The following is a 113,795-nucleotide window of genomic DNA, read 5'->3' on the forward strand; positions in this document are numbered from 1 at the left end:
CTGCTAAGCCTTCCTAGTGCTATTAATTAGTTTAGCAAATGTTCAATGACCTGCTACTATGTTCCGGGCGGAACACAGCACGGAACAGACAAAATCTCAGCCGCTGTGGCGCTCTCGGTCTAATGGGGGAGGCAGGCGAGAGGCAAGAGAAATAAGTAAAACACGTCATCGTCATGTTGAGATGGCGACAAGGCGAGTTATGTAGATTTTATACAGAGCAATCAGGGAAGGCCTCGCTGCGAAGAAGACATTGGAGTCAAAACCTGAAAGCAGTGAGAGAGAGTGTGAAGGCACGGACCCCCAGGGCCCTCCTCAGTCCCTCAACTGAGCGAGCGTTCCCCAAGGTCAGGTTCCACAGGCTGTGACTGCCCCTACCCTTGCCTCTCTCAGGCCTGCCCTTCCTCATTTTTCAGGTGTCAGCTCACTCACCACCTCAGGCATCTCTCCTTTTTTGTCACTGCTTCCTTTTCATATTTCTTGGGTACCCGCTTTCCATTTTCTGTCTCCCTGTCCTCAACTTAAATGGAACTTAAGTGGCAAAGATGTTTATTTTACTCACTAGTGAATACCCAGCATCTAGTATGGTGCCCTCCTCTGCCACATACTAAAGACTGCTTTTTTTTTTAATTGAAAGAATAATAGAGACTAACTGCCTATTGAGTGTGCATTAACTCATGAAGTCTTTCCAAGCCCAAGGTGAGTCACTTGCAACATAGAGCAGAAAGACCTGGATTTAAAACATGACTCCATTGTTGTTAGTAGCTGGGGGTGCCAGGAAAGTTTATGGGACTCATTTACATTTCACCTGTAAAATGGAAATCATGCCCACCTCCATAGGCTGGTTATGAGGAATCCATGAGAAGCAGGCCACCTGGGAGTTCTCTAAACCTTAGCTCATAATGTTGAGTAATGCACAGAAAATGGACAAGTGGGGTCTGAACATTGGTCTCTCTCATTCATTTAAGTAATATTTCTTAAGGGTCCTCAACATGTTGAGCACACTGAGCAGATCACAGGCCTGCAGTAATGCAGTGAGAAGGCAAGGTTCCTGCCCATGGAGCAGTCTGTGAGTTCAGTTGCCTGTCTCCCATGTTGATCACACTAATAACATCAGAGAAAATACTTTTTTTTTTTAAGAGAAAGTTTACTTAGAAAGTTACAGAGGTGCCCTGGCTGGTGTGGCTCAGTTGGTTGAGCGTCGTCCCAAGCACAAAGGTTGCAGGTTTGATTCCTGGTCAGGGTACATACCCAGGTTGTGGGTTTAATCCTCTGTCAGGTGTGTATGGGAGGATGTTTCTCTTTTCCTCTCTCTCTAAAAATCAATAAAAACATTTTTAAAAAGTTACAGAGTAGTGGAAGTGAGCCAGCTGAGCTTCATAGGCTTGAAACAAGTTACAGGAGCAGAAGAGGGGCCCTTGGAACTTAGGAGAGAGAAAGGGAAAGAACACGCCTCTGACAGAAGAAGACAGGGAAGGGAAAGGCACAGGAGTGCTCCCCCCCCTTGAGCCTTGATAGGAAAATCTTAAGTGCAATGGAAGAAAGGCCTAAGGTGTGACGAGGTCATAACATGGGACCTTCCTGGGACTAAGGAGTCAGCTAGACCTCTCTGAGGAAGAGGTATTTATGCCAAGACCCAAAAGATGAACAAGAGCAAAGAGGAGGACATTAGGTAGGGGAAACAGAATTTGCTCTGAAGAGGAAAAGAGTGGGAATAGATGAAGGTCATGTGGCTGTATGGGAGATGTCCTTGTGGGCTGTGGTGAGGATCTTCAGCTTTCTCTGGAGCACAGTGGGAAGCAGTTGAAGGGCTTTTTTTTTTTTTTTTTTTTTAATTGATTTTAGAGAGGAAGGGAGAGAGAGATAGAAACATCAATGATGAGAGAGAATCATTGATCAACTGCCTCCTGCATGCCCCCCCCCCCCCCCCCCCCCTGGGGACCGAGCCCACAACCCAGGCATGTGCCCTTGGCCGGAATCAAACCTGGGACCCTTCGGTCCGAAGGCCAACGCTCTATCCACTGAGCCAAACCAACCAGGGCTTAGTTGAAGGGCTTTAATCAGGAGATTCCCATGGCTGCTGGGTGGAGACTAGCCTGGCCAGGAAGGAGAGGAAGTGGGGAGTCACTTCAGGCCCTAGCCGTTGTCCAGGGTGGAGAAAATGGTGGCTTGCACTAGATTGAAGGTGGTAGAAGTAAGAGTTGGAGGAAGAATGGATAGAAATTGGAAGAATGAACCTGAGGTAAAGAAAGAGGGTCAAGAATGAGCTCAATCTTTCTCTGCAACTAGGACAATGGAATATGGAAACTGGCGAGGAAGGATCAGGAATCCTGTTTTAAGGGTCAGGTATCTGTTAGGATTCATTTCAAGTTAATTTTTATACATGGTATGAGGTAAGGTTGACGTTCATGGTTTTCCATAGAGATATTCCATTGTTCTAGACTACCTGCTTCCCCATTGAATTTCCTTGGCATTTTTGTCAAAATCAGTTGACTGTTTTAAGTGTGAGTCTGTTTCTGGCCTCTCTGTCTTTGGGCTAAGACAACACTATCTTGATTACTGTAGCTTTATAATGTCTTGAAATCAGGTAATCTTCCAACTTTGTTATTTTAAATATTGTTTTGGTTACTCTAAATCCTTTGCATTATTATGTAAGTTTTAGCATCTTCTTGTCAGTTTCTAACCAAAAAATATGATGGGATTTTGATTGGGATTGCATACCAAATCAAGGGAATTGCCATCTTTTAATACTATTAAGTCGTCCATGAATGTGATATATCTATTTAGGTATTTTCTAATTTCCATTAAACTTGCTCTTTTTGCCCTGGCCAGTATTGATTAGTGGCTAGAGCATCAGCCCATGCACTGAAGGGTCACAGTTTGGATTCCCAGTCAAGGGCATGTTCTTGGGTTGCAGGTTCAATCTCAGATCTCAGGACCTGGTCGGGCCACGTGCAGGAGGCAACCAATCTGTGTGTCTCTCTCACACTGATGTCTCTCTCTCTCTCTCTCTCTCTCTCTCTCTCTCTGACACAATGAGAAGGTGGCCCTCACTAAAAAGTGAATTTTCTCGCACTCTTAACTCTTATCCTGGACTTCCAAGCCTCCATAACTGTGAAAAATACATTTCTGTTTTAAAATCACCCACTTTATGGTGTTGTAGTTAACCTGAGCAGATGAATACAAGATTGATTTAAAGGAATTGGTTCAAGTGATTACGGAGGCTGGCAAGTCTATAATTCGAAGACCCATTAGGAGCTGATGCTATAGTTCAAGTCCCAAGGCCATCTGTCTGTTGGCAGAATTCCTTCTTGCTCAGGGAAGATTAGTCTTTTGAGCTATTCAGGCCTTCAACTGATTGGATGAGGCCCACACACATTATCTAGAGCAATCTGCTTTACTCACAGTCTACTAATTTCAGTTCGAATCTCATCCAAAAACACCCTCACAGAAACATCCAGAATAATGCTTGATCAAATATCTGGGCACTGTAGTCCAGCCAAGTTGACATAAAATTAACCACATCACCAAAATAGACTAGAAACACATGGGCACAGGGCACTGTGTTCGATGGACACTCTCTGGACAACTTTGGCATGGACGTACCAACGAATTCTATTATCATCCCCAGGGCTGGACCAGGGAACAAGGAGTGTAAAAGGAAAACATCTAAAATGTAGCACTTCTCTCCCTTCTCTGTGGGGAAAATCACGAGGAGGAGGTGTACTGTATGTCAGGGTTTGGACCACATTGAGTCCATTTTTTCAAGGGTTTGTTAGAAGACAATCTAAGGCAGGGGTTCTCAACCACAGTGCCATTGACATTTTCAGCCCAATAATCCTCTGCTATGAAAACCATCTTGTGACTGTAGATTGTCAAGCAACAATCCTGGCCTCTATCCATCACTGGTCAGCACTGAGGCCAGAGCCAGGGCTTGCCCCCAGGTGCCACCTTGGGGCTTGGGCCTTTGTCTGGCCTTCTCTCTAGGAGCTCCCTTATGGGGGTCCCGTGTCCTGGCCTCCTGTTCTTTGGTCCTTCATTATGACTGACCATCCCACTGTCTCGCAGCTGCTCAGATGATAGATGGTTTGGTGTGGGCCAGTAAAGAGAATTGAGTTTACATTCCTCTCCTTCATGTCCACTCCCTAGAACTACCCAGGTTCCCCACCACCAGGAAACCATTGATTGATTAAAAGACCAAAGATGTGTACACCTGATATCAATACAAAATTATAATGAATATTTTTAAAAATCCACAACGATGGGAAGAAAAGGCAGCAGCCTCAGCCACAACAGGGCCCTCCGGCCTCCAGCTGGGAGTCCAGGAATAGGGACTATCCTTTGAAGATCTGCTCTCTTTCCCTGCCCTGCCCTCTGAAGCTCCCACAATATACAGACGTCTGTACACTGACTTGGGGACAGAGGCTGGGCCAACTGGGGCTGGGACTGTCTCTACATAGTTGATGTCCAGACTTTATCTGTCTGCAAAACAAATTAAGTTGCACAAATTCAGTGACTAGTATTTAATGCTAGTGATTATGGAGGCTGACAAGGTCAAAATCCAAAGACCCAGGATAATTATATATCTATATCTATATATATGTATATATGTATATATATATATATATATATATATATATATATATATCAATAAATATTAAGTATTCTATATATGACTTCAGAGACTCATGTGATAAAGGACACTTCACTCCAATGTCCAACATCCAGCTCCAGCCCCAAAGAGGGGACAGAGTTACGTATTTATTTGTCTATTCTGTAGGTTTACATGTCCAGAATCCTGTTTAAGGTTTTAGGATACCTTCAATGCTTTTCGAAATAAAAATATTTCCTATAAAAAAAAAAACCCACCCTCCCAACCCAGGGTTATAACCACCAAAAAATGTCTCCATACATGGCCAAATGTCCCTTAGAGTTTCTACTCATCCTTTCACCTTCATCTGTCATGCGAGGATCATAGCAGGAATGACTCGGCCCCTCGGCCCTGCAGCAGGGCAGGGGTTGACAGAGCCAAGGGGCTGTCCCATTGGCCCCTTTCCATCAGCCTCCTCTTTACTCTCTGGTACTTTCTCCTACCTTTCTTCCACTGACCTCATTTGCAGTGCAAACTAAGCCTGGGAGTGGCATTTGTGATTGTGGCAGAACAGGTTGTCCAACCCTGAACTGGAGAAACAAGAACCTGTCTCTGCTGGAGCTAGGGTTGCACTTGAACCTTGCCTGCACTTGCGCTCCCATCTGCAGGGTGACCTTGGGAAAGGCACAGTAGGTGGGGCCTCAGTGGCTCTGCTTCTCCTGGGGGAAGGGTTCCACTGTTCTAGGTTTCTCTGGCTGTTACTTCCCCCTGGTTCTTCTAATAACTTCATAAACCCGAGATACACTTCTAGGAAGGCAGGAGCAGACTCAACACTGGGAAGTGATTCCTACCTCACACCCATGAGGATGGCTACTATCAACAATAACAAGTGTTGGCAAGAATGTGGAGAAATCCAAACTCTTGTGCACTGTTAGTGGAAATGTAAAATGGTGCAGCTGCTGAGGAAAAAATATGGCGGTTCCTCAAAAAGTTAGAAATAGAATTAACCATACGATCTAGCAATTCTGCTTTTGAGTATATGATCAAAAGAATTGAAAAGAGGGTCTTAAATAGATATTTGTACACTGTGTTCATAGCAGTGTTGACCTTAAAAATAGAACACTTATTTTGTCAGCAAAATTTGGTTTATTCAGGAATAGCAAAGGATTGCACTTTGGGACATGCAAGCTGTGGCAAAACCATAGGCCAGTCAGTGAACAAAGGGGAAGAACTGTTCTTTTACGGAGAAAAAGGGTTCTTTGGGAGGAGCTGTTAAAAACAAAGCCCATGGAAGGAAATTGAGAGTTTGAAATGTAGTGGCTTTCATTGGCTAAGCTGTTGCCAGGGTAAGAGAAGATCTTCCTTCCTCTTGCTGGGGTAGTAGAATAGAAAACATTTTCCTGTTGGAGATGCAAGGTCCCTCCCATAGGCTCCCCCTAATTCAATCTTAGGTTTCCTTTATTAATTTCCACAACAGCATTATTCACAATAGCAAGAGGTGGAAACAACCCCAGTGTCCATCAATAGATGAATGGATAAAAAAATGACTAGATCCATACAATGGAATATTATTCAGCCTTAGAAAGGAAGAACATTCTGACATATACTACAACACAGAGAAACTTTGAGGACATTATGCTGAGTGATAAGCCAAACACAAAACAACAAATACCATATGATTCTACTTATAGGAGATCCTGAAAGGAGTCAAATTCAGAGACAGACAGTAGAAGGGTGGATCCTCAGGGCTGGGGGAGGGGGAGTTAGTGTTTAATGGGGACAGACTTTTAGTTTTGCAAAATGAAAATAATTCTGTAGATGGATGGTGGTGATGGCTGCAGAACAATGTGAATGTGCTTAATGCCATTGGATTGGATACTTAAAATGGTTATGATGGTAAATTTTTTTAAATACATTTTTATTGATTTTAGAGAGGGAGAGAGGGATAGAAATATCAATGATAAGCCCTAGTCAGTTTGGCTCAGTGGATAGAGCATCAGCCTGTGGACCAAAGGGTCCCGGGTTAGATTCTGGTCAAGGGCATGTATCTTCATTGCAGGCTCCTCCCCAGCCCAGGCCCTGGTCAGGGCTCCTGCAGGAGGCAACCAATGGATGTGCTTCTCTCACATGGATATTTTTCTCTGTCTTTCCCTCTCTCTAAAAATCAATTGAAAAATATCCTTGGGCTGAAACCGGTTTGGCTCAGTGGATAGAGCGTCGGCCTGCGGACTGAAAGGTCCCGGGTTCGATTCCGGTCAAGGGCATGTACCTTGGTTGCGGGCACATCCCCAGTGGGGGGTGTGCAGGAGGCAGCTGATCGATGTTTCTCTCTCATCGATGTTTCTAACTCTCTATCCCTCTCTCTTCCTCTCTGTAAAAAGTCAATAAAATATTTTTTTTTAAAAAAGAAAAATATCCTTGGGTGAGGATTTATTTTAAAAAGACGAAATATCAATGATGAGAGAGAATCATTGATTGGCTGCCTCCTGCATGCTCCCAAACTGGGGATCGAGCCTGCAATCTGTGCATATGCACTGACTGGGAATCGAACCCGTGACCTCTTGTCTTCTGAGTTGATGCTCAACCACTGAGCCACACCCAGCCAGGCTATGATGATAAATTTTATGTTATACATACTTTACCTGAATTTTTAAAAAATTCATACACAGTAATAAATCCCAGTCACCCAGCTAACTTCTACTAAGTGTAGCCAGGACCTCACAACCAACCCCCGGGCAGGCTGAGAGATGTGAAGAATCTCCTAATGTGAAGCATAAACTCGATGACTAATAATTTACTCTGGCCCTGGCCAGCGTGGCTCAGTGGTAGAGAAACATTGATTGGCCGCCTCTTGCATGCCCCTTACAGGAGATGAAACTCGCAACCTAGGTATGTGCCCTGACCAACCCGGAATCAAAGCAGCAACCTTTCAGTGCACGGGACAACCTCCAGCAAACTGAGCCACACTGGCTAGGGCTTCAAAGAGATAATTTTCATTTAATTATTTTCTGTGAAGGATTAGAAACAACCACAAAGTTTGAGGACACTAGTCCACCCAAGGCTGCTCTCATTTCTGATACCAGCTGCAAGATCAGAGGTCTTCAAGACCTTGGGTTTGGTCATTCACTGGAAAGACTCACAGAACTGACTGGAAGCTGTTATACTCATGGTTATGAATTACAGGGAAAGGATACAGCTTGAAATTAAACAACGAAAATGGAGCCTAGGGCAGCATCCAGGAGAAGTACCACATGTGCAGCTGCTGCTGTTTTCTACCAGCTGTTTTCACAGCTGCTGTGAGGTAGACATACTCTCCTGGCATCAATGAGTAATGATACACACAGAGTATGACCCATCAGGAAAGCTCACCCAAGCACAGGGTTCTGAGTTTTTATTGGGATTCCATTAGGTAGGCACAATTTGTTGGTTGGTTGTTTGTCCACAGGTTGTCTCAGTCCCCAGGCCCACTAATACCACGAGACCCAAAACCCCACCTTAAATCACATTGTGGGTCTTTCTGCCCATTGGACCATCTAGACAGGGCATCTTAGAGTTGACCTTTCAGAAGGTGGGTACAAAGTCCAAACCTCTTCTAGGGCCAGGTTAAGCGCTTACTACATACTTTTCTAATTCATTTCTTCCAGGAAATGGTAAAGTCCATGAGGGCAGAAAACTGGAGCCATCTTTGCTGTCTCCCAGTACCAGGGAGTTTGTTGGATGCAAAGAGTGGGAACTTTTTTTTTTTTTTTTTTGGTCTTCTTCCAGTATTGAAGCATTTGAGTCATTGTCAAGGGACAGTGTGTCAATGTGCCATTGATGAAGGCTTGGGTGTTCAGCAGGAATCAGAGGCTGCTAACTTCAGAGCTTCCCCTTAGCTGTTGTCCAGAGTGAAAGTTCTTCCTCTGAAGATGATGACCACTGCAATGGATTGAATGCTGTGTCCTCTAAAATTTATGCATTGAAATTCTAATGCCCAATGGGATGGTAACAGGAGGCAGGGTGTTTGGGAAATGATTAGGTCATGAGGGTAGAGCTCTTATGAATGGGATTAGTGCCCTTATAAAAGGACCTCACAGCCCTAGCTGGTTTGGCTCAGTGAATAGAGCATTGGCCTGCAGACCAAAAGGTTCTGGGTTCGATTCCAGTTAAGGGCACATACCTTAGTTGCAGGCTCCTCTGCGGCCTGGGCCCTGGTCAGGGTTTGCACAGGAGGCAACCAATGGATGTGTTTCTCTCTGTCTTTTCCTCTCTCTTCCACTCTCTCTAAAAATAAATGGGAAAATATCCTCAGGTGAGGATTTAAAAAAAATGAAAGAGACTTCACAGAACTCTCTGGCCTTATTTCTACTATGTGAAAATATCAGTGGACCACTATGTGAAAATACAATGAGAATTCTATTGTCTACAACCCAGAAGATGCCACACATTGTGAATAATGCTACTATGAACACAGGTGTACAAGTATCTGTTCAAGACCCTGCTTTCAATTCTTTGGGGCATATACCCAGAAGTGGAATTGCTGAATGGTATGGAAATTTTTTTTTTAATCCTCACATGAGGACATGTTTTTATTTATTTTTTAAAAATATATTTTTATTGATTTCAGAGAGGAAGGGAGAGGGAGAGAGAGACAGAAACATCAATGATGCAAGAGAATCATTGATCAGCTGCCTCCTGCACACCCCTCACTGGAGATCAAGCCCACAACTCTGTCATGTGTCCTTGACTGGAACCGAAATCAGGACCCTTCAGTCCACAAGCTGACACTGTATCCATTGAGCCAAACAAGCCAGGGAAGGACATACTTTATTGATTTGAGAGGGAGAGAGGAGGAGGAGGAGGAGGAGGAGGAGGAGGAGGAGGAGGAGGAGGAGGAGGAGGAGAGAGAGAAACATTTGTTGCCTCTTATACCTGCCCCCGCTAGGGATCAAACCCTCAACCTAGGTATGTGCCCTGACCCAGAATCAAACCCATAACCTTTTGGTGTACAGAATGACGCTCCAATGAACTGAACCACCTTGCCAGGTGTGGAAATCCTATTCTTAGCCACCATACTGTTTCTATAGTAGCTGTCATCACATCTGTTTTCACTGTTATATTCTAATTAGAACAAGTGATGTTGGCTGCCATGAATAACAATAGAAATTTTCCTTTTAAAAAATTCAGTAGATGAATTGGTAAGCCCACTGAAATAAAACTAAAATTCTGCTAAAAAATCTAGGCATAGAGCATACAGAGGCATACCCCCAGCTGCTCTGACTCCTGCAGTTTGATTTGTAGGCCAACTATGAACTTTCAAGGTGGCTTATTTTGTTCTTTGCCTTACTTGTTTTCTTTTGCATGTATACTTAAAACAAATAGTGCAAACAGTTCTGCTTTATACAGCTATTAATGTAGGTCAAATCTCCAACAAGGGGGTAGACTAGAAGATCTTTCTGACTTCCTTTCTGGCAGTTTTTATATTTCATCTTCACAATGGTCTCAGGTGACATTCACTGATTTGTCAGTAGAAACACAAATTACCACAGACTTTTTGGCAGTCATATATCCTAGGAGCTGCTGGCATATTAATTTCTTCACAATCTTTTTGCCATGATTGCAGCTAATAGAATCAGGCCCGGCTGTTTCCATGGTAACACTGTACTATATCAATATCATTTGCATCTCTTCAAGAACATGGTTCATAGAACAAGTCTCAATCATCTCTGTAGTAACATTGTACCTTATCAATGTCACCTTCAACTCTCCAAGAACATGGTTGCACGGGACCAGACACACTTGTCTCCATGGTGACATTATGCTCTCTCAATGTCACCTTCATTCCTCCAAGAACATGGTCTCACAGAGACCAAGTTAGAGCCAGGAAGGGAAAAGATACTGGTGCATTTTTTAATTGATTTTTTATTTTTAGGGAGAGGAAGGGAAAGAGAGAGAAACATCACATCTATCGGTTGCCTCCCCCATGTGCCACGACAGAGGATCAAACCCGCAACCTAGGTATGTGCCCTGACCGGGAATCGCACCCACCACATTTTGGTATATGGGATGACACTCCAACCAACTGGGCCACACTGGCCAGAACCTGGTACATTTTTTAAATCAACAACACAAATTCCATCTCTGTAAATCATGTTTACAATGCTTTAAGAGCAGAAAAGCTCATAATGGGCCTCAACTGTTTTTGCAAAGTAGCATTCCAGAGGAGAGTTTCATGGAGCAATGGCCTGAAATTGAACTTTCCTTGACCACATGCTTAAATGGAACAGCCTCCAAGCTATGGTTTCAAAAGCAGAGACAATTATGAAGCTTACTCTTTCCAAAAAAAAAAGGTAGCAATAAGATGGCAGGAAGCCTAAATATAATCTGTGGCCACCAGGATCTAATGCCTGGGATCCAGTAAGTGTCATTCATTGCTCAAGATTGGACAGGATTTTCCATTAGCAGAAAATCAGGCTGTCATTTGAGGTCACCTCAATGCCCTTTCTGCAAACCATAACATGCAGGATGTCAATTCATGCATTTAACTCCAAATAATGACTACCTTAGTCTGCTTTGATCAGCTGCTTTCTGCACGCCCCTCACTGGATACCATAAACTGGGTGGCTTATCAACAACAGAAAGTTATTTCTCTCATCTCTGGAGGCTGGGAAGGACAAGATCAAGGTGTCGGCAGATTTAGTGTCTGGTGAGGGCTCAATTCTTGGTTTATAGAGGGACATCTCACTGCGTCCTCATGTGATGGAAAGAGAGGGCAAGAGAGCTCTCTGGGATTTCTTTTTTTTATATATATTTTATCACCAAAACCGGTTTGGCTCAGTGGATAGAGCGTCTGTCTGTGGACTGGAAGGTCCCAGGTTCGATTCTGGTCAAGGGCATGTGCCTTGGTTACGGGCACATCCCCAGTTGGGGGTGTGCAGGAGGCAGCTGGTCGATGTCTCTCTCTCATCGATGTTTCTAGCTCTCTATCCTTCTCCCTTCCTCTCTTTGAAAAATCAATAAAATATATTTTAAATATATATATATATATATATATATATATATATATATATATTATTGATTTTTTACAGAGAGGAAGGGAGAGGGATAGAGAGAAACATCGATGAAAGGGAAACATTGATTCAGCTGCCTCCTCCACACCCCCAACTGGGGATGTGCCCGCCCGCAACCAAGGCACATGCCCTTGACCAGAATCGAACCCGGGACCCCCCCAGTCAGCAGGCCGATGCTCTATTCACTGAGCCAAACTGGTTTGGGCTGGGATTTCTTTATAATAAAATAAATCTAATCCCATTCAAGAGAGTTCCACTCTCATGACATAATCATATCCAAAAATCCCCACTTCCTAATATCACCTTGCGGGTTAGGATTTCAACATATACATTTGGGGAGGATACAAACATTCAGTCCATAACATTGAATGTGTACTACATGCTGGGCACTGGAGAGGTGGTAGTGAAGAAGACAGGCAGATCCTTGCTCCTTCAGACCTTCATCCAGTGTGGGAGATGGACAGAGAAAACATTAATGAGTATCAGCAAAAAAGGCAAAGCAGGACAAGAGGCTAGAGAGTGATCTCAGACAGGGTGGTCAAGGAACACCTTTTCAATAAGGTGATTCTGAGGAGAGCTCAGAATGAAGGGAAGAAACCACACAGATATATGGGAAGACCAGCTTTTGGGTAGAAGAAACAGCAAATGCAAAGGCACTGAGGTGTGACCACGTTTTGTGTACTTATGTTTGAAAAGAGCAAGGAACTGCATGGACAAGGGAAGAGAAATTCAGGATGAACCAGGAGGGGGTGGAAGGCTACTGTGAAGACTTTGGTGGTTACTAGGTCATCTGTGCTACCCTCACAGGCACCTAGAAAGCATTTAGCAAGTGCTAAGGGCTGAAGAAGAGGAGACCATCTTGTTTTTATCCCTCAATGTGGTATGTGCTGAAATTTACTTCCCTTAAATTGCTTTCTGAACAAAGTAGAGAGAGGTTTTTGTTTTGTTTTGGATAGGTTAAGATGCCTGGTCTCACTTTATGGGGGATCTCTTGCCCCCTGGGCCTTATATCTCCTCAGGTAACTAACCAGGAAGTTGCAGGATGAGATGCACCACAGAGTTGAACTAATGTAAAATCAAGGAGGAGCAAAGCTTAAGACCTAACTACCTGAGTCTGAATTTAGATCCTGCCACTTGCCTGTAAGATGGGGACAGCAGGACAGCAAGACTACCTGTGTGAATAAGTTGGAAATATCAATAAAGAAATAGAAATTCTAAAAAGAGCAGGTAGAAGAAAAAATCAGCAAAAAATAAAGATAGGATAATAGTAATTATTGTGTCTGAGGAACAGAAGAAAAAAAAAAGAATGACTAAAAATGAACAGAGCCTGAGGAACTTGTGGGAAACCATCAAGTGAACTAACATACTCATTGTAGGATTTTCCAGAAAGAGAAGAGTGAGAGAAAGGGGCAGAAAATATTTGAAGAAATAATGGATGAAAACTTCCAAACTTGATTAAAGACATGAATATAAACATCCAAGAAGCTCAATGAATTCCAAGTAGAATGAACTTAAAGAAACTTACGCCAAAACCGGTTTGGCTCAGTGGAGAGAGCGTTGGCCTGCGGACTGAAGCGTCCCAGGTTCGATTCCGGTCAAGGGCATGTACCTTGGTTGTGGGCACATCCCCGGCAGGGGGTGTGCAGGAGGCAGCTGGTCTATGTTTCTCTCTCATCGATGTTTCTAGCTCTCTATCCCTCTCCCTTCCTCTCTGTTAAAAATCAATAAAATATATTTAAAAAAAAAAGAAACTTACACTAAGACATATTATAATCAAGTTGTCAAAAGCTAGAGACAAAGAAAATCTTGAAGGCAGCAAATGAGAAGTAACACATCACATACAAAGGACTCTCAAGATCATCAGATTTCTCATCAGAAACTGTGGAGACCAGAAGCAGTGGTCTGATATTTTCAGAGTACAAAATGAAGAAAACTGTCAACCAGGAATCCTATATCTTGCAAAACTGTCCTTCAAAAGTAAGAGGGAAATTAAGACATTCCCAGATAAACAAAAGCTGAGAATGTTTGTTACCCCTAGGTCTGCAAGATGTGCTCAAGGGCATCCTGCAGGGTGAAATGAAGGGACGGACATAGGACAGTAACTTAAAGCCACATGGAGAAATAAAGGGCTCAATAAAGGTAAATACTTGGGCCTTTGTAAAAGCTAGCATTATTGTAACAACAGTTTGCAACTCCACTGTATGTTTTCTACATGATTTAAGAGATTAATACGTTTTTTAAAATTGATTTCTTAGTCTAAAAGCCAGTGTTATTGTAATGTTGGTTTTAACTTCATGATTTTATACATAATTTAAGAGACTAATACATTTTAAAAATTGTTTCTTGCTCTTCAGTGAGGCACCATGCAGGGTCCCCAGATGCAGAGATGCAGATCTTTGTGAAAACTGATGAGCAAGACCATCCCCTTGAGGTCGAGCCCAGTGGCACCACTGAGAGTGTCAAAGCTAAAATCCAAGCCAGGGAGGGCATCCCGCCTGACCAGCAGCATCTGATTTTTGCAGACAAATAGCTGGAGGGTGTCCACGGTCTCTCAGACTACAGTATTCAGAAAGAGTCCACCCTACACCTGGTACTTCCTCTGTGGAGAGGCATCATTGAGCCCTCCTTCCACCACCTCACCCGGAAGTAAAACTGCAACAAGATGATGTGATGCAGATGTTATGCCCATCTGCACCCCTATGCGGTCAAATGCCCCAAGAAGTGCGACCACACCAACAACCTGTGCCTCAAGAAGAGGGTCAAATAGGGCCTCTCCACACCTCCTCCGCCTGCAGGGCAGCTTCCTGCCTAAACCCCAGCCCTTGGACCTTAAAATTCCCCTGTCATTCACCGGACCAAGGAAGAAAAAAGGTAATTGTTTCTTGTTTTGAACATATAATGTATAAAGATGTAAATGTTTTAAACCCAAAACTGAAAGGAGTGGAGGTAGAGATGTACAGAAACACAGTTTTTATATGTTATTGACATGAAGCTGGCATAAATTCAAATTACAATGTTGTAGCTTTAGGATGTTAAATGTAATCCCCATGGTAACCATAAAGGAAATAGCTATAGAATATGCACAAAAGGAAATGAGAAAGGAATTTAAATGTTTCACTACAATAAAGTAACCCCAGAAGAAAACAGTAATGCAGGGAATGAGGAATTAAAAAAGCCGTAAGGTATATAGAAAACAAATAGCAATGTAAAAGAGTAAGTCCCAACTTATCATTCAGCTTTAAGAAGGAAGGAAATTCTGACAAGTGTAATAACGTGCATGAACCTTGAGGATATTATGCTTAGTGAAATAAGCCAGTCACAGAAGGACACATACTGTGTGATTCCACTTAAATGAGGTCTCTAGGAGAGTCAGATTCACCAGGGGTCGGGGGAATGGGGACTTAGTGTTTAATGGGAACAGAGTTTCATTTGAAAAGATGACAAAGTTCTGTAGGTGGTAATGGTTGCACAACTATGTGAATGTGCTTAATGCCACTGAACTAACCACTCCAGAATGGTTAAGATGGCAAATTTTATGATGTGTATTCTATCACAATTTTTTAGATTGGAAAATAAAAAGGAAGAGATATCTTTAATGGGGACAGAGTTTCAGTTGGGGAAAATGAAAAGAGTTCTGGAGATGGATGATGTTGATGGTCGCTCACAATGTGAATGCACTTAATACCATTGATTGACCTGGACACTTAAAAATGATTCTGATTGTAAATTTTATGTTATGTGTATCTCACCATAATTAACAAAAATGCATGTGAGAAATAGAAAGAAAAAATAAGATTGCCAAACCATGAGAAGACATAGAGGAACCTTAAATGCATATTGCTTATTGAAAGAAGCAGCCTGGCCCTGGCCCCGGTGGCCCAGTGGTTAGAGTGTCAGCCTGTGCACACAAGGGTTTCAGGTTAGATTCCCAGTCAAGAGCATGTACCTGGGTGGCAGGTTTGATCCCTGGCCCCAGTTGGGGTGCCTGAGGGAGGCAACCAATCTCTCAATCTCTCTCTCTCTCTCTCCTTCCCCCCACCTCTTGTCTCTCCCTTCCACTCTAAAACTCAATGGAAAAAAGTATCCTTGGGTGAGGATTAACAAACAAAAGAAGCAGCCTGAAAACACTGCATACTATATGATTCCAACCTTAGGACATCCTGGAAAAAGGCAAAACTATGAAGACTATAAAAGATCAGTATTGCCCAACTGGTGTGGCTCAGTGGTTGAGTGTTGACCTATGAACCAGGAGGTCATGGTTTGATTCCTAGTCAGGGCAAATGCCGGGTTGTGGGCTCCATCCCCAGTGGGGGAAGTGCAGGAGGCAGCTAATTTATGATTCTCTCTCATCATTGATGTTCCTATCTCTCCTTCTCCCTTCCTCTCTGAAATCAATTAAAAATATATTTTTTTAAATCAGTATTTTCTAGGAGTTTTGGGTATGAGGGAGGAATGGGTGGACACAGAAGACTTAGGGCAGTGGAACTGTTCTGTGTGATGCTGTGATGGTGGATGCTTGTCACTATACATTTGTCAAAACTCATAGAACTGTATAGCACTAAGAGTGAACCCTAATGTAAATTATGGGCTTTAGTTAATAGTAATGTATCAATTCTGTTTCATTCTTTATCACAAATTCACCACACCAATGCATGTTAATAGTGGGGAAATTATGATGGGGAGAAGTATGGAAACTCTATGCTTACTGCTCAGTTTTTCTATAAACCTAAAACTGTTCCAAAAAAATAAAGGCTATTAATTTTTACAAAATACATGTCCCATCCCAACTGCCTACGACCAAGTCCATCTCTGTACCATAGCCAAGGTCGCATGACCTGGTGGTCTTAGCACACACTGTTGCCTCTGCCTGGATGCCCCTCCTTATGCTGGAGACCTCCTGGACTCCCAGGCTGGGTTCCCCAGCAGCCTCCCCCCGTGATCCCGGGTCCCTGTGGCTTCTGGAGACGGGTGGTGATCTAGGCGAGATGTTATGTGAGGATCTGAGAAACCCAAGTACCATGGGTGTGGCCAGGAGCTGGATTTTTATAAAGTCCCCTTTAGGGTCAATTTACCTTTGTCCAGGTTGCTCTCACCAAAATGAATTGTAATTTCCCTTTTATTTATTTTTAATATATTTTTTATTATTTCAGAGAGGAAGGGAGAGGGAGAGAGAAATAGAAACATCAATGATGAGAGAGAATCATTGATCGGCTGCCTCCTGCACACACACACACCCTGCCCCCCACTGGGGATTGAGCCTGCAACCCAGGCACATGTCCCTGAGTGGAATCGAACCTGGGACCCTTCAGTCCACACGCCGACGCTCTATCCACTGAGCCAAACCAGCCAGGGCTCATTTCTCTTTTAAAGGATGAGGGAGAGAGATCAGGAAATGAGGAATGACAAGAGTTAAAAGAGTTCCAGTTTCACTCAAGTTTCCATGAGAATTCTTAAGTGGTTTAATGCTCTATTTCCCCTGAATTGGATTCAGTGTGTAATAATTCATCATGAATTAATAATTAAAAACCTATCTGTGGGCAGAAATCCATACCCCTTATCATCCTAAGTGTCTTAATAAACATTCTTAAAAATTGATCAGTAATTGGGGAACAGGCAATGCCTTCTCTACAGACCTGACAACACGGGGTGAACACGGTATGTCCCTCCTGCTGGGCCGTCACACCAACCGGATGCAAATATCCAACACAACAGGCTGGTGGCATCACACTCATGGGAAATCAGAACGTGGGTCTGCTTTCCTCCCTGCTCATCTCTACAGATGGAAGACCCAGCTGGCGCTTTAGTTAATTCTTTGGGGGCAAGATTCTGGACAAGCTCCATAAATGCTGAAGCAAGAACTTTCCCCTCCCTCCCCCCGCCCCCCCCCACACACACCCATCAAGTCCAAGGAAAACATCTAGTCATGAATCCCTGGATTTTATTCCAAAGGAAGCAAGTCCATCTTAACTTTTCCCACAGTTGTGTCCATATCAATCCTAGTTCCAAAGACCAGATCAACACTAGTGCAGGGAACAGTGTGTTAGAACAGATGGGGAAGCGGCTGGCGCCTCCCGGATTTGAGAGGAAAGGGGAGATCTGGCACCCTCTGGTGGTCACCACGTGCTACACACTCAGGCTGTGAGGCTCCATGGCCACCCATAACCCACCAACTCAACTGATAGCACCAAGATGTCCTTCCATAGGTGAGTAGAGAAACAAACTGTGGTAATCCAAGTAATGGAATATACCTAGTGATTTTATTTTTTAAATTGATTTTTAATCCTCACCCGAGGACATGTTTTTATTGATTTTTAGAGAGAGACAAACATTGATCAGTTGCCTCCCATATGCACCCCGACTGGGGATCAAACCCACAACCTAGGTATGTGCCCTGACTGGGAATTGAATCCGAAACCTTTTGATGTACAGGACGACACTCCAACCATCTGAGCCACACAACCAGGGCTTTTAGTGATTTTAAAAACAGCTCTCAAGCCATGAAAAGGTATGCAGGAACCTTAAATGCATGTTGCTAGGTAAAAGAAGCCAGTCTGAATAGGCTACATACTGTTTGGTTCTAACTATAAGACATTTTGGAAAAGGAAAAGACTATGGAGACACTAAGATCAGTGGTTGCCAGGGGTTGGGGATGGGGAAGGATGAATAGGTGAAGCACAGGATTTTTAGACCAGTAAAACGATTCTGTACAGGACTATAATGGTGCATACATGTCATTATACAATTCCAAATTCACTCTCTTTACACAAAAAAGTAAACCCTATGTAAACTGGAATTTAGGTAATAATCATGTCTCAATATTGGTTCATCAATTGTAACAAATGTTCCCCACTGAACTAAGATGTTAATAATAGGGGAAACTAGGGGATGGGGAGAGGGGGGACTATGGGGACATTCTGTACTATGTGCTCATTTTTTTTCTGTTAACCTAATATTGACATCTATTTAAAAAACAGCTTTGGTGCTCTCCCTGCAGGAAGCACACCTGTCCCATTCCCTTCTCCCTCTCTTTCCCCCATAGGCACGTGATCTTGCTCCCCAGCATATGTTGTCAGCTTGGCTCAAATACAGTAAACTCTTATAAAGCTTCAAAAAATTTTTCCATATATTATGTGTATTCCCCAAACCCTAACACACACACACACACACACACACACACACACACACACACACACAGTGTGCAATTGTCTTTTTGGTTAGTATTGCCATTTCCCCATAGGAGTCAGCCTATTCGTCCCTCCCACCAGCAGTACAGTATATGTGACTGCCAGTTGTCCCAGAGCCCTTACCACTGACACTGTTACCAAGCTTTTGGGTTTCGCCAACGTGATAGTTGAAAAATGGTGGCTCACTCTAGTGTTGTTGTTTTTTAGAGAGAGGAAGGGAGGGGGGAGAGAGGAAGAGAGAAATTCAAATTTTTAAAAATTGATTACAGACAGAAAGGAAGAGGAAGAGAGATAGAAACATCAATGATGAAAGAGACACATTGATTGGTTGCCTCCTGCCTGCACCCCATCCAAGGCCTGGGATCAAGCTTGCAACCGAGGTACGTGCCCTTGACCAGAATCGAACCTGGGACACTTCAGTCCACAGGCTGACACTCTATCCACTGAGCCAAACCGGCTAGGGCAGGCACGTATCTCCTAAACTCCAAGGGACCCCAGGAGACTTGCAACTAGGGGAGCAATGGATAGTGTCAGCTCCTCCCTGGCTCACCCCCTGACCCTGTCTCCAAGGCCCCCTTTCCTCTGACTTCCCAGTGAGCCACAGCAGCCCAGCCCGGGCTCTCCTGTTGCTTCTTCTATGCCCTTCCTTGTCTCACTGTCCTCAAGTGTGTTTTTGCTTCGGTCAATAAATCCTTGCTTTGCTGGGGGAAAAAGAAAGAAAGCTTTCTAGAGGATAACTGCCATAAAAACTGACACAAAAGGACCAGCATTCTAGGAGACCACTCACATGCGGTTCCTGGAGGAGTCCAATTCACTGAGATGAAAGGCTGAGTGGGGGGTGCCAGGAGCAGGTGGAAGCTCATGTTTCATGGGGACAGAGTTTCAGTTTTGCAAGATGAAGGGGTTCTGGAGATGCTGGTGGAGACGGTTCCACAACAATGTGACCTGCTTAAAGCCACTGACCTGGACACTTAAAAGTGGTTCAGATGGCAGATTTTACATGTATTTTAACACAATTTTTAAAAAAGCTTAGAGGGGGGATGGGAAATCATACAATTATTTGAAGAAACTTTGGGAAAATCTCTTCCTAAACTTTTCTAACTATGGCTCTAAAACTAGAAGATAAATTATTGATAAATGCAACTACACAGAAATAAACTTTTTATGGCCAAAATCAATAACTAACTGGGGAAAATATTTACAACTCAGGCCACAGGGAAAACCCTAACATGCTAACATGAAGAATTCTCAGCAGTAAATAACTATTAACAACCAAAGAGGAAAAGAGCAAAGGATATGATCACTTTACAGAAAGCAAAATGAAACCAGACCCCAAAATACAAATGGCTTTTAAACCTCTGAGAAGATGCTCAACCTCACTCATAAGAGAAACGCAAATTGAAACTACAGTGAGCGCCCCTGGCCTGTAGTTCAGTTGGTTAGAGCATCATCTGGGTACGCCAAGGTTGCGGGTTCGATCCCCGGTCAGGGCACATGTGGGAAACAACCACTGAATGCATAAATAAGTGTAACAACAAATCTCTCTCTCTCTCTCTCTCTCTCTCTCTCTCTCTCTCTCTCTCTCTCTCTCTCCCCCCTCTCCCTTCCTCTCTCTAAAAAACAACAACACTAGAGTGAGCCACCATTTTTCAACTATCACGTTGGCGAAACCCAAAAGCTTGATAACAGTGTCAGTGGTAAGGGCTCTGGGACAACTGGCAGTCACATATACTGTACTGCTGGTGGGAGGGACGAATAGGCTGACTCCTATGGGGAAATGGCAACACTAACCAAAATGACAATTGCACACTGTGTGTGTGTGTGTGTGTGTGTGTGTGTGTGTGTGTGTGTGTTAGGGTTTGGGGAATACACATAATATATGGAAAAATTTTTTGAAGCTTTATAAGAGTTTACTGTATTTGAGCCAAGCTGACAACATATGCTGGGGAGCAAGATCTCAAATGCTCCTCATATAACATGAAATTTACTACTTTAACCATTTTTAACTGTCCAGTTCTGTGGCATTAGGTATATGCACATTGTTGTGCAGCTATCACCAACACCCATCTCCAGAACTTTTTCATCTTGTAAATCTGAAACCCTGTCCCCTTATTAAACACTAACTCCCAGTTCCCCCTCCCTCTGCCCTTGGCACCTACCATCTACTTCCCGTCTTTGTGAGTTTGACTCCTCTAAGTCCCTCCTGTAAGTGGAGTCAGACAGTGTCTGTCCTTCTGTGTCTGCTTTATTTCACTCAGCATAATGTCCTCAAGGCTCACCCATGTTGTAGCAGGTGTCAGAACTTCCTTCCTTGTTAAGGCTGAATAATATTCTATTGTATGAATATACTCATATTTTGTTTGTCTGTTCATTGATCGAGGGGTACTAGGGTTGTTTCCACCTCTTGGCTATTGTAAATAATGCTACTATGAACATGGGCATGCAAATATCTGTTCATATCCCTGATTTCAGTTCTTTGGTTATATCCCTAGGAGTGGAATTGCTGTGTCTTACGGTAATTGCATGCTTAACATTTTGAGGAACCACCAAACCATTTTCCGCAGCAGCTGCACCATTGTGCATTCCCACCAACAGTGTACAAGGGTTTCAGATTCTCCCCATCCTTGCCGAGATGATAGCCCCCCTAATGGGTATATGTGCTCCCATCTTTTGTTAGAATATGTATTTTTATTTATTTCAGAAAGGAAGGGAGAGGGAGAGAGAGATAGAAACATCAATGATGAGGGAGAATCATTGATTGGCAGCCTCCTGCATGGCCCCCACTGGGGATCCAGCCAGCAACCCGGGCATGTGCCCTGACCAGCAATCAAACTGAGACCTCCTGGTTCATAGGTTGACACTCAACCATGACTGTGCTCCCATCTTTTAACCCAGCAATCCCACTTTGGGGAACTTACTTTCAGCCTCTGCTGAAACTTGCTTTTGCTCGTTCATTCCATATCCTGGCTGCCTTCCATGTTGGCGCAGGTGATCTCATCCTCTTAATTTCTGTAGTATTCCATAGGAGGGTGGGCCTGGGATCAACTGTTGTTTCTGATAGGGGGGATTTATAATCTGATAGATAGAGCACCTGAATTCATCTGAAAAATAATCATACTATTTTATTTATTTTTAATATATTTTTACTGATTTCAGAGAAGAAGGGAGAGGGAGAGGGAGAGGGAGAGGGAGAGGGAGAGGGAGAGAGAGAGAGAGAGAGAGAGAGAGAGAGAGAGAAAACCATCACTGATGAGAGAGAACCACTGATTGGCTGCCTCCTGCACACCCCCCACTAGGGATCGAGCCCAAAACCTTGACATGTGCCCCTGACTGGAATCAAACCCAGGATCCTTCAGTCTGCAGGCTCTATCCACTGAACCAAACCAGCCAGGGCATATTAATTTTAAATCCTAGAATACTTATACTATGGAAACAGAGAGTTAAGTTTTCCTGAGTTTCATTTCTTAGGCCGGTGCACCTGCATACTCCCTTTGATCCCGGGCAAAGGGATTGAGGAGGTGACTCAGCTGTGGACAATGCACAATGTACCCAGCAAGCAAGCAGAACCACTAAGCATGGTCAGGCCGACCCCACCAGGAGTCCAGACATCCTCTTATCGCTTGATGACCAAGAACAATAGCTGACTTCTGCGGACCTCCAGGGCTGCATGTAGCTGCATTCCATTCCCAGCCTCACCCTAGACCCGTGGTCGGCAAACTGCGGCTTGCGAGCCACATGCGGCTCTTTGGCCCCTTGAGTGTGGCTCTTCCACAAAATACCACGGCCTGGGTGAGTCTATTTTGAAGAAGTGGCGTTAGAAGAAGTTTAAGTTTAAAAAATTTGGCTCTCAAAAGAAATTTCAATCGTTGTACTGTTGATATTTGGCTCTGTTGACTAATGAGTTTGCCGACCACTGACCTAGCCCATCCTCCTTTATAATCCTGTCCCCTGCACCTTGCCACAGAACAGGTTTTGGGTGCTTGTAAGCTCCCTGTCTTCTTGGTTGGCTGGCCTTCTCAGTAATGTCTTACATGATTCAACCCTGCCTTGGTTATTGGACATTGCGACAGGCAGCCCGAGCCACCCGGGGCTTCCTGGTAACATTTCCTCATGGACATTTATATGGATTTCAATTTTTAGAGAAATATGCCTTTTATAGGGATACTCCAAGATATACAGTATCAAAACCTCCTTCCAAAAATTCAGCTTTCACTCTTAATTTGCTAAGCGCCGCTCAAAGACTGGAGTTTGTGGCCTCTCAAACCACAGTTACAGAGAGCTGTTACAGTCATTTGGTCTCTGAAAACTCTTCTCCAAAGTAATAGAGCTTTGGTGCCTGGACCCAGAGACCTCCATTAACTACACTGGGACTCGATCTCAGACTTCCAGCCTCTGGAACGGGGGGAAAGAAATTTCTGTTGTTTATAAACACATCTGGTCTGTGGTATTTTGTTACGGCAGCCCGAACGGGCTAAGGCGTCTGCATACACCACACGTTAGCTCTGTATACACTGACAGAGACAAGCATTGCTTAGGACAGTCTCAGGTCTCCAGGCACACTCAGACTTCTCCAGGAGGATCAAACCTGTGCTCACAGCCGCTGACGACACGCACGCCCGACACGCACGCCCTTCAGCACTCTCGTCCAACCGTTCTCCCAGGCATCTGCACCATTTCCATCGCCACCAGTTGTAAGAAGTCCTATTTCTCCACAACATCCCCCACACTTGGTATTGTCAGGCTTTCCCATTTTTGCCAATCTGATGCCTCTGGGCCGCGTGGGTGCTCAGGGGGACTGACTGCAGAGCAAGGACAATGTGGCATTTGTTTTTTTTAAATATATTTTATTGATTTTTTACAGAGAGGAAGAGAGAGGGACAGAGAGTCAGAAACATCGATGATAGAGAAACATCGATCAGCTGCCTCCTGCATACCCCCTACGGGGGATGTGTCCGCAACCAAGGCACATGCCCCTGACCGGAATCGAACCTGGGACCCCTCAGTCCGCAGGCCGATGCTCTATCCACTGAGCCAAACCGGTTTCGGCCAATGTGGCATTTGTGTTGGGGTCTCCTGTTGGTGTGGCTCAGAGGTTGAGCGACGACACATGAACCAGGAGGTCACAGTTTTATTCCCATCAGGGCACATGTCCAGGTTGTGGGCTCGATCCTTAGGCGGGGGGGCGGGGGGGGCGGGGAGGAAAAAGCTTATTGATATTTTTATCTCACATCAATTTTTCTCTCTCCCTTCCTTTCTCTCTCTAAAATCAATAAAAACGTTTTTTAAGTGTAAGCCCTCACCTAGTTAAAGCAAGAATAGAACTGTTTCCTCCTGCCTCAGCCTACTTGCTTTTAGGAATTTAGCAGCCTGACTAGACTGACTCATTTTATTTCTTCACTCTTTCCTCAAAGGTTGTGTTTCTGTTAAAACAACTGCCCACAACTTTTTAATTCATAAACCTTTTTCTCAGTGGTTTACTGAGCATTTCATTTGTGCCGAGTACAGAAAGCTGAGATATATAAGCCTCAGCTAATTTATACATGTGTAACTACGTAGCGCATGGTGCTTTGTTGTAGGTACATGGAAAAATGCTAAGGAACTTGCAGGGCAATTATTTGAGGGGCATATGGGAATGTTTTGACTTGTACTTACAATTCACAAGGTATTTTTACACATTTTTGTTTCATATGTGCCTCATTTAACCATCAGAACCCAAGTGGGATATATTAGCCTCATTTTATAGAGGGAAATAGAAAGAGAGGAAGTTGGCTTGGCCCATGGAGCAGGCCTGGAACCCAGGAATGTCTGACTCCAAGCCCAGGGCCCTCTGCCCAGCAGAGCAGCCATAACAGTGAGCTTTTGTCTTCCTCCACCTTAGTCATATACCCCTAAGAGGAGTTGGTACGATCAAAAGTATATCCTGGCCCAGCCAGTGTAGCTTGGTGGTTGAGTGTCTACCTACAAACCAGGAGGTCATGGTTCGATTCCTGGGTGGGGCACATGCCCAGGTTGCAGGCTCGATCCCCAGGAGGGGGAGTGCAGAAGGCAGCCAGGCAATGATTCTCTCTTATCATTGATGTTTCCATCTCGTTCTCCCTCTCCCTTCCTCTTTGAAATCAATTAAAAAAAAATTTTTTTTTACTTTATGAGACTTGGCCAGTGTGGCTCAGTTGGTTGAGCATCATCCCAACTTTACTGCTAAGTCCTCTTACAGAGGACTGTGCATGTATGTTCTTTGGCTAATCCTTTTACCTTCTTCATGCATCCCCCCTACAGCCCTTTCCTCTGACATGTGTCAGTCTATTCCATGTATCCAAGTGTATGGTAACTGGGAACATGGGCCCCTTCCCGTGAGCCAATACCCCCCCCCCCACACACACACCCTGTGGGAATAATAGTGAAAGCCATCTGTAAGGGGACTGTGAGGCCTTGGGAACCTGGCCAGCAAGAAAGGCCAAAGAGAAACTGCTTCTAGATGTGAGGCTGGATTGTGAACAGCTTGTGTTTTGATCTCATGACATCCCCCTCCCCCTGCATGCCCTGTTTTCCATACTCTATACAAACTTGTGCTGGGAAAGTCTGGGGGACAGAAACAATCACACCGGCTGGCCACAGCTGGTGCAGCCCGACTGCAGATTGGATGGGACTTAGCAGTAAAGTCCACCGGTCCGCTGCCACGGGCGCACACGTAAATCCCAATAAACCTATGTCTTTCACAGCCAGGACTTCAGGTATTTCTTTGGAATCCAAGAACAGTATGGTGGGAGGGGGGGGGAGCGAGAGGAAGAGAGGGAGAGAAGGAGCACAAAAGAGATGGTGGGAGAGACACATCGATTGATTGCCTCTGGAATATGCCTGACCTGGGCCTGTGATTGAACCTGCAACCCAGGTATGTGCTTTTGACCAGGAATCAAACCCAGGACCCATTGGTGTGCAGGCTGACGCTCTAACCACTGAGAACACCAGTCAGGACATGTGCATTGTGTAACTTTATTTTTTTATTTTACATTTTATACAGTCTTTAATTAAGCATATACAACTGTACTATCCTATAATATAAAAGGCTGATATGCAAATTGATTGAAGAGTGGAACAACCGGTCGCTATGATGCGCACTGACCACCAGGGGACAGACGTTCAATGCAGGAGCTGCCCCCTAGTGGTCAGTGCGCTCCCACAGGGGGAGCATCGGTCAGCCAGAAGCCAGGCTCACGGCTGACGAGCCCAGCGGTGGTGGCGGGAGCCTCTCCCGCCTCCATAGCAGCTCTAAGGACCCCTCAGGGAATGTCCGCCTCCGGTTTAGGCCCACTCCCCATGGGAGTTCGGGCCTAAGCCGGCAGGCGGCCATTCCCCGAGGGGTCCCAGACTGTGAGAGGGTGCAGGCTGGGATGAGGGAACCCTCCACCCCCGTGCACGATTGTCGTGCACCAGGCCTCTAGTTTAATATATTTCTCCATGAACTTTTTGTGAAGTTCAGATGGCAGTGTATCATTGGCAAATCTTTTGTCTTTCTTCTGGTCATCCACGCCTTTTGCACAGGCCTTGAAAACAATGTCATCGTCCCACCTTCTCTTAACTCTGAAGTTGCCTGAGGCTGGGATGGGCCAGTGAGATTAAGGAGAGAGTTTCCACTCGGAATGTTTTCCATACGAATCCTTTCTTCTTCAGCTTTTTGTTCTTGTTCCTTCCTGGCTTGCCCTTCAGCTCTTTCTTTTTTCTTTTTTTTTCTTCTTTTTTTTTTTAGCTCTTTCTTTTTTAATTTTTTTCTAGTTCTGCAAGAATCACCTCAGTATCATCATCATCATCACTCTCCTCTTCAAAATCTTCGTCTTCATCTTCCTCATCTGGTAGAGGATCATCTGCCTCGAGGTTGGCAGCAGGAATCTGGTCTCGCCGAGGCCGCTTTGACACTGAAGAGGAGGCTGCAGGTTCTCGAGTTGGACGACCTCTGTTCTTTCCTCTTGCAGCAACTCTCTCTCTCTCTCTTCTGCTTCTCTTCTGAAGTCCCGGTTCCAAACCTCTTCAGGGGCATCCTGAGTGTCTGTCTATATTTTATCTTTGTGTGAGAGGGTAGGTCTCTACTTGAATACTGCTTTGAGGGTGGCTCAAATCACCTTCTCCTTTTCCTCTCCCGCCTCTCGCAGGTTCGAAAGTGGGCCCAGCTGCTGTTGTCATCTTTTATGCTTGGCCGAGGTCCCTGCAATTCTCGCTTGTGTAACTTTAAATGGTTAATTTGATGTTATGTTTCACCTCCATAAAAGTTAAAATAAAAAACTTACAGCCTTACCAATGCTAACTACCCTAGTCCCTTTTTTTTAATTTAAAGTGAATAGCCCTGGCTGGTTTGGCTCAGTGGATAGAGCGTCGGCCTGCAGACTGGGGGGTCCCAGGTTCGAGTCTAGCCGGGGGCATATGCCCGGGTTGTGGGCTTGATCCCCCTCAGTAGGGGGCATGCAGGAGGCAGCCAACCAGTGGTTCTCATTGATGTTTCTATCTAGCTCTCTCCCTTCCTCTCTGAAATCAATTAAATAAATAAATAAATAAATAAATAAATAAATAAATAAATAAATAAATTTAAAGTGAATAACATAAAAAGAATAACGGGAACAGGAGGATCCCTGGAACATCCCTGAGGACCGCAGTGGATCCTGGGGAAGTTTGGGGGCCTCCTTGGCTGCATACGATGTGGCTCAGTGGATACAGTCTCCTAGAGAGCTTCTGGCTCCGCTGGCTCCAGGAGCGTTCATGGCTGCATGCCCTGTGCTGGCCTCACCTGGCCTGAGCGGCCCTCCTCACAGGCCTCCCTGTAATAATAAATGACTATTTGTAACAGCCTAAGGTCTGCCTCAAGATGGAGGAAGGGACACGGCACCCTGGCAGCCGCCCCGGGGCTTCTCAAAAGGCGAGCCTGGGACTTGTCACAGGATGGCAACCATTTCTCCATCTGCAGGTCACGGTGAATCTGCGGCAGCGTCTGTGGGATGCCTGCATTCCTGGGCTCCGGGTGAGATTGCAAGAACACAGCCCCTGTGACAGGACTGACTCACCACTGACAGAAAATGATGCCATTGTTAGGAGGAAGGCTGACAGGAAGCCTGATGAGAGGGACCAGTCTTAGACGGGTCAGCCAGGCATGGGATGCCTCTCCCCGCGACGAACCACGACGACGCAGCACCCCCTAGGGCCTAGACCCGTGGTCTGCAAACCACGGCTCTCGAGCCACATGCAGCTCTTTGGCCCCTTGAGTGTGGCTCTTCCACAAAATACCACGGCCTGGGCGAGTCTATTTTGAAGATGTGGCATTAGAAGAAGTTTAAGTTTAAAAAATTTGGCTCTCAAAAGAAATTTCAATCGTCGTATTGTGGATATTTGGCTCTGTTGACTAATGAGTTTGCCGACCACTGGCCTAGACCAAACACGCTGGAACACGGAACAGGATTCCAATCAAACCTCTTCGCAGTGGTTCTCAGACACAGTTGTTTATTAGCATCACCTGGAGAGATTTAAAAACTGGTGACCTGGGACCCACCCCTAGATTAGGGCCTAGATACAGGCAGCCTTGGAGATGTTGCAGGTTCAGTTCTAGATCACCAGTAAAGCAAGTATCACAATAAAGCAAGTCATAATCTGTGCTGCTTAAGGGTCTTGCCTTCAGTTTGTAAAAGACGCAACACCTGTGACGTGCAATTAAAAAAACAGTGACGTGCAATAAAACCGGTGTACCCAGCATGCATTCTGAGCTAAGAGCTGATTTACAGGAATTGTGGAGGATGAGGGACAAGTCCAATGACGCCAGCTGACAAAGACAGGGTGTGGAACACTTCTCAAGATGACCGAACCATTTCTGCAACAGGTCAGAAATGTGTGTGTGTGTGTGTGTGTGTGTGTGTGTGTGTGTGTGTACTTCTCTAGATTAAAAGGGACTTAAGCCCTGGCTGGTTTGGCTCAGTGGATAGAGTGTTGACCTGGGGACTGAAGGGTCCTGGGTTCGATTCCTGGTCAAGGGCACATGCCCTGGTTGTGGGCTCCATCCCCAGTAGGGGGCATGCAGGAGGCAGCCGATCCATGATTCTCTCTCATCATGGATGTTTCTCTCTCTCTCTCTCTCTCTCTCTCTCTCTCTCTCTCTCCCTCTCTCCCTCTCTCCCTCTCTCCCTTCCTCTCTCTGAAATCAATAAAAATTTATTTAAAAAAATAAAAGGGATTTAAAAGACACAACAACCCTCCCCCGCCCCCCGCCCCCCAAAAAAAGACACAACAACCAAATATAATGTGTGGACTTTGGATTTAGAGTCAAACAAACCAAAATGTAAATAGACATTTTAAACTATCAGGGAAATGTGACCATGGGCTGGTATCAGATGAAACCAAAGAATTATGGTGAATTTTGTTAGGTGTGATAATCTCATGATCATTATGTAAAATACATACTGAAATTATAGGGGTGAACTGATGTGATTTCTGGGATTGACTTTAAAATACTTCAGCAAAGAAAAATCAGCTGATGCAAATGTGGCAAAATCTTAACTGTCAAATTGGGTGATGAGTGTATGGGGGTTCAGACATTCTTGTATGTTTGGAATTCTTTTATACAAAAGAGTTTTAGAGTGTTGTTAGAATTCCCAAACCTTAAAAGTCCTGCTGGCTCTGCCTCTCCTCTCTCAACTGTCTCCCAAATAAGTACAGGTTTACCTCATTTTATTGTGCTTCACAGATGTTGCAGTTTTTACAAATTGAAAGCAAGACCCTACACCCGTGGAAAGATTGCAACTAGTGTAATTGAGATACGCACTTAATTGCAGTGGTCCGGAACCCAATCCACAATATCTCTGAGCTATGCCTGTACCTGTCATGTGAATAAACCTGAAGGAGGGTGGTTGGCTGAGAAGTTAAAAAAAAAGTCAGATGCTTGATCACGCCTTCCCATCTGTGGCTCGAACATCAGTTTAGAAGGGCTTGTTGCCCTGGCCAGCGTGCTCAGTCGGTTGGGCGTCGTCCCGTGCACCAAAAGGTTGCTGGTCCGATTCCCAGAAGGGGGAGTGCAGGAGGTAGTTGGTCAGTGTTCCACTGTCACATGGATGTTTCCCCTCTCCCTCACTCCCTCTCCCCGTCCCCCTTCCTCTCTCTAAAATCAATTAAAGACAAACAAAAAAATGTCCTCGGTGAGGATTTTTAACAAAAGGCCCTAGCCGGTTTGACTCAGTGGATAGTGTCAGCCTGCAAACTGAAAGGTCCTGGGTTTGATTTTGGTCAAGGGCACATGCCCCGGTTGTGGGCTCCATCCCCAGTGGGGGACGTGCAGGAGGCAGCCAATCAATGATTCTCATCATTGGTGTTTCTATCTCTCCCTCTCCCTTCCTCTCTGAAATCAATAAAAAAATATTTAAAAAAAAAAAAAAAAAAGGGCTCGTGGTGTCAGGGTCGAGCAAATCCGGAAAAGCCTGCTGGGCACCGTGGATGATTACGGCTGAAGATGCTCCAAGGCCAGGACTAAGGACAGTGCTTGAGGTGCCGCAGGCACAGCATTTAAGGAGGCACTCCACCTCTGAGACTGACCCTGCGCTTGCTGGACCCCAAGAGGGAGTGTCTCCTTAAAACCTGTGCCTGAGGGACCTCACTTGCCTTACCCTGGTCCAGGGCCTCGTGCATTGAGTGCAATTCAACTTCCAGAAAACCAGGGAACTGGACAGGCGATCCTGCCCCTCCCGCACTGAGGGAAGGAGCCGGGAAGTCTCAGCGGGTAGGCCTCGGCTTCCTACCTAACGAGGCAGGTGCAAGTTCTAGGGATGGAACTCCCGAGAGCCCTGCAGCCCTGACCTCAGCCTACCTGCCATCTCTAACGAGCAGTAAACGCTAAGTGTGCAGACTGCACCACCCACCGCTGCTGCTCAGAACAAAGCAAACTGGCCAGCAGTTTGGGTAAGGCCGGTCTCTGAACCGAACCTCGGGTGCCCTCTGCTGGCCTCTCTGATCACAACAGCTGGCACTGAGGCCATGCTGGCCTGGCCTGAAAAGCGGCAATGATCAGACTAAATTTTAAGAGGAAGGGAGAACTGGAAAATGTTCATATTAGATTCAAGTGTCTTTCGGCTCTGAGAGATGCGCACACCAGGCACCAGGCTCTGTGGGTCCTGGGCCAGCTCCACCCCGTCCGGCCTCAGAGTCTTGATGGTCCCCACACAGCCACACCGGGGACTAGGAATGCTTTCACGAGGTTTGATTTCTTTCCTAACCGTCCTGAGCAGCATCGTTCCCATTTGCAGATGAGGAAGTTGAGGCATGGAGATGTCCCAGGTCAGTCACAAAGCTAGTGTGAAAGCTGGGGTTCAACCCTACGTTTTAAAAAGCATTCAATTCAGCATTATTAACTACACCCACCCAGCGGTCCATTACATCCCCAGGACTTATTACAACTTGAAGTTTGTACCTTTTGACTCCCTTGACCCATTTCACCAACCCCACCTCAGACCCCCACCCTCTGACAGCAACCAATTTGTCCTATGAGCTCCTTTTCTTTTCTTTCTATTTTATTTTATTTTTAAAAAATATATTTTATTGATTTTTTACAGAGAGGAAGGGAGAGGGAGAGGAATAGAGAGTTAGAAACATCGATGAGAGAGAAACATCGATTCAGCTGCCTCCTGCACACTCCCCACTGGGAATGTGCCCGCAACCAAGGTACATGCCCTGGACCGGAATCGAACCTGGGACCTTTCAGTCCGCAGGTCGGCGCTCTATCCACTGGGCCAAACCGGTTAGGGCTCTTTTCTTTCTATTTTAGATTCCACATATGAGAGTTCATACGGTACTTGTCTTTGTCAGACTTATGTCACTTAGCTTAATACCGTCACGGGCCATCCATGTTGTTGCAAATGGCAAGCTTTTCTCCTCCCCGCCCCCCAAAGCAGTTTTCCCTCGGAGTGGATTTGGGCAGACCAAGACACAGGGAGGCCCGGCACCTAAAAGATGTTGGGCTTCTTGGGGGTGAGCCCTGGCTTGTGCTGGGGAAGGACCAGGTGAGGCAGTGGGAACTTACCTTGGAGTCATGGAATTGGTTGACTGCCGGTGGGGGACACTTGCTGGCTGCGACCTCCTCCACCTTCGTGACCTGGGTTGAGTAGGCCTGGGGGACGTGCGGGGAAGGGGGTGTCTCTGTGGCACTGGGTAATGGCACCCCAGTGGTCAGGTCCCAGTACTCCCAGTACATGTTGTGGGTGCCACTGCGCATGCTGGCATAGCCAGATGACAAAGTTTTTTGCCCGAAGGGGGCGTTTTTCGAACACCTGCCCACAGCAGACGATTTCCCCTGAAGATTTCTTCAGTTGAGACACAAAGTACCAGAAGCAAGACTCGGCGATGACATGGTTAGGCACGAAGACACAGGTGTGGTGGAGGGGCGGTGCGCGGCACTTGGTGGTGGGCAGGCAGCACCCCCACCTGTGCCCCAGCAGAGTGCCCAAGGCCCTCGCAGCATCCTCTTTCCTTTCACCGCACCCACAAAAGAAAGATTTCCTTCTTTTCATGGCCGAATATTCCATTGCATGTATATACATTTTCTTTATCCATTCATTTATCGATGGACAGATATCTAGGTTGTTTCCGTGTCTTGGCTATTGTAAATAAGGCTGCAATGAACATGAGGGTGCAAATATCTTTACAGGTCGGTGTTTACTTCAGATAAATACCCAGAAGTGGAATTGCTGGATCATAGGGTAGTTCTATTTTTAATTATTTTAAGGAAACTCCACACTGTTTTCTATAGTTGCTGCACCAATTTACATTCCCACCAACATGTGTTATTTCTTGTCTTTTTGACAATAGCCATCCCGACAGGTGTGAGTTGCTATCTCATTGTGATTTTGATTTGCATTTCCCTGATGATTAGCGATGTTGAGCACATTTTTATGCACCTGTTGGCCATCTGTATATCTTATTTGGAAAAAGTCTCTCCAGATCCTCTACCCATTTCTTAATTGGATTGTTTGTGTGTGTTTTTTGCCATTGATTGTATGAGTTCTCTATATATTTTTAACACTAACCCCTTATGAGATATATAATTGCAAATATTTTCTCCCATTCATCAGGTTGCCTTTTCATTTTTGTCAATGGCTTCGTTTGCTGTGCAGAAGCTTTATTTTCATGTAACCTCACTTGTTTGTATTTCTTTTGTTGCCCTTGCTTTCCATGTCAAATCCAAAAAATCATCAGCAAGACTGATGTTAAGTGCTTACTGCCTATTCAAGACTGATGTTAAGTGCTTACTGCCTATTTCTGAATTCAGGTCTTACATTTAAGTCTTTAATCCATTTTGAGTTGATTTTTGTGTATGGTGCAAGATAGTGATCCAGTTTCATCCTTAAAAAAAAAAAAAAGACTTTTTAATTGATTTTAGAGAAAGGGAGAGGAAGAGAGAAACATCGATGTGAAAGTGATACATCAATTAGCTGCCTCCAGCACACCCTTTACCCGGGATCAAACCCGGGCATGTGCCCCGACTGGAAATTGAACCTGCAACCTCTCAGTGCATGGGACGATGCCCAGCTGAGCCACATCAGCCAGCGCCAGTTGAATCCTTTTGCGTGTGGCTGTTCAGTTTCCCCAACACCATTTACTGACTGTCTTTTACCTGTTGTATTATTTTTGGCTCCTTTGTCGTAAATTAATTGATTATATATGTGTGGAGCTATTTCTGGTCTCTCTTCTGTTCCATTGATCTACGTGTCTGTTTTTGTGCCAATATCATACTATTTTGATTACTATAGCCTTGTACTATAGCTTGAAATCAGGGCACGTGGTGCCTCCAACTTTGTTCTTTCAAGATTACTTTGGCGCCCTAGCCGGCTTGGCTCAGTGGATAGAGCATCAGCCTGCGGACTGAAGGGTCCCAGGTTCGGTTCCGGCCAAGGGCATGTGCCTGGGTTGCAGGCTCGATCCCCAGTGGGGGGCATGCAGGAGGCAGCCAGTCAATGATTCTCTCTCATCATTGATGTTTCTATCTCTCTCTCCTTCTCCCTTCCTCTCTGAAATCAATAAAGAAATACATTTTTTAAAAAAAAAGATTACTTTGGCTATTCTAGGTCTTTTGTGGTTCCATGCAAATGTTATGATTGTTTTATTTAAGTGAAAAATGTCATTGGGATTTTAACAGGGGTTGCATTGGATCTGTAGATTGTTTTGAGTAGTATGGACATTTTAACAATATTAATTCTTCCTATCCAGGAGCACAGACATCTTTCCATTTATTTGTGTCCTCTTTAACTTCTTTCATCAGTATCTTGTAGTTTTTAATGTACAGGACTTTCACCTCCTTGGTTAAATTTATTCCTACATATTTTTCTCTTTTTTAAAAGTATTTTTTTTATTGATTTCAGAGAGGGAGGGAGAGATAGAAACACCAATGATGAGAATCATACATCAGCTGCCTCCTGCATGCCTCCATTGGGGGATCGAGCCTGGCACCCTGGCATGTGCCCTGACCAGGAATCAAACAGGGACCTCCTGGTTCATAGGTCAACATTCAACCACTGAGCCACGCCAGCTGGGCCCTACGTATTTTTCTTGATGCTATTGCAAATGGATTTGTTTCTTAATTTCTCCTTCTGATAAGTTTGTTAATAACTATCAGAAAGTTTATGGAAACACAACAGATTTTTGTATGCTGATTTTGTATCCTGCAAATATACCGAGTTCATTTATTAGTTTTAAGTTTTTTGTTTTGGTGGAGTCTTCAGGGTTTTCTATATACACTAGGGGCCCAGTGCACAAATTCGTGCACCTTGAAAGGAACTGTGGGCCGTGAGGCTGCAGTGGGCACAGGGGTGGGTCTCAGCCCATCCTCCACGCCCCTGCCTGGCCCCTCCCGCTGAGGCCACCAGTCCCGTCTGCTGGCGGCCCCGCTCCCAACACCGCTGCCCCCAGGCACTGATGGTGCGTGTATCTGCAGAAGGCGCGGAGCGATTGGGGCCAGCGCCAGCAGCGGGTGCGAGCGGGACCGGCGCCATCAGCGGGTACAAGTGCAGGGCGGGACCATGGCATGCGTGAGCAAAGAATTTTCAGTAACCACCAGAGGCTCGCCCTGATGACAGTGACTGGTGCCTCACCTTGGTCTGGCACCCCCACTCACCTACTCCACCATCTCACTGTGGCCGATGCCCGCCATGTTCCGCACACGCCCCCAGGTGGTCAGCGCACATCATAGTGACCGGTTGTTCGGTTATTCTGCCGTTTGGTCTATTTGCATATTAGCCTTTTTAGGATAGGATAGTATTATGTCATCTGCAAATACAGTCATGTACTACATAACAATGTTTCAGTCAACAGTGGTCCCTTTATAATAGAGCTGAAAAATTCTTACTGCCTGATGTCAGCCATTGTAAGGTAGCGCAACACAGTACTCTGTGTTTGTGGGATGGTGTAAACAAACCTGTGCTGCAGTCATAGAGAAATAAAGCACATGCGTTTAAGTATGGTAACATATAGTACAGTATACAAGTATAGAACATACAGTTACACACAGTACATAATACTTAATAAATTACCATGTTACTGATTTTTGTTTCTAACTATAAAAGAAAAAGGTTTTTTTAAATCCTACTGATTTTGGGAGAAACATCTATGTGAGAAACATCAATCAGTTTCCTCTAGCACGTGCCCTGACTGGGATTGAACTTGAAACCTTTTTGGTGCACGGGACAGTACTCTAACAGAGCCACTCGGCCGGGAGGAAAACTTTGCTGTAAAACAGTATGCTGTGTTATGCCGGCAGCAGCCCCATTTGATTGCATAATATTTTTGTCTTATTTAATCTTGCAGTTTTATAGATTTAGTGTAGCCTAAGTGCACAGCGTTTATAGTCTATAGTAGTGTGATGTTCTAGGCCCTTTACATTCACTCACCACTCACTGACTGACTCAGCCAGAGCAACTTCCATTCCTGAAAGGTCCATTCATGGCAAGTGCCCTATACAGATGTTACCAATTTTTATCTTTTATGCCATATCCTCCTATATAATAAAAGCATAATATGCTAAGTGTCCGACCAATCAGTCAACCCCTCAACCAGTGGCTATGATGCGCACTGACCACCAGGGGGGCAGACGCTCTGACTGGTAGCTTAGCTTGCTGCTGGGGTCTGGCTGATCAGGACTGGGCGAGAGGGCCGGACACTCCCTGGAGCCCTCCCGCAGTCTCTCCCCGCCCAACCCAGACTGGGTGAGACAGCCCCGGATCGCCAGCCAGGCCGAGGGACCCTACCCATGCACAAATTCATGTACTGGGCCTCTAGTTTTTACATATTTCTATGTTTAGATCTGTTTAGATACACAAATACTATTGTTACAATTGCCTACAGTATTCAGCACAACATGCTGTACATGTTTGTAGCCTAAGAACAATAATAGCCTAGGTGTGCAGGAGGCTATACCACCTACCGTATTTTCCGGCGTATAAGACGACTGGGCGTATAAGATTTTCCTGGGTTAAAAAGTCATCTTATACACTGGAAAATACGGTAGTCCAATATATCTAATCCATTATATCTAATCCCATCAATATAGTCCAATATACCGTATTTTCCGGCGTATAAAACGACTTTTTTTTTTAAATATATTTTTTTATTGATTTTTTACAGAGAGGAAGAGAGAGGGATAGAGAGTTAGAAACATCGATGAGAGAGAAACATCGATCAGCTGCCTCTTGCACAACCCCCACTGGGGATGTGCCTGCAACCAAGGTACATGCCCTTGACCGGAATCGAACCTGGGACCTTTCAGTCTGCAGGCCGATGCTCTATCCACTGAGCCAAACCGGTTTTGGCTAAAACAACTTTTTAACCCAGGAAAATCTTATACGCCCAGTCGTCTTATACGCCAGAAAGTACGGTAGTTTTGTGTAAGAACACTCCATGATGTTTGCACAATGACAAAAATCCCTCAACGATGCATTTCTCAGAAAGTATCCCTGTCATTAAGTGGCACATGACTACAGTGAGTTTTACTTTTTATGATTTGGATGCCTTTTCCTTTTCTTGCCTCATGGCTATGGCCCAGGTCAGTGACAAAGCTAATTAATGTGAAAGCTGAGACTTAAAGCCTGACTTAAAGCCCGACTTAAAGCCCACTTCTTTCCCAGGTCCTACTGCCCTATGGGATTGGAGACAGTGTGCACTTCGCCATTTCTGGCACTGGGCAGGGCAAGACCAGAGGCCTCTTCCCTGGGCTGCTACGTATGGGGAGTCCATCTTGGTCCTTTTCCACCCCCCAGCCAGGCCATACTACTTCTCACCCACACTGGGCACGTGCAGTACCTCAATTAAGTCTTTTTAAATTTTTTTTAAAAAGTTTTGTTGAACATATTACATATTTCCCCCATTGACCCCTCTATCCCCTACCCCCCAGTAATTTTGATTGTTTATTGAATTTATTGGGGTGACATTTGTTAATAAAAGTCAAATGCTGGTTCTCAAACAATTCGCCTCTCAACCTGACAACCCTCTCATGCTGATAGGTGTATGATCAGTCATGTGTCTCTCAAGCAACAAAGGAGAATACGTGTGAGTGTTTACTGCTGTTAACATGTCAGGAAATTGTGCTGTGATTATGTTCTTGTTTTTTTGCTTTTGTTGCTCATTATTAAATTTTTATTTTTTAATGTACATTTCCTTTTTGTTAAATTTTCATTTATATTTCATGTCCTTTTTGTTTTTAAAGTGTTTATAGATTAAACTGTACATTAGACATGCACTGTATATAAGGTTAAAATGGCATAATTTGGGGTTGGAACAGATTAATTCAATTTACATTATTTCTAATGGGGGAAAATGCTTTGGTTTTCAAACAACCTTCAGAAACAAATTAAGTTCATGAATCGAGGTTCTACTGTACATAAGTTTCAGGTGTCACTTAAATCTTTCAACATCTACTGGGGCTCACGCTCACCTCAGCACTGTGGGGAGTTGGGAGCTCAGCAATGAGCAAGGAGGCTTGGACTTGTCCTGTGGGAGCCTGTACAAGATGCCGATGATGAGGAATATCTGGTCCTGTCCAATCTAACAGCTCCAGTCTACACACCTTACATCAAACTCAGGTCAGAGCTACGAGAGGGGAGCAAAAATAAGGTGGTCCTCCTCTGGGGAAGGCCAACCCTCCTACCAAAGACAAAGCCACACACATTTCAGGCCTATTACCAAGCCCCTCAATTTTTATGAACACACTGAGTTGTTTAGTTTGTTTACAGCCACTGCTGAGCTTCCCAGCTACAGAGGATCTGCATGGAGCACACCCTGGCAGCAAATCAGAAGTGGCACTTAATAACGCACTCAAGCAATGATGTGCAGTCCTCTTCCAATACTTCTGATCACAGTGAGGAACAAGTCTCACGTGGATGCCAATATGTCTTAAATCCTTCCTTGAAGTTGGCTAGTCTCTCTCTTGAACAAAGACATCAGGATTTAGGTTCAGAGCCTTTGGCAGGTAACAGGATACAATAAGAATTTAGTATTATTTGTCTTAGGCTTTTTCTTTCATTGCATTTTTAAATATTCATTTATTTCTGTACTCAACTTTTATTTCTGGTGATAGCAGTATTTAATAATTTCTGAGCCGAAACCGGTTTGGCTTGGTGGATAGAGCGTTGGCCTGCAGACTGAGGGGTCCCGGGTTCGATTCCGGTCAAGGGCATGTACCTTGGTTGCGGGCACATCCCCAATGGGGGGTGTGCAGGAGGCAGCTGATCATTGTTTCTCTCTCATCAATGTTTCTAACTCTCTATCTCTCTCCCTTCTTCTCTGTAAAAAATCAATAAAATGTATTTTAAAAAAATAATAATTTCTGACATTATGTGGTTTAGATCAAAGATAGTGCCATGAGTTTGAGAATTAAGTGACAGGGTTGGAAGTCAGTTTGAATCATAGCTCTGCTACAGTCTTGGAGAAATGAACTTTTTGAACCTCACTTTTTTCCTTTGGAAAATGGAAATGCTGAGAAGATGCTCTCCTGGCCCCAAAATAAGGTATTTAAAAATTACCATGTGTCCAACATACGATACCCATAGTACAAACGAAAGGTCTAAATACCAAAACTTAATAGCAAAGCACAAAAACACAAAATCACCAAAAGCTGGTTGTTTCATCTCCTGGTTTTATTAACTACCCACAGGCCACCTAGGTGAGAAAGTATCATGCCTGTAAATTTAGTTGTTTTTTTGTTTTGTTGTTGTTTTTTATGGATTGTGGAACATTAAGGTTTTGGGGGGAGGGGTTTAACAATGTTAATGGTAATACTATCAAATGAAAAGGAAATTTGGTATCTTAATCTTTTGACCAACAAGACAAGTTCAGGATTCAGTTCAGAGAATATTTTTCACTGAGACTCCACTTCCCTGGGACTCTTGGTCCCCACAGCCGCCTCCAGGCCTGGCAAGCATGCTGTAAGTTTAGTTTTTAAAGTATGATTGCCATAACCTAGCTAAGTACCAGCTAACATGTTCCTTGCCATACAATTCTGTTTTAAAGGTTATTGAAGTATAACATAACCATCTATGATCCCACACAGATTTCCTGATCCGAGAATGTTTTAACCTTCCAACCCACTTTAACATCAGTATTAATACACAAATGATAAAAGCAGGCTATTTTACAAAAGTTTCCCTGTAAAATCCAAATACTCATACCAATGTCAATCTCTAGTTTGGTAATGTTTAAAAAATGTTACCACTTGGAGGAAGCTGGGGATAGGGTATACAAAGGATGTCCTGTATTATTTTTCGTTTACTCAGAAACTATGATACTTCAGTCAAGGGGACGGTGGGGCCCAATGAAAAAGGCCAATTTATGTACAAAGCTCATTACTAACTGGTAGCAATAAACATTATATAATTTTGTCACATCTGCTCTCCCCAACTCCTAGACCAAGAAGGCTCTGAATTAGCTATAGCATTAAGAACAGTGGGAGGAGAAAGGCCTCCTAATTTTATGAAAACCCAGCGAGATTACTTTACATATCATTTATTTCAGTCACTGCACTTGAGGCTCACTCACACCAATTGCACAATCCCGGGCAAACAGCCTGCCAAGGTTCGGGACTGGGTCGGGACCCAGGCCTCACTGGGTTTCATCTCGGACCCTCCCCACCAGCGAGTCGGCCTGGCTCAGGGCCAACCTGTCCTTCTTCTCCTTCTGCAAGACCTGCTCCTCCCAGAGCGCCTGGTCCACCTGATCGTCGGTGAGCACGACCGGCTGGTACTTCTCCTCAAAGAGCCGCTCGTTGGTCTCCGAGTGCAGCTGGTGGGGCCCGACGACGCGCAAATGCGCCGGCAGGTGGAGGAACTCGTCGTCGTTGATGTCGCAGTCGCGCATCCGAGCACCCAGCACCCACCAGCGGCCCACGAAGCCCACGTCCAGAACCCGGTCTGGGAACTCGACCCAACGGGGCTGCAGGTAGCGGCAGCGGGCCTGGTAAAGGCTGGCCTGCGCGTCGTAGGGCGCCTCATACACCAGCGAGCAGAGGCCCAGGTTCACGTGGCGCAGGCGCCCGCGGCCCCGCAGCCAGAGCAGCTGCTGGACGTACGCTTCCGAGGCGCGGTTTCGCGTGGCCGGCGCCAGCAGGAGGAGGGTCCCCGACGCGTCGAGCAGGGCCTCCTCGAAGGCCGCCTCGCTCGGCGTCAGAGCGCAGCAGGCCGCCGCGCCGCCCAGCAACCCCAAGTAAACGGCCGCCCGGCCTGGCCGAGCCCTCGCCGCCGCCGCCGCGTCCCTGCAGGCGTCGGCGTAGTCCCGGAGCAGCGCGCGGGCCCAGGTGCCTACGGGAAAGAAGGCGCGGTGAGCGGGTTCCGGGGCCGCGGCCCCTCACCCCGCCGCCTCTCGCCGCTGCAGCCGCCCACCCGCCGTACTCACCCAACCTCGCCCACACGCCTGGCTTGGCGGTTGCCGCGACCCCTGCCTCTCCGCGGCGTCGCAACCAAAGTCGCTTCAGAGCCGCCGCGGCCATTCCCTTCCGGCTGGACGTCCGTTTTCCGAAGAGAAACGACAGCGACACGAACTAAAAGGCCCGGGAGTCTCATCTGCGCAGGCGTCAATATCGCCGGTAGTGGCTTCCCATCGGAAGAGGATAGAAAACGGACCGGCGCCGGATGTTGCTCTCCGGAACGTGTGGGATTGACTGGCAGGTAGGCCGGCCGCGCAGGCGCAGGAGCCCCTGGCCACGCCGACTGAGACGGCCGCAGGTGAGGAGGGCGGGTTGCACCTGTGGGCAGGGTCGGCGAGTTCATGCCCAAGTGGGTACCGCTTACCGCCAGGTCCGGCTGGGTGCGGAGGGTTAAACTCCGGGAGGGCGCCGAGTGGGATTGCGTGCAGACATGATTGATTGGCCTCTGTCTTCAGAGCGGGATGCGGCGACGCCCCTGAGCAACCATGGCAGCGGCCGACGAGCTGGCCTTCCATGGTGAGTGCGACTGTGATGTGGCCCGACCTCCTCCCCGCTCTGGCCAGAACCTCGCATCCAAGTCCTAACTCATATCTGACCCGAGCCGCAGTGAGCTGTCAATCCTGACCTCAGGCATGAAACCAGCTCTAACTTGAACTCTGCTCCAGTCCTGAACTGCGACCTCAAACCGGAGTCGCTACCCCAGACCTGACCCCATCCCAGAACCAGCCCTCAGTTACCATCCCTTGTCAGAAGTGAGGGAACACACTCCTTCCCACCCCCGAAAATTGAGGAAGCCTGGCCCCGCGTTGGGGAGAGCACTGAGGTGGCTACAGTTAAAGTCTTGGTCCCCAGACAATTTGGGCCAAACCAAATTGTCGTGACTCCCCCCCCCCCCCCAAACATGCCTGTGTCCCATATTAGAGTTCGAGGAAGCCACTAATCTTCTGGCGGAGACCCCAGATGTGACCACTATCAGCAGAAGTGATCAGCGGACGCCAGAGGGGCATGTAGCTGTGGCTGTGGGCTCAGGTGGTAGCTATGGAGCTGAGGACGAGGTGGAGAGCGACAAGACCGCGGTGAGTCCCTTAAGTCCCTGTGCCCTTGTCCTCCAGCCCCTGCTTGGCCCCAGGCAGGGAGGGCAGGGCAGGCACTGAAAGCCCACCCTGTGCAGCTTCTACAGGAGGAGCAGCAGCAGCCGGGATTCTGGACCTTTAGCTACTATCAGAGCTTCTTTGATGTGGACACCTCGCAGGTCAGATCTGGGAAGCTGGTGGGAGGGGGCTGTCATGCTTGGGGTTCAGCTACTTTGCACGGAGCCCTTTCTGTGCAGTGGGCTCTGGGCAGTTGGAGATACACACGTGGGAAAACGAGCTTCCACCCAGGCTAGCGGAAGTAACTGGTGGCTATGTTCTGATGTGCTGTGCTGGGCTTTGGGGAACACAGGAAGCACACTTGATAAGGTGGGTTAGAGGAAGGCCTCCTGGAGGTGGTAAGGGATTTGCTGAGACTTAAAGAAGGAAAACCTAGCCAGGCAGGGTGGAAGGATGCCTAAGTGTGTTCCAGGCACAGGGAACATCATATTCAGACGAGAAATGAGAGAAGGCAGGAACTATCACAGACGCTACCTGTCACTTAATCCTGGTTGGAGCATGAGAGGTGGGGGATAGACAGACAGGCAGAAGCCAGATCACAAAGGGACTTGTGAGGGATGTTAAGGACGTTGGGTTTTATCCTAAGGGTGCTGGGGAGTCGTGGAGGGTATAGAGCAGCAGAGGATCGAGTGGAATGAGCAGATATGCAACATGGAAGGTGGCTCGGAGGCCCCATGCCAGGGTGAGAGATGATAATAAACCAGGGCTACTGAGTCAGAGGACCTATTGGAGAGAGATGCGGAGGGAGAATGCCCAGGACCTGTTGTCTATCCTTACTGGGGTTGGGGGAGGCAGCAAGGGCGGCAGTCCAGGGCAGCCTTGCAGAGAGGAAGGTGGAGGCCCTTAAGTCTTTCAGAATGGTGGGACACTGGTATATTGAGTGGGGCCGGTCAGGGGAACAGCTCATCAAAATCCCAGAGGAAAGTGCATATTCCTTTCAAGCAGTGTGGAGAGGAGGTGGGAGGGCAGCAGGGGAGCCTCTAAGGTCAGGGGAGGGGCTTGGCCCCTTTCCTCTGTGGGTGGGGAGCCCCAGCAGGCTTCCATCCTGTGCCCGGCCTTGCCCCCAGGTTCTGGACCGGATTAAAGGATCGCTGCTACCCCGGCCTGGCCACAGCTTTGTGCGGCACCATCTGCGGAATCGCCCAGACCTGTATGGTGAGTGAGGTTAAGCTTTTAGCTCATTTGATTCAAATGTGAACTGTGTACCTGACCCGATAGTACAGCTTAGAAGAAAGCAGAGTCCCTCACGGCAAGTATGAGCCTTACACTGTTCAAGGACACGGAGACATCAGAGGTTGCAGAGCAGTCAGTTCAGAGGATGACAGTTGCTATTTTGTATGGTTTGGTCAGGGAAGGACCCGCTGAGGAGGGTGAAGGAATGAGCCTTGTTGGTGTCAGGGTTGAGCTACGGAGAACTAGGGGAAAAACATTCCAGAAGGGGCATAAACCCTGTAGTGGAAAAACACCTGAACTGCAGGGCAGCATTGTCATTGGAGCAGAAGAAACTGCCAGGCCACCACCTGGTGACAGACCGCACAACCTCCTAAGTTTCAGTAAGGGAGCTAAGTGTCCCTAGGTGCCCTCTGATCACTGTGGGGTGAGAGGGTGGAAGCCGGGAGGCCAGGGAAAAGACAACTACTATGGTCCAGATCTTGGGGGAGAGAGGGGGAGGAGCTTGGGGTGGGGGGACTGGCCCCAGGGAGAGAGGAGTGGTTGGATTCTGGCCTATGTCTTGAAGGATAGGGCTGACAGAATTTGTTGACCCACTAGATATAGGGTGGGAAGAGAGGTGCCAAGGTTTTTGCCTGGACTAAGCCAAGCATGAAGTTGCTATTTATCAATGGGAAATGCTGGGCAGGTTTGAGGGAAAAGTGAGTGTGGTGGGGTGGAAAGGGAGGTGCACACGTGAAAACATTGAATAGAAGCCTGAGGTTAAGGGCAGAGGCCCGGACTTGAGGCATTTGGGAGTTGTTGGCCTAGAGGTGGCACAAAACCCTGAGGTTGGACAAGATCATGCAAGGAGTGAACACAGATGGGGGGGTGGGGGCGGGCAAGGACTGGGCCCAGCCAGCTCCCCATCATTAGAGGTCTGGGAGTGAAATAAGTTACGGAATTGCCAGTGACATGAGACTTTGAAGCCAGTGTGTGGACTCTTTCCAGAGGGAGGGGGATCAGCTACATCAAAGGCTGTTGAAAGGCCAAGAAAGATGAGGACTGAGCCAGCACTGGATTCAACCACCAGGTTGTCATATGGGTGGGAGTAAGTCAGGTCAGTGGAGTGGCCGGTATGGAGGCAACCCAGAGCTTGGAAAGACTGGGACAAAACAGGACAAGTCACCTGTCCTGGAAGCTCTGTGACTGGGACCCTGACTCCACTCCACCTGCAGGCCCCTTCTGGATCTGCGCCACACTGGCCTTTGTCCTGGCCATTACTGGAAACCTGACAGTGGTGCTGGCCCAGAGGACGGACCCCTCCGTCCACTACAGCCCCCAGTTCCACAAGGGTAAGCAAAGTAGGCAAGGCCCAGCACCTGGTGGGGCTAGGGGTGCCATGGAGCCCCAGAGGTGACTGCCTGCCTTGCCCCCAGTGACGGTGGCTGGCATCACCATCTACTGCTACGCCTGGCTGGTGCCACTGGCACTGTGGGCCTTCTTGCAGTGGCGCAAGGGCGTCCGGGAGCGCATGGGGCCTTACACGTTCTTGGAGACTGTGTGCTTCTACGGCTACTCCCTCTTCATCTTCATTCCCACTGTGGTGAGTGTGGCCCCTGGGGGTGGGGATGGCGTGTGCCCTGGAGAAACCTGGTAGCTATCTGCCCATGTTGTCCCCAGGTCCTGTGGCTGATCCCTGTCCCATGGCTACAGTGGCTCTTTGGGGCCTTGGCTCTGGCCCTGTCAGCTGCTGGTCTGGTGTTCACCCTCTGGCCCATTGTCCGCGAGGACACCAGATTGGTGGCCTCCATGCTGCTCTCTGCTGTCGTACTACTCCATGCCCTCCTGGCCATGGGTTGTAAGGTATGGGTCTGGGGTGGTCAAAGTTGGACCTCAGGGTTGGGAGGCAGCTTGCTTGTCCTGATGCTAACCTCAGGGGTCTGGGTTCAGTTTTACTTTTTCCAGCCACTGCCTCTGGAGCACATGGCACCTACACACCAGGACACATCTCCGCACCCAAACGTAGTCCTGACACCCACCCCGCCAAGGCCTATGACAACCTGAGGCCTGAGGCTACAGGTAAGGAATTGTTTCCAGCTGTGGCTAAAGGGCTTCCAGCCTCTTCCCTGCAAGAGCCACTGGTCAGTTTCTCTTTCAGGTCTAACAGGAGGGGACACTGCCTGCCCTGCCCCCAAGATGATGAATGAATGAAGGTTCCCTTGACATTTCAAGATCACTCTGCTACTTTCCAGACTTTTCTTACAAAGCAAACACGTTTATTTTCTATGCAAAGGTGATTTAGAGAATTTATATAAAGGTGGGAGAAGGGTGGCTGAGCTAGGAGCTTCCAGTGCAGCTGTTGCCCCATGGGCCACCTGCTAGGCCTTTCTTCTTTCCCCAAGGGTCCAGCAGGAAAGCAAAGGGTCACTCCAGCCTCGGCTGTGCCCACCCTTCCCAGAGTGCCCAGTTAGCGGGGCCTTGGGCCTAGCCTTGGCTCCACCACATCCAAGTTTGGGGGCGTTAGAAATGGGGGGAGCAGAAGTAGAAGAAAATTGCCTGTGCTGAAACACATTTCCTTGTTTATTTTGTTTTTTCTTTTCTTTTTTTTTTTTGAGGGAAAGATCCCTGCAAGGCCCCTTCCCAGACTGAAAGGGACCAAAATGCCATCATCATAGTAGGGACTGGAGCATCTACAAATACTGAGGGAAATACACAGGCCTAATGTCAGCTACAAGGAGAAAGGACACCTTCCATTACATATCCTTGAGGTTTCTGTGTCTGCCCCCAGTGGCTGACAGGGACCCTCCTCCCCTCCAGGCCCACAGGCCTCCTATTCTAGCTCTTGGCAGGGGTGGGGCAGGGGGACCCAGACAGGCTCAGGGACAGGACAGCAGCAAGAGGCAGGGGCTGGACGGAGGGTCTTCCCAACAGCTGGGGTGGGTTGTACATTCAAGTGTGAGGTGAACCCTTTTGTGGGAGGGGGCTGTGGGGCTACACAGGCCTGGCCCCACCTTGTCCTGAAGACCTGGCAGGGCCACCCCTCACCACCGAGCCTCTGAGTTGGGGACAGGGGCTGCTGGCTCGGCCCGGCCGGCCTGGTTTTTTCAGAGGGTCTATGGATTGACACTGGTTCTTTTTGTAAAAAAATAAAATTAAAAAAAGCAGCATGTCACGCCCATTGTGACCAACGCCTGGTAGTTGAAGGGGAGGCCCCATCTAGCTAGGACTGCCTTCCCACTGGAGATAGGCTAGGGAGGGCAGGTGCCGGGGAACTGGGCGGGGCTAGTTGCTCCCTGCCACCTGCCCCGCAGAGCCTGCAGCTGTCAGGCCTGGACACGCCTATTTCATTAGATGTTAAGTCCAGGTCAGGATGGAGAGGGCAGGAGGGGGGAACAGGGCTCCCACAACATGATCTTGTGTAAAATATGGCAGCGACACGCGCTCAGAGCCAAGATGCGGTGGATGGTGGGGTGGGAGCGGCGGCAGCAATGTTGTGTAAAAAAGTGTCCAAGTTCCCATAGCAAAGAGGACTGTGACTGGTGTTTGGGCTTCTCCAGTACAGGGTGAAAGCCGCCCGGGCAGAGGGATGGGTGGGCAGGGTCTTCATTTGGTTTCCTGGTGCTGTCAGTCCATTCCCCACTGGAGGGGCCTAGCTCCCGTAGTGCATGGTGTTGGTTGGGATGGACATGGGTGAGGCCATTGAGATGGCAGGGCCGCCCATGGTGAACTGGCTGTTGACTGCATAGTGGGCGCCGGAGCCTCCGCCGCTGCTGCCTTGGGTGCCGGAGGACCCTGTGGAACAGGACAAGGGCACTGAGGGCCAGCTCTGCCCCCTCACCTGCCCAGCCCCACAGCAGAGTCACAGGGAGAGAGAGAGCAGGCGAGAGGGCCAGTGGGTGGCCCAGCAGTCAGCATGCTCACACCCAGGTGACCCTCCCCCTCCATTACCTTGGACAATCCCTGTGCTCATTATGGAGCCCATCCGGGAGTGGGTGTGATTGACAATCCCTGTGTTGGCTGCGCAGCAGAGGGAGGAAGGAAGGGAGACGGCGTCACCGCCCCCAGCCAGCTCAGGCCCCTGTTCTGCCTGCGGTAGGCACTCCTACTCACACTGTCACACCAGGGTGCAGGGAGGGTGAGTGCAGCAGTGGCAGAGCGAGGCAGAAAGGAATGAGGACCTCAGCCAGGAGCCCCAGGAAGAGGAAAAGGTGATACAGAAGGCCCAAGCACATGGGCCATCCTGGGCAGCAAACCCTTCCCCCCCCACCACCACCCCCCCCAGACCCGGGGACACGCACCTAAAGGAATCAGGTTGTTGTGGCCCACACTGGAGCCGCCGGAGATAACACTGCTCAGGTCATAGGCAGTTGGCATCCCTGTGTCCAGAGAGGGAGATGTCAGGGGTGGGGTCAGTGTCCTGTTCGGGGTTCAAGGGGCCAGAACTACCAGCTTTACCCAGGGAGTGCTGGTAGGTGTGACCAGGAAGTGGCCCCCCACACCTTCCCCCAAACAGGGACCTGCTCACCAGTCACAGTCATCCCACTGCTGAGGTTGTAGGTGCTGCCTGTGTTCCACATGTTCTCTGAGGGGGATGTGTAGTGGGAGCCAGGTGGGGGTGAGGGTGTCGTGCCTGTGTATCTGCAGCAGAGAGGGATGCATTGGCAGGGCCAAGGGGCTGCAGGCCAGAAGGAGCCCCCTCCCCCGATGCAGGCCAAGGGCCCATCGTACCTGAAGAAGGGGTTTTTCAGATCCAGGAGGTTACTGGATTTGGAGCCCGTCTGGTCTACCTGGGCCACAATACTGATGTCATAGCTCTGTCTGTAAGGGAGGGCAGGGGTCGGGGGCCATGAGCTGGCTGGGTGGATGAACCCCTTCCTCCCCAGCCCAGGGTGGCAGCTTGCACCTTTTGTTGGCAATAAGCAGACATGTCCCTGAGAGCGTGTCCCCAGCCTTGGCAAACAGTGGTGACTGGAACAGGCACCGGACCTGGTACCAGTGGGTCAGGGGCTCCGTCGGGGCCGTGGACAACCACACAGTCATTCTGCCAAGAAGGATTAGGCATGAATTTGACTAGGCTGGAGCCACCACCCTGTGCACCAGGAGCTCGCCCCAGATGTCTACCCTCTCTGATAGGTCTTCTGGGGCCCTGGAGCTAAGACAGGCTGGCCACCCAGGTAGTCCCAGTCACATGCCCACACACACACACACAACAAGGAGACCACAGTCACGGGGTGCTCGTTCACCCTGACAGTGAAGGACAGTCACTCAGAACAGGTGGACACTCTCCCTTTACACAACAGTCTCTGGCTCAGGGCAAGCTCTCACTGTCTTTTGGGAGGGACGGGGGAACCTGGAGGGGTTGTCCTGCCCTCCCAGCCCCCAGTCAGCATCCAAACCAGCCAGGCTGGGGTTCACAACTGCAGAGAAGTCCCAGGGGCTGGGGACAGCATGCTTTGCTCCGTTGAACTCACATGGAGCCAATGAATGCGACGTCAAACCAGAAAGCCAGACCATGAACCAGCCCGGAATGCAGCATGTGAAATTTGAATGGGATTTCTATCCTGGAAAGCAAAGGGCAGTGATTACTAGGGAAGCTGAATGGGGGCTGGTAGGAGAGAAGAGGGGTGGCCAGGTGCAGAGTCCCAGACCTTGGCCCACTTGCCTGCCCTGGGGCAGTAGAATGCCTGCAAGAGCCAGCAGTGGCCCAGGACGAGGGACGTGAGGGCTGGTACCTGTGCAAATCCCCTTCTTTGGCTTCTAAGAAGTTCACCGTGTACTTGACAGACTTGGCCATCAGGATCCGGATGTCAAATGTGTCCTGGGAGAGACCACATGGGTGACCTGGCTTTGAGCTCAGGGGCCAGCAAGCCAGGGGAGAGCCCTGCCCTTCTCCCGGAGTCTGGCCATGGCCTCCAGGCCATTCAGGTCAAACCAGTTATCCCTTGTCAGACATGCTGGGGGAGGATGAACTGGTACCACACCATGGAGGACAATTAGATGACAGCTCTCAAAATAACAAGTGCTCATATGCATTAAAGACTTCCACTCCCAGGAGTTCAACCTACAGATAGATGTGCACATGTACAAATTCACACATCTAATTACAGATTGTCTATAGAAGTGACACACTGGGAAACATCTAATTAAAATGGTGGCCCATCCATAAAAGGCTGTTATGTGAAAAAGAACGAAGAGGCTCTTTATGAACATACGGGGAAAGATCTCTGAGATAAGCAAGTTAGAGAACTGTGTGCTGATGTCCAATCACAGCTACAATGCAGATTTTCTTGCCAAGAATTATACGAGCCAAATAAAATACAAAGGAAAAAAACCAGTTGTTTGAAGCACTGGAGAGCAATAGCAGCAGCCAAGGCTTTGGGGGCCAAGATCCTAGAAAGAAGGGAGGTGCTTTTCCCTGTGCCTTTCCCCCTTGGTATGGGACCTTTCAGCGGCTCCCCTGGGTCAGAAAAGCAAAATGGGGGCGCAGGGTTACCAAGGCAGTCGGGACACAAGGAGCCAAGATGCTAAAGGAAATGTGGAAATACAAGGTGGATGTGCTGCATGTGATTTCACTTTGTGGCATTTGCCAATTCCTGAGCTGTGTGTAGGGTGGGGGTTAGAGGACAAGAGACCAAGCAGAAGGCCACTTCTAAGACACTAAAAAGCTAATGAAAGGCTCAGCACCATATTAGTGCTGGGAGGCTGGAACCAGGGCCCACTTAAACCACTGAAGGCTACACCCTAAAGCAGCAGTTCTCAAAGTGTGGTTCCTTCCAAAGTACCCAAGGTCAAAACTAATTTCACAATAAGACTCAGATGTTTTCTGCCCAAATTCATTTAACTCACCTGTGATATCACAACAGAGGAATGCAGAAGCAGAATCCAAATTTAAAATGCCAGTATCCTCAATGAAAAGCTTTAGACAACAGTTTCTGTTCTTAAAAATGCTATTTATGCTAATAGACAATGGTTTCACTACTGTTGTTTTTTTAAATGAGTTAATAAATATTTTTAAATTTCTTGGGCTTAGGTTTTGTTTTTCTGTGTTTTTAAAAAAAAATTTTTTTTATTGATTTCAGAGAGGAAAGGAGAGGGAGAGATAGAAACATTGATGAGAGAATCATTGATTGGCCACCTCCTGCACGCCTCCCACCAGAGATCAAGACCACAACCTGGGCATGTGCCCTGATCAGGAATTAAACAAGACCTCCTAGTTCAGCAGTCACCAACCTTTTGTACCTCATGGACCACCAGTGGTCTGTGGACCACTGGTTGGCGACCGCTGTCCTAGTTCATAGGTAGACACTCAACCACTGAGCCACACTGGCCGGGCTTAGTTTTTAATATCAACAGACACAGACAGTATATCAATAGATATAACACACATTAACAAAAGTTCTTTGGAGTTCTCCATTTTTAAGAATGTAAAGGGAATCTAATATTAAAATGTTTGAGAATTAATGCCCAGGAAATATACCAACTGAGTCTGAAAAGTAGCCATGAAGTATCTCACTCAAATGCATGCCAGGATCAAGTGATCTTGTCTGAAAAAACAAATCCTTGAAAGAAAAACATCATCCAGAGCCTCTACAATTTTGCATTTTGGCATTTGATGACCAGGCACCAAGACACAGGACCAACGGATGAGAACCAAACAGCAAGAGGATAAACAAAAATACACCATTTATCCAAATACTGAAAGTGACCAAAGATTTATAGTTAATATGTTCAAGAAGGAAGGTGAAAACATGGAGAATTTCACAGAGAACTGAAATTCTTCTCTCTCTCTTCCTCTCTGAAATCAATAAAAAAAGATAAAAAATAAAAAGAATTTAAAAATCAGATTAGACATAAAGAATTGGAACTGGAAAATAAATCATAATAAAATATGAAAATGAAGCAATTGAGGAAAAAAATATGGAAATATAGAAAAGAATATAAGAACCATCTGAGACATGGTGAAAGGTTTAATGTACATGCAATCAGAAGACCAGGAGAAAGAAAATGGTGCGGAGGTAGTATTTAAAGAGATACTGCTCAGGAGTCTCTCAAAACTAGTGAAAGACATCAAGAAGGAAAAACAATTATGTATTAAAAGAAAGCGAGAAAAGAGTTAAAAAAATAAAGGAAAAATAGAAAAATAGTAAAATGAAAGATTTATATCCATAAAAAGCAGCAATTACATTTGATGTAAATGGGCTATTCACTTAAGACAGAAAACATTAACTTCGTTAAAAAACAAAAACCCAAATACATGCTACTTACATGAGACAAACCTTAAGTGATAAGGACACAAAAAGGTTGAAAGTAGGATGGAGAAATATATATTGTACAAAGATTAACCAATATAAAACCAAAGTAGCTAAACTGCCATCAGAAAAAAAAAAAGGCTTAAGGCAAGAAATACCACTTGAGGTAGAGACACTTTTTTATAATGATAAAAGGACCAATCCAACGGGAAAATATAATAATCCTAAACCTGTACACACAAAATAATGCAGTATCCAAAAATATAAAGCAAAAAGTATCAGAACTAAATGGAAAATTTTATCTACAATCAGTAATAATAGAGATAGTGATTTGACCAACATGATTAACAAATGGGACCCGAGAGTAACTTAACTCTGTATTCAACAAGTACACATAGAACATAAGCCAAAAGAAATTTCATAATGGGCATAAAGCAACTCTCAATTTCAAAGGACTAAAATCATACAGTGTGTGTTCTCTGACCACAGAGAAAGACAGAATGGTATGTTGAATATGCTATATATAATTTGAGAAAAAAGGTATATATATACACACATTTGTATATGTACATTTAGGTGTAAAACTTCTCAAAAGATACACATGACATATTGTTTTCCTATTGGAAGGAGAACTGTGTGTCCGGGGACAGGAGCAGGGAGGATTTTCACTTTTATACTTTCTTGATTTGTGTACCCTGGGTCTATATAATCAGTTCAAAAATCTCAATAATTAAAATCAATCAAATAAAATCAGTTCACCAAGGATCAATTCATCTAATAAGAGTTCACATGTACTGCATGCTTACTGTGTGCTAGGTGCTCTATATGCATTGCCACTTTATTCCCAACACATCTGTAAGAGAACTCTGTTCGGGGCAGAAGGGAGAGCTCAGAGAGGAAGTGGTCCCTAGGGCTGCAGCTTGCACAAGGCCTGACGGGACCCGCCCCCTCCGACCCCCCGAGGAGTGCCATGCCCAGTGCTAACTGTGATAGCACCTTGGGTGCTCCACTCACCACTACAGGCTGCCGGAAATACTCATCCACAGCGGCACCTCGGAGGGCTGACAGGTCCACTCCATGGAAGGATGGCTGGTACCTACAGAAAGCCCCCAACCCCCACAGTAAGGTCACCAGCAGCAGAGAGGCAGGTGGGTAGCCTGTCTTCTCTCCCAGCTGGCCCTCGTCCAGCCCAAGTCTTTCAGGTCCTACTGAGAATAAGGAAAAAAGAGGCAGGGCCATCCCTGAGAAGGCAGGACACGCAGGGCACTCACCAGAAGTTGGCCTTAGTGAACTGCTCCATGTAGAGCTGTTCATCCGTGAAGGGCGCGAGGTGGACATCACCAATGGTAGGGAACATGTTTCCTGGGAGGCACGGAGGGTGCTGGCGTCATGGTGGGACATTCTGCAGGGCCTGGCAGAGCCTCCAAAGGGCCCCAGGACCTCCAACCCTGGGCCTTCCCAGCCTTTCATTCATTCATCCATTCATTCATGCATCGGTATAATACAGAGGTACTGGGCACCTACTGTGCCAGAGGCCAATGAGCACCTGACATGCACTGTCTCTCCAAACCAAGAAAGCCAGCCAGGGAGAAAGGAGGGCCTGTCCTTATGTCACATTACTAGGGCTGGGAGACAGGAAGGAATCCGCCAGAGCCTCAGGGTAAGCAAGTGATGCCTGGGGCCTGCTCCATAAGCCATGCAGTGTTGCTTAGGCGCTGTCACCCATGGACAGGCAGCCAGGGAAAGCAAAGAAAAGTTCTCTGGACAAAGCAAGGATAAACCCCAGGCTATGGCGTAGGAACCTCCGCTGAGGCCAGAGGCTGGGTGGAGGGTCAGCTGAATCCCCACAGCTGAGTCTGCCCAGGCTCTGGCAGACATGGTGGGCCTTTTAGCCACCCTGGTCTGGCACATGACTTGAAATGGGAGGGGCTACAGGGTCCTCCATCTGTGTGACTCAAGGAACAGATGAGTCAGGGCCAGTGGCTCCTCAGTGAAACTAGGGCCGAGTCACCTGGCCTCCAGGTGTGGGACTCCCTCTTTTCCTACTGGGGGTTGGGGGGAGTCAAGGCACTAGCAGGATTCAGGCTGGGGGGGGGGGGGGGGGAGATGGTCTACTTTGGCTAAGAGACCACTTGCTGGGCTGCCTGCCCAGGAGTCTGCTAGTCACTTGGAGCATCATGGGAAAGTGCCCCAGTCCTAAAGGCACCTAAATGTGTACAGCTGGGAAGAGGCTTCCTTTCAATCCCCCCAAAGAGCTTCCTGAGATGGAACGAAGACACACTCATGTAGGCAGGGCAGTGGGGGGCATCACTGGCTCCAGGCCTCACTCTGAGAAGGCTGTGTGAGCAGTGGGGGAGGATGTTCAGCTGCCCACCAGAGCCTGACTCCTGTCCGTCCTTATGTCCCATAAGGAGGAGTCCACTCTGTGGACCCGCCACCCCCAGCAGGCTTGGCTACCTAAAGGCAGAATGGGAGGAGAGTGGGTCCAGACACCCGCCTAGGGAAGCCTAGCTTCCCACTCACAGCTGGGACACAGGACACCGTTGTGAGAAATGGTAGTCACCTCCCACCTCCAGAAGCGAAGCCCAAGGCAGATCCCTGCAACCTGGATCCAGGAAGGCCAGAGAACCAAATAGGTGCTTCCCCACAGACCAATCCACCTGCCCACCATGGGGCCCCCAGTCCGCTGGCTTCCCACACCTGTCCTGGCCAGGTCCTCCCGTGCCACATGTACATACGCATACACACAATCCCTGCTTGTACAGAAATACTCAAAGTCACACAACCTGAATCAAGAAATGGACACATCAGCAGATGTTTAAGGCCAAGCACAGATCCCCCCTCCAGAGCTGGGCACAAATCCACGGGGATACAGATGGGTAGGTGTAAGCAGTGACCCAATGACCTAGGAGCATGGACGAGCAGGCACAGTGCCACAAACAAGAGGCCACTGATGGGCATGCTAGACAGCTAGTTGCCCCTGCAACACACTGACCCTTGCCCCATCTCCTTGGCCGAAGGCAAAGTTACCAGGTGAGGAATGAAGACGATAGGTCAGCTCCTCTGTGCCCACCACAGAACACCTTCCACACCTGCCACATTCCCAGCAGACACTATCCCCAAGACACCAGGGCATGAGATGGCAGGCACCCCAGAGGCTCTCAGGGGACCTGAGGGGAGCCCTTCAGTACCCTGGCCAGGCGGGCTGTGTGGCCTTGTCTGGGGCAAGATGGGCATAGGGAACAGGGAAGGGGAGGAAGGTGGAAGGGAGGCACGAGACCCCAGATGCCCTTAGTACCGCAGGCCATCAAAACAGGCCAGCAGAGAGCTGAACCACAACTGTGCCCACTGAGTAGCAACCAGGGGCGCCCCAAAGAGGCCCCGGTGGGTGCGCCCCTGGTGCCAGGCCCCGTGCCAGCAGGGACACTCACCACCAGGCCTCAGGTACTTCTTGGCGTGGAGGTAGCTCTCGAGCATGCGCTCATTGAAGAGCATGTAGCCCATGGGCTCCGAGACAATGATATCCACCTGCTCAGGGAGCGAGACCTCTTCTACCTTCCCGGGGATGACCACGATGCGGTCGGTGAGGTTGTTACTCTTCACCAAGACCTGTGGGTGGGTGGGCCAGAGGGGTCACGGTGGTCCCTGCACCCACTCATCCACCACGCATCCTCAGGGGAGGGGAGGCTTCTGTCCCCATGTGGCCACCCAATTCCCTCTGCCTCCTTCATCGGCACACTAACCAGAGCCATGATTAGTCACAGCCTCAGTCCTCCCTCAGGGCCTTACCGGACCCCTCATGTCACCATCAATCCTGAGAGGGCAACTGCTAATGGGAGTTAAGATGGGAACGATAGGCTCTGCTACAGCCACCAAAGCTAAACTGGGATATACTCTCCACCCCAGCGATCCCAGTGCTAGAAATTTGTCCTATGAACATAATTGCACACAGAAGAGGTGACACATGTATGAGGAGGCATTCAGTATAGCATACGTTTGTGCTGCAACGATGGAAAAACAGCCTAAGTGATGATAATAATCTGTGGCAAAGGGATGCTCTGTGGTCATTAGAAAGAGTAAGGAAGCTCTTCATATGATGACACAGTAGCAGACAAACTGTTAAGGGAATAGAGCAGGCGCTACCATCTGTATAAGACCTCGGCAGGCGAAGAAGGGTACATGTTGCTGATGGAGCCACCCAATAGCTCTGCAGAACTTGCATATGTGTCCCTCTCCCCCTGATGAGGAGGCTGGGAGCAAGGAATGGGGAAGGGAGCAATGTCAATGTTTACCCTTTTGTGGCTTTTAGGTTGTGAACCTTGTGAATGAAGGTTTCAGTGCAAAAAAAGGAAGAAAATGACAGCTTAAACTAATGAAATGAAACCCTGTTGTTACCCACATTTCACAGATGTGGGAAGTGGGGTTCAGAGAGGCAGGCACTGGCCAGGTCCGAGATCTCACCCCGGCCTGTGTGACTGCACAGTCCCCTGAAGCACAAGGCCACCAAGCCTCTGAAGACCCAAATCACCCCTGAACCTGAACCCAGCAGTTGACTACCAGTCATGGAGGGGACACCACCTCAGCTCAGGTTTTTGGATAAAAGACCAAAGAGAAATGATGTCCCCACTATCCCCTAAATCCAGGGGGTCAGGTATCCTGGGGGCTCCCAGCAGGGCCAGCTTCCCAGGTTAGAGCGGGCATATAGCTGAAGGACGAGGACAGGCAGGGATTCCAGTGGGCCACTGACCTCGGCGTGCTGGGCCATGGTGCTGGCCTCCACCGCGTAGATCTTCCTTGCTCCAGCTTGGGCGGCAAAAAATGACAGGATTCCAGAGCCACAGCCAACATCAAGAACAATCTGAGGAAGGATGGAGCAGAGAGAACGAGACACTGTGAGTGATCATATCACCAGGCTCTGGCTCCCTGCAAACTTATGCAGCTGAGAGCCCTGCAGCCTGCCTCCCCTTGGCATGGGCCAGCTGCCCATAGGTTGGTTTCTGAGCCACCTAGAGCACATGGGAGCCCACAGTTCTGGATCTGAAGATGGTAGAACAGGATTTCTGAAGACAGCTAGGGTGTTAAAACCATCACGTGCTCTCAGACCTGATTCAAGAAGAACTGATGGGGTTGTGAACTATCTGTGTAGCATGGTGGACACCTGGCTGTCACAAGTGAGCCTGCAGTTTCTCAGAATGAGCGCTCACTAGATAAAGGACACCTCTGCGCCCTGCAGCATGACCACTGAGGCCCACACGGCACCCTCTCAAGGGCTGCTGGTTCCCATGCCTTCAGCTTTTGGAAGAGTACAGGCTAGCGTGTGGTAGATCATCCCTCATATCAGATTTGTCTGACTGCTTCCACGTCAGCAGAATTAGGATAAAAGTTCCTGATAATGACATGTACACTGAGTGGCCAGATTATTATGATCTCTGAATGCATAATAATCTGGCCACTCAGTGTGTGTGTGTGTGTGTGTGTGTGTGTGTGTGTGTGTGTGTGTATTAGAGGCCCAGTGCATGAATTTGTGCATGGGTGGGGTCTGGTCAGCCTGGCCTGGGGAGGAGACATGGGCAGTTGGCCGGCCTGCCTTCTGGTCAAACTCCTGGTCGAGGGGACAATTTGCATATTAGCCTTTTATTATATAGGATATATACTGAGTGGTCAGATTATTATGCGTTCAGAGATCATAATAATCTGGCCACTCAGTGTATGTGATTTCTAAAGCAGAGCTGCTCTGGGTACAGCGGCAGGCACAGAGTGAGCGCCCAGAGGGGCACTGTGATAGTCGGGTGGGAGGGTCTCGGGTGCCTCTCAAAGCTCTGGAAGAACCAGGAAATGGATTGGCATCCTAGGAGAGCTGGAACGGACATTGCTGAAGGAGAGTGCACTTCCTGGGCCTTAAGTACTGCTCCAGCAGCTAGGAGGAAGCTGGGGACCCCAGGATGACTCTGACAGGCATGCTACTGTGTCCAGGACACCTTCCTGGGATACAAGGGTCAGGCCCTAGGGCTGAGGGGATTCTCAGCAATGCTGGGGTGGGGTGGTGGTGGCATGACCAAGACAATGGAAAAGGCAGATCTATGTGGATCATGTTGAGAGCCCACAAAGATAAATCGAGAAAAACACAAGCTCTCGTTTGGATCAAAATGGTGGAGAAGGGAATAAACTTTCACTTCTGAACATAGATACTCTGTACTGTTCTCTTTTTTTAATCATGAGCACAAAGCACATCCTCAACATCATTTCATTCAATGTCATTCATTATAACATTGATAAGGTGGCATACAAACCTAAGTCTTGCTGATAACAATTAGCCTAGGGCCGAGGTCAGCAAACTGTGGCTTACGAACCACATGCGGCTCTTTGGCCCCTTGAGTGTGGCTCTTCCACAAAATACCACGGCCTGGGCGAGTCTATTTTGAATAAGTGGCATTAGAAGAAGTTTAAGTTTAAAAAATTTGGCTCTCAAAAGAAATTTCAATCATTGTACTGTGGATATTTGGCCTTGACTAATGAGTTTGCCGACCACTGGCATAGGGTACACTGGTTTCCTTATATGTCATTTCATTTAAAATCACAGAACCTATTGATGACAAAAAGTGAGGACTCATTGTATACTGCTACTTGGTAATATTAAAAAGATCTTAAAAGAAACTAGGGCCCTGGCTGGGGTTGCTCAATGGTGAGAGCGTCACCCTGCGGACTGAAGAGTTACGGGATCCATTCCTGGTCAATCCACTGAGGCAGGTATGTGTTGCAGGTTTGATCTCCGGCCCTGGTCAAGGTGCTTGAGGGAGGCAACCAATCGATGTGTCTCTCTCCCTCTCTCCCTCCCACTCTCTCTCTAAAAAAAAAAAAAAAAAAAAAAATCAATGGAAAAATCATCGGGGTGAGGATTAACGAAAAAATAAAAATTAGAAGATACTGCATAATTTATTTTCAATTTTTATTTTTAACATATATTTTTATTGATTTCAGAGAGGAAGAGAGGAGAGAGAAACATCGATGATGAGAGAGAATCATTGATCAGCTGCCTCCTGCACGCCCCCCACTGGGGATCACAACCCCGGCATGTGCCCTTGGCCAGAATCGAACCCGGGACCCTTCAGTCCACATGTCGATGCTCTATGCACTGAGCCAAACCAGCTAGGGCATATACTGCATAATTTAAAATTTTTTTAAAAAATTGGGAACTAGGTAAGTCACACTACATCCATATGACTTGATAATACGTTCCAAGACATACCGTTAGGTGGGGAAAAGAATTTTGCAGGAAAAGTATGTAGTAAAATACAATTCTGTGTGTGTGTGTGTGTGTAAAAGATTAAGTAACTCTGAAATATATATGCTGGTACATGATGGGGAAAATTGGGGCAATGGTTGTTTTAGAAGGAAATGACAGAAGTCTTTCATGTCGATATTATACATGCTGGGTTGAGTTTTTACAAAAAGCAGATTTTGCTTTTGTAATCCAAAAAATTTTAAGATAAAATCCGCAAGCAAAAAAAAGAGAGGCAACTGCCATAGTGAGACGGGCACTGAGCCTGAGAGAAGGGGTGTGAAGGAGAAGAAGAGAGGCAGAGCAGGTCCTGCTTACCTTGTCCTTGAAGTCCGTGTGGTTCTGCAGTATCGCACGCTGGTAGGTGCCTGTCCGCACGTAGTCCTGCATCATGTTCTGCTGCTGGGACAGGTAGCCATAAAACTGGAACAGAGACACGCCAATGGCACAGGGCACGTGACAGCACAAGTGGCCAAGTCCCTGGCAGGCCCAAGACAGAAGAAGGGCCACCTTGGGCACAAACCTCCAGCAGGAGGCTGTACCCTCTCTGCTGGCCCCAACCTCTCTTGCAGCTGCTGGCTACTTCAGGAGAGGGAGCGAGAGCCAGAGGCAGCCCCGAGGATAGACATCTCCACGTCACGGGGCCAAAGGACACAGCTTGATGCCATCAGGATCTGGAATCCACCAGCAGAACTCAAGATTTACCACAGGCAGAGTTCTGGGATTAGTGACCCATCTTAGAGAACTCAAAGAAGCAGAGTAGATCAAACAGAACCCTAGGACTCAAGAGCGCCAGGCGGGTGAGGTGCTGCGGGGTCTCTCGGTAAGACAACAGGCGATCGGGAGGCAGCGTGGCACCTGGGCAGGGGCACAGGCTTTGGCATCAGGCAGGCCTGGCTTCCCATCTTGGCTCTGTTGCATAATAGCTGTGAGACTTGGAGCAAGTCACTTAACCTCTCTGAGCCTCAGTTTTCTCATCTGTAAAATGGGGACAATAATAGTACTTACCTCTTAGAGTTGTTGGGAGGGCACAAGCACTTCCATACGTGTGAAAGCGCTTGGACCAGTGCCTGGCATGCCCTACATGGTTGATACATTCTATCTATGCTTTCATTATTCAAAACACCTGCGGACCTAAACTTCATCTGCTTTTGAGTCCTTCCAACAACAACCCTCCTAGACAAGCCCTGGCATCTCCGTTTCACAGATGAGGAAACTGAGGCCCAGCAAGTGGAGGAAACCTGCCCAAGGTTACACAGCTAGTAAGGGGCAGAGCCAGGACGTGAACCCAAGTGGGCCTGCCCTGTGCTGCGCAGCCTCCCGGGGGCCATCAGGTGACAGTGGCCTGCCCGGGGACCACATGTACCCACCTGAAAATACTGCACGGCGGAGGACTCTTCCGTCCGCTCGCTGAACACTGACCGTTCCAGGGTATGGCCCCGGCAGGACTTCAGGATGTTGTAGAAGGAACAGAAATCTGGAAGGGGGAAGCTAGGTCACGCATGACAGTGTTGGGGATGTGAAGGTTCATATGAGCCAGTGGACCTCTGTCTACCTGCACACCCTGACTTTCCTGCACTGAGCACGTGTGACTTGGTGATTTCTTTTTTTAAAAGGCAATGATGAAACTTAAGGAAAAGAAGGGTAGCAAAGCCCGCCACTTGATGGCTGACACAAGGCAACTGTCTCGTACTCTGGGTTGAGTGTGCTCCACGTGACTGGTAGCAGTGGGTCCAGCACTGGCTCACCAAAGGACAGTGTGGCTGGAGCCTTTGCAGGGCACAAGCCTGCCAAGCCGGGTGACAGATTTCTGGGATTCACCCAGCAAGTCCACCCAGTGGTACACAGCGTCTGTGAATGGCAGTGGACACAGGAACGCCACCTCAATATCCCACAATAGGGGACTGATGGACCTTAGTGGACATAGCAGCACGTCAGAGAGCCAATCACCATGGGTCTGCAGGACTGGATGTTATACAGCCTTCAAAATTAACTACATTTGGGGTGTGGGATGGGAATGGGGGGATGAGGACAAATATGTGATACCTTAATCAATAAAGAAATTTAAACAAAACAACAAAAAATTAACTACATTTATTAATATAGAATGATGACCACTAACTTGTATCAAGTAAAAAAAGGTAGAACAAAATCAGAGATAGAAAGGAAGAGGAAAAATGCCAGCTACTGGGGGTGAGGATGTGGAGTTAGTGTGTACTGCACAAGGGTGAGTAGCCCGAGGCTGGTCTGGACCATGGGAAGTCCGCTCCCTGGGGCAGAGCCAAGGGAGAGGGCTCCTGAGAGCTAGCGGTGGCCGTGGGCAGGTGGCCTCTCCAACTTGAGCTCTCCCGCACAGCCTCTGCCGCCCACCTGACTCACTGATTTCTGCTCTGCAGTGACCAGGCCCTATTGCTGGACCTTTAAGCAGTCTCTCACCCTAGGCATCCTACCACCTCCACTGCTGCCCACCCCCGACCCCAAGCCACCACAAGCCCTCCTCAGCAACCTCACCTGTCTGCTTGTGTCCTCTCAGACAGGTCTGCTTAGAACCTTCCAATGACTTCTCTCTGAGCTCAGAACAGAGCCTCTGCCTGCCTCAGGACTTTGTCTCCACCCCCTCCTTTGCTGTTGGTAGTGCCAGGCCTCAGACCCCACCCAACAGGCTACTCCTAGAGGCCTGGGGTGCAACCCAGCCAGGTGGTTAGAATAGGCCTCTTCGAGGAGAGGACGTATGAGCCAAGCCCAGAAGGACCTAAAGGAGCCAGTAAGGAAGAGTCTGGTGCAGAGCATTCTAGAAACCAAGATGTGCTGACTGGGGACAGATCTCTACATGGGAATATGATTTTGAACAACAGTGGAACCTTTGCTGGGACAGATGGACGGGCCATAATTTAACTAGGCTCCAGGCCCCCACCAGCCACGGCCCAGAGCCTAAGACCTTTTGGCTTTGGGTGTTCTGTGTGCCACTGGGACAGAAGGGTCACGTACCATTGGGTGTAGCAAACTGGATGAGGACGCTGTTGCAGCCCAGGGTGATGATGAAAGACTGCTTGCCCACGCGGCTGCACTCCGTCTCACGGGACACCGAGCACTTGAATACACATATATCTTCATCTATGAGGAGAAGCAGGTGTGAGCCGGCAGGCCCCAGAGCCAGTGAGCAAGGCTCCCTATCAATTACCTTAGAGTCTTGTCCTCACCACCCTCTGGCTTCCCTTATTTCCAATTCTTCCAGGGTGTCACAAATCCCTCCCTAAAAGTGCTGCCATGTGCCCAGCCCATGCTGAGGACAAGGTGATGGCTGATCAGGCAGTAGGGACGCAGGGACACAGCCTGTCCAGAGAGAGAGGACTGCTGTTCACAGGGCAACCAAGGGCTGAGATGGGGGGGTGCCGGGAGCTGTAGGAGCATATATTTCAAGTAGATTCCTTCATAGAGCACATTCATACAGTGGACACTTAGGTAGAAAGACAGCGACAAAAGAGCAACGTTGGCAGGGTCAGAGGGTCCCAAGGCCCTGGGGGGTGCCCATGCCCAGCCGAGGGAGTCGGCATTCATTTGTGCCACACAACGGGGGTGAGGGGTGTTGGCCTTCAGAGTTGAGTGGGGCTGGGATGGAGGTAAAGAAAGAATTCTTGGTAGCACCTCTACTTCCTTCAGGTGAACTTTCTCCTCCTTGCAATTATGCAGCATAGTGATTATGAGTGTTGCCACTGGAGCTGGACAGCCTGGGTTCATGTCCCACCTATGATGCTTAGTGTGGCACACAGGCAGGTCACTTAGCCCCTCTAAACCTTGGTTTGCTCATTTGTCAAATGGGGGTAATGGTGGGACAGGCATAGGATCCCGTGCATAACAAGAAGCACTGCATCCACATGCCCAACATTATTACCACGACTAGTCATCCATTCAACAGACACACACAAGTGTGTCCACTTCAGCTCACAAGTGAAACGGCATCACAGGAACAAGACAAATCCATATAACACTGCGGTCCTGATATAATACAGCAGGACGGGCAAGGCATCTGTCATGCATTCTTAGCAAAAATTTTACCCTAGTTCCATTTCGAGGGGACAATAAACAGTGCCAGATCACGAGGCAGTCTGCAAAAAAGCATGCCTGGTCTCAAAATGACCAATGTCAGGAAACACCAAAATTGCTGGGAACTATTCCAGAAGGAGGGAGACTAAAGACATGTGACCATCAAATGCCAAGTATGACCTTTGACTGGAACTAAGGAAAAATTTTTCAGGAGCTATAAAGGACAACTGGGGAAACATAAGTGTGAACTATAGATGTGATTATTTTAAATGATGTGGATGTGATGATAGCAATATGGTTCTGTAGAATGCCCTTATTCTTAGAAGACAAACATGGGCCCTAGCCAGTTTGACTCAGTGGATAGAGCATCGCTTGTGGACAGGAGGATCCTGGGTTTGATTCTGGTCAAGGGCACATGCCCGGATTGGAGGCTCGATCCCCAATAGGCAGCCTGCAGGAGGCAACCAATCAATAATTCGATTTCATCATTGATGTTTCTCTCTCTCTCTCCCTCTCCCTTCCTTTCTGAAATCAATAAAACTATATATTTTAAAAAAGAGAGATAAACATGGGAGAACTTAAAGTGGATTCTTGTGATGTCTACAACTTGCTTTGGAGTGGCTCATCAAATCAACAACAAAATATCTGTAACAGAGAAGCACAAGTAAAATGTGGCAAAATGTCCCCCATCACCCAGAATCACCAGAACAGCCTTGAAAAAGAACAAAGTTGGAAGACTCACACGTCCTGATTTCAAAACTTACTATAAAGGTACAGTAATCAAAACAGACTAGTCCTGGGAGAGATCAACCAAAGGACTTGTATGCATGCATATAAGCCTAACCAATGGACACCGACAACAGGGGGGTGAGGGCATGAGTAGGGGGGTTGGGGAGGTAATGGGGGGATAAGGACACATATGTAATACCTTAATCAATAAAGAAATTTTTAAAAAAAACCTGAATAGTCCTGGCAAAAGGACAGACATATAAATCAATGGAATAGAATTAGAGCCCAGAAATGAACCCTTATGTTCAGTCAATTGATTTTAACAAGATTGCCAAGAACATTCAGTGGGGAGAAAACAGTCTCGTCAATGAATGGTGCTGGGATAACTGGATCTCCACATGCAAAAGAATGAAGTTGAAGCCCTACCTCATACCATCCCCAAAATCTAACTCAAGTGGATTATTAACCTAAATATAAGAGTGAAAACTATAAAACTTCTAAAAGAAAACACTGGAGTAAATCTTCATAATTTGGCAAAGAATTTGGTAAAAGATTTTGAGAGGTGGCACCAAAAACAAGAGCATCAAAAGAAAAACTACATAAATTGGACTTTGTCAAAATGGAAAGCTTTTTTTCGTTGTTGTTAATCCTCACTCGAGGATATTTTTCCCATTGATTTTTTTGGGAGAGTGGAGGGAGGGAAGAAGCAGGAGCAGGGCCTCTCCCCCCCCGCCGGCGGGGAGATGCTCTAACCACTGAGCGCACCAGTCAGGGCTAAAAAGAACTCTTAATAACAAAAAGATAACCCGATTAAAAAATGTGCCAAGGGCCAGGCCAGAGTGGCTCAGTTGGTTGCGTTTGATCCTGTACACTGAAAACGGCCAGTTGGATTCCCGGTCAGAGCACATGCCTGGATTGCCAGTTTAGCATATATGAAAGGCAACCAATCGATGTTTCTTTCTCATATTGATGTTTCTCTCCCTCTCTCTAAGCATGGCCTCAGTTGAGGATTTTAAAAAAAGAAAAGAAAAATAAAGTGTGCAAAGGACTTGAAGAGACAGGTTTCTCCAAAGAAGACATACAAATGGCCAACAAGCCAATAAAACGACATTAGTCATCAGGAAATGCAAATCAAAACCACTATGAGCCCTGGCGGTGTGGCCCAATTGGTTGAAGCATCCTCCTGTACAACAAAAGGTTTCGGGTTCGATTCCTAGTCAGGGCACATACCCAGGTTGTGGGTGGATCCCTGGTCAGTGTGAGTATGGGAGGCAGCCAACTGATGTTTCTTACATCACAGTTTTTCTCTCTCTCTCTCTCTCCTTTTCCCTTCTTCTCTCTAAAATCAATAAAGAACAGTTCTAGCCAGTTTGGCTCAGTGAATAGAGAGTCAGCCTGTGGACCAAAGGGTCCCGGGTTTGATCCCGGTCAAGGGCACGTACCTTGGTTGCAGGCTGCTCAGGCCCTGGCCCTAGTCAGAGGCAACCAATCGATGTGTTTCTCTCACATCAATGTTTCTCTCTGTCTTTCCCTCTCTCTTCCACTCTCCCTAAAAATCAATGGAAAAATATCCTCGGGTGAGGATTAACAAAAATAAATAACAAAATCAATCAACAAAATTTTTTTAAAAAAATATATATTTATTGATTTCAGAGAGGAAAGGAGAGGGAGAGAGAGATAGAAACATCAATGATGAGAGAGAATCATTGCTCAACTGCCTCCTGCATGCCCTACTGGGGATCAAACAACCTGGGCATTTGCCCTTAACCAGAATTGAACCTGAGACCCTTCACTCTGCAGGCCTACGCTCTATCCACTGAACCAAACCACCTAGGGTAACAACAACAAAAATTTTAAGAACACCATGAGACACCATTTCACACCCACTAGGATGGCTATAATGTTAAAAAAAAAAAAAAAAGAGTGGGGGTGAAAATAAGTATTGGCAAGAATATGGAGAAATTGGAACCCTAACAACTTGCTTGGCAGCAACAGAAAATGGTGGAAAACAGTTCAGTGATTCCTCAAAAAGTTAAAAATAGAGTTACCATTTGACTCAGCAACCCCACTCCTAGTTATAGACCCAAAAGACCTGAAAGAGGGTATTCAAATACTTGTATGCAAACCCTCAAAGTAGTACTACTTAAAGTAGCCAAAGAGAAGAAACAACTCAAATGTTCATCAACTTCGGAATGGATAAACAAAATGTGGTCCATCCATACAACAAAGTATCATTCAGTCATAAAAAGGAATGAAGCCTTGACACCTCTACACGATGTATGAACCTCAGAAACATTATGCCCGATACAAAAGAAGTCAGACACAAAAGGTCACATATATATATGATTCCATTTATATGAAACATCTAGAATTGACAAATCCATAGAGACAAAAAGCAAATTGGTGGTTGCCAAGAGCTGGGAGGAGGGAGGATGGGGAATGAGTACTTAATGGATACAAGGTTTTCTTTGGGCTGATGAAAATATTTTGGTGCTAGATAGAGGTGATGGTTACACAATAGTGGGAATGCACTAAATGCCACTAGACTGTACACTTTTTTAAAAAAATATTTTTTATTGATTTTTTACAGAGAGGAAGGGAGAGGGATAGAGAGTTAGAAACATCGATGAGAGAGAAACATCAGCTGCCTCCTGCCGACCCTCTCCTGGGATGTGCCCGCAATCAAGGTACATGCCCTTAACCGGAATCGAACCTGGGACCCTTCAGTCCGCAGAATGACGCTCTATCCACTGAGCCAAATCAGTTAGGGCTAGACTGTACACTTTAAAATGGTTTAAGTTATGTGAATTTTATCTCAACAGAAAAAGAATGTTCTCAGGGGAATAGGTATAAAGGGCCTATGGGTGTTCACTGGGCCCCCTGCTATCCTCTTGTGTAGTCTGAGCACTGGCCCAGGGCCAGGCCCTGCAGGACAGCTCCCCAAGCCATAGGGCAGGTTCTGCCCAACTGCCTCACACCTCAGGAGCCAGGTCCCACCCTCCTGGAGGGGGTAGGGCATGGCCAGCCTCCTAACCAGGGGCGGGAGGAAAGAGCATATTGGCAGGGCACTGCTGCAGGCTTACAGCCATGCCCCACCCACAGGGAACTCATGACATGGTACTCCTAAGTCCAGCTATAAGCAGGTCCCAAGAAGGAACCCCAAACCTTGGCATGGTGCCCTTGCCCACACCCCTCCTGGGGCAGTAGATAAGCCAGAGCAACCCAGTGAGGGCCTCTGTTTGCAAAGCAGCCTGGCAACCTGACCAGTTGCCCTAGGAATCCCCTGCAACCCAGAGCAGAGCAGGCAACCACAAGGACCTGTGGCTGAGGAAAGCTTGGCTACACCCAGAGAGGCTGGGCTTGGGCCAGGGAAGCTGGGGCTGAGGGCAACCTGACCTCAGTGGCACCCAAAGCTTGTGAAGCCAGCCTTTTGTGAGAGTCACAGCTATGCCACCCCACAGGCCAGTCCCTGGTACATAGGAGGTGCTCAGTAAATATCTGACCAGAAGAAAAAAGCCTAAGCTGGCCCACGTTCCTACGTGCTTTCAAAAGTTTCAGCAGTCAGGTGAGACCCAGAGGTGTTCAGACACTTTTGGCTGTAGAACCCCCTTTCCAAGTGCTCTGGGGCCCAAAAGCTTTTAAAACAGAAAATGCAGCTGCCCTCCTTCATCTCCATGATATCCCCAAGCCACCTCACTGCACCCCATGGGGGGACCATAAGGCACCAAAGGGTTGATTTGGGGCCTTGTCCAAGGTCACACACACACACAAAAAAAGCTTCAGCAGTCTAAGCTCTCGGGACTGGTAGTCGAGGCCTGTACCCCTCATTCATCAGCCTCTCAATTCCCCAGCTCTGGGTCTTTGTACATGCAGTTCCCCTCTCCTATCCCTCTCCACCTTTCTCACTTTGCTCACCAGGCATTGAGCAGTAGAGAAACCATCCCCATCCCAGAGGCAGTTATGAAGATCCCCAGGTGAGGGGTGCTGAGGTCTGGGGAAGAGGGCCATGGTAGGTACCTAGAGGTGGCCCTTGACCCAGCCTGGGGAAGAGATTAAAAACAAATTCTCCAATAAGAGGAAAAAGCACATGCAAGAGAGAGAGAGAGAAGGGGGCTGTGATACTGAGATTTTTTAAAAATATGTTTTTATTGATTTTTAGAGAGGAAGGGAGAGGGAGAGAGATAGAAACATCAATGATGAGAAAGAATCATTGATCGGCTGCCTCTTGCAGGCCTAATACTGGGGATCGAGCCCTGAAACCAGCCTAGGAACTGGTGATCTGTTGGTTCCTGGGTTGATGTTCAGCCACTAAGCCACAATGGCTGGGCCTGGGATTTTATAACATACTAGAGGCCCAGTGCACAAAAATTTGTGCACTCAGGGGCGGGGGGGAGGTCTCCCCTCAGCCTGGCCTGCGCCCTCTCATAGTCTAGGACCCCTCAGAGGATGTCCACCTGCTGGCTTAGGCCCGCTCCCTGGAGGATCGGGCCTAAGCTGGCAGTCAGACACCTCTCTGGCAGCCCAGGAGCCCTCGGGGGATGTCCAACTAATGGCTTAGGCACACGGGGAGCAGGCCTAAGCTGTTAGTCAGACATCCTTAGCACTGCCTCTGAGGCAGGAAAGGCTCCCACCACCGCCGCTGCACTGGCCAGCCATGAGCCGGCTTCTGGCTGAGTGGCACTCCCCTGTGGAAGCGCACTGACCACCAGGGGGCAGCTGCTGCGTTGAGCGTCTACCCCCTGGTGGTCAGTGCACATCATAGCGACCAGTCATTCCACTATTAAGGTCAATTTGCATATTACCTTTTTATTATATAGGACTAGAGGCCCGGTGCATGAATTCGTGCACCAGTGGGGTCCCTCAGCCTGGCCTGCGGGATTTTGGCCAGCTCTCCAAAATCCCCCAAGGGGTCCCAGATTGTGAGAGGGCGCAGGCCAGGCTGAAGGACCCCACCGGTGCACAATCGGGGCCGGGGACAGACACAGGAGGTCAGCCAGCCGGGGAGGGACCACGGGAGGGCTACAAGGCGTATCCAGACCATCTTGCTCAGTCCCAATAGGCCGGACCGCAGCAGCAAGCTAACTTACTGGTCAGAGTGTCTAACTGCTGGTGGTCAGTGAATGTCATAGCAACTGGTCGACCAGTCGAATGTCTGGCCCCTGGTCCGTGCACGTCATACCGAGTGGTTGAGCGGCCTTAGCATATCATTAGCATATTACGCTTTTATTATATAGGACTTTTATTATAACAGACACTTAGCATATTAGGCTTTTATTATATAGGACTTGTGTCCCAGTGCACAGATTCGTGCACATTGAAAGGAAATTAATTAGAAGGTGGCTGGCGGGGTGGGACTGGGCAAGATGGACAGACACACCCTGGAGCCAACCTCCTGCAGTCCCTCCCCAGCCAGCTGCATCTGGGGCAGCGCTGCAGTTCTAAGGGCATCTTCGGAGTCAGCACCGTTCCTCCAGCAGGTGGGGTCCCTTGGCCTGGCCTGAGGGGATTGGGCTGAAACTAGCTCTCCAACATCCCCCGAGGGGTCCCCAATTGCGAGAGGGCAGTTCTTGGGTGATGCACTCCAGAATCGGGCTCCCTCCTCTCTGGTTCCAGGGTTGGTCACCCAAGAACCGCTGCTGCCAAGTCACCGCAGCTCGGCAGCTCCTGCATTGAGCGTCTGCCCCCCTGGTGGTAACTGCATGTCATAGCTACTGGTCGGAGCATCTGCTCCTGGTGGTCATTGCACGTCATAGCTACTGGTCAAACAGTCGGATGGTTGCTTAGCCTTTTACTAGGTGTACCAGTTAATAATGTGTATTATTTCCAATAGATGGAGTTACACATATGTTGATATATATACGATTTTGATATGTATGCTATTTTGTTGTATTGACAGCAAGCTTCAAAACTTCGTATGTCAAATTTGCTGAAGGTGTTAACATCATAGATATTTTTATGCTTAAAAATGTTGAATTTCGTGCCCAAAAAAAGGCATTTGCAGGAAGTTTTAACTCATTACTTTATTTTGAACAAAAGTGCTGCTGAAAATTATCGTATACTTCAGGAAGCTTATGGTGAACGTGCTCCATCTCAAGATACTTGTGAACGCTGGTTGAAATGCTTTAAAAGTGATGATTTCGATGTGAAAGACAAAGAACGTCCAGGTCAACCGAAAAAGTTTGGAGACCAACAATTACAAGCATTATTGGATGAAGATGCGGGTCAAACCAAAAACAACTTGCAGAAAGATTAAATGTTGCTCAGCAAACAATTCCTGATCGTTTATAAGCAATGGGAAAGATTTTAAAGGAAGGAAAATAGGTGCCACATCAACTGAAGGAAAGACAAATGGAAAACTGAAAAGTCATCAGTAAAATGCTTCAAGGGCACAAAAGAAAGTCTTTTTTTGCATGGAATTGTGACTGGTGATGAAAAGTGGATTTATTTTGAGAATCCCAAACACACAAAATCATGGGTTGATCCAGGTCAACCATCAACATTGATTGCAAGGCCAAATCACTTCGGAAAGAAGACAATGCTCTGCATTTGGTGGGATCAGGAAGGTGTGGTGTATTACGAGCTTCTAAAACCAGGTGAAACCTTTAATACTGATCGCTACCAACAACAGATAATCAATTTGAATGACGCTTTGATTGTAAAGCGACCAGAATGTTCCAGAAGACACGGCAAAGTAATTTTGCTACATAATGACGCACCATCACACACTTCAAAACCAGTTAAAGACACGTTAAAAGATCTTGCCTCGGAAGTATTAACCCATACGCCATATTCACCAGACCTTGCTCCTTCGGATTACCACTTGTTCCGATCAATGGCACATGCACTTTCTGAGCAGCACTTCAAAACGTACGAAGAAGTGGAAAATTGGGTCTCTGAATGGTTTGCCTCAAAACAGAAAAGTTCTATTGGGACGGTATCCACAAATTACCTGAAAGATGCGGGAAATGTGTAGCTAGTGATGGACATTACTTTGAATAAAGCACTTTTGATGTTTCTCTTGAAATTATAGTGTTTTCTTTGATTACAAAATCTACGATTATTATCCGGTACACCTAGTATCTATATACTAGAGGCCTGGTGCACAAATTCAAGCACAGGTGGGGTCCGGCCAGCCCTCCCCAATCAGGGCCCAGCAGGCTGGGATGGCCAGGGGGAGGAGCCATCAGCGGTTGGTTGGTTGGCTGGCCCCACCCCCGATTGGGATGGGGGAGCCAACCGGGGGAGGGGCTGCAGGTGGTTGGCGGGCCAGCCCCACCCCCTGGTCGAACTCCCGGTTGAGGGGACAATTTGCATATTAGCCTTTTATTATATAGGATCCTACCTAATAAAATGGTAATATGTAAATTACCATCACTCCGCTACTCCCACGATTGGGCCAGCGGGAGGCGCAGGGGGCAGGACTCGGGGTGGCTGGGGTAGCCGATTGGGCCAGAGTCTGCACCATGGCTGTGCTGCGAAACAGAAGGGGCCTCTGGGGCAGCGAGCTCACGTCCCGCCGAGGACCATCAAAAGCGGGGGAGCTGGGTGCCTGTCTGCTCCGGCACCAGGCACCCAGCTCCCCCACGATCGAAAGCGAAGCGTGTAGGGGACCCTACACGTGCATGATTCAATCATGCACTGGGCCTCTAATATATAATAAAAGGCTAATATGCAAATCGACCAAACGGTGGAAAAACCAGTCGCTATGATGTGCACTGACCACAGGGGGCAGACGCTCAATGCAGGAGCTGCCCCCTGGTGGTCATCCCCCCCCCCAGGGGGAGAGTGCCACTTAGCCAGAAGCCAGGCTCACAGCTGGGGAGCATAGTGGCAGTGGCGGGACCCTCTCTGCAGCAGCACTAAGGACCCCTCGGGGTATGTCCATCTGCCAGCTTAGGCCCGCTCCCTGGGGTCCTGGACAGCCCGGGCTGAGGGACCCCGCCCTACTCCCCCCCTTCAGTGCATGAATGTGGTGCACTGGGCCTCTAGTATAGGATATAAAAGGCTAATATGCAAAGTGTCCCCTCAGGAGTTCAACCAGGAGTTCGATCACTCTCTATGATGTGCGCTGACCACCAGGGGGTGGCAAGGATGGCGGTTGACCAGCAGCAGCGATGGAGGGGGCACTGAGGGAGCGAGGGAAGGAGGAGGTAGGTAGGCCGGGGCTGCAGGTGGCAAGGGAAGGGGGGGGAACCGCACGGTGGTGGCGCGCGGGTGGTGAGGGAAGGAGGAGGCAGGAAGGCAGGGAACCTGATTGGCTCTGATCGTTGGCCAGGCCTAGGGACCCTACCCGTGCTGGAATTTTGTGCACTGGGCCTCTAGTATATATAGATATTTGATCCCTGTTCCTGGCACAGAGTTCCTAAAACTCTTGGAATTTCCTAAGTGATAAGAACAATAAAGGTGTCTTTTGTGGTTCATAACAAGCCCCTTTCAATCACTGCAGAGTGAGTTAGATTTTTGGAAAGCCCCTATGGATGAAGGCTGGTTGTTAGAGGGACCAAGTAATTAAAGGGATGGAACTTCGAGTCTTTCCCACCCCAAGCTGTCAATAGCAAAAGATCAATACTGTCTACATAATAAAGCCTCCATAAAAACTCACAAAGGATTGGGTTCTGAGAGCTTTCAGGTTAGTGAACACCTGGAAATTTGGGGCAAGTGGCACACCTGGGGAGAGAGCATAGAAGCTTTGTGCCCCTTACCACACACTTTGTCCTCTGCTGTTCCTGAGTTATATGTCCTTTTATATTAACCTGAATCTAGTAAGTATAATCTGTAAGCTGCTCTAGCAGATCTGTCAAACCTGAGGACAGAGTCATGGGAAAACCCAACCTATAAGCTGGTTGCTCAGAAGCACAGGTGACAACCTAGACCAGCGGTCATCAACCAGTGGTCCGTGGACCACTGGTGGTCCGCGAGGTCTGAAAGGTTGGCGAACGCTGACCTAGACCTACTATTTGTGTGCAGAGCAAGAGAGTCAATCTTGTGGGACTCAACCCTTAGCCTATGGGATCTGACCCTATCTCCAGGGAGGTAGTGTCACAACTGAGTTGAATTATAGGACACCCATTTTGGTGTGTGGGAAGCAACCCCCACACACACATACTTGGTAATAAGAAGTATTCCAAGTATTCACTGGAGACTCAGAGGAGGAATGATTTTCCTTGGAAGGGTACAGCAGGGAGAATGAAAGTGATCAAAACAGTGTGGCTGTGACCCAGGGAGGTTGCCAAGACAGACTCCTGGGCAAGACAGGTGATTTGCAGGAGGGTTGTTGAGGGGGTGCAAGAGGCCCCAGTGTATGTGGGGCTCAGAAGTCTGGCTGCTTCCACAGCCACTGGCAGCAGCAGGACCACGAGCTGAGAGAGAGACAGGACTGAAAGAAGAGCTGCTGGCCAGGAGATGAGGGAGACTGGGAAAGGGGCAGCTCTAGGGGCCACAGACTGTCTGCTCCCTGCCCACCACAGAGCCAACCTCCTTGTTGGCTCCCTGGACAGCACCCCGGGATCCAGGCAGCAGAATCTGGGGGAGCCTGAGACACAGGGGGCTTCCTGGTTCTGGCTTCAAGGAAATGCCCTGCTCCTTACCCATTCCTTGCCCCATGCCCAGCACCCAGGAATGCCTCAAAAGAGCTGGTGGCCTCAGGAAAAGGCAGATACATGAACACCTGTCTCAGGGGCACTTACCAGTGGTCCTGCGGGACAGGAGGAGCCTCCTCCAGTCACCTCTGAGTCATGGTTTTTATTTATTTTTTAAAATATATTTTTATTTATTTCAGAGAGGAAGGGAGAGGGAGAGAGAGATAGGAACATCAATGATGAGAGAGAATCACTGATTGGCTGCCTCCTGCACGCCCCACACTGGGGATTGAGCCTGCAACCCAGGCATGTGCCCTGACCGGGAATTGAACCATGACCTCCAGGTTCATAGGTCAACGCTCAACCACTGAGCCATACAACTGATTTGCTGTGGTCTCTGACCTGCTTACACTCCTTCATGGTTTCCCAGAGCCTTCTGGAATAAGTCTAAACTCCTTATGGGGCCCATGAGCCCCTGGCAATGTCTACAGTCTTGTCACACCTCTCCATCGCCCCAGCCATGCCATGCTGACCTTGCCATCCCCCAGACCATGGGCAAAAAGGACTTCTCTCTGCCTCCATGGCTCCTGGGACCCAGAGCACCCTTCCTCTCTTCCCCAGTATCCCTGTCACCTTCTCTTAGAGGTCCTCCAGAACTTCCTGGACAAGCACCAATTACAGGGTGACTCCATATTTAACACCCTCCTTGCACAGACCCAAGGCTCTGCATGTGAAAGGCACTGCATGGAGGCCCAGGGCATGCAGTCAGGGAGGCGGGGCCACTTCCCTAAGTGCAGGATGTAACTGATATGGAAGACCAGGCACCCAGCCCGACCATGTACATGGCCTAGGGCAGTGGTCGGCAAACTGCGGCTCGCGAGCCACATGCGGCTCTTTGGGCCCTTGAGTGTGGCTCTTCCACAAAATACCACGGCCTGGGTGAGTCTATTTTGAAGAAGTGGCGTTAGAAGAAGTTTAAGTTAAAAAAATTCGGCTCTCAAAAGAAATTTCAATCATTGTACTGTTGATATTTGGCTCTGTTGACTAATGAGTTTGCCAACCACTGGCCTAGGGAAAGTCACTTAGCTGCTCAAAAACACTGGGTACTGGGTGGCCCTGCACAGTAACCTTTCTGTCCCTACTGTCCTCCCTGCCCTCCCCCTAGCTTCTGGAGAGTAATGAAGCAAACAGGGGGGCTTCAAGCCCTTCAGGCTGGACAGACCTGGATCAGAGGGACGCAGTGGAACAAGGACAAATACCTGGAGTTAAACTCTCCTCCAACAGAACCTTCCATCCTCATGCAAAATGAGGGAATTTCTGCCCTGACCGGTGTGACTCAGTTGGTTGGGCACTGTCCAGTGCACCAATAATTTTGCCAGTGTGATGACTGGTCAGGACACATGCCCAGGTTGCAGGCTCGCTGCCTGGTAGGGGGTGTGCAGAAGGCAGTCGATTGATGTTTCACTCTCACTTCAATGTTTCTCTCTCCCTCTCCCTTCCTCTCTTTGTAAAAATCAATTTTTTTAAATAATAAATAAATAAATAGAATGAGGGAAGTTCTTTCCCTCGTGGAGAACAAGGAGGTAGAAGGCAAGACAGGAAAGCAGCCACCAGCTCTGGTGAAGAACAACAAAAAGGTCAAATTTCAAGTCCTTGTCTCTCTAGTAGGAAAACTATTACAGCCACCAAACGAGGAATAATTAAAACTATTTATCTTGGCAGACTTGAGGGTTGGGGGGAATAGAAACACTAGTCCAAATGTGAGGTCTTTCATTAAATCGCCTTCTGTTGCCAAATAAAATATGGGCTGTTCACCTTCTAGAGGAAAAACATTCTAAGTAAAGGGGGAATTAGGTGGAAAGCACGAGGCATGGAAATTCAAGATGCGCTCTTCCCAGCCCCCCACCCAGCGGTTTCCCTCTGCTCAGGGCCCATGGGCAGCTCCTGCCTATAGCCATCATGTGCCAAGTGCAGGCACCAGGGACCCCAACCATGAACAGGATGCCAGACCCTGCCTTCCCACACTCAGATATTAATGGGAGGTTGATGGCACATGGTATACCAGTAAGAAGATGGAATACGAGGGGCTGGAAGGAACTCAGGGGTCTGATCACACAGACGGGGGGGGTACAATGCAGATTACAGACTGCCTCGGGGAGGTGACGACAATCACACCAAGCCAGGCCCGCATTGATGCAGGGTTCGAATCCTGGAAGAACATCCCATCTACCAGAAGCACAGGCCCCACTACCCTGAAGGCAGCGATCAAGTTTCCAATATGTGGGCACCGAAAACTTCCCTCTGTCCCTGTGTGGCGTGGCACCACATGGCCAGGAGAGAGAAGAGGTCATTCTCTGACCATCCAGTAAGGAAGGCCAAGGACAGCAGTGGTTAAGATGATGGACATCAAGGCAGACCATGGTTTAGGGCTGAACTTGCCGTTCTCCAGCTGTGTGACCAGGGGCTTCAATGTCCTCATCTGTCAAATGATGATCATGACACAGCCCACGGGATGAGATGACAATCCATGTGGAGGGCCTGGTAGCCAATCCCACCACCTGCCTTCCCATTGTTGAAATTGAGGAACTTTAAGCACAGTGGGGTCCGGGGGAGAGATTTATGCACGCATTCCTGTATGTGCCTGAAAACCATTGCAGGAAGGCCACACCAGAAGACCTAGTATGGGGACAGGCCAGGATCCGGAGGGAGGAAAAGAGGGACTTTTCCTGTTATACCCTAAGGGGTTGGGATTTTTACCACAGACACAAAAGATAACCAGACAAAGGCAATCATTGCATCTCTTGGGCCCTCCTCCAAGTGAGCATGTCTGACTAGGTGCACCTCCCCCCTAATCCTGCTGGATGAGGAAGGGGAGTGGGAACAGGCTGCAGATGGTGAGGGCTCAGGCCCTATAGCCTGTCCTACTAGAGGATGGAGCTAGAGGATGGAGCACACCAGTATCTCAGACTCCTGTCACTGGCTCCCTCAGAGCAGGCCTGCACCCACACCACCCCCTCTTAGTAGGTGTGATGGAGGAGGGGCAGTGGCTGGCCAGGTCAGGGTGCCCAGAGCCACTAGAGACTCAGGTTTCTTTAAGCCTGGGCAGCAGAGCTGCATTCCAGGCAGTTGTCACCTGGGAAAGCCCTTCTCCCCCAGCAGGGGAAGCCACATGGCAAGGTAGTTGTCAGAACCCTGATTCTGGAGTCAGTTAGCCCTGGGTTTGAATCCTGGCTCTGCCATCTGCAAGCAAGGGGACCCTCACCAAATCCTCAGCTTTAATTTCTAGAAAAATAATATTTCATTGCTCAGTGTTGTCGTAGCACTAACACACCCTTGCCCAGCCCAAGATCCAAGGGCACACAGCAGGTGTTGTTGGCCCCCATGTCCCTAAGGCCAGACAGAGGTAAACAGTAGAGAGAAGGAGACCCAGAGAGAATCTTGGACACAAAGCCATGCTAGGCCCAGACCAGACTAGGTGTGCTCCTCAGGGACAACTGGCCTCGGCTGAGAGAGGCACCAGCCTCACGCCGTGCTTGGGCACATCTTCATTTAGTTTGGGTCTTTAGGCCACGTCAAAATGGCCCCTCGTGAAGGGTAACTAACCCTCCCCCGAATTGGAGGAACATGAGGTTACCTCCCTGAGAGGAGACAAGATGGGAAGGTCCTTCCTTCTATCTGCATTTTATTTCTTTTTATTTTTATTTTTATTGATTTTTTACAGAGAGGAAGGAGGGGGCTAGAGAGTTAGAAACATCGATGAGAGAGAAACACGGATCAGCTGCCTCCTGCACACCCCCTACTGGGGATATGCCCGCAAACAAGGTACATGCCCCTGACTGGAATCGAACCCGGGACCCCTCCGTCCACAGGCCGGCGCTCTATCCACTGAGCCAAACTGGTCAGGGCTCTATCTGCATTTTATTTCTTAAGGTAAGGGTGGAAGCACACCGTGTTTACCATGTTATCCTTCATTCCTTTCAAAATATTTCACAATAACTCAACGCAGCCACCTTTGCTGGCCCAACGCTGAGTCCAGCGTTGGCAATTTACAGGCAGCCGGAAAAGTCAAACAGTTAAATCTATTCCAAGAGGGGCTGTGAGAATACAGGTTTCCCATGAAGGCTAATCACTTCCAAAGTCAACCAGTGACAGGGTGACAGGACTGTGGAGCAGTGCATGAACAGGGCTAAGGATGGAACAGTCTCCTGGTCAGACAGGCAGCCATCTGGGGGGCAGTAACTCCCCCCCTCAAGGTTTCCTGTTGGCATCTGGGTTAGGTAATGCCCTGCAGCCCAGTACTACTCAGGCCACAGGCTTCTCTGCTGTATTTGGGAGACTGCTGGAGTTGCTCGTGGGTGGTGACACCCTGACAAATGCCAGGCAGGCCTGTCCCTCGGGACCCCTGGGCTGACCACGGCTTGAGAAGGGCCCCTACACTAGAGACAACCAAACCTCTTCAATCAGTGATGGCCTGGAGAGGTCAGAAGGCTGAGTGGGGACACTCAGCAGGGGCTCCTCTCCTGGGGAGGCCAACTCTACTTTCAGGGGTTGAAGGCTTCAGGCTCTGCAGGCCTGATCTGAACAGGCCCCAAGAGGAGTCTAATTGCTAGATGTGCAGAAGGGCAACCCCAAGCAAAGGAGGACCAGACAAAGAAAGGGCCTGGCTTTTCTGAAAAGAATCCTAGGGCACCGATTGGGCAGGAGCTATTACATGCAAATATCTCCCCATCCATGCTAATCAGCCCCAGACGGGCTTTGTGAGCTACAAAAGGGACAGCAGATGTGCGCCAGTTCCTAGGCAGGGCCCTGAAAGCACAGGGGCTTAGCAGATAATTATGAAGGAAGGGGAGGGGGGTGAGCAAGGAACCAAACAGGCAACCCCAGGCCCTCTTGCTTCCTTCACTTGGCCTCTTTTCTCCAACCATGACTTTGAAACTGTGACTTATGCAATACCAGGCACACACCTAGTGCCAGACAGTGCATCAGTTAGTGCTCCCAACCACCTTCCAGGGCACATTTAGCTCATCTTTAAGTGAGGAAACTGAGACATAGATGACATGCTGGGAGCGGCTCAGCCTGGGGATCCAGTAGATTGTGAGAGATAGCCAAACCATATCCCTAGGAGATTTGGGCTCAGGAGGCTATAAAGGGCCGGGCTCAGGGTATTACTGGGAAGGACATGGGCTCTGGGCCCAGACATAGCCAGGCCTGGCTAGTTGACCATGGCTGGCAGGGGCCATCCCCCTGAACCATCACTAAAGGGAGGCAGTAGAGCCTTCCTCCTATGGCTGTGAGGGATCAGCAAGGGACCCCACCACCTGCAACACACAGCAGGAACTGAGTAGGCAGTGCTAAGGACCAAGGCAAACAAGCCCTTGGCAGAGGAGACCCTTAGGGAAGCCTGGAAAGCCAGGTTTACATGAGGTGTGTCACGATCCCTGGGGCTGTGCAGGGAGACTGGCCCTCTGGGACGTTGGTACTGGCCGCTGTCTGGGACAGTGCAGGAAGTGGAGCCAGTGACAGGTCTGAGGATCATGAATGTGGCTCCTAGGAAAGAGGGCTGCCCTTGGCCAGCTAAGGGGCCTCAACATGCAGGCCAGTGTGGCTCTGGAGAGGCTGGTGGACGGGCAGGGGCTGCCTCATAGGGAATGCATGTTGGAGGAAACTGCAGCCCAGGGCTGACCGTCTGGAGTCCCTCTCCAAGACCCATTTTGAAAGAAAGGTTTTGACCATCGCCCCAGAGGTGAATCAGGATGTTCTGGGGCTACGTTGCTGGTGGAAAGGCCTCTGTCAGCCCCCTGGGGCTCCAGAGGTCCGACTAGACCCACTGCACAGGATGTTTGCATTAGGAAGGCCACCACCCACCCGCCCGCTTTACCAGATGTAACTCCAGATGTGTTGCAGGCTATAGGAGACACCATAAGGGACTCAGCAACTAGCCAGGAATGGCCCTGCTAGTGCTGAGCAGTGGTTAGAGCATCGGTCTGTGCAACAGAGAGTCTCAGGGCACATACCTGGGTTGCAGATTCACTCCCCATCCCCGTTCAGGGTGTGTACAGGAGGCAACCAGTAGTCAACCATTTGATATGTCTCTCTCACATCAATGTTTCTCTCCCTTCCCCTCTGAAAAGCAATGGGAAAAATATCCTCGGGTGGGGATTAACAAAACAAAAAACCCTAGGCAAGAACGAGGAAAAATTGGCTTTGAACTCCAGAAGAGTTCAAGATGCCACTGCCCTAACAAAAGACAATGACAAGAAGGAGCAGGTGGGTGTCTCCTCCATGCCAGGTGCTAGCTGAATCTCCTGGTACAGCCTGGACTCCTCATCAGCGCCCAAGAAGCAGCAGGGCTGATGGAGGTCACCGAGTCCACCTGGGTTGGCATCCAGACTCTACCATCCACCACACAGTGCCTCAGCTTCCTGTTTACAAAACAGGGATAAGAGCTGTGGCTACTGTGGCTCCCCAAGGGGCATGCCTGGTGTGGGGAAGAGAATGAGCTGGTCTCACCCAACTCACGCCTCTGCCAAGCACCCTTGTGCCAACAGCGCACAGCAGACAGCATCCTTTGGGGTTGTTCCATGGTTAGACAAGTCAATGAACATAAAGTGCCTGGCATAGGGCTGCTGGCACATGCTCGGACTCAGTAAACATTAGCCATGATAGGGCCTGGAAGTGTCCATAAGCAGGGCTCAGGGGGTGGGGGATGAAGGCAGTCAGAGCCAGGCTCTGCAGAGGGGCCCCCAGGGCACAAAAGAGAAGTCTGGAAACTCTAAGCTGCCTTTGCCTTAACTCCAGCTCAAGGAAGAACGTGGCAAGTTCTTTGGAATGTGCCCCTTGTGTCTGCAAGAGGCCCCCCAATCCATCTTTGATTATTGATTCCCAGGCCCCCTGCAGGGGGTCACAAGTGTATCCCCTTTTCATGAAGAAGCTGAACTGCCAGGGTTCCTTCCTTGCTCAGAATCCCATCCGTCCTGGTTGTCAGGCAGGTTTCTATCCATAAAACCATTCTCCTCTGACATGTGTAACAATTCCAGCAAAAAACAAACCCCGGCCACAGGAACACAATTAGTGGGGAGCAAATCCACCAACAATCTAAAAGAAAAACAGCCCAGATCCACTCTTGCCAAAGTTGTGGGTGATGAATTGCTTGAGAGACAAACAAAAGCAGGGAATAAAAGGAGGTTCTCCCCTCTCTGTGTAAGGAGTGGGGGTGGGGAGGAGACAGAGCCCCCCTCCCTTCAACCAGTCTGGACCAGTTTTCGAGTGTTCTGCCTGGCAGCAGGGGACAGACCCACCTGACCAAACAAAAACTACCCAGAGGCTGAGGGATAAATTCTAGGTCTGGTTTTGAGGGGCAGTTATGTGGGTGTACACAATTGTTGAATGCCCTGAACACCTAATGCCTGGGCATCTGTGTGTTGATTAAACAATTTTTAAATAAGTAATCAAAAGAATAACCACAAGATGAGACACACAAGGGCCATGGAGTCTCCATATCCAACTCCTGCAGGCCTGGGTGGAACCTGGTCTCAATTTCCTTCATATAACTTTTTTTCAGGGAACAAAGGAAGTGGGGGTGGGGGAAGTCAGGGTCTCCAGACTCCTAACCAGAAAGTCAGATCTGGGCAGCAAAACAAGAGTCAGCGCAGGTGCCATGGTTTTCCTGGGCAGATGTGAAGAGGTCCATGCACTATTCCTGAGGTCTGAATCCTGAAGCTTCCCAAACAAGTCTTCAAAGTGAGACAATAGGAGGGTGATCACACAAAGGAAGGAGCTCCCTCCTGAGTCAACCCTAACAGGGGGCTCAGGCAGGATCTCCAAGGCCACCTCTGTGTCCCACCCAGCTCTAACTGTCAGGGGTTTCATGATCACCCCCACACCTGTGACACATCATCTCTTCCAGGCCACAGAGCAGGCTGAAGAGATATATCTATATATATAAAACCCTAATATGGAAACAGACAGAAAGGCGGAACAACCGAACAACCGATCGCTATGATGTGCACTGACCACCAGGGGGGTGCGCTCAGAACATGGCGGGCGTCGGCCGCAGCGGAATGGTGGAGCAGGTGAGTGGGGGCACCAGGCCAAGGAGGGGCACCAGTCGCTGTCATCGGGGTGAGCCTCTGGTGATTTCTGAAAATTCTTTGCTCCCATGCACCACAGTCCCGCTCGCACCCACTGCTGATGCCAGAGCCACTGCTTGCACCGCTGCCTGCACCCGGCACCAGCCCTGATAGCTTGGTGCCGTCAGCAGGTGCAAGAGGCGGCTGCCAGCCCTGATTGCCCCTAAGGGCTTCTCTACCTCCCCCTGCTCCTGAGGGACAATTGGGGCAGCAGCCGCCACTTGGGCGCCGGCCCAGCCCCAATCGCTCCACACCGTCAGCGGGTGCGAGCGGAGCCGTTGCAGTCAGCAAGTGGGAGTGGCGGTGGCAGGAGCAAGGGCTGCCGGCAGACAGGGGAACGGGGGCCGCAGCGGGAGGGGCTGGGCCGGGGCACGGAGGATGGGCCAAGACCTGCCCCTGTGCCCACCGCAGTCTCACGGCCCACAGTTCCTTTCAAGGTGCACAAATTTGTGCACTGGGCCCCTAGTATATATAATATATATACTAGGAGTGGGCCTAAGCTGCAGTCTGGCCTCTCTCTGAGGGAGGTGACCAGTGAGCAGATTGGGGGACAAGCAAATCAGGGGACAGCCCCGGCCAGCAAGCAGCCGGCCCCACCCTCCATCGCCCCGCCACCGTCCCCTCCCTCTGCCCGCTGGCACCCACCTTGGCTGGCCTGCCTCCTGCCAACCAGTAGCTCAGCCGTTCGGTCTATTTGCATATTACGCTTTTATTATATAGGATTATACCGTGTTATTCATCTGCTATGTGCTGGGTTGACACCAACCTTTGAAACTACCGTTTTCCAGAAAGGAAACTGCAGTGATGACAAGGGTCACTTAGCCAGGGTCACAAGATCACATCAAGGTTAGGCTCCCTAGCCTATGCTAATCATAACCTTCAGCAGCTTCTGACCCAGAGAGGGCTGCTGCAGTCCAGGAGGGGAAGGGAGAATATTCCACCCAGGAAATGCAAAGCAGGGGCAAGACAGGGGCCCAGGAGAGCAGCAGCAAGACTGATCCAGACACTGCACACCCCAGCTGCCCTCAGAGCAGGCTGATACCCCAGCAGAGCTACTGCCCCCCCTGCCCCCCGTCCCTGGGTTCTCTCCTTCCCACCTCAATTCTCTCTGGCCTGTGGCCTCTTACCCCCACACATAGCTCCTTAGCTACCATTCTCTTCACACTGGGCCCTTGACCACTTTCTATACAGTGGGAGATGGGATTCCTCCTCTGCCTTCTCTCTGCTTCCCAAGACTAGGAGTATGCTGGGAGTGGGGATCGTGTCTGACTTGTGCAGCAGGGCTGTGTCTACAGCCCAGGCACAGACATCCACCCTCGCCTCGCCAAGGCCACCTGCCACCAGCTCAACCCCTCAGTGAGGCCTCCCTTCCAACAAGGAAGCTGAGATTCGGGAGGCTGAGCCTCACTCAGGATCGCCCTACTTGGAAAGGGCAGGGAACAGAACTGGGCTAACCCAGACATAGCCACAGAGGTCACTTCCCTCCCCAACCCTTTTGAAATAAACACCACGCCCCTTTGCTGGGCCCACCCTTCCCCATGCATACCCTGTTCCAACCACACTGGCTGCTGGCTGCACTTAGCCATGCAGGACCCACAAGCTCACTCTTATTTTTTTTTAATATATATTTTTATTGATTTCAGAGATGAAGGGAGAGGGGAGAGAGATAGAAACATCAATGATGAGAGAGAATCATTGATTGGCTGCCTCCTGCACGCCCCCCACTGGGGATCGAGCCCGCAACCCGGGCATGTGCCCTTGACTGGAATCAAACCCGGGACCTTCAGTCCGCAGGCCGATGCTCTATCCACTGAGCCAAACCAGCTAGGGTCACAAGCTCACTCTTAGAGGTCTTCCCACCACAGGGGAACAGGCATGATTTTTTTTTTTTTTTTTTTTGCAATCTTTGAGCTGCTGAGAATTTACTGATACATCTTCATGAGTTTCTTTTCTCAAAGAAACATAGATTAATACTTTGAGATAAAAACAGCCAAGAGACATCAGAAGACATTTAGGTAAAAGGAAGCAGGCACTATTTTTACTTCTGTTAGCTCACAACTCACAACAACCCTTCAAGGTGGATGCTATCAAGATCCATTTTACAGCAGAGGAAACTGAGGTACAGAGAGGGCAGTGTGGGTAAGATGGTCAAGTGTGGGTCAAGACTTGGCCCAGCCTCCACCTGCTCTTCTCTGATGGCTTCAATGTTCCAGCCTGAGCAGGTCCCCCTAGCACCCTACCCCCTCCTTGACCAACCCCCCACCCCCTCCTCCAACGTTGTTGAGCATCAGCTCCAGTTATTTTCTCCCAGGCACAGACCATTAGGAGCACTAGCACACTGGAGGTGATTGCTGACCTAGTGCCTGTCACACAACACCCCAGACCCAAAGTTGTGGGGCCATGTGTTTACTGTAGGTGTCACTGTATCCCCAGCTCCTAAAACTGTAATTGGCACACAGCAAATGTTCAGTAAAAATTTGCTGTTTAAAGTTAGATGAATGGTAACTACTGCAATAAAAAGACAGCAAGTCTACTCTCCATACACGTTTCTGGTTGAAGGAGTCTCCCCATTTTCAAAGAACTGTGGGTGGGCCCTGCCATCCTGGGTGAGGTTCAACTCTCCCACTTCTCGTTCAGCCCCGCCCCCCCCCCAAACCTGCCAACTAGCTGGGTCCCCTCCCCAACCCCAGCCCTCCAAGGGAGCTGTCATCCAGGTCAGAAATCTGGTGACCTCCCCAAGGCTCTAACTCTAACCCTGGGCAGCAGCCAATACTGCTAACCTCTCCATCCTGCCTGTTCAAAGCTGCTCCCCACTCCCCCAGACCCAGCAGACACAGGGCCCCCTGCCCCCGCCTCTCCCATTGACTACCACCATCCCTTACAAGCCAGGAGCATCCACTTCACCCCCCACTCTGGTACTGTCCTCCAGTTCCTGTCAGCCTTTCTCTGATCACAGATCCCTCTGAGGGAGATCATAATCAGGGGAGACTCTCCCCCTGACCAAATGCACATAAAACCAATAGTAACACCAAGGCCATGGTTTACCAGATGCACACAAAATGAAGCATTTTACATGTGTTCCTTCCAGAGAGGTGCCACTGTCACACCTTTTCTACAATCAAAGAGGCTCATCTGAGTCACAGCTACTGACTCTTGTCCTTGTACCCTTATGCAAAAATTTCAGGGAATTGTGGGACCACACCAGCCGTCCACAGACTTCAGGTTAAGAGCCCTAGCTCTGAGTGGCCTCCACTATCCACCTGGTATGACCCTCCATCCCGCCCTCTCTGGGATGGGCATCTTGACAGATGTCCTGACAAACTTAAACTCACCACCTTCCTGGGTAGCAGGCAGATCTCAGACACAGAGCAAACTCCCGGGAAAAGAAAACACACTAGCACCAACAAGGGTACCTGATCCTCCCCCATTCTGTTAAATCTGACCTGGTCCAAAGTCTGGCACCTGAGAATCAACATGAGTTCATGTCACATTTCTCCTGTTAAAAGGCCCTGCATGACTACCACGTCCAGACCCCTAAATGTAATGCATGCTTGCTTGCTTGCCAGGTAACACACACTGCAGCCCCCTTTTCTCCTGTGATCTCACATACAGACCCCAACAACCCCAAAGAGGGTATGATGCTGGGCCCTCAACCCCTTGCCTGAAACACGCAGGCCCACGTAGGCAGACTTCAGAGATATTGCAGGTTTGGTTCCAGACCACCGTAATAAAGTGAGTATCACAATAAAGAAAGTCATAATCTTTTTTCTGGTGGAAGGTCTTGCCTTCAATTTGTAAAAAAAAACAAAAAAAAAAATGCAAGACCTGTAAAACACAATAAAGCAACGTGCAATAAAATGAGGTACACCTGTACAAACTCTTCAGTTTTATAAAGGTAGCAGGTACAGATAATATAGATTGTCCCAAGCAGAGTATGGGCAACACCTATAACCAAGCATATTTTACAAGGAAACATAGGATTAGTCACACTAAATTGGATATGTAGAGATAATAAAGAACCCAGGTGGCAGAGTTCAGGTCTGATTAATTTTGCTGTCAAATGAATGGCAGGTTAGGTTTCCAGAAGTTCTGGATTTCCAAATTGCCAGGGAGGGCTGTGGACTAAACAGGTTGCAGATGAGGAAGGGGAGAGGCTGCGGGGTGGGCAGTGGGAAGGGCCTGGGACTAAAAGCCAGGCCAGGTTAGGACTGGGTGTAACAGCCCTTACCTGTACAGGGATTCAACTCAGCCACCTAAAGGAAGGGTCTGGGGGCCAAAGGAGATTGCAGGCTAAGGGAAAGAGATGTTATCCCACACCAGATGGAGACCTGGGTTCAGACAAATGCTTCTCTATTTTAAGAAACAAACCACTGCAAGTGAAAGGATAGATGACTACTGGCGTGAGGCCTGTGTTAGGGTGGCAGCAGGCAAAAAGATGTCTCTGGCTAACTGGGGTGGCATAGCCCCTTCTGAAGGTGGCACTGTTCTCTACCTGGTCTCAGGGCCAGTAGGCCTGGGATTGCCAGGCTTTCTGATTTTTCAGAAGTACTAAGTCAGATTTTTATGTGAAATTACCCAATTTTAAAAATGTTGGATGTCTACTTTTATTTTAACCCTGTGGCCAAGCAAACCCTTCAGGCAGGTCACTCACAACCCCCTGACCAAGGGTCATGACCTTTGCTATCTTGTCCCCAATGCCCTGAGCAGAATTCGAATTCACCTTTTGTTCATTATCACAACTCCTGAACCCCTGAATGCTTCTGGGATGGGCTAAGGTGAAATTATTCAGTTACATTCCTGTTACGTTCTCTGGTCTGGAAGCTTCCACAGGCTTCTCTCTCCCTGCTCCATCTATACCAGTGGTCAGCAAACTGCGGCTTGTGGCCCCTTGAGTGTGGCTCTTCCACAAAATACCACGTGCAGGCGCGCACATACAGTGCGATTGAAACTTCGTGGCCCATGTGCAGAAGTCGGTTTTCGGCTCTCAAAAGAAATTTCAATCGTTGTACTGTTGATATTTGGCTCTGTTGACTAATGAGTTTGCTGACCACTGATCTACACCATAACCTATTAGCAGAGTAATCTTCAGAAATACCATTTGTATCATGTTAATCCTCTGGAAAAATGGTGGACAACTCCTGACCACATACAGGAAAAGGACATCACTTGTAAAACGTGACTTGGACCCAACTTTGTTACCTCTCCTTTAGCTCCCCACTTCCTCAGAGACCCCTTTGCTCCACGACAGGCTGCTGTCCCACCCCCCATCCACTTGAGCACCTCTCCATGTCCTTCCCAGCAATCTGGCTATATCCACATCCTACGGACGCACTGTGGCCAAGGCATCTGTCTCTCAGTGTCTGTTCTCCCTTTCCTCTACAGAAAAAGAAACCCTGAAATTAGCTAAGTGCATGACCATTTGTACTAAAGACTACATTTCCCAGCCTTCCTTGTGCTAATGGTGGCCATGTGACTATATTCTAGCCAATGAGATGAATGCAGAAACCCCCTCAACCAGCTTTTGGGAACCTCCCTTAACAGACACCTGGATGGACCCTTGGCATCCTTTGTGTCTTCTTTGTCCTGCTGCCTGGAAACCATGTTGTAATGGCTGAACTTCAGCCACCGAGTTGATCACGATGACAAGACCTCACTCCAGGAAGGACCTGGGTCTGAAGAGTTCCTCAAGTAGAGGCTTCACACCAGAGGCTTCACTGGTCTGCCAATCTCCAGACTTTAGCATAAAAAGCATGAAAAATAAAATGTCATCTCGTTTAAGCCACTAATACTTTGGGTATGTGTTATGAACAGACAAAATGAATCCTGATCACCATTTTTCCCTTAACCACTTTGCATTAAGACAGCAGGCACACTAGCCCTGAACTCTAAACCCAGCTCTGCTGCCTGCCAGCCATGCCACCTGATCAAGCCTTTCCACCTGTTTTCCACCAATACAATGGGAAGGGTGTCCTTGCCCGAACAAAACTGTCTTAAGGACCAGTGGTAACACACAGCAAGAGTCACACCTGTCAGGCCAACTGGCCCACACAGTCCAGAAAGTGTACTCTATCTGGCCTGGGCAATCAGGACACTTCATAATCAAAACAAACACGATGAAAGGCTTTTCCGTTTCTTTTAAAACTATGGCAGATCTGGCATCCATGACTGAGGCCAAGTTCCCAGTGCCCCCTCCTCCTGCCTGCTTCATTAATTTATCCCAGGGGTCCACAAGCTTTTACTGTCAAAGGCCAGCAAATAAGTATCGTAGGTTTTGCATGACACAATGATCTTGGTTGAATATTCTTCTTTGGATTGTCTTTAAAAATCCAAACCTTCAAGAATGTATAAACCTCCCTTAGCTTTGACTATATAAAAATAGGCTAGCCCTAGCTGGTTTGGCTCAGTGGGTAGAGTGTCGGCCTGTGGACTGAAGGGTCCCGGGTTCGATTCTGGTCAAGGGCACATGCCCGGGTTGCCCATTCGATCCCAGTAGGAGCCAGGCAGGAGGCAGCTGATCAATGATGCTCTCTCATCATTGATGTTTCTATCTCTTTCTCTCCCTCTCCCTTCCACTCTGAAATCAATTAAATAAATAAATAAATAAATAAATAAATATAATAAAAAATAGGCTGCAGGCCCAAGCTGGCCCATAGGCAACAGTTTGCCCACAGGCCCTAATTTATACCATTATCCTTTCCCCAGCTACTCCCAAGGTCAAGCAGTTGAGTATGTCAACACAGGTTTATGCAGTGTTGGTACACAATAAATGCTCAATGAAGAACAGCAGCCAATAGGAACATGCAGGCACCAGTGAAATATGAATGCCCTTCCAGTATTACTTTCTTGATTGTCACCCCAACATGTCACTGAATATTCTAAAGGCTAGGCACATATGAAAAACTCTTCTGTGCCCTCACCCCCTCCCACAGATGTCGGGGGGAGGGGGCGGTTACCAGGAGAATGACTGAAGGAAATCACAAGGGTTTCAGATTCTGTGGCAGCAGGCCATTCTTCACCTGTTTGCACAGAGGGTTTTTCTCTGGGGTTTCCATATCCTGGCATGTCCCCACAAACTGAAATTTAGCCCTGTATGAGCCAGTCCTGCTATATATTTCTTCCTAGCCAAAGGGTTGGGGACAATCCAGAGAGCCAACCAAAGTAACTTGTGCTGACCAAGAAAAAAAAAGTGACACAGTCATCTCCAGAAAGTCTGCCATGGGACTGAGGAACTAAGAGTCTGTTCTGCTCTCTGCCCTGGCCACCCCATGATGGTCTTCCTCAAGGAGCTGCATCCTTTCAAGGGGAGGGCAGCTTGCTCCAAGTACTCCAGATGCTGTGCCAAAGGTTCCTCAAGCCCAGGAAAGCTGTACCTCTACCCAGGGAAATGGCCTGGTTTTTGGTAGCTGCCATTTAGTCAATGCTATGGATACAGGGTGACTTCAAGTGGCAAGAAGGGGTGGGGAAAAGCTACTTCAATTGGCAAGAAGGAAGGGTGACTGGGACAAGGCCTGTTGCAGCTATCATCGTTCCCACACAGAGGGTACTGGCCTGTGTAGCTCCGTGGTTAGAGTGTCATCCCATGCACTGAAAGGTCACAGGTTCGATTCCATAAGGGCACATACCTAGGTTGCAGGTTTGATCCCGATCGGGGCATGTGGGTAACACAACCAATCCATGTTTCTCTCTCACATCGATGGTTTCCTCTCTCTGTCTCTGTCTCTCTCCCTTCCTCTCTCTCTCTCTAGAATCAAGGAAAAAACATATCCTCAGGTGAGGATTTTAAAAAAAAAGGAAACAGGGCTGGCCCTAGCTGGGTAGCTCAGTTGGTTAGAGTGTTGTCCCAATACACCAAGATTGTGGGTTCAATTCCCAGTCAGGGCAAATACAATCGTCAACCAATGAATGCATGGGTGGGTGGAACAAGTCAATGTTTCTCTCTCTTTCTCCCTTCCTCTCTCTCTCTCTAAAATCAAATTTAAAAAGAAAAAAGAAAGCAATAGGGCTGTATGTCCTGCTACCTTACCCAGCTCCCAGACCTGCCACCTCAGGCAGAGGTTGCAGCCCAGGTGTCCCTCTTCCATCTGCAGGAAATGCAAGATAGCTGGGCAGCCTGCAATATAAGGGGATCCCTCCCAGAAAAGCCAGTCCTTTACTACTCTACACAAATAACATCACAGTCACTAATATCTATAGAAATAGTGACTATTTAATGCCAGACACCCTGCTCCACACCCCCATGGTCCACTTCACACACATTCCCGGGGTTCTAAGTAGCAGCATTCCCAATGTGGATGAGGAAACTGAGGCTGTGTGCAGGTGAGTATTGCTACAGGTAAAGAAACAGGCTCAGGGAAGTGAAATGGCTAGTATAAGACCATACCAGTCCGACTCCACATTCAGAACCCTCATCTGCATCCAAAGATCCCCTGGCCCCAGTCCCACATGGAGGAACTGGGAAATTCGTGCAGGTATCCAGGCCAACCCTGTCTCAACCCAAACACAAATTCAAATCCTAGGAGTGATCTAGAAACAGAAGCAGCTCGAAAGACTCCACCTCATGAGGGACAAGTGAGCAAAACTGGGCTCCTGATGCTTTCTCACCTGGCCAAAGAAGCATTTAGATCCCAGAAGGACCCAGGTGGGAAAATGCTGAGGCCAGAGAAGGAAATTCATCCCAAGAGAAGGCCTAAAGCTTCCAGCAGCCTGGTTCCCCCAAGTCCCAACCCCACACTCCCTACCGCCCACCCAGCTGCCACATGCCTGCACATTTCCTCAGTGGCTAGACCATCTCTGACTTTTTCCAGGGGACTGTCAGTCAGCACTCCATACCCAGCAGGCCTGCTCTCAGATCCAGGAGCAGTGTGCAGCCCACACCCCAGCCCTGGGACTTTGCACTCCCCAGTACCCTTCACAGCAATCCTTCCCTGTGCACCCACTCTCCAGGCCTGCTCAGGAACCAATGCTGCCTCACTCAGACTAAGGCCATCGCCAGCCAGTTACTGGAGGAGTTTTAGGTAGCACCTCCGAGTGTCCACTTATAAGGAAACATGCTGTGCCACAGTCCTATCATCACCCCCATTCTACCAATGAAGAAACTGAGGCACAGGCATACAGCTACGGTAGGGCATCAGTCTAGCCCACACCGTGGACAAAAAAAGAAAAACTATGTCCAAGCCCTAACCCCCGAGCCTAAGAAGATGACTTCACCATTTGTAAAAAGGATCTGTGCAGATGTAATTAAGGATCTTGAGATAAGATCATCCTGGATTTAGGGTGGGCCCTAAATCCAAAGATAAGTGAAGGGAAGAGACTGGGAAGAAGGGGTGTGAAGACGGGGGCACAGATCAGAGTTGTGTTGCTGTATGCCAAGCAATACCTGGAGCCATGGAAGCTAGAAGAGGCAAGAAAGGAGCCTCCGGAGGGAATGTGGCTCTGCCAACACTTTGATTTCAGACTTTGGGCTAGGAACTGTATGAAAATACATTCCTGTTGTTTTAGGTCACCGCGTTTGTTATGGCAGCCCTGGGAAACTAATGCAAGAGGTTCAGCTGACTCCAGAACCCCTGCTCTCAACCCCACACTATGTTACGTGAACATAAATGGGGGTGCGAGGCGGTGGCATCTTTCAGACTTGTGAGACTGTCATCCCAGACTAAGGATCTCAGTTAGAAAAACATGAACTTTCTCCTCTTTACAAATAATACTTCAGTTATGAATTACCTCAAAAAGAGAAGTGCTATCTTCATAGCTCATACAATTCAAGATTATCAGCAAAAACACGAAAGTAAAAACTCTCCTGAACAAAGATGCTTATAGGGGAAACTGGGTATGGAGCATATGGGAACTTTCTGTACTATCTTCCTACTAATCCTATCAACCTCAAATTGTTTTAAAATCAAAAGAAGTTTATTTACAAAAGAAAACCAACTCTCCTGGACCTAACTCCCTTGTGGGTCAGCCTTGGGACCCTAGTTTGAAAAACTCTACCCTACTTTACTCTGTTCCCCAATAATACTTGCAGAATGAATGCCCTTATTTATGATCTGGGGGATCCTATTCAGCTTAAGGTGGATCTTAAGTGTCTGTCCTGAGTTCTGATGTCCACCTGGGACACCTTTCTCCCGTCTCATCTGGTCCAAGATCTAGCTCTGCCCCAGCAAAGAGGGGTGGACACTTGGGAAATAGGCACGGCTCCCTGGGTTTGGGTTTTCTAAGTCAAGGCACAGGGAGAAACCTGTGTGAACCAACTGCTCTTCACACCCTATACCCAAAGTGGCAAAAAATCCACACACGCTAAAGCCAGTAAGAGACTCCTGAGTGGCTCCCCCAGAGCTTCTGTGTAAGGAACCCTGAGAGACAAAGCTGAAGGAAACATAATAGCAACATTTGAAGGAGGAATCAAGAATGGGAGAGAACAGATAAGAAAGAGTAACAAAAGAAAAAGGATGAACTACAAAGACTAGGGGTCCTTGGCAAGCACATTTGTGATTCCCCCCTACCCCCTAAAATGTCAGTTTTGAAACTAGCTTCTGAAAAAGCACCCAGCTTCTCACATCCCCTGGACGGAAGATCAGAGGACCAGGGCACAGGAGGAAACTGTTACCTCTTCAGCCCGTGGGCCTATCCCTTCGTTATCACCGAGCACACCCAGGTGCTCGCACCACCCTCTCCTCCGGCCCTGATCGACAAGTTTCCCACCGGGGGGGTGGGGGGGGCCAATACCACGCCCTCCAGATGGGTGGACCCGGTCCCCTGAGCCGCCCCAGACTGGGCACCACTTTCCAACTGTCCTTCGCAGTCCAGGGGGGCCCCTGAGACGGCCAGAAGCTGCCCACACACCGCTCCCCCTACCAGGCGGCCACACCCGACCGCGAGACTCCCCACCTCAAGCCCCCTCTCTCCCACCCAGCCCCCACACCCCTGGCGTCATCCGAATTCACCTTCCACGCTCGGCCCCCCCACTTCCTGCCCACCCCCTCCCAATCTCAGGGCCCTCACTCCCCCCATTTCCCGCTTCCCTCCGTACACTGGGCACCTCACCTCTGACCGCCACGCACGCCCTCTTTTCTGCCTCGGCTCCTCGATACAGTCCCTCCACACCCCTTAATCGGGGCCCCACACCGCGCGCTCCCTCGGCTCGGCCCCACGCACCCCACACCAGGCCCCCATGGCTCGGGGCCCCTAACCCTCGGGCCGCCAAGCCCCTCACCCACCGCCGCCGCCGCCGCGTCCCTCCCGCCCCGGGCCCCCGCCCGACCCGCCTCGTGCGCAGTCGCCACGCGCCGCCCGGCCGTCTGCCCGGACCCGGGACCCCGCACTCACGGCTGAAGAGGGCGATGCCCGCCGACTCCGGGCCGGCGCGCACCTCGAGGCGCAGCGCCTGATGCTCCGCGTGCCGCTGGATCTCGCCGTTCGCGTCGCCAATGGTGAGGAGGCGGGTGCCGGAGAACACCGACACAGTCGCGCAGGGCCCCACGACGCCGGCGCCCGCCGTCACCATAATGCCCGCGCCCGGCCCCGCCGTCGCCGCCGCTGCTGCCATCTTAGATCCGGCTCCAGGCCCCACTGCCGCCGCCGCTCCCGGGCCCAGGCCGCCGCCGCTACTGCCGCCGCTGCCGCCGCCGCCGCGCAGGCCGAGGCCGAGGCCGAGCCGGGCAGCGCCGCCTGCGGGCCACGCGCCGCCTCGCTGCCACCGCCGACGGCCCGGCCCCGTGGCGCAGCGCCCCCTGCCGGCGGCCCTGGGCGCGGGGAGGGAGCACGCGGAGGACCACACTCGCAGCGGGAAGGGGTCGGCCCCGCCCCGGCCCCGGCCCCGCCCCGCCCCACTCCGCCTCGCGCGAACGGTCGCCGCTTTGTGAGGTGGTCGGTGGCCCCGGCGCGGCGGCGGCGGGAGCGTGCGTCAGGGGGCGGTGCTCGGGCCTCGGCCACGCCCCTAGCTGAGTCCCGCCCCCAGCTCGCCGAGGAAAGGCCCCGCTAAGGAGCAGTGCGAGTGCGGAGGCCAGAGGAGCGCGGGTAGGAGAGCGTCCGGGGCAGTGCTCGGCCGCGCACACTCGCCCCGGCCCCGCCCAGCGCAAAGGGCCACGCTTTCTGAGACGGTGCCCCAGTCCGGGAAGCGGTGGGGGCGTGTCTGACGCCGACGGCTTGGGCACGCCCCTGAGGCTGGCCCCGCCCCCTCCCGCCCAGGCTGTGTGAGGCGGCGTGAGGAGGGGCAGAGTTCAGTTGCGATGGGCCCGCCTCCATGCTGCCTCTGCTCCCTCCACTGGGCCTCCCTTTTTTTTTTTTTTGGAGAGGGAGAGAGAGAAACATCAATGATGAGAGAGAGAAAAAAAGGGCTTCTGTGGTGAGTGGTACACATAGAGCAGCCTTATTGCTCTACGTGCGGAATCAACATCGAGAGATTTCGGAAGCATAATTTTTTGGCACTTGGGCAGCTGGTAATCCTTGGTCCTGGCACCCGCCAAAAAAAAAGAAATGATGAGAGAGAATCATGGATGTGCTGCCTCCTGCATGTCCCCTACTGGGGATAGAGCCTGCAACCCTGGCATGTGCCCTTGACTGGAATTGAACCCAGGACCCTTTAGTCCGCAGGCCAATGCTTTATCCACTGAGCCAAACTGGCTAGGGCTGGGCCTCACTTTTTGAGGCATGTGGCACTTGGGGCACACCCCGGGTTGTGGCCCCATTCCCTCAGTCTCCAAAAGCAGTTTTAGGTGGGAGTCACCCTCTGCAAGCATGTCAAACTGGCGGCCCGCAGGCCGCATGCAGCCCACAAGGAATATTTTTGTGGCCCAGCCAATAAAATGGTATGCAAGAAATGTTTTAATTAAAATTTTGTAACTTAACTTTTACAATATCCTGTTATACATCATTATTAATAATGAACCACAACGTTTGCTAATGGCTGATTACTATAATCATGTTGCATTAATTTCCCTTACACACCTTACCGCACAGGCGCACCATTTCTCTCCACTAATACTAGCAGCGAATATTTTAGCAGCCGATTGCCACGTCATTAGTCTTGTACTGACTTGTTTGGTGTGTGCAACGGGAAATATTTCGCTTTCAGAGAAGGAGAAAAATAGGTTTATTTGCGTTACGCTTATTAATTTGTGCAGTTATTCAGTGTCTGGTAAGTTAAGGCTCAAGAAAAAAATTAATTTTTATTAAAATATTATTTTATGTTAACGATTACTCATTTATTTCAGCCCTTTGTATTCAGCATGTCTCTATCGAAATAAACCTACGTTTCTATGAAAATTGAAGCTTTTGCTTTTTTGCGGCCCACAGAAACTTAAACCTTGTTTAGTTGGCCCACGTTAGCCTTTGAGTTTGACATGCTTGCTCTACACCCAACCTAAACCCCTCTCCTGCAACATTCAAGCGCTCCTTCTCTCTTCCCCATCATCTCCATTCCAGTCCCACGGCGCCCCCTCCTCCATGCTCAGAGCTTCACTGTCTCCTCCCCCACAAAAAATTCTTGGACCTCTCCCTCTGGACCCCTCCATTAGCCCCTAGTTACTTTGCCTTCTCTCAATGATGGCTGGCTGAACAATGGTGAGTCCCGCTGAACATGGCGAAGTGCGCCTTTTCACACACACACACACACACACACACACACACACACACATCTTCCTTTCAAGTCCCTCCCTCCCACTGTTCCAGGGCTGCTTTCGGGGGGACCCAAAGAGTTTTGTGGCCACTTATCTTCCCCAGCTCCCACTCTTCCCTGGACCTGGTCATGTACTATTCATTCTCCTCAATATTCCTCTGCCCCGTCCCCGCATCATTCCACCTCCTCTACCCACCAACACCAGGACTTTAGCAGAGATTCTCTGAGGCATTGTCCCCTCCCCACACCGTCCTGGGCCTCCCTATAAACACCCTTGTCTGCATGCAGTTGAGGGGTACTCCCCCCACACACCAGGCATTCAGTGATTGGTCCCAGAAGTCCCAGGCTTGAAGAATTACACTCCACAGAGGTCTTGGGGACAGCTCAACATGTGCTGTAATTAATAACTTAGGCATACCAGCAAGGCAGACACTCAAAACATCCCCCCAGGTGCCCTATGCTCCCAAAGCCCAGTTGGGTTGTCCACGTCAGGTGTGGCAGGGAAGAGGAAACAGGAGGGGTGTGCAGAAAGCTCTGGCCTCTTATGCCCAGCTGGGGACCAGACGGGATCATAACAACTTCCCCGGTGGCCTGAGAAGCTGAGATTCCAAAGAGAGACTTCCTGCTTGCTGTCCAGCCTCCCAGCCAGTGCCTGCTCCCCCTCTTCCACTCCTGCTCCTCTGTGAGGAAGGTCCCAAGGCCAGGCATCCCTTTTGTCTCTGTTCAATTCCCTGAGAAAGCAGCAGCTAGAGCCCCCCAAAGTAGCTGGAGGGACCTCGGGCCCCACCCAGCCCCACCAGCTCAAGTGAGAGTACTGAATGGAGGGCGGAGTGCATGGACAGAGAGACGAGGGCCCCAAATCTCAGCCTCACTGGCAGGCCCGGAAGGTGCTGAATTCAGGGGGTTCAGGTGAGGATGATGTGGAGGTGGGCCTCTTCCGGGGCCTGGAGTTTTCATGGGTTGCTGTAGAACCTGAGCAAGCATCCAGGGCGGCTGCGTCTCCTTCTGAAGTAATTTTCTTTGTCCGTGGAAGAAAAATAGAACTGGGTGATTGGGGGTTTCAGGGTTTCCCCATGTTCTGAGTCTGAGACTCCGCAGTCCACCAGGTCTCATCTCACCCACACACCCACATACTCCACAGCTTCAGGGCCCTGATCTGCCTCTGTCCTCCTGCCTTCCTCTCTGCTGAACAGGGAACCAAGCATCCTGGGTCCAGATCCCAGCTCCAGTACTTCCTAGTGGTGTGACCTCAGTCGAATGACTTAACTCCTCTGTGCTCAGTTTCCCCTTTTGCACAACAGGGAGAGTACTAATACCCCCCTCCTAGGGTGGCTATGAAGAAGCATAAAGGAATTAAAGCACCTGGCACATCACATTGTAAGTACTAAGTATTAAGGGAACAAAGCTATTACTATTATCTCCTCTCTTTCCATTCTGGGCTTCCTCAAAAAGTCTACCCTCTCCTCTGCCCTGCAGGCTCCTGCTCCGAATGCCAGCCAAGAAGAGATGAACCTGAAGCCTGGCAGGTGAGTGCAGCGAGGTCCTCCCTAGCTGGGTGACCCCAGTAAGGCACATAACCAGCTTCAGTCTCTTTGTTTGTAAAAAAAAAAAAAGTCAATCGCACTTTATAGGGTGTTACAAAGTAAATATCAAGATCCTCCGTGTAGTAACACAGTACAAGCTAAGAGACCTGTCAGCTGCTTCATTTTCATTTCAGCCAACAGCACAGCTTTCTAATGCTTCAAAAAGAAACTGGAATTGAAAGCAGGGACACAGATACTTGCACACCCATGTTCATATGTTCATGTTCATGTGTTCATGGCAGCATTATTCACAATAGCCAAAAGATGGAAGCAACTCAAGTGTCTATCAGTGGGTGATTGGGTAAACAAAATGCGGTATACACACACAATGGAATATTATTCAACCTTAAAAAGGAAGGAAATTCTGACATGTTACAACATGAGTGAGCCTTGAAAACATTACACTAAGTGAAATAAGCCAGACACAAAAGGATGACCTTTGTATAGACGCACTTCTATATAAAATGTCCGAAAAAGGGCAAATCTACATGCCCTGGCCGGTGTAGCTCCGTTGCTTGAATGTTGTTCCATGCACCACAAGGTTGATGGTTCAAATCCTAGTCAGGCAGGGCACATGCCTGGACAGGCTCGATCCCCAGTAAGGGGGCATGAAGGAGGCAGCCGATTGCTGTTTCTCTCTCACATTGATTTTTTTTCTCTCTCTCTCCCTCTCCCTTCCTCTCTCTCTCTAAAACAAACAAACAAAGGCAAGTCTACAGAAACAGAAAGTAGAATGGTGGTGGCAAAGGGCTGGGTTGTTGCCAATACTGAGGAGTTACTGTATAGTGGGAACAGAGTTTCAGTTTTCCAGGAAAAGTCTATAAATGAAAGATGGTGATGTTTGCACAAAAATGTACATGTACTTAATGCCACAGAACTGCACTGCTTAAAAATGGTTACAATGGGATCCCAGCTGGGTAGCTCAGTTGGTTAGAGTATCAACCTGATACACCAAGGTTGTGAGTTTACCCCAGTCAGGGCACATAAAAAAAATTAACCAACAAATGCCATAAATAAGTGGAACAACTCAATGTTTCTCTCTCTTTAAAATCAATAAAATTTTTAAAAATGGTTAAAAGGTACATTTTATTATGTATATTTTACTTCAATTTGGAAAAAATAAACTAGAAAAGATCACTAGAATTTACTATTAAGGAAAAGATGCACCATACATAACAATGTAGGTGTCATGCTATCATTTATGTTTAAAAGAGTGAGGATAATCCTGGCCAGTATGGGTTGGTTGGGCGTCATCCCATACATCAAAAGTTTGCCTGTTCAACTCTGGTCAGAGCACATGCCTGGGTTGCAGGAGGCAGCCGATCCATGTTTTGCTCTCTCTCTCCCTTTCCCTTCCTCTCTCTCTAAAAAAAAATCTTTACAATAAAATAAAAGGGTAAGGATATAGATTTGCTATTTTAACCTTTGCTTGCATTTTGCAAGAAGCTCCTAACAGTGGTTACTTCTATGTCTGTAGAGAGAGAGACCAATGGGTTGAGAAGGGTTACGTGATAGAAAAAAACACTACTATATGTATAATTTTGACATATGGGTGTGTTTTATATTCAAAATTTTTAATTAAAAAATATAGCAATAAATAAGTATATAGTCACCACGGCTAAAATACTGAGAAATAAGTTGTTTCTCTGTTTTCCATAGTTTCATTTTAAATGTCTTTTTTGTTGTTGTTATTAATCCACACCTGAGGATTTTTATTTATTTATTTATTTATTTTTGCTTTGACTATTAGAGAGAGTGGAAGGGAGGGGGAAAGACAGAGAGAGAGAAACATCGATGTGAGACACACTGATTGATTGCCTTCCTCAAACACCCTGACCAGGGCAGGGCTGAGGATCGAGCCTGCAACCGAGGTCCGAGGTATGTGCCCTTGACCGGAATCAAACCCAGGACCCTTCAGTCCCAGGGCTGACGCTCTATCCGCTGAGCCAAATGTCTTTTTAAAAGGAAAAATCACCAGGCTTGTGCCTTGAGCCTGTGGCTTCTCACGGAAAGTTTTAGAATTTGCCCTGCTTGCTGGCATTTATTAACAACTCGGGATTTGTTTCCAGAGCTAAGACCTCAGAGGCTGAACAGCCTGGCGCCAAGCCCCTTCCTTGCCACTATCTGTATACCAGGGACTGGGGACCGGTTCAAACTTCCCTGCTCCTCTCTCTGGAATTCCAGACTCATGTCTCCGTCTGCTCTTGGGCATAACGGAATGAGGTGGTCTGTCCCTTTTCCCTCCAAGCCGTCCCTCCCCAAGACACCCCCACGCCTCCTCCTCCTTCAGCCCTCATCTAATACAAAATCAGCGCCGTGCCCTGGCCAAGTGGCTCAGTTGGTTGGAGCATAGTCCCAAGCACCAAAAGGTTGCGGGTTCGATTCCCAGTCGGGCAGATACGAAAGGCAACTTTCTCTTTTTTTAAAATAATACATTTTATTGATTTTTTACAGAGAGGAAGGGAGAGGGACAGAGAGTTAGAAACATCGATGAGAGAGAAACATCGATCAGCTGCCTCCTGCACACCCCCCACTGGGGATATGCCCGCAACCAAGGTACATGCCCTCGACCGGAATCGAACCTGGGACCCTTGAGTCCGCAGGCCGACGCTCTATCCACTGAGCCAAACCGGTTTCGGCGCAACTTTCTCATATCAATGTTTTTTTCTCTCTTCCTTCCTCTCTCTCTAAAATCCATAAACATATCCTGGACATGAGAATTTTTTTTAAAAAGCAGTGCCATGTTTCCCATCTGCTGAATCTACCTGACCTGCATCTGTTTGCTTCTTCCACCTCTGTTGCCCACACGCGGGACCAGACCACTTGGAGTGCCAGTCCGTTCACACCCTCCAAGTCTGTCGTCCCCACAGCCTATGAGCACCTGAATCTGGTTACGTCCCTTCTCTGCTCTGAAACCTTCATGGCTCCCATCCCACTTGGGGTAAAAGTCAAAGTTCTCCACATGGCCCGTCAGCTCCTCACTCTCCTCTTCCCAGTTACATGTGCTGTGCCAAGAAGGTGTCCTGAGCCTGGATCAATCTCCCGCAGCTACGTCCTGCTCATCTCTGAGATGCCTTGGATTCCCTACGTAAGTGAGAAGCGAGTTTCCTGGTCACTCCCCCCCCCCCCCCCCGGTGGCTTCGTCTATCTCCCCCCATAGAATTAAGAAACTCTGAGGGAGCTGGCTGGTGTGGCTCTGGTTGAATGTTGACCTATGAACCAGGAGGTGTGGCTCAGTGGTTGAACGTCGACCTATGAACCAGGAGGTCACGGTTTGATTCGCGGTCAGGGGACGTGCCTGGGTTGTGGGCTCCATCACCAGAAGCGGGTGTGCAGGAGGCAGCTGATCAATGGTTCTCTCTCATCATTGATGTTTCTATCTCTCTCTCCCTCTCCTTCCTCTCAGGAAAATACACACACACACACACACACACACATAAACCTTCCATTAAAAAAACAAAACAAAAAACACAAGAAGCTCTGAGGGAGGGAGGGCCTCATTCTGTCCTTGTCCAGATGCCCAGGAAGGGTGTGGTGACCAATCCAATACTCTCACCTCCCCCCACCGCAGTCCCCATCGGAGTGCTTCAAGCAGAGGACTCTGCCCAGCAGTCCCACAGTGTCTACTTGTCCAAATGGGACATCGGAGGCCACCTCAAGTGGGGCCACCTTCACCTCAGACCTGTACTCCTCTCTGTACAAAGAGGAGCAGCTGAACATTTTCTTTATCTATGGTGTCCATGGCTCAGCCTTCTCTAACTTAGAGGAAAAAAAGGAATAAAGTATAAACACCAAGGCCCCCCCAAGATGCAGTTGTGCAGAGGGGTTCAAATCCCAGCTCGGACATGTATGATCTAGGGGAGCCACACCCCTTGATGAGGAGGGCTGTGTGTAGTGAGACCCTCCCCACTAAAAGGGACAATGTACAACAGGAACATTTAAGCTGAAGTCCCAGAAACTGAACACAAAGTAGGCTCTTCTTTATACCAGGAGGGGGCTACAGTGTGCATCAAATTGTCACGAGGCTCCATGATCCCCCAAAAGCCACCAGGTCCCCCTGAGTCCCCTCTGTCACCATTCTAAGGAGTCGACCCAACTGAATGCAAAGACCGTGCTGACCCCAAGAGCAAGCACACACAATGGCCTGGATGTGGCCACCTCCAATCCCCCGGGATGTCTCAGAGCCAACTCTCAGCTCACAAACAAATCCCTGCTCAGAGATTCTGGGCTTTTCCCAGCGTCCTCCCCCCACCCCCCATCCCCCACTCCCAAGCTCAGAAACAACAGGTCAGCCCAGCCTGGCGGTGGCCCCTGCCTTCCTGGCATTAGGACAGTAAGCCAGGGACCAAGAAATGAAACAACTTACCGTTGAGATAGCAAACAAGGAATTATCGAAGGACATGTCTGAAAAAGAAAGAGAGAGGGAAACCAAAACTGGGGCCAGTTTCAATTCCTTATTCCCCCACTTCCCCCAAGGCCACACGCCCAATGTAGAGCCTGAGGAGAGGGGTGGGATCCGTCTCAGGGCATCCTCTTTGCTCCCTTCCAGCCCATTCCACAGGGCGAGCCCTTAGTCGCAAATTGTATCACGTCCCTCTTCTGCTCTGAGCCCTCCTTCAGCAGCCTCTCGCTACCCTCTGGAAAATGGGTTCCTCGTCTCAACTCCCCCTTCGGGAGAACCTCTCAGCTCCTCCACTGCCCCAGGGTCTCCCGGAAGCGCCTTCTTCAGGTCTCTGCTTACATAGCATTTCTTTGGGGGACAGCCCTCCTAGCCCCCACAGATCTGGGCCAACATCAGCTGTTTCCCGCCCTGGAATGTGAGCTTGGGGTCAGAGACCACCTCTGTCTTGGTCATCGAGGGAGCGCCATAGACCTCGATACATAGTAGGTGCTCAACAAATGCATGAGACAGTGAAAAAAGTACAAGAACGGAGTGTCTCCCTTTGGGAGCCCCTTCCTGAGCATCATGCACACAGACCGGCTACCCCTCGCCCCCTGGTGGGAGCCGGCAGAACGACACGTTTGGACCACAAATGGAGCTCCATTTGAGGACGGTGACAGATACAGTGAAAGCAACAGGGTGCTCAGTGGACAAGACAGATGTAGTGCGTCCCTCGTGGAGCTGACCATCCAGCGGTGGAGGCAAATATTACATACCCAACAGGCAAGATTATTTGAATGTGTTTCTACTAAGGGGCAAGAAGAATGACAGGGTGCCTGTTGGGATCATCTAAGTAGAAAGCACAGACCCTGTCTAGAAAATCAAGGAAGGCTTCCTGGAGGAGGTGACCTTCAGACTGAGATCAGAAGGAAGAAGAGTACTCTAGGCAGAGGGCAGTGTGCATGAAAGGCCCAAGCATAGGGCAAGGAGAGAAGGTGAGAGGTGAAACATGGGGTGGAGGGGAGTTGGAAAGGGGAGAGAGTGTATTCTTGCCCCAAGGGAAGTGATCAGCCCCAAAAGAGGTTCAGTAGTGAGTAGTGAGGCCCATAGTGTTTTGAGGCAGTGAACCTTGCCTGGGAGAGGGGGTAGGGACAGGATCAAGGAGGAAGCACAAACCTGTGGTGGTGAAGTTACCCTGGGCCCAGCAGGATTCCCGCTCTCTGCAAAGGGATTGGGAAGACAGTGATGCCATCTCCGGCAGGAGGCTTTTTCCAGGCCCCAGACTTGACCTTAGTTCCCCACCCATGCTGAATCCTCTCGTGTGGAAGTTCTCTTGTAAGAGCCCCACAAGCCAGATGACGTCAGGATTCCATCCCAGGGCTTCTGCTAGCTCTCTGCCACCCCCCTCAGAAGGGAGAAACGAAGGCCCGGACTAGTTGGAACATCCTGATGCCCAGGGACCAGGGCATCAAGTTGGGCACTGCACAACCCCAGGGGGATGCCACTCGCCTCCTCCCACTGTGGATTTCTAGGGTGATTAGAACATTTTTGGCAGCTGGCAGTAAAAAGATAGGAGGAAGGCTCAGCCACTAGTTCCCTGTGCCTCAGTCTCCTGGTCTGTAAAATGGGGCTATTTATAGTGCCTGCTTCCAGGGCCGCTATGAGGCTAACAGGAGCTCCAGCTTCAGTCTCCTAGCTCCCAGCACAGCACCCCGCACACCTGTTCCTACGAAGCGGCCCCCATCATTCGATGCCGTTTGCAGCGGAGCCCACACAGCCAGGGAAGTGCCCTTCTGTTCCCAGAACCTGGCCAGCTCTTAGAGTCCCTAACACCCACCAGCAACTCATGCCCTGGGACTGAATATTTCTTTCTCCCAACCCCACCCCCCCAAGGGTCTCCAGGGATGGTCTCACCTTTTCTTCTGCATTTTTTTTACTTTAACTGGGGAACAAAAAATAAACAAGCATTTGTTAGATTTTGCTCCTGGGTGCATCCTGGTTGCAAGTTTCTGAAAGCTAAAAAGCCAAAAGCCCCCCTCAGACATTTGCCTTCTCCCCTAGTAAATTTGCCACTCAACAGGAGAACTACTGCAAACATTTATTTTCCCCAAGTACATGAGTAATGTGTGTTGGTAAAAACTTCCAACAAAGTACAAGCATGTTAAATTGTTTTTTGTTTTGTTTTAGAAAGGAGAGAGAGCGAGGGAGAGAGGCTGCCTCCCGCACGCACCCAACCTGGGGTCAAACCCACAACCTAGGTATGTGCCCTGACCGAACGGAACTTACCCTTCTGGTGCACGGGACAATGCTCCAACCAACTGAGCCACCCCACGGCATACATTCAACTTTTGGCTAAATAATCCTTGGTGATCATATATGGCCCACACAAAAGATGGCCCTTATATAGTAAATGGGTGGCTACATTCTCAATTTCTTCATTATATAGACATTAAATGAGAAGAGGAAAAAATTTCACTGTCTCAAGACATCTGAAAAACATTTCACTGTCTCAAGACATCTGAAAAACAGCAGATATATATATTTTTTAAATATATTTTATTGATTTTTCACAGAGAGAAAGGGAGAGGGATAGAGAGCTAGAAACATCGATGAGAGAGATACATCGACCAGCTGCCTCCTGCACACCCCCCACCGGGGATGTGCCCGCAACCAATGTACATGCCCTTGACCGGAATCGAACCTGGGACCCTTCATTCCGCAGACCGACGCTCTATCCACTGAGCCAAACCGGTTTCGGCAAAACAGCAGATATTAAAAGTCTGTCTGGCCCTAGCCGGTTTGGCTCAGTGGATAGAGCGTCTGTCTGCGGACTGAAGGGTCCTGGGTTCGATTCCGGTCAAGGGTACGTACCTTGGTTGCAGGCTCCTCCCCCGCCCAGAGCCCTGGTAAGGCCCATGCAGGAGGCAACCAATTGATGTGATTCTCTCACATCAGTATTTCGCTGTTTTTCCCTCTCTCTAAAAATCAATGGGAAAATATTCTCAGGTGAGGATTAAAATAAATAAATAAATAAATAATACCTTATAATTTAAAAAAAGGTTGTCTGGCCCTGGCCTGGTGGCTCAGTTGGTTGGAGCGTTGTCCCATACACCAAAAGGTTGTGGGTTCAACTCCCCATTAGGGCACATACCTAAGTTTTGGGTTTGATCTCCAGTTAAGGCACATATGGGAGGTGACTGATAGACCCACTGATGTTTCTCCCTCTTTCTCTCGTCCTTCCCTCTCTACCTAAAATCAATAAAAACATTTCCTTCAGTCCGGCTGATGTAGCTCAACAGTTGAGCTTTGACCCAGGAACCAAGAAATCACTGGTTTGATTCCTGGTCAGGGCACATACTCTGGGTTCGATCCCCTGTTGGGGGTGTGCAGGAGGCAACCAATCAATGATATTTCTCTCTTGTGGATGTTTCTATGTCTCTATCCCTCTCCTGTCCTCTCTCTAAAAAAATCAATAAAAACATACACTGAGGGGGGATGAGGACAAATATGTGATACCCTAATCAATAAAGAAATTAAAAAAAAAAAATACACTGAGTGGCCAGATTATTATGATCTCTGAACGCATAATAATCTGGCCACTCAGTGTATATCCTATATAATAAAAGGCTAATATACAAATTGTCCCCTTGACCAGGAGTTCGACCAGCAGGCAGGCCGGGCAACCACCCATGTCCCCTCCCCCTGGCCAGGCTGGCCGGACCCCACCCATGCACAAATTCATGCACCGGGCCTCTAAAATATATATATATATATATATATATATATATATATATATATATATATATATACATATATACTAGTAGCCCATTTGCAGGAAGAATCCTGTGAGCGGCCGCTGTGGCCGCATGTGCTGCCGCTGCCGCTGCCGCTGCCGCCACCATTGCGACCCCCGCGCCTGCACCCTCGGGCTGCTGCTGCTGGCCCCGCTCCGCCCCGCTCCACCCCACCCCGCCCCGCTCCACCCCACCCCGCCCCGCCCCGGCTTTCCCTCTGGCAGCCACCTTGCTTTCTGCTTTTCCTCCCTCTTCCTTCTAAGTTGTCTTCAGTCTTCACTCCTCCCTCCCTCAGTGTATGCAAATTAACCACCATCTTTGTTGGGTAATTTGCATACTCACCCTGATTGGCTGGTGGACGTGGCTTGGGCGTAGCAAAGGTGCGGTCAATTTGCATATTAGTATTTTATTAGGTAGTATATATATATATATATATATATATATATATACACATATATATATATATATATATATATATATATATATATATACTGAGTGGCCAGATTATTATGCATTCAGAGATCATAATAATCTGGCTACTCAGTGTATTTTTTAAAAACATATCCTTGGGCGAGGATTTAAAAAGAAATTAATTTCAGTAGATGCCAGGGGTTGGATAGAGGGGGATGGGGAATTAATGTTTCATAGGGACAAAGTTTCAGTTTGAGAAGATGAAAGAATCCTGGAGCCCAGGCCGGCTGGCTCAGCTAGAGCCTCATCCTGTGCACCAAAAGGTTGCGGGTTCAATTCCCAGTCAGAGCACATACCTGGGTTGCATGTGCATTTGATCCCTGGTCAGGGTGTATGGGGGAGGCGACAGATTGACCCATCAATGTTTCTCTTTCACATGGATGTTTCTTTCTCTCTCTCTCTCCCTTTCTCTCTCTAAATCAATGAACATATCCTCTGGTGAGGCTTTCTTTGCCTGCTGTTACCTTTCCTGATCACCACAGCGACAGTCACCAGCCCAGCAAGGAGGAGGGCTCCAGCCAGGCTCAAGGAGAGTGCCAGGATCCAAGTGGGTACTAGAGGAAAATGGGAAGAGAGAGAATGGGCAGGTCATGGAGTTGTGGAGGCACAGGGAGGAAGTAGGACAACTGTCATCTTGGGGGAGCTAGCTTTTCCCCCTTACCCGCCAACTATGTGGCTTGAGTGTAACTGGACACTAGGGACCCAGCAAACCTTATATCTAGCCAATGGGAATTAATTCTGAGACTTTGGATAGGCCTCTGCTGGGAAGAGAGGTTTACTCCTCTACCCAATATTACAAAGCTGGTAGGATATACATCTGGAGCTGCTGGGTAGGATTTTGCTACCATGTGGGGGTGGGCTTGCCTGAGAAGAAGACACAGAAGAAAGCTGAACTGAGAGGTGGCAAATGATTCCTGACACCTTTGGGCCCCTGGATTCAGCCACGCCTGAAGTCAGCACTGTGATCTGACTTCAGTTCAGCGAATCAACAAATCCCTCTTTGTCCTCGAAGCCAGTTTGCGTCAAGTTTTCAGTTACTTGCAGCCTGAAGATTCCTGCTGATTTCAGCATGGGTACCAGGGGATCAGAGGACAAATCCCCACCCAGCCAAGTGTGGACCACGAGGCCTACACAGAGGTCAGCCACAGAAGCTGAAACCCCAGCTCCAGGGTTTTGTCTGCAAAGGATTTGGCTGCCCCTCCCTGGAGACAGAGTGGGGATCTCAGGGGGGCCTGGAGCAGATGCCCTGACCCCAGTGGAGGTCAGGAGCTAAGCCAGGAGGGTGAAGGAGAAATGCATACTTGGTGTTCTCACAGTGTTAGCCTTGTTCATTCATTCATCCGGGGGCTTGGGGGGGGGGCGGGTAAGGTTTGTCACCTCCCCACTCTGAGACCACAGGACCAAGGTAAGAGAAGGGGGCCTTTGATAGTAGAGCTTGAGGCCGGGAAGGACATAGAGACTGTTCTGTCATCACAATGTGTGAGCCTCTGCTAGCAACAAAGTTCTATTTGCAGCTGGAAAGTTCTGATGGATGCTGACACACAGGCTCCTCCCTCTCTCCGCTCCTTGATCCAGAGTCCACACCCACACCCTTGAAAAGATCAGCAGCCCTCCAAAACTTCTGTCCCACTCACCCCAAAAGCCAGAGTCCTTCCTGCAGCCACAAGGCCCTACAAGATCCTTTTTGCTACCTTCCTGCCCTCGTCTCTCCCCACTTTCCTCCTTGCTCATTAGGCTTCAGTCAAGGGTGCCTCCATGTTGCTCAAACACATCAGCCTCAGGACCTTTGCACATCCTGCTCTTTCTACCTGGAACCTTCTTGCCCGAGACATTCATGTGGCTGGCTCCTTATCATTCAGGTCTGTTCTCAAACACTCCCTCCTCAGAGAAGTGTTCACTGACCACTATCCTCTGTATTTAAAATGACACCCTTTAGCTCTAGCTGGTTTGGCTCAGTGGATAGAGTGTCGGCCTGTGGACTGAAGGGTCCTGGGTTTGATTCCAGTTAAGGGCTCAGTCCCCAGTAGGGGGCGTGCAGGAGGCAGCTGATTCTCTCTCATCATTGATGTTTCTATCTCTCCCTCTCCCTTCCTCTCTGAAATCAAGAAAAATATATTTAGCCCTAACCAGTTTGGCTCAGTGGATAGAGCGTCGGCCTATGGACTGAAAGGTCCCAGGTTTGATTCCAGTCAAGGGCATGTACCTTGGTTGTGGGCACATCCCCAGTAGGGGGTGTGCAAGAGGCAGCTGATCGATGTTTCTCTCTAACTCTCTATCCCTCTCTCTTCGTCTCTGTAAAAAATCAATAAAATATATTTTAATAAATAAATAAATAAAATGACGCCCTTCACCAGGCTGTATTTCATTCTTGCATTTTACTTGCCCCCCCTGGCAGATTGAATACTTCTTAGACTACTCGTTCATGGTGCGTGGCAGGTGCTCTAAGATGTTCCATGGCCAGGAGGGGAGGGGGCAGCAGAGCATGCACATGTAATGCCTGGGCTTTGGAGACCAGTGGAGTCCCAGCTCTGCTACCTGCTCGCTATGTGACTTGGGCAAGTCCCTTCATCTCTTGTGCCTTGGTTTCCTTATCCGCAAAATGGGGAGAATCACTATACCCACCGCACGGGATGACTGTGAGGATTAAACAAGGAAAAGTGAGTAAATCCTGGCAAGTTGGAAGCCTGGCTCATTCTATGACTACTTCCACGCAGAGCGAACAGCACTTGGAAAGGCTTGGTAGAGAGAAAATGGAGCCCGGCAGTGAGGGCTGGCGAAAGGGCCTTACCTGGGAAGGACACGTGCACAGGTTCACTGAGGTCTGACAGTTGCGGCTGCCTGTGCTCGCCTAACACGCCATATTGGCACTGAAACATTCCCCCTGCAGCCTCCCAGCCGCCACTCAGGTTGAAGGTGACCCTGAGCTGGTCTGCAGGGGCCTGCAGGAGCTGGATCACCTTCTCCCCTTGATAGAGCGTGAAGTTGGCCCCTGGGAAGCCCCAGGGGGCCATGCATTCAATGTAGATGGGGTCCTCTTGACTGCTGGGGTGTGGGGGCACCAGCAGGATGGATGGGGCTGGTATCGCCATGGAGCCTACAATGCAGAAAAGGGAGGTTGGGTGAATGGGTGATTAGAGCAGGGGCCAACCTGGCTGTGTGGCTTAGGGCAAGTGGCTCACACTCTCTGGATCTTGTTCCTCCCTCCCCCAACTGATTACAGATTTATTTTTCACTTGTCAAATACTAGTACACAGCTGATAATTTGGACGGGAAAATACATCAAAGGCATATATACAATTAATAGAAGTTCTTATTATACATGTAGCATGGAAGATACATCTTTACTTTTACACATTCTAGAAGACATTCAAATCAAGATAGATTTAAACAGGTTGATAAATGTCTGTGGGCCTTGCCCTAGCCGGTTTGGCTCAGTGGATAGAGCATTGGCCTTCGGACTGAAGGGTCCCGGGTTCGATTCCTGCCAAGGGCACATGCCCAGGTTGTGAGCTTGATCCCCAGTAAGGGGGTGTATAGGAGGCAGCCAATCAATGATTCTCATCATTGATGTTTCTATCTATCTATCTCTCCCTCTCCCTTCCTCTCTGATATCAATGAAAATTTAAAAAAATAAAAAATGTCTGTGGGCCTTGATTTTTATGTACAACTGGAGACTAGTCATCCCCACCCTACTGCGATGTTGGGGAATCAAGTGCCTTGTACATGGTCAGGGGTCACTGCGTTTGAGTCATTTTTTTAAATGATAGCAGTAGATATTACACAGCAATGCAATTTACATTCTCATTACTTCAATCAACAGTACTGACTATACACCAGGACCTGCTTTAGGTACTGGGGACAGAGCAGTGAATGAGATAGACAGACAGACAGACATGCCTGCCTCAGGGAGCTAATGTTCTCAAGGAGATAAGAAGTGCTGTGCAGCACGTGAGAGTAATGAGAAGGCTGCAGCAGCTGGGATGGCCACGGAGGGCTTCCCTGAAGAAGCGACACAGAAAGAGCCGAGAGAAAGCATTTCAGGCAGAGAAACAGCATGGGCAAAGCCTGGGGGGCTGGGAGGGGTGTGGGGTATTCAAGGAGGCTGGCTAGAGGGCATGAGGGACAGGGGGAGCAGGAGGAGGGGAGGGCTGAGAGGTTCTAGCTTGCTTCCCAGGCTGTGGTGAGGAATATAGATTTTGGGGTTCAGTTTCCTACAGGAGGGACCAGTGTCTCCCCAGCTGCCCCCAGGCTCCTGCGCACAGTGTGGCTCCGGCTTAGGTGAGGTCTACACAAGCCTTCCGTTGTCCCCCAGCAAATCTGCTGCTGAGGCCCTGGAGGTGGGAGCCTCAGAGGCCAACAGGGCTGAGTCATGGGGCGTGGGCACAGCTCTCCTCAGCGGGGTGGCATTTCTGATAACCATGATGTGGGGATAACGAGGAGCCCAATAAAAGAAAGCCATGCTCCAGGGACATTTCCAAGGCTCTGGGACAAATCTGTCAGGGCTCAGCCTTCTCCAGCACCTGGGGAGGGCAGCCCCAGGTACAGGTTCCTGCCCCCAGAGCAGAGGTAAGGTGGGCAGGCATGGGGAGTGGCTCGGGGGGAGTGCAGGGGTGGCAGGCTCACCAGCTGCAAAGAGCAGGACAATCCAGGGCATTGCTTCTCCAGCGACTGGCCAGGCAATCTGGCTGAGGCCAGTGTGACCCGCGGTTCACCACAGCTCCTTCGGTGCGGCCAGAGCAGGGAAAGAAGAAGCTGGGCTGTTTCTGGCCGAGTTATTTCCTCACTGGCAGGAAGTTGCATATATACTTGAGTTACTGAAAGACTCTTTCTCCTCTCCCCACCCCTTCCATTGGGGCACATCAGACCCTAGCACCTCTCGGAGCCTTGGTGGCCATAGTTCTGAAGATGTGAGGGACAAACAAATGAGATGGTCAGGATGCATTTATTTTTTTCTACCCCTGAAAGGACTCCTGGGCATGAGGAAGGGTAAGGACTGTGGGCTGTTTGGGAAATCCATGTCCAAGACGTACACCACAGCCCAACCAGCGCCAAAGTTGATGTGCATGTCAGGTGGAGGGTGGGTAGGGCTTGGCCTCTGTGACCTCAGGCAAGGCATGGTTCTCCTTTGAAGCCTCATCTTGTTGCTCTGTAGAATTCAGCTCAGAGGAGCAGAGAGAGATCCAAAGAACTCATGATATGAGGCACAATGCCACGAGGGGTGTGCGCATTTCCAACGTGAAGCCACAGAGAAGAAAAGCTTCAGGAGCTTCGCAAGCCAGGTGAAACACGAGCTCCGGAACTGAGGCAATGATATACTTGGCAGAATAAATTGCCTTCCAGCTCCAGCTCAGAAACTTCCAAAGATTTGTTTGACAAGTAGGTTTGCTTTGCTCTCTAAACATTTCTGTTCAAATTAAGTGGGTCCACCTGGAGGTTTACACCCAGGAAGGACATAAACATGTGTACACCAAACACCAAAAAGGACCACTAGACTTTTCTTTCTTTTGACACACAACCCTCATTCCAACATCAGGACCTTTGGGCGTAATTCTATCACTCTGATCAAATCCCACTTCTTCAGGTCTCAGCTTAAATATCACTTCTGTAAAACCCATCCAGAGCCCTCTGGACTTAGAAAAACCCCTTTGCTGAATTCTCCCATAGTGCCTTGTAATTTTCTTTTATTGCAATTAGTATGCTTGTTGCTTCCAAGGAATCCGTCCATTTCATCTAAGTTGTAGAACTTAGTATAAACTGTTAATGTTTTCTCATTTTCCTTTTAACGTCTGTAGGGTCTGTGGTGATGTTCCATTGGCAACGTAATTTGTGTGTTTTTTTCCCCTTGATTAGTCTTGCTAGAAATTAACGTTTTATTAATCTTTGCAAAGTACTTTTTACTTTGTTATTTTTCTCTAATTTCTGTTTTCTATTTCTTTGCTCTTTGGTCTTTACCTTTTCTTTCTTCTATTTACCTTGTGTCTAATCAGCTCTTCTTTTATTAGCTTCTTAAGATGGAAACTTAGATCATTTATTTTTTCAGCATTTATATTAATCTTCACCCAAGGATATGTTTTTATTGATTTGAAAGAGAGAGGAAGAGAGAGGGAAACACTGATGTGAGAGACAAACATCGATCAGTTGCCTCCCATATGCGCCCAGACCGGGGACTGAACCCAAAACCTAGGTTTGTGCCCTGACCAGGAATCTAACCCCCAACCTTTTGGTGTACAGAATTATGTTCCAATCAACTGAGCAGCCTGACCAGGGCAGATCATTGATTTAAAACCTTTATCTTCTAATATAAGCATTTAAAGCTATACATTTCCCTCTATGCACTGCTTTAACTACATCTCACACATTTTAATATATTGTAATTTATTATCATTGTTAGAAATAATATCTTTTTCCCTGTGAAGTTTTTCTATGAACCATAGTTTATTTAGGTGTTCCTTAATTTATAAGTATTTGGGCTTTTTAAATAATTTACTATTAGTGATCTTTAATTTAATTCCTTTGTGGTCAGATAATATACTCCATATAATTTCAATCCTCTGAAATTTATTAATTTTTTAAAATATATTTTTATTGATTTCAGAGAGGAAGGGAGAGGGAGAGAGAGATAGAAACATCAATGATGAGAGAGAATCATTGATCAGCTGCCTCCTGCAAACCCCTTACTGGGGATCGAGCCCACAACCCAGGCATATGCCCTTGACTGGAATCTAACCTGGGACCCTTCAGTCCCCAGGCTGACACTTAATAGCTGAGTCAAACCAGCTAGGGCAGAAATTTATTAATTTTTAATGACCCAGCATATCTTGCTCCACATTCTATTGGCCCTTAAGATATATAAACAATACTCTGCAATTGTTTGATATATCCTGTAAATGTCAATTAGATTAGGTCAAGGTGGTTCACAGAACATGCTTGAATTTACTGAATTCATCCAGTTCTCTTCCTCCAGAAGTGCAGGGAGAGGGTCCTTGTTGTCTGCCGCAGTTTCCCTAAGCCTACCACAGTGCTTGGCATACAGTGAGCCGTAAATATTTGACTGTCTGGCCTGAAAGCCAAAACATATTCATTCGGTCTATTTTTGTGGCTCTATCCTGTGTGTACAGAAGAGTTAAGAGATTCTTGGCTTTGATGTATAGGAGACAGAATTGAGATTTCTTCCAGATATCTGACTCCAAAAGTCTTGTGAAGGGGGAAGGGCATACTAGGTAGAGGGAATAACGTGTGTGAAGGAACCTGAATGTAAGGACTTCATCCTGGGAGCATTTAATACGGTGCAAAAATCTATAACCTGAAATTGAGTTCAGAAAAACAGCAACACATGCCTGTATTGGTCACCTGTCACACAGCTGTTGTACTTAAGAGGCACTACTGAGGAGTCATGGACAGGATGAAGAGAAATCAACAAGGAATGGTGACTCCTGGGGTCAGGAGCTGTTACCAGCCCAGATCTGAAGTTGCTGGGGAGGATGTGATCCTGAAATTGGGAGAGAGCTGGAGTTGCAGGCTTTGGTAGAGAGATACAGACCAACAAGGTGGGAGCCAGGGGATATATATCTAGGTTTTCCTCCTCTCCAGGCCTCAGATCTCCTGCCAGGGCCAAACTCCAGTAGCCAGATTGATCCAGTGTATAGAGATCAGCCTTCCAGGGTACAGAGTGGTGTAGGGAAAGGTGAAGAACAGCCCTGGTGGGGCGGGGCACAAAGATTGCCCAGCACATTCTTAGAATCTTTTGGTTATAATTTCAGGGGATCCCTGATCTCAAGAAACCAGTCTGCCTACTCCCCATCCTTGTAAGGACCTCAGGCTAAGATTCTAGGCCAACACTACAAAGGGAAGAGGGCCCCTACATGATGTGGCTTGCTCTGACTGCTTCCATCTCTTCTCTGGGTACTCCTCTCACCCCATCACCTCCTTTCTGCCTCTTGAACCCTGAGTGCTTTCCCCCTGATGTGGGGCACTGTTCTGTTTGTCTCCCCCTGTCCCTTCTACTTCCAGTCTGAGCTTCAATGTCACTCCTCAGGGAAGCCCTCCCTGACTCCACCCAGGTTAAATGGGCCATACCACCTAGAGCCTAGCATTTACTTCTTAGCACCTATGACTACCTAAAATCATCTTAGTGGAGCAACAGTAGGATGACAACTCCACAAGGACATGGACAGTTTGTTTTTGTTGTTGTTTATTTTTGCCAATGTTATCTCTGATAAGGGCTTTTTAAAAATGTATTTATTGTCTAAAGTTTTACATATGTCTCCTTTTTCCCCGCTTGACCCCCCTCCCCCCACCGCAGCCACTCCCACTCCAGGCAATCCCCCACCGCCCCAGTGTCTGTATCCACTGGTTATGCTAACATGCACACATACAAGTCCTTTGGTTGCTCTCTAACCCCCTCCCTCCCCTGCCATTTGTCTCTGGATCTATTCTTGTTCATCAAATTATGTTGATCATTATATTCCACATATGAGTGAGATCATGTGGTATTTATCTTTCTCCGACTGGCTTATTTTGCTGAGCATAATGCTCTCCAGTTCCATCTATGCTGTTGCAAATGGTAAAAGTTCCTTCTTTTTATAGCAGCGTAGTATTCCATTGTGTAGATGTATCACAGTTTTTTAATCCACTCATCCTTTGATGGGCACTTAGGTTGCTTCCAAATCTTAGCTATTGTAAATTGTGCTGCTATGAACATAGGGATGTATATATCCTTTCTGATTGGTGTTTCTGCTTTCTTGGGATATATTCCTAGAAGTGGAATTACTGGGTCAAATGGGAGTTCTATTTTTAACTTTTTGAGGAAACTCCATACTGTTCTCCACAGTGGCTGCACCAGTCTGCATTCCCATCAGCAGTGCACGAGGGTTCCTTTTTCTCCACATCCTCGCCAGCACTTGTTG

The 113,795-nt window shown here is 48.6% G+C and overlaps 4 protein-coding genes and 1 pseudogene across 6 annotated transcripts; 1 reads left to right on the forward strand and 4 right to left on the reverse strand.

Moving 5' to 3' along the window:
• Window positions 1-25,375: 25,375 nt before the first annotated feature.
• On the reverse strand, window positions 25,376-27,076 carry LOC307100551 (spliceosome-associated protein CWC15 homolog; annotated as a pseudogene). The gene is made up of 2 exons: window positions 26,220-27,076; window positions 25,376-25,400 (listed from the first exon to the last, which is right to left on the reverse strand). The product of its transcript is annotated as a spliceosome-associated protein CWC15 homolog (transcript).
• An 11,859-nt stretch (window positions 27,077-38,935) lies between these two features.
• On the reverse strand, window positions 38,936-40,913 carry TIMM29 (translocase of inner mitochondrial membrane 29). Its single transcript, XM_079772119.1, has 2 exons — window positions 40,707-40,913; window positions 38,936-40,612 (listed from the first exon to the last, which is right to left on the reverse strand). Exons 1-2 carry the CDS (start codon window positions 40,798-40,800, stop codon window positions 39,918-39,920), a joined length of 789 nt encoding a protein of 262 aa, XP_079628245.1. The 5' UTR covers window positions 40,801-40,913; the 3' UTR covers window positions 38,936-39,917.
• YIPF2 (Yip1 domain family member 2) lies at window positions 40,912-45,340 on the forward strand. Its single transcript, XM_079772118.1, has 10 exons — window positions 40,912-41,035; window positions 41,193-41,253; window positions 41,659-41,813; window positions 41,909-41,989; window positions 42,956-43,043; window positions 44,276-44,392; window positions 44,477-44,643; window positions 44,721-44,903; window positions 44,991-45,119; window positions 45,199-45,340. Exons 2-9 carry the CDS (start codon window positions 41,223-41,225, stop codon window positions 45,102-45,104), a joined length of 936 nt encoding a protein of 311 aa, XP_079628244.1. The 5' UTR covers window positions 40,912-41,035; window positions 41,193-41,222; the 3' UTR covers window positions 45,105-45,119; window positions 45,199-45,340.
• A 1,349-nt stretch (window positions 45,341-46,689) lies between these two features.
• Window positions 46,690-92,754, reverse strand: CARM1 (coactivator associated arginine methyltransferase 1; the record flags this gene model as incomplete). 2 transcript variants are annotated; one of them, XM_079772116.1, is made up of 16 exons in its annotated part: window positions 92,371-92,754; window positions 61,557-61,682; window positions 59,939-60,045; window positions 58,887-58,991; window positions 56,037-56,147; window positions 54,721-54,898; window positions 52,561-52,651; window positions 52,304-52,385; window positions 48,773-48,858; window positions 48,512-48,601; window positions 47,944-48,081; window positions 47,769-47,858; window positions 47,566-47,678; window positions 47,339-47,416; window positions 46,989-47,057; window positions 46,690-46,832 (listed from the first exon to the last, which is right to left on the reverse strand). In XM_079772116.1, the coding sequence occupies exons 1-16, from the start codon at window positions 92,588-92,590 to the stop codon at window positions 46,690-46,692; spliced, it is 1,827 nt and encodes a 608-aa protein (XP_079628242.1). In that variant the 5' UTR covers window positions 92,591-92,754. The 2 variants fall into 2 exon arrangements, with proteins under 2 accessions (XP_079628242.1, XP_079628243.1); XM_079772117.1 differs by lacking the exon at window positions 46,989-47,057.
• Window positions 92,755-95,093: 2,339 nt separating this feature from the next.
• On the reverse strand, window positions 95,094-109,645 carry LOC307100074 (protein HIDE1). Its single transcript, XM_079772391.1, has 7 exons — window positions 109,513-109,645; window positions 107,678-107,983; window positions 105,354-105,443; window positions 102,539-102,566; window positions 101,801-101,844; window positions 100,610-100,647; window positions 95,094-95,678 (listed from the first exon to the last, which is right to left on the reverse strand). The coding sequence occupies exons 1-7, from the start codon at window positions 109,541-109,543 to the stop codon at window positions 95,529-95,531; spliced, it is 687 nt and encodes a 228-aa protein (XP_079628517.1). The 5' UTR covers window positions 109,544-109,645; the 3' UTR covers window positions 95,094-95,528.
• Between the last annotated feature and the right edge of the window lie 4,150 nt (window positions 109,646-113,795).

This window comes from Cnephaeus nilssonii, assembly GCF_951640355.1.
Source record: "Cnephaeus nilssonii genome assembly, chromosome: 5".
Taxonomy (NCBI): Eukaryota; Metazoa; Chordata; class Mammalia; order Chiroptera; family Vespertilionidae; genus Cnephaeus; species Cnephaeus nilssonii.

Bases quoted from the DNA above. Each gene is read 5' to 3' on its own strand.
- LOC307100074 (XM_079772391.1), bottom strand. From the start codon at position 109,543: ATGCCCTGGATTGTCCTGCTCTTTGCAGCTG. The intron at 107,984-109,512 runs GTGAGCCTGCCA...TCTGCATTGTAG, and splicing joins TGTCCTGCTCTTTGCAGCTG to GCTCCATGGCGATACCAGCC. The intron at 100,648-101,800 runs GTTTGTGCTTCC...TTTCTTTTTCAG, and splicing joins GGGTAACTTCACCACCACAG to ACATGTCCTTCGATAATTCC.
- TIMM29 (XM_079772119.1), bottom strand. From the start codon at position 40,800: ATGGCCGCGGCGGCTCTGAAGCGACTTTGGTTGCGACGCCGCGGAGAG. The intron at 40,613-40,706 runs GTGAGTACGGCG...TCTTTCCCGTAG, and splicing joins AGGCGTGTGGGCGAGGTTGG to GCACCTGGGCCCGCGCGCTG.
- YIPF2 (XM_079772118.1), top strand. From the start codon at position 41,223: ATGGCAGCGGCCGACGAGCTGGCCTTCCATG. The intron at 44,644-44,720 runs GTGAGTGTGGCC...TGTTGTCCCCAG, and splicing joins TCATCTTCATTCCCACTGTG to GTCCTGTGGCTGATCCCTGT. The intron at 44,904-44,990 runs GTATGGGTCTGG...GTCTGGGTTCAG, and splicing joins TCCTGGCCATGGGTTGTAAG to TTTTACTTTTTCCAGCCACT.